This window comes from Strigops habroptila, chromosome 11 (genome assembly GCF_004027225.2).
Source record: "Strigops habroptila isolate Jane chromosome 11, bStrHab1.2.pri, whole genome shotgun sequence".
Classification (NCBI taxonomy): Eukaryota; Metazoa; Chordata; class Aves; order Psittaciformes; family Psittacidae; genus Strigops; species Strigops habroptila.
In genome coordinates, this window is record NC_046360.1 from 37,541,726 (window position 1) to 37,663,621 (window position 121,896).

General features: G+C 55.3%; 2 protein-coding genes across 2 annotated transcripts; both read right to left on the minus strand.

Moving 5' to 3' along the window:
- Window positions 1–9,612: 9,612 nt before the first annotated feature.
- Window positions 9,613–107,738, minus strand: PLXNA1 (plexin A1). Its single transcript, XM_030502444.1, is given in 31 exon segments — window positions 9,613–14,011; window positions 17,696–17,846; window positions 20,155–20,367; window positions 22,012–22,181; window positions 22,640–22,830; window positions 23,483–23,579; window positions 24,128–24,231; window positions 24,767–24,926; window positions 25,457–25,603; window positions 29,537–29,603; window positions 32,708–32,983; window positions 36,167–36,290; window positions 37,758–37,992; window positions 38,683–38,826; window positions 38,978–39,217; window positions 39,572–39,662; window positions 40,542–40,707; window positions 41,242–41,395; window positions 41,727–41,847; window positions 42,144–42,295; window positions 44,689–44,879; window positions 45,222–45,318; window positions 53,170–53,370; window positions 57,505–57,619; window positions 66,462–66,561; window positions 67,192–67,345; window positions 69,388–69,511; window positions 69,945–70,045; window positions 72,010–72,150; window positions 99,998–100,180; window positions 106,400–107,738. Coding segments are annotated over 31 exon segments (5,709 nt in total). The 5' UTR covers window positions 107,603–107,738; the 3' UTR covers window positions 9,613–13,915.
- Window positions 107,713–121,660, minus strand: LOC115614843 (translation initiation factor IF-2-like). The gene is made up of 3 exons (XM_030502230.1): window positions 121,509–121,660; window positions 119,203–119,527; window positions 107,713–107,743 (listed from the first exon to the last, which is right to left on the minus strand). The coding sequence occupies exons 1-3, from the start codon at window positions 121,658–121,660 to the stop codon at window positions 107,738–107,740; spliced, it is 483 nt and encodes a 160-aa protein (XP_030358090.1). The 3' UTR covers window positions 107,713–107,737.
- Window positions 121,661–121,896: the final 236 nt, after the last annotated feature.

Sequence of the window (121,896 nt, forward strand, 5' to 3'; positions counted from 1 at the left end):
TGAGAAGGGGCAGTGCTGGATGCACCGCGCCGGAGACACCGCTCCTGGCTGCAAGCGGGCAGAGGCAGCGTCCTGTTAAGCTCAGCTTGCTTGGGAGGTGGAGGATGAACACAAAGGGTTAAGAGGTGAAGGAGGAGTGGGGACTTCTTATTATAACTGAGTGGACTTGGCTGTGTGAACTGAGCACAAGCTACAGGAATATGAGTCCTCTGGGTTTGCAGAAGTGTTCGTTTGTAGTACTCCAGAGGCACCCACAAACAAAAGCAAGTAAAAAGGTAAGTATATAAAATGCAGCAGAGCCCAGCCTGCAGCCCAAGGCAAGTGACACTGCCTGGATCAATACAGCTGTACTCAATATACTGTTCCCAAACTCAGTGACCTCACTCAGACCGCTCTCTGGGAGCTGGTCCTGGCCCATGGTGTCCCCAAAACAGTGCCTGGGCAGGAGATGAGCTCCTGCAGGAGCTCCTTTGACCTTCATTGCATCCTGCCCCATGCCACCAGCACCTTCTGCTCAGGTTGAGCCCAGCATCACAGCAGAGATTAACCCAAAGGAAGGACCATAGGGATAAGGAAGGTGCCCTTCATCCCCAGCTGGACACAAAAGGCAGAGCTATTGCACAAGGAGCTGGTTTGGAGAGAAGCAGAAGGATGACAGCTCCCATGACACCCCTCACATGCTCACAGCCCAGCAGACTGGTCAGGAGGGGAGGGCAGCAAGCCCTGGAGGCCTCTGTTGTGTTGGTGGAGGATGACAGGCCAAGTCTGACAGCTCTGCATGCTGTCACCATCTATTGCATTGCGTTCCCTGAAGGATGATGGGGCAAACACAACACCCAGAGCACCAAGTGGGCTACCAGAGAGCCTGGAATGGGCAAGAACTGTCCCCAACCACATGCATCTCTCCAAGACAAGCCTCTCCTCTCTTTCTATCACAAACATTACCAGTATTTGCCCTAGTTAGAGGACAGATCTGCTGGCAGCACCCAACCTGTCACAGACTGCATCAAAACCTGTCAGGAAGGACCACATTCAGAAGGTACAGCATCACAGCAGCCAATGTCCTGGAGACATGAAGGTTCACTGCAGGACGAAGGCTGCAGCTCATCATACTGCATCAGTGTGTCCTGCACCACAACAGCCTGTTAGCACCCCAGTGCTGGGCTGAACAGCAGTATTCAACCCCTGACCAAGCCCATGGCGTGGCTATGGAGTTCATGGTGTGCGCAGGGTTCCGCTTATTCTGCAGACTGGGGGCAGCTGGGAAATGTAGATTTAGCTTCCGAAATGCCCCAAAATCTCAAGTGTTCAGGTCAGGCATTTCCAGCCCTGGTGCAAAGGAGAGGTATCAGTGCTGGGGGAGAAGCTCTGCTAAGTCCCAGCAGGTTTATCCATGCCCAGAACCTCCAAGACTTTGCCCCATGCAGCAACAAGGACACATTACAGATGTGTAAGCTGTGGCTAAGATGCACAGCTCTCACAGGAGGTGCATTTCAGCATTTTTCCATCATTTTCCCTCGCTCTGTGCCTCGCCCAGTTTGGAGTCACTGTCCCTCAGACACATCACTAATAATGCCTAGTTGGAAATCCACCAGGAAACCCCATCCAGGCTGGAGATGTGATGGGTCTGGCACGGTTAGGAGAATCCACACTTCACCCGCTCCCTGCTCACATCCAAGAGAAGAACCCACCACCCACACTGGAGTTACAGTTCTGCAAGGGAGAAAACCCATCACAACCACAGATGGACACGTACCACCCTGAGAGCGCACAGCTCCGCACTGCCCACCCCGTCTGCTCTGTCCCCATGGCCACTGACATCCAGCCAGCAGCTGGGGTGACACGATGGTGACATGACAGAGGCCTGGCTGCAGCTTCATGCTGGAGTTCAGCCTTGCCATGATGTCCTATGGCACCATCAACGAGGAGAGCGGTGCATCCCTCCGGGTGCCCTGATGGCCTGGCTTGGCTGTGCTCTCATCCCTCTGCACCCACAACCCCACGACCCAAAAGCTTCCTCTTGTTTCAGTCCAGTGACAAAGAAAAAGAGCCGGCAGGATGGGGGAAGGAGTCAGATGCCAGCATGGAGATACCCTCCGAGTCAGATGCACAAACAACCCACATCACTGCTTCCCATGGATGTCACAGTAAGTAGCACAAACTGTAGCTGCAGGAAAAACATCCAATAGACACCAATTAAATGCATGACTTGGCTGCCTGTGCCACGGCAGCAGTGGTGGCTTGCTGGTGGCAGCAGAGTGTCACTGGTCATTGCTGACACTGCGGAGCCGCTGCTTCTCCCAGGGGATGCCAAGGATGGTCAGTCTCAGCAGTGTGACAAATGCCTGCGTGCCAGTGAGCTGATCACCAAGTACACCATAAAGTCACACATATCCTGCCCTAAAAACAGGGCATCGTCACTTTGCCATGAGCCCAAATCTCTCTGGAGCATTAACAGTGGGTGGATCCCATGGAAAATATCTCATTTTGGCTGCCCAACATCTGGGCTAGCACAGGCGGGGATGTGTTTGCTATTGCTAAGCAGGATGCTACAGCCAGGGCCAGCCCAGCAAAGGTCCTGCCACATCCCTTGACATGACAGAGAGCAGGATCACCCCATGCCAGAGACATCCGGAGCAGCTGTTGGGTGGCAACGTGGGACAGACAAGAGAAACCCACATCCACCTCTAAGCCACAGCTTTTCCTTGCCTACCCGCAGTGGTGCTGCTGCCATCAGCTTTAGGCATCCCAAAGACAATCCCAAAGAGTCGTGCTGGTGTGATAGCCACGACAGCACTGTGCTGTGCCAGGCAGCCTGGCCACAGCATCCCCAGCAGCAATCACTTCCAAACCCAGCCTGGGATGCAGGGAACCAAGCATTGGGTACCACACCACGGGCATCTGCATCACACTACAGCGGGTGCTCTTCCTGGGGGCTCTCCTGGGACCCCCGTATTCCCCATAGCACTGATGTCTGCTCCCCTAGAGCTTCTTGGCGTGCCCCCAACAGTGCAGCCAGGACCCCTGGACAGGAGCATTTAGCACATCACGGCTGCAAGAAACACGCTTCCCTCCTCTTATTTAAGCTGCAGCCACTAGAGGGTAATCCAGCCCTCCGAGTTAGATCAGCTCCTTGCTTTGATGCAGTGGGCAGCAGGTAAGTGCCTGAACCCCAGCAACTAATCACCAGGTGCCTATCAACAGCCCCTGCCTAAATCAGCATCCATGGCTAGCCAGAGAGCCCTTCTGGCTACCATCGAGCTGCTGGACCAGGGGAAGGCCCCCGGGCCCATCACCACGCATTGGGATGCAGTTGTGACTCTCTTTCTTCCCGTTGGAAGCTGCTGCTTCTCCAGTTGATTAAGACTAGCACAAAATAATAACACTAATAACGAAATAACATTTTAAAACCCCACCATAACCCTGAAATCTTCATTAATTATGAATTTTGCATGGCAACCGTTACTAAGAGAGTCTCCTCTGAAACTGATGTTCAAAGAACTTTGCATCAAATCTTCAAACAGCTGAGAAGGTTCAAGCTACAAAGTCGAAGCATCTGTTGCTTTCCATGCATTTTTCAATGGGGAGATCAGAGAAGAGAAAAAAGTGTACAAAATAATCCTGGTTCTGCTTTATTATTTAAATACAATGACAGCCCATGATATACACTCTGCACAGAAAGAGAGAAAGCAAAAATGAAGGCACAGGGTTACACAGTTCTACCTACTGCAGCCAAAAATATAATATGCTGCCATTTGCTTTAAATTTAGCCCTTCTGGGAAATGCTGCATTAACAGCCCTGGGGGATGAAGTCTAAAACAGGCAAAGAAGGGCAACTTTGCAGCAGAAACAATGAGCTGACAGTCACATCCCTCCTCCCACTGCCATGCAAAGCCTGGCTATGGTGGGAACATCGGGAGGGAAGGCAATGTGGTGCACCTCCCAGCTACATCTGATGCCACCTCCCTTCGTCCCAGCCAGTGAGCAGAAAGGGGTGTCCTCTGTGCCTGTGGGAAGGACTGAGCAAACAGGACTGTCTCTTCAAAACTGCCTTCAAAACACGCTTTCTGCACCCAGCTTTTTGCCCCAAGGGCTGGTAGGAATCTACAGACTGGGGCCTGTTCCCACCCGAGCAGTTCCATCCAGTGAGGACTTGACGAGACCTTTCATTTACTAGGCTTTTCATCTGTAAAAAACTAGCATCTTTTTACCCAAACCCAACTCTTTCAAGCAATAAACCAGTAACCAACATTCCCCAAATTTTTCAAGGTTTTGCAAAATCCTGGGTGTCACGTAGGATTGATATCACCTTTCAGTGTAATGCTGACACTTTTTGTTCAACAGTGAGAGATTTTCAGCAACATTTGAATGAAACACCTCAATTCAACACGCGGCACAGCAACCTATAGCTGAGGTACCCTCAGAATCATGACCCAGAGGTTGACAGGTCCCTGCACTTGCGGTGTTTCAACTGCTTTCCCCGGAGCCTCGAGCACTGCTGCATTGTAAGAGCAATACCTGGGGAGAGGTTTGCCAGCAGACAAGCCTTTCTTTAAGTGGAAAACTGACTTCAGCTTTCAAACCATGCGCTTTTGGGGTCTGCTGCTCCTTTGTGAGCTAATGCTGGGTTGGAAGAAACTTGGTCTGCCACAGGTAGGTTCATCTAATGCCAGGAACCAAGACCGATTAGCAAACTCCAGATGAAGAGCTGGACATCAATGACATCTGGGAATGGCTTCTGGGGTCACTATACCAAATCCCTGCTGCCACAGGCAGGCATATGTTATCCCTTAATAAACATAAAACATATAGAAGCACAAAGCTGTGGTTTTGGGGTTCAAATCCCCCCAAAAGTAGCATGGAGTGGGCATGGGAGAGACTGACCAGCTCCCAAAAGCCTTGTGAACCTGAGATTCATGACCAAGCCCCACTCTCTGCCTCGGACTCATCCTCAAGCATAAAAACTTTCCTCAAGGCATAGTCTTCTGCTACAGTGGTGAAGGTGAGAGCTCCCTCCTTCCAGTAGGAAGGTGTCAAACTCCTTCAAGGAGGGTGTTTGTGCCCAGAGAGCAGAGCTTTCAGCCCCAGATCATTTGGAGGCAGCTGAGAAATTCAGCTGCTGCTGGCTCAGCGCAGGCAGGGATGAATTACTAAATGCTGCTCCTAAAGGCATGCAAAATGTCCTGGTCGTGATCACGCTGAACTCCTGGCCATCCTCTTGTTTCCAGTATAATTTATCATTTCAATTTGGGGCCCAACAGTTCAGCAGCCCCTGGGGCTTGGTTGGGTCAGGAGGATCACAACAAGAGGAGGAACAAGGAATTAATGTTTTCAGAGCTCTCCATCCCAGCTCCCATCTCACCCAGACCCACCTGAGCCCGCAGGCATCTCCTGCCCTGTAAATCCCATCAGGTTCCACCATCTCCTGCCCTTGCACCCGGCCGGCAGCAGTCAGAAGCAGAAGCTGAATCCAGCGCAGAGATTCCCTCCTCCCCAGGCAGCGTGTTTCAATTACCACAGTGCGGGCTTCCAAGTGAATTTATCAAACTGGGCCTATAAAGCAAATTGAATAATCTCATGCTTCAGACCTATAAAATATAAGTATTGTATTTGAAAGTGCTTTGACAAAGCAATAAAGACAGAGAGTGAGGAAAAGGAGAGTGAGAAGAGCAACCAGCTCCTGGTTAGCGTGTGTTGGAACTGAACCCAATCCGCACCCGGCTCCAAGGTACCTCTCCATCGTGGGAGCCACGGCAGTGCATCGGCTGTGAGACTGCACGATCTGGATGGAAAGCTGGTAAACTTGAAGGTATAAGGCTGCTGGATCACTCATTTTGTCCAAGACCAACACCCTCACTGCTGAACCTCCAAAACCAAGACCTGGGGGGAGAGCCAGAGATAACTAAGACCTGACAGGAGTTAGACACGCTTCCCCTCTGGCAGGTTAAAGCCATTCCCCTTGGCCTGTCTCTACAGGCCCTTGGCCAAAGCCCCTCTCCAGGTTTCCTGGAGCCCCTTTAGGCACTGGAGCTGCTCTAAGGTCTCCCCTTCAGGAGCCTTCTCTTCTCCAGGCTGCCCCAGCCCAGCTCTCTCAGCCTGGCTCCAGAGCAGAGCTGCTCCAGCCCTCGCAGCAGCTCCGTGGCCTTGTCTGGACTCGCTCCAACAGCTCCACATCCCTCTTGAGCCCACCTTCCACCCTGTGTTTCCCTATTTAAACCAGCATGCAGACCTGCGAGGCGATGGAGCAGGGTGGTAAAACCACCCATCCAGCCCTTCAGAAAATTCAAGCTCATTTTCCAGCCTCTGAATTTCCCGCTGTGAGCTCCCACCACAGGAAAGCCCCTCCAGCCCCGACAGGCATCAGACCCCTCTCTGTTCCCTGTTACTCACTCTCCACTTGCTGCCTTCTTCTGCCCCAGTGCCCCTGCTGCTCACACATCCCTGCTCAGCCTTTAACCCCGTTTTGGTTTAGGGTCTGATTAACTCTTGATGCTGAAGGGTTTCGCCATCAAAAGCCTTTGTTGCCATGGTGACGGGAGGGGGGGATTTTCCAAACCATGGTGTCCAGCTAGCGTGGGGTCAGCAGGATGGAGGAGCCTCCAGGGATGCTGGAGTCCTGCTCCATGGGGTTCCCGTGCCTCCTCCCCAGCACCAATTACTGCAGATGAGAGCCAAAATCCCGCTGTCCTCTAACTCCCTCCCTGCATTAACACCAGCTCACAGACTCTTCCCCCCCCCCCTTTTCTTTCTCTTTTTGCACCATGTGTCACTAATTTTACTCATTTTCTGAGTTTGTCTGGAATAGTAAAAGATTTGATTAGAGCGTTCCAGGTTTTAATTGTAATTAGGACAGTCATTGTAGGAGCTATAAAAGGAAATTGGGCTACTGCTGAGTGGAAGAGCCCCTGAGAGAATAGGAGCTGCGAAGGGAGAATTTCGTTCATAAAAAAGGGGGGGGAAAAGTCAGTTTGGGGAAGAAATTGAACTGCAGCTCAGGGTAGTGTGACAGCCAAAGCGGCCCAGGCAGCTGGGACTGTCACAAAGCGTGTTCCGGAGGGATCTCAGCATGGGTCATGAGAGATTTCTTCCTGCTGCAACCTTCTGCATGACCTTGGGAGAAGCGGCTCTGCTCTTGTGCCTCAGTTTCCCCCTCTGGGACCAATCTGGGTGGTTGATGAGCTAATGACTGATATTACAATGTACATCATGTTCCCTTGTGGTAGAGGTGAGCACTGAAATAACCCCGTCACTCACCAGGAGACACCTTGCTGGTGGCACTGCGGCTGCTGAGGGACATTGCCTGCAGCCACGCTGCCACTGGCCTCCATCCAGATCCCAGCATTGGGCAATGGACATTTCTGCTTTGTTCCAGCAGAGGGAGGGGAAGGCTGGGTCAAACCCATCACAACACTATTACTGCAGGAAGAACACCTACAAACAGCCTAGTGCACAGTCAGACCAGTCACCGCCCTCAATGCCCTTGGGGAAGTGGGGCTCCTCCAGCCATAGCATCACCGCAGGGTTTGCCAGTCCAGGGGTCACCTTGTTGGCCGCCCATGCCAGGCATACAGTGGGGAACCACCAAGCCATTGGGGACCAGAGGCACAGGCTGTGCCTATGGCTGTTCCTTGACTGACTGCATGGCATGAAAGAGTTGCCCTTTGCAGTCCTGGCCGAGATTCCCGGGCATGGTCACCACCAGCCCCTCCAAAGGGGGAGCCTCTGAAGAGGGGGAGCTGGCAGTGCCCAGAATAGCGTCATTGCCCTCTGCCCCACGGCTTTGCAAGATGGATTAACAGCATCTCCCGAGCTGTCAACCCAATGTCACAACATTCTAGATGAATCAACTTCCCCCCTTCCCTGCCCTCATTCCACAGGGAGAGACGGTGTTTTCCTAAAGCCATAATTTCCCTCAGTTAAAAAAACAACCCACAGCGAAGCTCTGGCTGCTCCTGGCACATTATTGCGTATCAGCTGCTGCCTGCCACCTTCTAATGATCCCACCTCCCATCCGAGCCCCACACTGTGGCCTTTTACCACCACGTTTAAAGCAAAGAACAAACATAGACCAGTGGCCTCCCAGCACGGCTGCGATTGTCATTAGTCCAGGCGGGCAGGGAAGGGGGTGTTGCTCTGCTCGGCCTTTGCTGCCTTCAGAATTTATGGATTTCTTTTTTGCCTCTCTCTTCCCAGCAGCTCCGGAGAAACTTAATCATCACCTCGAGTGGGAAGAAACCCCCTGTCGCATCCTTCAGCTCGCAGGGCCACGTGATGCTGCTCTGGCCTTTCCCATCCGATGGCTGAATCCAGCATATGGCCTTGGCACGCACAGCCCATGTTAATACTCTCGCTGGGGTTTAACTCATATATCATAATATATCCTATTGTATTACATTATATCACCTCATATTATATTAATAATTATAGATTCTATATATGTATTATCAATATATACTTTTAATTATATCACATAATATCATATTGATAATTATCGATTTTATATATGTATTAACAATATATTATAGATCTTTAATAGACATGTATTATATTTCTATATATCTCATATATGAGAGCCGAAACCCTCTCTCCTATGGGAAGTGGCTGCTCCCCCAGCTACCCAAATGTGGGACAGGTCCCTTTCCTGCAGTATTATGCTTGGAACTGGATGAGCTTTAAGGTCCCTTCCAAACCATTCTATGATGACATAGTGAGACCCAAAGCAGGAGAGCACCTCCTAGGGCTGGAGAGGACAAGGAGATGTGCAGGGAAAGTGCAAGACCACGACGATGGTGGAGGGATAGAGGTGTGGAAAACACTCATGGTGAGACCTTCAGACCCAACACCGGTGCCCTGGGATGTGCCACTCACCTGGATCCCAAGTTGGGGTGATGTGATGCCATGGGGCTCCCATGACCCCAGGGTGTGCCGGGGGTCCATGGGCCAGCTCCCAGCACAGGGATTAGCACCACCTCAGGCAGTGGTGTGTGGCATCTGCTGGAGGGTTCACATTTGATCCTTTAATCAAATAAGGTGCATTTGTGGGTTACACGATCGTTCGCAGGCCTGGATAATCTTCTCCTGCTTAGCTCTGCACTAGAGCTGAGGAGGCAAACAAAGACGTTTGTAGCTGTCGTTGGAGGCCCTGGCTTCATTCCAGGAGCTCTTACAACTTGGGAAAACGGGTGCAATTTGTATCGAAGAACACCCTGGCGATGGTGAAATACAAGATACTCATTTATTTGGCCAACCAGGTTTTAAGATTTTGTTCCCTGATAAAACAATAGAAGAAACATTAAGGGGTAAGATAAAGCACAAAAATCCTGCCTGCAAAGGGCTCAGAGTAAAGCCACAAACTCCATCTGAATCTACCCTCTAACCTCCACCAACCACCCAAATGCCCTGCGAGCACCTGGAGCAGCCCCAGGGCTGCTTTTGGGGTGTAAACAGCCCCAGCTCAGGGTCCCCATCCCCACACATGCACCCAGCATCCAGGTGTGCATTGTGCCACCCTGGCATGGCCACGGATCCATCCACTGCTCCCGGGAACATCCCTTCCCAAAGGAACCCGCTCCTCCCGCCTGCATCTCCCCAAAACACAGGCGAGACACGGGCTTTAGCAAAAATGTTTAATCTCTCCTTGATGCGTGTGTTTATTTACAAGTACTAAATCTGAAGACCATTAAAATAGGAAATAGCAGGATATTTACACGATCAAAGGGCGGTCGACCAGCCACGCTGGCCTGTTGCTTCAAGTCTGAAACAATCACAGAAAGGTCATCAGGACTCCCGATTATTATCATTATTATTATCATTATTATCATCATCTTTTTCCCCATTTCATGTTTTAAAACTATTAAATCTCTGCCTTTCACCGGGTCCACATTTGGTTTCCCGTTGCTTTCCTAAAGGACAGCTCGTTGTGCGCTTTGGTCGGGAGCAGGTGAGCCCAGGGGGGATCCCACCACCCATTCCTCTGCTCCCTGTCCCCAGGCTGGAACCAGCCCTTGGGGTGACACAGGGCTCCTGGGGACACCAGGGCTGCTTCCAGGCTGGACTGCGCTTGGGTTTGAACCCCAAACTGAAGAGAAAAGGCAATGTGAGCAGAGCAAGGCAGGGAGGGACTCCAGGAACTCCCCAAAATGCAGGCTCAGGGCTGGGGATGCTTCACCTTATGGGTGATACCACCAGTAAGAAGAGTCCTGTGAATGCTTCCCAGCCTCTCCCTGCCTTTCCCAGTTCCTAGGCAGGGTTAGGCAGGGATGGCCAGGCAGGGGTAAGGAAGGACAGGCTGCCTGGCATGATTAAGGACGCTGGGCATCATCACATGAAAGGCAAAGGTAGCACCAAGGAGCACCGGAGGCTGCAGGCAGCATTGCAATGCTAACCTCATCGACCACCACCACCCGTCAGCGGCAGCAACGGGACCCTGCAGGGGTGGAGGGGTGCTGGGGGCATCCTTTGGTGGAGCAAACCGCAGACACCCCAAAGCTGCCCCAGGAGGAAGCCAACGGGAACCCATCCCCAGGACCAACACCATGGGCTCTCAGCATCGCTATGGGGTGGGAAGAGCCAAGCCACAGCAGAAGGGGAGCCCAAAGAGCACAGCCACACCACGGCACTGCCAGCATGACCCCCAAGGAAGCTCTCTGCTGCCCAAATCCAACCTGGGCCCACCATGGCCAAGAAACTTGCCTGTCCTTCCAGCCTGGCCAAGGGGGCACTCATAGAATCAAAAGACAGTTGAAAGAAGGGACCACCACAGGTCATCTGGTCCAACCTCCCTGCTCAAGCAGGGTCACCCAGAGCGCATTACTCAGGGTTGTGTCCAGATGGCTCTTGAGTATCTCCAGGGAAGAAGACTCTACAACCTCTCCAGGCACCTATTCCAGTGCTCAGTCACACAGTAAAGCAGCTCTTCCTTATGTTCAGGTGGAACTTCCCACAGCATCACTGCTGGGAAAGCATCAGGCCAATAAACTCTCTGTTCTTACAGTGCTTCCAGCCCTCGACTGTCAACAAGGAACACTCCTAGCAACCCATCTCCATCCCCTCCAACCAGCAATGGGCAGGGTCCCACCATCCCCTCTCAATCACCACAAAAACCACACCTTTGGCTCCCTCAAACCAAAGCTCCCCAAGATGCTCTTACCACCACACCAGGCTGCTTTCAGAGACACTTCGAAGCCACCTCTCCCCTTCCACTGGATCACAACAACCACCGATGCACGGCCACCATCCTCCAGGCGATATCCAGGACCTCCACCAATGCCCTAAGGAAGCAGCTTTGGGACAACCTCACACCAAAGTGAGCCCCAAGCACCCCTCTGCCCCATGGCAGCGGGTGTACATAGGACCCCCCAAGGGACTCCCAAGGGGGGTGCTAGCAGCCGGCAGTGGCCACTTACAAGTGTCCTTTAAGGCTCCCAAATACCACATTTGAGACGTGAACCTCTGAAGACTTTTTCTTTTTGCCTTTTTTTTTTTTTTTTTTGATTCTTTTGGCCAAGAAAGTGACAAACTGATTTCAAATGAAATTAAAAATAGGTCTAAAGAAAGCTCGAATAGTGAACACTTGCAGGGGGTTGTTTCATAGGGTCTTTTTTCTTCTTTTTCTTAAAAAGATCAACTCAGACTAAAATCTAGCACAGTCATGCAACAGCCCACAGCTCTCAGGAATCCAGCCACAGCTCGGGGTTCGTAGGGAAACAGTTCTCACTTCTTTTGCAAACACAGTTTTGCTGTTGTGGTTGGGTTGGTGGTTGGGTTTTTTCTTTTCTGTCATTCTTTTGAATCAGCATCTTCTTCCTTTCCCTCCTTCTTAAAACAAAACCAAACCAAACGAAATCACAACATAATGAGAGATGTGCAGGCTTCAAACGCTTGTTCTGCGTGGTGAGAAAGGCTTGGAAACTCCTTCCAGACCATTTGGTTTCTTTTCTCGCTTTAGTTGTTTGTTTTAAACTGGCTGTGTAAATTCATTTCATAGTTATACTGGTTCCATTCTCCTTCCGTTTACTATACAGCACCCCACTGGGGCACGAGAATTAGATTGTAACCACATATATATATATACACACTTTATTTTTTTTTTCTTTTTTTTAATTAAAAACTTCATTATTTCTCCCTCTCTCCCCCCCTTAACTTGTGATTTAAGGGAACGGACAGAAATCAACTGGGCTTCTTCCCACTTGGATTTCGACAGCCACTCGCTCCTGGCAGAGCCTGGCTCCATGTGCCATGGGCTGGGCAGCGACGGGAGCTCTTGGTACAGGAAAGGAAAGGGTTTTGCTCATGGTTTTGGGAAGTTTTTGGTCACCTGCTGCTGTCTGGAGCAGCATTCAGCACCTTTGCATCTCTGGAAAGCACAAACCTGCGAGGATCTGACATTCCCAAGGGGGCGGCTGAGGGAGAACCTCGGGGTTCCCAGTGAACCCCCCGGCAGGATGGAGGTGGTAGAGGGGAGACGGGGTGACAGCGAGGAGGGAAAAGGGGAGAAAGAAGGAAAAGACAGAGAAAGAAAGGTCGATCTGGGGCGGGAAGTCCTGCACACATGTGGGCTTCCCGGGTGGACAGCCCCATGCAGCCGAGCATCCCAGTCCCCTGGTGGGGTGGCCACCTGGAGGGGTTTGCCACAGGGATGACAGTTGGGAGACATAAAGGAGCTGCCTCCCCTTTCCCCATGGATCTGGTCCCTTCCCCGGCATCAGCACAAGATGATGAGGAGGAAAAAAACATAAAGAGGCTTCGTTAAGGCTGCTCCAGCACCAAGGGATCTGCCATAAACCCCAGGCTGGCCCTGCACAAACCCCCCAGCAGCCCCCAAGCCCCAGCATCGTCCCATGGGCAGCGCTTCCAAGACCTCCCCATGGCCAATGGGCCGGGAAAACAGGGATAAGCCCAACAAAACACCGACCACTCCATAGTGCTCCGCCAGGAAAAGTAAAAGCCAACCTTGGGACCCCCCTTCCTCTCTGACCCTGACCTCCGGACCCATTCCAGCAGCATTTCAATAAGAGCATCTACTCAGCTAACAAAACTCCCACTCTTTTTTTTTTAACTATTTTTTGTGTTTTTCCGCACTAAACAACATTCAAATAAAACATGGCACAGGACGTAGTTCAGAAATATCAAAAAGCTCAGGGATTCCTCCCTTTCCTGCCCACCCCCAAACCTCCCCAGCATCAGTCCTTTAGCTCAGTTTTTAAAACCAGTTTTGTTAGTTCATTGCAAAAATTTAGTAGAATATTGGTTGGGTTTTTTCTTGTCTTTTCCCCTCCCATTTTTTTGTTATTTTCTCTTTAAATTAAAAATTTTGTCTCATGTAAATTGTGCAAATGTAGCAGTTAACACTAGCGGCAGAAGGCCAGAGAGAGAGAGAGAAGGGGGGAGAGACAGAAAACCAGAGAGGAAGAGGAGGAGGAGAGCAGGAGGAAGGAGGGGAGAGCAAGTCAAGAACAGTAAAAACAGGAGCCCACCCCCCTCCCTCCACCAAAGCAACAACAACATCCCAACGCCATCCTCAAGCCCCGCGGTCCCGACCCTCCGTCCTCGTGGGCTCTGCCCGGGCAAGGGATGCCCAGCGGGTCCATGGGGCAAGTGACCCCCTTCTCGTCCCCCCCCCGGCATCGCCTCTCTGCAAGGTCCCTGCTGCATCCCGGTTGGATTGGGGGGTGTGGTTCGTGTGTGGGTCAAGGGGGTGTTATCGACGTTGCCGCTGCCATCGGGATGTGGGTTGGGGTTTGATCCGCTGGAGCGCGAGGAGGTTTCCTTGTTCGTTGGTGGGAAGCGTGCGGAGACGCGGCGGGTCCGTGGGTCCGGCCGGTCCCAGCCCCAAAGTCTTCTTCTGGCCACGGGTGCCCTGGTCGGTTCCGTGCCGCCGCCGCTGCCTCGGTGCTGGCACCGCGCTGCCGCCGTCTCAGCTGCTTAAGGCCATTGTGTCGATCGCCTGCTCCAGCTTACTCCTCAGCCGCTGCCGCCGCGCCTGCTCGTCCTTCTCCAGCGCGGCTAGGATCTGCGGGCAGGGAGGAGAGAGGGTGAGGAGATGCAGTCCTACACAAAGAGGATCCTTGTTGTCCATGGCCACACTGGATCATCACAGCATGGGGATGTGGTCCCATGGAAGTGGTGTGTGTTTGTTCCCATCCCTCATGGGGCCAGGAAAGGGGCAAAAGAGGCACAAGGTGGAGGATATACCTCCGAGTGCTGCTCCCTCACAGACAGAGCCTCCCAGCACCCCCAAGGACTGCAGTAAAACCAAGAACCTGCTTGATACTAACAAGAAGCCAACTTGCACATGTGGAAACAACGCACTTCCACCATCATATGGAAGGTGAACCCTGAAACCAAGTCAACGACAGCTTCCCACCAGGTCCATGTCTCCAACAAGTCTATAACATCCTAGAGAGGCAGGGGTTGCATTTCAGACCACAATCAAGGCATGAACTGGTTCCACAAGCACAAAAAGACCAAATCCATGAGGTTTCAGCTGTCATCAGTAGTAAAACCCCACTTATCTCTCCCCATGGTGGACAACTGGGGGTACTGGGATAATGGACGGGGACACCAAATGGATGCACTGGCAAAGCCTGCCTCACTGGGACCCGCAGTCCTATGCAAGGAGGGCACCCACAGACACCCAAGGTTGACTTTCCTCCCTTGAAACCCCCTTTCTTTAAACAAGCTCCTGGCTGAGACAACAGACCAAAGGATGAAGGGTCGGTCCCCTGCTCTGAGCAATGCCCCAAGGGCTGGGGCAGGACCAGCAGCAGCAGGAGGGTGAAGGATAAGGCTCAGAGTGAGGAGAAGGGAGTAATGAAGCATAAACCAAAGGGCCAGTTGCCCTCCCAGCACCAGGAGTCTCGCCTGACTGACACGATGCCAGCAGAGCAGAGAAGCTGATTTATAAAACCAAACCTGACACAAATCTCATCTCCCCGGGTGAGCCGGTTGGGAGAGCAAATTTTTTTGCAATTAAATATCAAGGCATCCATCAAAGGGGACTTGATTAACCATTTCATTGGCTGCATAATTGGAAACAAACTGTTGTATAATTAATAGACTTACTAGGAGGCAGGCAAAGTCCATCAGGAGCCCTACAGGTAACTTCTTAATGGGGAATCGGCTCTCTTTGATTAGGAGCTGCGGCAGCGCCGGCGGCTGCGGAGCAGCATTGCTGTGTGTGCAGCACCCTGCTCCACCACGCTTCAGCTTGCAGCCATGGCATGCTCCAGCTCTGTGCCAGGCTTTTTGGGACAGGAGCAGGCTGCTCCCTGCCTGCTGGGGCAGTGACGGATGCCCGATGGAGAATCTTTTTCCCAAAGGAAAGGGGAAAGATGAATCTTGACACCGGCATCAGCTTCCGACATGGGGAGAATTCATCAGTGAGAACCAGGCACTGATTTACCTCCCCTGGCAGCAATGATGCTGGGGTGCAGCTCTAGACTCATGGATGTGGCTGCCCCCCAACCCCGGCAGTGTTCAAGGCCAGGTTGGACACAGGGGCTTGGAGCAACCTGCTCTAGTGGAAGGTGTCCCTGCCCGTGGCAGGGGGTTGGAACTGGACGAGCTTTAAGGTCCTTTCCAACCCAAACCATTCCATGATTCTAGGATTCTGCCACAAACCTCCTACCAGGAACGCTCCTCACTATCCATCTCCACAGCCTGTCAGCTGTCATGCTACACATGGAATAAAATAACTATAATAACACAGAGAAATCAAACCCCACGTGCCTGAAAGGTGCCTGAGCTGCAACCAAATGAGACTGGTCTGAGAAGGGGAAGAGGAGCCTATTCCCCTGCTGCCTCCCACCTCTCCTGATCAGACAGCTGTGTATCCCGGGATGCTGAGGTGCCAAAAAGGGTCACAACCTGCCCCTGCGCTGATCTGCTCCTCTTATCTCAGCCTTATGGGAACAAAGGGAACCTGTGCTGAGCATAGACACAGACCCAGGTCTGTCACCTGCTGCAAGGAGCCAGGACCACTGATTGCCACGATGCAAGAATCCAAATGAAAATTAATTATGATTTTCATTCACAGCCAATGACAGCACATTATTGCTCTGAACAACAGGAAAAATTATTCTCTCCCATTTTGCATCAAAGAGGGTGCAATCGGGCTGCATATAATTGTGCTTAATGAATGAAAACAAACAAAGGGAACAGCTGCCATTTATTAATCCCATTACAAATAATAAAAGAAGTTCCTGAGAGCTGTGAACACACTTGTGATGCTCGGAGAGCAAGACACTCAACAGATGTCAGGCTGCCGTCAGTGGGCAAGAAGAGGACCTGTGCCCCTCAAGAGCAGCTCATTAATGCCCCATGGTCCTATCCTGGCTCTCACACAGGGCTTGGAGGGTTTATGTAAAGCTTGGAGGACCTTCAGCCTGGAGGAAACAAGCACTTGGTGATGGATGAGGGATGGTGGATGCCACATTGCAGGTCTAGATCCTCCAGACTGCTCCTCTTCCACTCTCATGGTGGCCACGGAGCTGCCATACAAACCGTAGAACCCCAAAACTCCTTCGCAGCCAACTCATCACACAGAGCTATGTGGGCCTCTGGGATGCGCCATCCCAAGCTGGCTGACGAGTGGCACAGAGGTCCCACCAGCATGGTCATAGAATCATGGAATAGTTTGTATTGAAGGGACCTTAAAGCTCATCCAGTTCAACCCCCTGCCAGGGGCAGGGACACCTTCCACTAGAGCAGGTTGCACCAAGCCCCTGTGTCCAACCTGTTTCCATCCAACCTGGCCCACAGTCATCAGCACATGGCCATCAGCCCCACGTTGATCACCACACAGCACCTTCCCAAGCACCAGGGCTTCCTCCCTACCCTGCATGCAAGCCAGAATCTCCTCCTCTTCCTCACCCCTGTGAAGTACCTGGTCCCACAAGGATTTTGACCTCAGACCCATGGCCAGGTCTGCCATGACCTGCTCATGCACTCCCTAAATTCACACCCCAAAGAGGCACTGGGAGATGCCTCCTGGGATGGCTGCAGGGTACAATGGGGATCCCATTTCCTCTCCCAGCTCTCTCTGAGCAAGGAGATGTTCTGGCACTCTATCACCTAAATAAGCCACTGTTCAAACGCAGTCGTCAATCCCCTTTATTGGGACAATAAACCCACACTATCACGTTATATCTATAGATCCATATTTTACTGTAGTTACATATTTCATTGCTTTAATAAAAAGATGCGGGATGTGGATCTGAGCGGTGCTTCATGAAGTTAATCTGTATAAATTACAGCAGAGGGGGTTTTAACCATTCTTACTGATGTCCACAAAGCACTGAGGAGGCCACCACATCCTCCAGCATCCCTGGGGAGTGCAGCCATGCACTGCCTGTATCCCACGGTGTTGGTACAGCCATGGCACCAGTGGATAGGGGAGATAACACCATGAACTCTGCAGCCCCATGGAACTCGTCTACCAAATGGGTAGAAAAATAGGTGTTTCCTACAGTACCCACTGCAGAAAATATGGGAATGAAGTGCTGCCTACACCAGTGCCGGGCTCCACGCCTCGCAAACCCTTCCATCCCCACCAGCCCAAGCACAGACACAGACTACACTGTTCTCCTGCATTCCATGGGGTGTTTTTCCATAGGGAAAAGCATGGGACTGCAGGAACACAGGGAAAGGGACATGGCCTGTAGCTCATGCCTGACTCCCCATCGCCACATCTTACCTCGTCTTTGTACTTGGTGATGTAGGAGTAGATCTCGTGCAGCGCGCTCATGCTGTTGAACTGGCTGAGGTGTAACCGCGACTGCTCCGCCAGGTACGCGCTCATGTCCTGGTCGCTGATCGCTGGCATTTTAGCTATATCTGCATAATATCTGCAGGGGGGAAGCAGGAGAGCGGGTCAGAAATAGGAACGGATGGAAGGATGGGTGCCCACCACAACACTCACCAAGAACAGCCGCTGGAGAGACAAGGTGAAGAGCCTTCAAGCAGTGACATACAGCGATCACCCGCTATAACACCACTGCTCATCAAGAGGTCTCCATGGATGGGTCAGCATCATTAGGAACATGCTCCTGATGGAGTAGCACCCAGCCCAGCCCAGCTCACCATGCTGAGAAGCAGGAGCCACTGCTCTGAGGGATTTCCCACCCTCTCCTAAACCACACATTTTTCCTCCTTCCCATCCCATTGGCATGTTTTGCCGCCAAACTGCATCCACCAGCATTCTCCATGCCTGCAGCAACAGGCAAGGCTTTGCTTCTCCTAAGGCTGCTTTGATTTCAATTCAGTACTTGGTGTGTGAACAGCAGACAAGTTCACCTCCAGCCCTCTTACAATAGAAACTTTCCCCACAGCAAATGAGCCCTGGCTATTCCCACCACCTGGAATTACGGAGTGCCAAGTCTCCTCCAGGTTTGCGTTACTCCTCATGGCTCCTCACTCAGTGAAGTTTCTGGTACAGTGATTAGCATCATTAGCATCATCAGCTGAACGCTGAGATGGAACACGGCTGAAGCACTTGGGTAGGAGCAGATGGCAGCAAGACCACTTGAGGAGATGAATGCGAGGATCCACTCCATCCCACAGCGCTGAACTCAGCTACCGATAAAATACTGGGGCAGTTTTCACAAGGAGGCTCATTCGCACTCAGAAAGTGATGTGAGAGGTTTCCTCGATGCTGCCAAGAGCGCAGTGGTCTGAGGTGAGGACCTCTGGCAAAAACAGGCATCAGGAGATCAGCTACACCGCTACAGAGCTCACGCCCAGAGCGACACCTCCTAAAGCTGATGGTACTTCTGCCTGTGCTGAGGAATATTAGGGAGAATATGCCCAACCTTCTCCATTCCCCCCAGCAAAGAAAACCCATAAGGATCCTCCTGGATACCGTTTAACCCTGCAAAGGCCCCGGGGTTAGGGACTCAAGGGAGAGGAAGGTACAAGGGAGATGTGCTGAAGAAGAAAGCTTTTGTGGCTGCCACAAGATGTCCAGGTAACGTGCAGCAGTGTCACATTCTGGGTTTTACCATGACACAAAGGATGGCAGGAAACCAGCATTTCTGAGAGCTGGGCTGGGGCAGCCTGGAGAAGAGAAGGCTCCTGAAGGGGAGACCTTAGAGCAGCTCCAGTGCCTAAAGGGGCTCCAGGAAACCTGGAGAGGGGCTTTGGACAAGGGCCTGTAGGGACAGGACAAGGGGAATGGCTTTAACCTGCCAGAGGGGAGACTGAGATGAGCTCTGAGGCAGAAGCTCTTCCCTGTGAGGGTGCTGAGGCACTGGCACAGGGTGCCCAGAGAAGCTGTGGCTGCCCCATCCCTGGCAGTGTTCAAGGCCAGGTTGGACACAGGGGCTTGGAGCAACCTGCTCTAGTGGAAGGTGTCCCTGCCCGTGGCAGGGGTTGGAGTTGGATGAACTTTCAGGTCCCTTCCAACACAAACCACTCTGTGGTTCTATGATTTTAACAGCAGCTCTATTTGGAGGGCTTTGGAGGACATCTCCTAGGTTTCTCTCCCATAAAGATAATATGCCCGAGTGCATCAATTTGCAATCAGTAGCATTCAAACCCTAAACCTTTAACACTGCATTAATTCAGTGGGGCGGGAGATCTCTCATCAGCTAACAGTGAAGGTGGAGGGTGATGGAAGGAGTCAGGGGACCTGCTCCTCTCCCTGCTCCTCAGCACAGTGACAGCAGCCTGAGCACTGCCTCAGAGCATGTACTCTCATGAGGATCCCAGGCAAGATGTTCTGATGGATGGGAGATGGGAAATGGTAATTTCAGCAAAACCTACGTATGTTGTCGTGGTACAAAAAAGGCACTTCTCCAGCCCAAGACTGACTTCTCACTGCTCTTTGAAAGCAGTCAAGGGAGATGTTAGCAATTCCCCAGTACAGACCAAGTTTTTACAACAGCAAACATCAGACAGCCTAAGGAGGTTGCTTTTAGCACCCCTTAAGCAAGTCAAACATCTCTTACAAGCAGTCACTGCAAGCTCATTTCAAGAGACAATCACAAGAAAACATCATCTCCCAAACATGAGGATCACCTTCTGCAAGCATCACTATAGTCCCTCTTCAGGCAGCTGCCAAGAGGCTGCCTCCCAAAGACCCAGGTCTCCTCACCCACATACATCCACTGTTAAGTCCTCCAGGCGAAGCAAGGAGCTATTGCCAAGTCTACTCACCTTTCTACCCAGCTCTTGTAGTTGGGGATGTCCTTGGCGTACAGTAGTTTGTTGGAGGGAGAGTCTTTTCCTAGCTTGTGCTCAGAAGTTGAGCAGGAGTCCATGAATGTCTGAGCCACCACGGATAGGCAGGCATCAGTAATACTGTTCTTGTGAATGTCGAACACAAACTGGGGGTTCTTAATCACATTCACCCAAAAACGTAGAGGTAGACTGAGGGAGGAAGGAAACAGGAGTCAGCATCAGAACCAAGCCCTGTAGGGGCACACATCACAACACGTACCTCCAGATGTGGAGAAGGAGCTCCCCAGGACCCAGAATTGGGCACGCTGCTTTCCCCAGCACCCCAGGAATGCAAACATCCTGGCCATTCCCCTCTGCCCAACCCACATGGCCACAGCTCTCCATGGAGCCATTCCTCAGCACTGCCAACATCTCCAAAGGCAAACCAGAGCAGCACAGATCTGTGGTTTCTCCAGGGATCCACTCATCCTGAAGAGCCTTTGCTGAGCCCATGGGTCAGACCAGCCTTGGTCCCCTCCTCTCACATCCATAATCTCTTTGCAGACACCGTGTGGCATCTCACACATCTCCCATGTTGGAGGAGGACGTTAACTGGACTCCTCAAGGGACTCATTAGCACATTTAACACCAGAAGAGAATTGAGACAGCCTCAGATGCTGGAAATGAAGCTCTCAGCTGTGGAGGTCTCTGGCCAGCCACCGACTGGATGTTTGCTGCATACTGACACACATGCCACCCTCCGTGGCTCCAATTCCCAGTCCTACTGCCCCTCTCCTCTCCCAGGAGTATCTCAGGGCCTCCCCCCATCAGGAAGCCTCTCGGCTCCGTCATTCCTCAGCACCAACACCCAGCAATGCTTTTATCTTAGACAAAACACACTTCATTCCTCAGGACTTTCCTAATGAGGGTACCGGGTGCGTGTACATATTTCATTTGTGAACGGAATGGCCTGAAGAAATTAGCTCCACACGTCGAATTAGCACCCAGAGATAAGCACAGGCATTAGTATGCAGCAGCCTGCATGCCCAGCCCCTGTGGAGCGGGGCTTTTTTATCCTCTTTTGCCTTTCACTCCTTCTTTTAATATAGAAAGCCGAGTTATAAATCAGTTCCAAGCGCTTCTGCGCCCTCACATCTCCGTTTAAAAATGTTTCTTTTCCTGCCCTGCTAATTGCCCACAGTTACTGAACTACACAAAAGCAATTTGGCTGCCATTTAACAAATGCCAGACACGGGAACGTACGTACCCACCACCAGAAATGGCGAGATCAGAGAGATGGAATCAGTGAGGCAGCAGCAAAGAGCAGTGCCAAGAGCGGGACCTGGGGGGCAGGAGCTCCAGCCCTGGCCCCAGTATGGCACTGGTGGAGGTCTCATCAGCCACTCCGCCCTGCTTTCCCATGGGGAAAAGGGAAGGGAGGATGCAGAGACAGCTTTATGCTGACTTTGTTAGGGCTGAGCAATGGGAGGGAGCGTGGAGACACCTCTAGGACAGGCGAGATGGGAATTGGGGCTGGCACCTCTGGAGGGGCCCCGAGGATGGAGAAGGCCTTTGCCCAAGGTGAGATGGGAAGGGAGCTGCGGACTCCAGCCATCAGGGGGAGCGTGTGCCTGGGATTGGGGATGGAAGGGTGAGGGAGCGTTGCATTCCTGGGATTTTTGCTGCTGCAGGCAGGCATGTGAGGGATTTACCCACCCCCGAAATACAGAGATATGGGCCTCTCTTGTCCTGGATCCTTTCCAGAGACATACTTCTGCTGCCTGCTAGGCGGGGTTGGAAGTATTGTTAGCTGTGATATCATTACCCCCCTGTTCCACTGCCCCTCTCCATTACCAGTTACTCTTCCAGGTGTGCCTGACATCGTAATCATTGATCTGATGCTTATCAGCTTGTTCATCCAGGAAATCAAACATGTATTTGATGGCGAGGGGCAGCGCGCTCCCACGATGTGCTGTGCTGAAGATGGTTTCAAACAGGTCATCCACGAACTTCTGCAGGGTGCCCTGAGGAGGAGAAAGAGACAAACACCACTCAGCAACACCCAGCACCGGCAGAGAGGCGAGCCTTAACTAAAGGTTGGCCTTTAAGCCAATTTCACTTCCATTCCTATCACCTGGAAGAGAAGCAGAGCACAGTCTGTGTAACCCCACTGGTTCTCAGTAGTTTATACTGAGAAGTGTGTGGAAAGACACACTGCAGCAGTATCTCCTTCACTGCATGATCTGGCATGCTGAAAGCATACAAATGGCATGGATTACCCAGAGAAGCTGTGGCTGCCTCGTCCCTGGCAGTGTTCAAGGCCAGGTTGGAGCAACCCGCTCTAGTGGAAGGTGTCCCTGCCCATGGCAGGGGGTTGGAACGGGATGAGCTTAAGGTCCTTTCCAACACAAACCATTCCATGATCCTATAAGGAAACTTATGGATAACCCTTCCCCACTCAGCAGCTGTCTCTGAGCCGTACCTTGGTGGCCAACAGGCGGGTCAGGTAGATTTCGGAGACCATCTTGCTGCCTCGGTCGCCCTCGCGCTGGTCCATGTGGTCGTGGTTCTTCACCAGGTGCCAGAGCTTGGTGCCACTCTCCAGGTCGGGGGTGATCATGGGGGTCCGGGAGCGCAGGCTGTCGGGGCTGCTGGCTGTGCGCAGCATGCTCTCTGCAACACCGAGCACAGGGGATGCTCATACCCTGCCCACCTCCACCTCGCCACCAGCCCCATCGTCCCCCTTCCCACCACGTCATGGCTGTGAAACGGGAGCTTTGGGATCAGCCATGGATTGGGAGCTCTGCTGGGGCCATCCTTACAGCCTGCCGGGCTACATGCAAGGCTACAGGGGCCATGGTGGAAGGGATTCTGCAGAGGCTTGTCCTGCTCCCAGCACACAGGTCCCAGGATCACAGATGCCTCCTGTGTCAGTCTGAGCTGACCACACTATCCCCTTCCAAACCACGGCTAAAGTACACTCACCAGCACGTTCGCTGGAGTCCTCAACTCTGCTCATTTAAGTGCAAAGTGTCTCTGTGCCTATTTTAATTAGACTTCAGGGTTATTAACGGGAAGGGATCCCTTAGCAGCAGCCACACGACACGTGCGTTTCGCCCCCAAGTTTGACACAAAGAGATGCTCTGAGGGCATCTGCTCCCTTCCAACACCAGAATAAACCCATGGTGCAGGAGAGCTGGGGTTTGGAGGACCCTGTTCACGAGAGCCACAGTTAATGAATCACCTGCCCTGTGCCTTGGTCTGCCAGCCCAGCCCGGCGCTGCCTCCCCTGCCAGCACAGCGGAGGGTGCCCCTGCGCGCTCACCGTATCTGCTGAGGGACTTGGTGAAGGTGGAGGAGTTGGAGATGTTGTACGCTGAGTTCTGCTTGGGCACCAGGGCCACCGAGGAGCCGTCTGTCACCTGAGGGCAGAGATGGTGTGAGCAGGACACCAGAGAGGCAGCGAGGAGAAACCAGCCCAGGGGTGAAGCTCCACTGCATCCCACCCCAGGGACATCCACCTCCAGCAAAGGAGACCTACATACCCTTGGGGACATGGTCTAGGGTGAGGTGTCCCTGCCCATGGCAGGGGGTTGGAACTGGATGATCTTAAGGACCCTTCCAACCCAAACCATTCTATGATTCTGTATCCACCTCTGTGACAGCTTGGTGGAAACGGGTCAGAACAGAACACACCAGACATCTTGGCATGAAAATGGAAAAGCAAAGTCAGAGCAGGAAACAGCCTCTGTGAGTCCTGAGATGCCCCATTTAGTGCTTCCTTGAATGGAAGGACCATAACGACAGGGCCCCAGCAGGAAAGTGGCTGCAGACCTCCTGACCATGAGCATGCATGAGCAGCACGGTCTGGAGACCCGAGTCCAGGCCCTGACCAAGCTGAGGAAGAAGAGATGCTCAAACTCAAGGCAGATGGTGGCTGCACAGTGCTCTCCACCATGGACAGCCTTACCTGGTAGTGGGCCAGGGTGTTCAGCCTCTTCCAGTCATTGTCAATCTTTGTGGTGACATCCTCATCCTGCAGTATGATCCGGGCCATCCTGCCCTGCCGCCACTCTGCCCCCGGGAGCGAGAAGGGCTCGTGGTTAGTGGGTGATAGGAGCACAAAGCCAAGGTGATGATAGGAGCATGGTCTGGGCATCAACAGAAGAGCCCTCCCACCACGATCTGAACCCCAGGGCTGATGGCTATCAACGCTGCATTGGGGAAAAGCTGTTTCTAAGTCCTCAAGGAAAGACAGCATCGATTTGACCCTGGTGACCATTTCCTTTGCTCCTCTCCTCTTCATTCTCCTGCCCCTCCTTTAAGAACAGGACTATTAACACTGTTCTCAAGTACTGCTGGCCTCCTTGGCCCTCAGCCACCTCAAGCCTGCAATCCAGAACACAGCCAGAGCCGAGGAGGCTCCACTTCCCACCCTCTCTACTGGCAGGACCCACGCAGTCAGTGCCACCAGCACAGCACAAGTGGACTGGAGATGCGCAAATGCTCTGGTCCTGCCAGGTCCCCTCTCCTGAAGGAGATGTGGATCTTCCCGTTTTAAACAGGGTTTTTTTGGCACTCCCACAGGGCAGTGCTCGGCCTCTCTTACCCAGGTCCATGTCTCCGGCTTTGGGGCGCTGGGAATAGGGCACCCCCTTGTAGACAGCGTCCAGCAGCTTCTCTTTCACCTGCGTGATGGTGTCGCAGTTCAGCACCTTGACAGGGATCTCTGAGGCGTTCTCATTCTCAGGGTTCACGCAGTTGAGGGTCTGCACAGCACAGGGGGACAGAAAGACTCCAGTGAGAGGTTGCAATGTACTGGCTACATCCAGTCCAAGGACAGGTCCAAAAACATGGGGCTACAGCTGTGCACAGCCCATGTCTTCTCACCTCCAGGCTGCTGTGGAGTTGCAGCCACATGGCACATCCCTGCGCCCCCTTTATCCCCACCTCTCCCTGCCACCCTCAAATCTCCAACTATTCATACAATCATAGAATGGTTTGGGTTGAAGGGGACCTTACAGACCAACCATAGGGTTTGCTGGGAGAGGTGCAGAGGGGGATGCAGTTCCTGTTTGGCTTTCTCAGCTCCATGGCAAGAGCAAACCTTGCTACGCAAAGGCCCCATTTATGACAGGGACCACAAAGAGAGGGCAAGAGGCACCTCAGGGATGCTGCAGAGAAGAACAAGAGACAAACCACTCTCTGCAAAGTATTTCGGGTGCCTCCAAGATCTTGTTAAACGGCTGGCCCTAGCAGTGCTGGCATCAGGACCAGTGAGGTTTCTGCTTGCACTAACCAGCATTTTGTAGTCAATTTGCTGCCGGATCAGCTTATCTTCGCTGAGGGAGTAGCGAGCCTCTCCTGTGATGGCATCAATGGGCCCCTTCTCCATCTGCTGCTTGATGGCGCAGTAGAGCATGAAGAGCGGTTCCCCAGCACACTCCTGCGGGACAGGGGATGGAAGAGAGGGGTGAGAAGGTGCCAGGCACCAGCTCTGCCTTTCAGGAACCACCACTGTGTCAGGAGCCTGCAGTGACGCTGCAGCATCAGTTCTGGGCTAGTGAAGAGCAGGCTGGGTCTGGGGACTGTGTGTATGGGATACAGCCTCTATCTTTTCAGCTGGTCCAGCCAAGAGAAGCACCAGATGACTGGAAAGGGCACGCTGCAGTGGGACAGCCTGGGGGCTCTTCCCAAGTACCATGATGCACTTCTGGCATCTGCCAGGAGAGAAGGTCAAAGGAAGCTTCTCCACATCATGGCTGCGCAGAGCCAGCCAAATCCACTGGGAAGCAAAAGCAAGAGAGCAACTCACTGACAAGCCTACCCCAGATTCCAGCTGATGGAGGTGACTAGGCAATGAGGCTTCCTGCAGCTAAACCACCACGTCCCTACATGTCCGCATTGCCAAACTCCTATAGAGCGAGCCAGAGCCACCTCAGCATCTATCTCATAGGTGGAAGGAAGGGAGAGAGAAATCAGACGGATACTTCCCTAAAGATGTTGGAACTGCAGCAACCAAGGAACAGCAAAGGACCTGCTGAGATTGGAGACACCAACCAGCCATGAATTGGCTGCAGGTGGACACCCCTTCATCACCCAGGGCGCAAACATCTCCCCTGAGCTACATCCCAACGAGCCCCTCCAGATCCAGGCATTAGGCCTAAGGGACAAAATAGGGTACAATGGGAGCAGAGAGGACAGGGACAAGTCCCAGCAGATATAACCCTCTGGCCCTCGTCCCTCCCTCCCGGCCACCTCCCAGATAAAGTGTCCTTTGGTGCGGAGTGCGGCTGCTCTCCCTGTCACCATATGCTGGTAGCATCTCGTTAGCATCTGCAGTAATTAAAGAGACAGCTGCTAACGAGCAGGAACAGGCATACATCATCCCCAGCCTCCCAACAACACGCCTGCCTTTGGAATTAGGTTTCATTTGCAAACTTGGCTTCATTAAGCTGGCTTGGAAACGTGAGACACCCAAGGTGGGTGTTGTGCTGAGCATCACTGGTGAGGTAGGAGCACGGGGCTGGCTGCAGAGTGATGGGCTCTCACAGCACCCTGAGCCCACCCTCCAGCCACAGGGGAAAGGCTCAAGTTGCTTCTTTTCAGCTGCTTGTAAAAACTCCTTGTAAAACTTCCAAGTGTGTGGAAGTGGGATGGATGGAGGAGAGCTGGGAGCAGGGCTCCTGCTCACATCTGGCACGGCTGATCCTGTCTCAGCCCATAGATTTCCCCTCTCCAACAAGGCATAGTCACTGCCCCAACATCTGCAGCTCTGCAGGATCCCCACCAAGAGCAGTGGGTTCAGCCATGGTTCTACTCCAGGCATCACAGCATCACCTCCTCCAGTCCTCAGACACCAGCCGGGCTGATGGGGAATAAATCTCTTCTTGGATGCATGAACTAGAGCTGTCCCTATGGCCTCCCTGGAGGGATGGAGGCATCAGAGGTCCTGGTGATAGGACATCACTCCACCACCACCACGTGGGCTTCTGGGGGCTCCTGTGTGCCTCAGGATCCTGGTTTCCTTCTGACCTATTGGTCAACTGAAACAATACAAAACCTCACTCCCAACCTCACTGTCCCCAGCAGCTCTTGAGGACTGGGGCTGAGATGCTGCCACGGGTCACAGCTCACTGAGCCACTACAGATGAGGATGGTTTAGGGCTCGTACCTGACTGACAACAACAAAACCAACAGGGTCTGCAGAAACCAGCACTGAGCAGTTGTCTCAAGACGGTCTTCCATTGGGGGAGATATAGAAGGGGACCACTGAGATGGGTCTGACAGCCCCACAGGTTGATGGAGGGCAGCCAGCCCCCCAAACGCAGCCATGCCCATGGTGCCAGCCCTGATCCACGCATTGGGAGCAGGCTGAGACAAGCCAGCCACGCTCAAACTGTCTTATTGACTAGATCTAGCTCATCAGGCACCTAATATCCTGCATTTTTCAGCACTTGTCTCGATTCATCCCTCTCCCTTTCCCCAGGGTGTCTCATTAAGAGTCTGATAAATGCTACTACAGGGTCCCTGTGAAAGCACCAGCCCTTTCTGGCTCCCCACGCTGCTGCCCCTGGGCAGGGGGGGTTGTCCTGTCCCTGTCCCCATCCCTCATGCCCTGCTCTGGGGAGCTTTGCTGGGAGCTGATCCAGCAGCTGGGCACACGTCCTCCTGCCTCATTTACAGGGTTTGGTGCAGTTTCCCTGCTGACAAACTGCTGTGACACCTCTATGGTTGGACACCATAGCCAGGGACTTGACAAGAAGCCACTGCCCTGGTCCCATCCCCGCATCTCTCTCCTGCTACTCCTTACCCTCAGTCCTGCCCTGCACCGGAGATGCACCCAGAAACCCCTCCAAAGCGGGACAGGGCTGTACAAGGACAGATGCAGGACAGAGGTGTGCCATGAGCAGCTTCTGAACGAGGTGAACATGCCCCATCACTTGCCCACATGCTCAGCCAGGGACAGGCCAAGGGCATCAAATCAAACACATGAACACGAACACATCCCCAAACACCACTGCAGGCATTTGGATGCTGTGCATATGCTTGGCTCAGCCAAAGCCCAACCTCATCCACTTCAAGGAGGCTTGAGGGGGTTTATCCATAGCAAGAGCTACTCCTGCCTGTCCCGTCTGCCAGCATCCTACCTCATCCCAGAGGCAAAGCCCCAGCACAACGGGGCAGCAGGAGGTTTGACATCTCCCCATGACCAGCACAGCTCCTCTTCTCCCCGGCCCTGGAAAGCATCTCTGCCGCACGCTCCGGCTAGATTTGTACAGATACAGGCTATCCCTCGACAGAGGCAAAAAGCCAAGTGCATGTAAGTGATATTATAAATCACCTCTCGCTGATGATCACTCGAGTTGTGCACAGACTCTGCTCGCTCTCATCTCTTGGCTGGAAATGGTTCAAACTCTCTTTATCTTAATGAGGGATGAAATCCCACAAAACCTGCTGCGTGGCACCCAGCCTCGCTGCACGGAGCATCCCAAGGAATGGCTCTGCTCACTGGCAAAGCAGCGGCAGGGCAGCGGGCACCATTCACCCGCTGGTGCAGCTCCAGAGGGTGGAAGCACCGGTGCTGGTGGAATAAATGTTCTTGATATGGGTTGGATGCACGAGGGGTAAAAACAGCCTTTGGGCTCCAGCATCCTCTGCTGCCACCCGGATGAAGCTGGGAAAAAGGTGAATTCAAGCTCATGGGCTCTGCACCCTCGTGGATGCACAGTGACGGGAGCTGTGTCCCTGGCTAGAAAGACACCCCATGGGGTGTCCATCCCCACCACAGCACCTTTCAGAAGGGAAGCAGTGGCAGAAATGCCTGGGGGAAACCATTCCCCTACCACAGAGCCTCAGTGCCAGAGATGAAGGAAAAGCAGCAGCTGTGCATGAAGAGTGCAGCACATCAAACTACAGCTCAAACAGGCAGAAACATCCTCCCATCACAGTCATGTCTACAGAAGGACAAGCTCCCCAGGCTTTTTCCTCCTGAGTTACACAAGCAGGAGCAAGGAGGGAGGAATGGGAACCACTGCAGAGGGGTTCAAGACTCAGCTGAGTTGCTTCAGATTTATCCTCTCTCCAGGCACGAGACCCACTATGCATTAAGCAATCCCGGTCTGGATTTCATCTCTCAATCTCAGCTATTTCCCCAAAAGGAGACCCAAAATCACTGATCACATCTCAGAATCCCAGGATGGGAACAGAGACCTGGGAAGCAATCTCCGCTCTGGGAGAGAGCAGCAGTGCATCACCCCAGGCTTTGGGTACATCGGGGAGCACATCACCCCAGGCTTTGGGTACCCTGCTGCCCATCCCAGCGAGGCAGAAACCACCTCCCTGCCCACCTGGGGCTGCCATCCCTTCCCAAACTCACCTTCAGAAACTTGTACAGCAGAAACGTGAACCAATTCGTCAGCATCTTCTCTGCCACCGACTCCGTCCTGTAGGGAAGGCAGAGAGCAAAGCCATCAGCAGGGGACATTAAAGGTCTCTGATCTCACCCGCTGACACCTCAGCCTTGAACTGTGGCTGAATTATTTTTGTCTTTAAAAGGTGTCATCTGGAAAGGCAGGAGCCTCGAAGCAAGGGGGCACAAGCAGACAGCAAAGCTCTGGTGGAAAGGGTCCCCATCCGCAAGGCTGAGGGACAGCAGCCCCCCCGGAGGGAGAAGCAAATTGGTCTCCAGTGTATTTGGAGACTCAGAAAGAGTACAACCTTGTCCCATGGGATTTAACCATTCCCTGCCTGCATGGTGGAAATCCAGGTCTCTGCGTGTCTCCTCAGAGTGGGGTAGTGATGTACCAGTTTGCAGTGTACAGTGCTGCAACCACCAGCTCCAAAAGGGGTTCAAAAATGGAGCTATGCCTTCCTGCTTTTGGAGATGCAGCTGAAGGAAGCAGCCAAAACTGCCTGCAGAAAACCCATGTATAGCCCCTAGTTTCCTAAAGTATGGTTCAAATCCAGATGCCACCATGCTCCATAAGCATGAAAGATCCAGAGGAGTCGCCTGTGTGTTTGGGACCATCATCATGCAGATGTGCACAAGAAGGAGAGCAGGATCCCATGGGATGAGTGTGAGACATGGTGGGTCCAAACAGGATGTGGGGTGTGCTGGTAGTGCAGCCAGGATGTGCTGCATCAGCAGAGGAGGGACACAGGGCCCAGGTCCCTCCAAGGGCAGTTTACCGTGCCTGTCTGCACCACAGCCTGCTCCCACTGCCATAAGATTAAAATTCCCCTTAACATGTCCATTATTGAAGTGCCTTTCATTCCCTCTGAAGTAAACCCACCAGCCAGCCCTCGACCCTCCGGGTTAGGCTTCCTCAGCTTATCCGCCCATTAATCATCACATCAGCCGCCTGCAGACGCAGATGCTCCTGAAGCACCAGCAATACTAATAACCTCAGGGACGTGGCTGCCTTCCTGGTGCACCAGGGGAATGGACACAAACGGGTTGACTCAAGGAATAAAACCCAGAAGGAACCAGAACCTCGGAGCCACCAGAAGGAGTCCCACTGCCCAAGGGCAATGCCATGCAGCAGATGGGCCAGGAGCAGCTCCCGGTGGCCAGATGGCTGGGGTAGGAAATCCATTTTGCCAGTTCATTCAAGCTGACTCAGGGTCATATGGCCCCTTCCAAGGCTTTCTCTTGCGCTAATGGGGTTTAGCCCTTTTTGCCCTCTATGGAACAGCATAGTCCTCCTTAAACCATTAGGCGATGGTAATACCTGAGGCTTCAGGGAAGCCGTCCTGCCCTGCTGAGAAAGATTAATCCATCAAGGGGAAGCAAAAAGGGAGAAGGGACATGGGAAGAAAGCCAGGGAGAGGTAGATTGAAGCTATTCAGCAGACATGCCCCAGCCCCAGAGCAGGTCCTTTGTGACAAGCCTGTAACACTCATCTAAAGTGCTATCACCCGGGCTCCGGTGAGTGTTTGTCTTTATCCGCAATAGAGCCAGATGCCACAGCAACAGGGGATTATCCAGTCACCAAATAAACAAGTAACAGCTCTCCCCAGTTGGATCAATGCTAATCCAGTGCCCTGGGCAGTGAGCACACCCTCAGACCCAGCAGCAGGGCTAATCAAAAGGATGGAGAAGCCCTCAGCGCCGCTCGCTCTGCGGCTGCAGGAAGAACAAAGTCTCTTCACTAAACATCACTTGGGGACACACGAGAAAGGTGATGGGGACCTCGTCCCTGTCCTAAGCCTCCTGCAGCTCCACCATGACGGGCCCTCAAGCTCCGTGGCTGGGGACCAACACTCCTTGGGCTGCTCTGTCCCTGCGCTGGTCCCATGGATCAGCCACTGCAGCTCCTGCCCTCCTCAACTTGCCTTTATTTAGATGTTATTGATTTAGTTCAGGAGCTGGAAATGCAGTTTTTCAGTGAAACCTGGTGTCATGGAGGGATGATAAGAAGGGAAGAGCCTAAGGATGCGCTTGGGAAACAGGGATGGGGAAGAGGGGTCGGGACCTCCAAGATCCCCCCACTTCACCCAGCCAGCCACAGGCCTGCTCAGCACCCCATCTCTGGCACTTGAGAAATTAAGGGCACCCTTTTAAATGTGAGAAATGAAGCCGAGAGAGTAAAAGCCACGTGCCTAAAGAGACCAGCCAAGGGAAGGTGGCTGGAACTGGGACCAGCTCCCATCTGTGTCTTCTCCCCAGGGCCAGGCACACAAAACCCAACAGGCTTTGTCTGGTCTGGCCACGCCATCCATGAACTCGGGTTGATGGCTGAAAGATGCTTTGAGGCTGCCTGGTAACATTCCAGCCCCGTGGCTCTCCGCTGTCCCTGCACCTTTGCTGATGGCACTGGGCTGGTGAAGATGGAGATAGGGAGGCATGGCACAGCGCAAAGGGAGAAGATGGCACAAGGAGGGCCTCGGGCTGGGCTGGTTCAGCTTATTAATTGTTTTTGTTCAGCACTTGGTGTAGCTTTCAATATTCATCAGCCCGTGATGAAGGAGAGCTCAGAGCTATCGTTAAATATTGATGGGCCAGGCTTGGCAGGCTGCCTCCTGCTCGCACTCCCCCCGGCCACGGAGAGACTCCCAGCTTGGGAAAGGCCGCTTGGCTCTCCCAGGAAAACCCCCATGTGCCCAGCAAGGCGGGCAAGCCCCAGGGAGGCAGTGGGGAAAGGAGGCACCCATGCAAGGCAAGAGCTGAGAGGTGTGGGGGACTGCGTGGTCCCCTGGAGAAGGGAAGGCTGGTGGGAGCATCACTGCAGCCACACACGCCAGCATGCGTCCTCCTTGCACCAGCCTACACAGCCAGAAGCCACCAAGCATCTTGCGCCCTCCTTCCCAGACAACATGAACCCATATGGGCTAAACTACAGCAAGAACATCCCGTGGGTGACTCCTGAGTTGGCTGGATCCAAGTGGTCCCACACCCCTGATACTTGCATGTAGACAGGAGAGGAGATGCCAAACAACAGACTGACAGCCAACACCAAAGCCATCACCAATAGCATCCCTAATGACACCAGCTCAGAAGAGCCTGGGCACTGTCCCACAGCTCCTACCGCCCCGGATGGTCACTCACCTCCTCAGGAGCAGTTTGGGATGGTTCTTACTCTCCAGGTTCTTCTCAATGAGGTCGGAGAGGAGCTGCTTCAGCACGCCCGTGGCGTACTCCATCTCGCCCTGCAGCGCCGTCATGATGAGCGAGGCCACGTTGCCGCGGTCCCGCATGGAGAAGCTGCGCTGAGCCTCCAGCGTGCGGATGAAGGTCAGCAAGAAGTGCTTCTTGTTCAGGAGCTGCCCAAAGAGGGTCAGGGACTTCTCCACGTTTGCCTGGACCTGCAAGGATAGAGCAAAGCTGGGAGATGGGCACGAGGGAGGGCAATAAGAAAGCAGCTGGCCTACACGAGACGCTGGATTCATCCTCATTCCCCAAGAGGAAAGGATGAAAATGGCTCAAAAAGCAGCTGGATTTGCTCTTTTCATATCACCAAGCTTCCTCTTTAGTGATCAGCCCCAGTTCCCGTCAAAAGTATTATCTAGTTTGTAGTACCTCAGCATCAGGTTAACACAGGGCATCGATGTATATAATGTATATACATACACACACTTCCATACAAAGAGTCTCTCCCACACGTGTACAGGTACATACACACGTTTCCCTCCCATAACCAAACATTCTTTCTCTCCCAAACACACACACACACAAATTGTAATTCTCAATTTCAGCTAACAAGCAGCTTGATTCCCACCCGAGGCACTGCAACACGTGCTCTGGGTACTGCACAGAAAGCAAACAACACCTCAACCCTGAGCTCCGACACCAGCAAACCCGCCTGGTTTTGAGGGGCTGGATTTCAGACAGGGAAGGAAATAGCAGAAACCTGGCTCTGCCCCACTCCAGACACAGCCTGGAACATTCCCTGTCCTCTTGAGACGTTTGAAGGTGTATTTCTGGCCTCACTTGGCCACACAGGACCCAACAGGGATTGGACTGAGATGCTCTCATCCCCACACTGCCGTCGTCAGCACAGCTCTGGTCAGCCCTGACCACATTTCTTATCAGAAATGAACATTTTTACAACACAGTGTTTTCCCATTAGCAAAGATGCTTTCCTCTGAATAAAAGCCTCGCTGTGGCAAAAACATCCATTTTACATTTCTCCCCCTCCTTGTCTTCCTGATTGGGAGAATAAGTGAAAAATTTCATTCCACGTAGGTATTTGGAGACAAAACAACACTTTTCACTTCAAAACACCAACTCAAAATGAAGAATGAGGTTTTGACACATCAAATCATTTCACTTCAATCAAAACTTTGGATCGACACTCTTCACTTCAGCAGAATTCCTCATGGTTTTAACTTCGCCCCCCCAAATACTCCTTCCCACTGGACAAAAACCCAGTTTCCCACCCAGTCCTTGCCAATTCTGCAATAGGAGTCCCTATGTGCCACTGTCATTCTCATCACCCAAACATCTGTCCCAGAGCATCCCCATATGGTGATGGGGTAGTGATAAACCCTCTCTGCCCCTATGCTCAGGGCTCCTCTCACAGGCACCACACCAGCAAGCACATGGCAATATCTCCCTTAATGCAGGTCAGAGAACAATGTCCTGCTAGGAACAGAAATGCCTTTAAATTGTTTTCCCAGAGCCTCTCCTCTAGACCATGCAGGGACCTCAATGCAATAATGCTGGTAACTCAGATGCCATGAGGTTCAGCAGCGTTACCAGCAAGCTCCCTACAGGGATGCAGAGATGTCGAGTGATTCCTCAGCGTGGGAAGACCCAAGAGCCAGCTGGAGCTCAGTGGCTGCACTGGAAACCCACCAGACCCACCAGTACAACTGGTGCAGAGGGAGAGATGCTGCATCCCACCCCTGTGCGCTGCTGGTGCTTTGGCAGCCAAGACCACACAAAGGTGACCACAGAATAAGAGGACTTCTCCCTTCAACAGAGCAGGAGGATCTCGATAGGATGGGAAACGGGTCCTGCCCAACAGTGACCATCCCATTGGAGCCTTGGCAAGGAGCACAGGAGGACGTGAAACCCATCACAAACAGCACGGCAGTGCCTGAGGCTGTCGCCTCCCTGGTTCCCTGTGTTTAACTGGCTGATCATTAGCAGAAATAAATGAACAATACTGAATTAAATATTTAATCAGGCTTAAACTCCCACCAAGCACCGAAACCTCCCCCTCAAACCCCAAAGAGAAAGGAGCTGGTCCCACCAGCCTGATGCTCGCTGCGGATTAGCGTGTGCGTGAGCAAGCGCTGCTTCCTTCCCGTCACTTGCAATAGCTAATGTTACACTCTGAGCAAAGAGACAAATAAAAGCAAACCTGATTAAATTATATGAAGCTTACACAACTGTAGTTGCTTTATTTAATCTCTTTTGGGGATTTGGTGGGTTTTTTCATCCTCCTTTGCAACTTTAACCCCTTGTTTCCCATATCAGGCTGAGCTGATGTGCTCTCTCAAATGGGGATGTTTTGAATAATTCAGAAACTGGAACTGGACAAACTCCCATCCAGCCTGCCCACAGCCAACGCAAAATTCCCCTCTGATATCCTTTGTGATACCCTTTCCACCCCTTTCTCTTCAGGGAAAATCCTGAAGAGCAAGAGTAGAGGTGAGAGGAGAGCCAGGCGTTCGCACAGACAGGAAGGGCTGTGCCCCAGGGAGGGCTACACTCATGCTCCGAGCATCCGGAAACCCGAGCTGCAAGGGGAAATCCATGGAAACAAGGGGAAATCCATGGAAACCTGGTCGCCACCGCCCTCCGGAGTTGGGATTAGGGACCAGGGAAGGAGAGCAGGCAGAGGGCCAGGGCCCCGCGTGGCAGCCCCGCTGGCGTACAGCACCAGCACGTGCACTTGCAGTTGGTAAGAGCTTGTTGTGTTGTAATTAGTGACCGTGCATTCTTGCACCAGGGCCAATTTACTTCTCCTAATACATTGTGAAGCCCCGTCGACATTAATTACTGTGCGGGTCAGCAGCAAGGGGAAGCTGAGGTCACCCCCCTCCTTTCCCTCATCAAGAGCGGCCTCGGCAGCCCAGCAAACAAGAAGCCAATTGGTGTGCAATTGCATGCACTAAATTAAACAGAGGTGGGGAGGCCGGGAGAGGAGAGGAAGCGGAGTTTGGGAAGCAAGGGAAGGATGCCAAGGATGGGTTCTGCATGGGGAAATGGAGCCAAGCAAGCAGGCCATGTCAGACAAGCCTGTTAGAAACGAGCAGCCGGTCAGGCATCAAACAAACCCAATTGAATAAAGCAAGTGCTGTAGAAAATGACAGCAGCAATGATATTAATATAAATATTGATATTAATGTCAGAGTGCAGTAAGCAGTCAGCAGCCGGTCCGCATTCATGTTGGCTGCCACGTGGCATGATGCTCTTTGCTGCACTAGGCCAGCATCCAACCAAGGCATCTCTCCAGCCCTATGCTTGGGGCACGGGGACTCATGCAGGGGCACAGCCCCAGCGTGAGACACTACAGAGACAGACAGACAGACCCACACCGTCCATCTCCTTCAGCACGGGTGGTCTTCTATCCCCGGGAAGAGAACGCGCATGGCGTAGGTGCGGTAATCCAGAAAGGGGATGCCGGCGCCGTCCAGGTCGTTGGTCAGCTCATTGATGTCAGTCTGCAGCTCAGCGAAGGCTGGGGTGGGAAAGGCAGAATTAAAACAACACATCCTGAATCCCAGCACCCAGCATCAGCACCCAGCCTGCACCCCATGGCTGGGCCCCCAGGCGTGAACTGGCTCCGCATCCCTCCTCCCCGCAGGCTGTGATCGCTGTCCCCATCTCACAGATGGAGGAACGGAGCTGCAGAGAGTGGGGATGACTTCCTCGGAATAAATCAAGAGGCAGCTTTGGGAACAGGACCACCAGGTCCCCGGGGGCTCAAACCCCCCTGCTCAGCGCTCCAGCCTCCCAGGGATGAAGGGGCTGCAGGGAACAGCAAGGCTTGAACAAAGCCAGAGCTTCTGGGGAAAACGTTAGCCTAAACCACAAGAATGTCCTCGTTCTTTTTGACCTAAATCTACTCCAGGAAGAGCTTGAACACACCCACCCCAGCACCTCCGGATCCGAGCGGAGGCAGCAGTGAATCCCAGAGGAATGCGACGCGGGGGGGGGTCCCTGAACCTTTAATTGCACCTACAGGGAAAAGCGACGGGAGAAGACTCCAGGAGAATGCACCAGGGAAAGGGGCTGGGGGGAGGGGGGAGAAAACCCTCAGAAAAATCAAATTAAAGGCACTTTAAAGGGAGCTGGGAGCCAGGCAGAGGACTGCAGGCTCATCAGCCTGAAATGAAGAAGAAATAAACCGTCCAGCTTGAAAGGCGTGCTATCTTATCTGTAACTAGTGGGACTAGAAAAGAGAAAAGGCAGGGAAGAGATTGTGCCTTTTAATTAAAAGCAGATCCTTTTATCTGTCAGCTGTGGAAGACAAGACACCATCCCCTCCACCAGCTCCCTTCCCTCTCCCTGTCACCAGTGCCATCCGCAGGCGCGCGTAGGGATGGAGATTTGGGGAAGCAAAGGGGGTTTCTTCCTTTCTTTCCTCTCTTTATTATCTCAGGTTTGGTGCCTGCTCCACCAGCAGCACCCGGGTTGGTTGTGGCTGTGGCTGGCAGGGTCAGGGCCTCTGGAGCCAGCTCAGGGGGATAATGGGCAATTAGGTTTTATCAGCAGGATCATACAAGGAATTCTGTCCAATTTCACAGGATCCGTCTGTCACATAATGAGAGATGGACTGCCCGCTCCCAAGCAGCCTCCACTACTCTCCTTGCTCTCTTTTCTCCTATTCGGAGAAATAAAGGGGAAACTCTTAACAGGAAAAATCCCCAAATCCCACACAGAAAGAGTTCGCTTCCTTTGACAAAGCAGCTTTGCCCGTTCCCTGGAGGTATTTAGGGATGTGGCACTTAGGGACATGGTTTAGTGGTGGACTTGGCAGTGCTGGGTTAACAGTTAGACTCTTAAAGGTCTTTTCCAACCTAAATGATTCTATGATTCCCATTCCTCCTCTGGAAGGCAGCGGGAAAAGGGTGGGACCACACTGAGCTTTGGGACGGTAGGAAACCCTCCAAGACCCCACGTTAACAGCACAGGGATCCCTCACCCTCTTTGCATTCCAGGGCCACCCGGGACTCCAGGTTGTCCATCTGCAGCTGGAGGCGTTTCAGGGTCCGGTCAGCATCCCGGGATTTGCGCTTGTATGCGATGAGGACGATGATGATGATGAGGAGGAGCAGGCCACCTCCTCCACCGATCCCAATGATGGCAGGCAGGGTGAGCAGGCTGTCCGAGTAGATCTGCAGCGTTCCCGGGGAGAACTCGAACCCTCCAGCCTTGATCTGCACCATGGTGGGGGGAAAACAGACCTGGAGTCACAAGGGCAGCCCTTCCACTATGCCAGGAGCTGGAGAATGACTCCCAGCCCAGGGGAGGAAGGATGCAGGGACAGCAGGAGCTGGTCCGGAGCAGTGCGGAGTGCTTTAATGGGATGCAGGACACACGCTGCCAGCGCGCGTGTGGAACAGGCAGAGTTTGATGTCTCATTCAGACAACACTACATTAACAGATGGGATGTGAAGCAAGTTCCCCCATGAGTGGGGAGCCTGGGGGGGACCGTGCTGGGTCCCTTTCAACCTGGCAGGGTCCTGGAGCACGAGCACTGCTGTGCTACAACCCCACTAACAAAGGAGCCTTCCTTGGGGTGTGAGCCAGCACCAAGGGGAAGGGGTGTGGGAATCTCCCCCTGCCTTGGCACAGGCTGTGCCTTGGCACCCAGTGGGGAAGGGAGGCTGTTGGCAGGGCCACCCAGGGCACAGGAACACCCAGCTGTATGTGCTGGGGAGGGGACAAAGCATTTGGTCCTACAAATTAGGGAGAGCGGTGTCCAGGGAGGAGGAAGGATGCTCCTGCACATGCACTGACTATCCGGTCCTCATCCGAGGATGAGCACAGAGCAGGGCTGGGATAAAGCGTGAGCCTCTGTGGTTCAGAGGGACACGAGAAGCAAAGGCACCAGTGTCAGCACCTACCGTGACTTTGTGCTGGCCGGTGAGGTTGGGGGACTCGCAGAGGAGCTGGGTCTCAGACACTGTCAGGGTGCAGGGGGTGTCTCCGATCAGCACCGTGTAGTTCAGGCGGGAGTTACCAGCAGCCGGTGGGAGCAGGTTCCTGCCCTTTGAGGCAACAAGGAACGAGATTGTCAGTTCTTGTGCAATGGGGAGTGCTTAAAACCACCCAACGTAAAGCAAATCAGTGCGGGACTTTGCGCCAGCAGAGACAAAAGCCACCTCCACCAAGGGACACATCCCTACCCCTCTGCCTTACCTTGAGGATGAGGGGAGAGCTGGGCTTCAGCTCCAGCATCCCCGTGGGGCTGAGGGGCTCGAAGACAGGGTCTGGGTAGTAGACGAAGTTGGTGGTGTTGATGATGAGCAGGGCCTGGACGTTATCCATGATGAAGCCAATCTCATCCGGGCGGTCGCCCACCTCCGGAGGGCTCCGCACAGGGTTGTCGATGGAGGGAGCGTAGCACACCATGGTCGTGTCGTTGTAGACGGTGCAGTTCTGCAGGAGGCACAACTGAGGTCAGGCCCAGCTCCCAACAGGATCAGACCCCATAAGGGCCTCCTGCAAGCAGCAGCTCTGGACATGGGGTTTAGACTTGGGATATCCTGTGCTGTTACATCAACAGGTACCACATCCCACCCTGGGGCAGCGAGAGGCTCCTGTCCGCAATGGATGTGCGAGGGGTGGATGTGCTCTCTCTGTCACTGTCCTGCAGACATCCCACAAGCATCCCATCAATTTTGCACACTCAGATCTCAATGCTTTCATGGCCAGGGGCTCTGCAGGGAGAAGGCTCAGGGAATCCCTCCTCCTTCTTATGCTCTGTCCCCAGCCCCAGCCAGCACCACTTACGTTCTCCCTTTCAGAGCTGCACGTACTGGCCCGGATCCTGGCTCTTTGATGGTGCCAAGTTGGGCGGGTCACAGTCAGCAGCGTCCCACCACTAGAGACATGAGACAACGGGTTAGGAAGGCAACTTTAGCACTGGGTCCTCCCTTCTGGGAGGGAATCACTCCATCCTCACCAGCCAGCACCCATCTGCCCCAGCCTGGGTGAACCACGATGCCCTGGGGACCTCTATCCTATTCAGATGCCACACATCTGGCAGAATCCGCATATACCACGCGCCAAAACCATCTCAAGCTGACCCAGGGACCACCTAGAGACATAAAACCTGCAAATTAACACAACTCCCAAGACCCCTGTGTCTGGGTTGTGGGCCTGAAGCAGCCCCCAACGCTAAAGGAGACCAAGTTTCCACGATGGGAAAAGCATCCCAAGGAGGAGGAGTCCTCTCTGCACCCCTTCACCACGTAGGCAGCGGGTGGCAGGAGGATGCTGAGCCCTGAGGAGCTTTTCTCCATGGCTTGTGTTGGTGTTAAGGAGCCCATTGTCCTGGAGAGCTGGGCATGCCCCTGGGGAGCTCGCTCTCATCAACAGCCTGGGGAAGGTTTCCCCTTGGCGCTGGCTCCTAATGGATTCCTTCGGCTCCTCTCCAGCCAATTCAAACCTTTTAGAAAAATATGTAAACATTGCAAAAAATCCCTGATGGGAAACAGTTTAATTTTATTTGCCGCCGCCAAATGTCAAGCTGAAATTAAGCAGATCCAAAGCGCTCTCTGCTCTTGTCCCCTGCCAGGCTGAGCACTGCAGGCCAGGAGTCAGCAGGGCCCCAGTGCCAAGCCATTGCTCACACTCCTCTCACCACGTCGCTGGAGCACGGCCCAGCGGCTATCGCAGCAGCACCGAGATGTATCCATCAGGAGATGGGGGGATCCATGTGGAGAACAGCCCCCCACGCACCCCACAAGCTGGGATTTACCTGTTGATGCTCCACTCGGGATCGATCTTCTGGATGGTGGGGTCCTCGGTGTAGTTGTACTTCACCTCGGGGTTGCTCAGCTCTGCCCGGTTGATGTTGATGAGGATGGGAGAGCCGCCGGGGCTGTGCCCAGGAGGGGTCCTGCACCGGATCTCAACCGGGCATCCTCCTGGGGTAGGAACACAGAACCCATCCAAGCGCCCGGAGCAGGAGGGAGGCGAGCAGGGGCAATGATGTCCCAGCCCTTCATCCCTTCTCAAACTGCCAAGGGGCAAAGGGACAAAGGAGGGGAAAAAGAAAGACAAAAATAACCCCCACAAGAACTGAAACAAAAGGCAGAAAGGAAGGGAAAGGCTGAGCAGCTCTGAGCGTTCCCATCGCGCGGGCTGCTGGCCAAACAGCAGCGATTAGGGCTGATAACCAGTAATTACGCAGGAAACATATTTAAAAGAGCCGCTCCATTTTATCCATCCCTATCTAAAAATGTATCCCTCTGCGGTCATGCCTCAGGGGGTTTGTGCTTTTAGAGGAAAAAATCCCTGTTCTTGGGGCTCTTCCTGAAGCCTCTGACACACAGAGGTTTCATGGGGAGATGCCTCTGGCCACCCGCAGGGCTTAGGTCCCCCTGGCTCCCCAGCAGCGGTCCCTCTCCAAGGGTTTCTGCTGCCTCTGGAGGGTGCCCTTTGCCCACCCTCGTCACCCCTCTGTGCCCCTCACCAGGAAAAAGCACAGGGCCGTCCCCCGATGGTGACAGAGACGTTGCTGCCGGCGTTGAGGTGGCTGCCTTCGATGGCGATCCAGGTGCCGCCGGAGAGAGGACCCCGAGCTGGGATCACGCGGGAGAAAGTGGGTGTCTGCCAAAGGAAAAGAGCATCCCTGAGCTCAGACGGGCTGGGGACCAGAATCTGCATCCCCAAACAGCCACAAGAGGTGACAGGCCTGCAGAAGACCCATGGGACAGCAGCAGGGCACGGTGCTAAGGGTGGCAGTGCCAGCAGGACCACAGGGAAGCAAGAGCAGTGGCAACCTTGGAGTAATTCAACCAGCATGACCCATCTCCTGCCCAGAGCATCCCCACCTGCACCCCAGGGAAATGGTGGCTAAATGACGGCTGATTTTCCAACTGGTCCACCCAGCATCACCTCCCTCCCATGGTGTCAGACCTGTCCCCTGCATGGGGCTTACCACGAAGGTGAAGCTCTTGGGGGACGTGGCCCGGTAGCTGGGCGAGCAGTCGCGGATGCACACTTCGACCCGTGCCTCGTGGACCTTGCTCGGGCTGGCATCTCCGATCTCACACACGATCCTAAGGGATACAGGGAAGGAGCGCTCAGTATCCTGGCACTGAGACGTTCCCTGTGCTATGGTGGGATGGACTGGTTTCAGGAAGAGATGGATCTAACACCAACAAAGGTGCCAGCAGCTTCATCAGAAACCAGGGCAGTGGCTGTTGGCAGCTTCCCCCAAGCCCCTGGGTTCCTCCAGAGCAACCACAACCAGCAGGTACCTCTCCCCCAGTTCAGCCCCATGTCTTCAGCAACCATGTGAAGACCAGCACCCCTGTCCCAGCCCACCGAGATGATGCCCCTCGCAGACACTCACTGCTCAGCGCTGATGTACTCGCTCTCGATGGGGATGCACATCACTTTGCCAACCCGAACGCCCCAGCGAACATCTTCAAACTTGAGGCCCAGGTTCTCGCCAGTGATGGTCAGACGGGTCCCTCCTTGCCTGGGGCCGGTCTCAGGGAACAGCTAGGAGAGAGCATGGCCCGTCAGCCATGAGGACCCTTCATTTGGGCAGCCATGGGATATGTGTTACTCCCTTACAAGCACCAAGGAGCAGATGAGTGATGATAAATCCCAACACATCTGCAAGGAGTCCACAGAGCAAGAAAGACCTCCCAAATGACAGCCACATCCATAAATCCCCCAAGGAACAAGCCAGGAGACGCCAGATATGTCCAAGCAGAGGGTTGGGATTTAAACACCCCACTGCAGATGGAGCCACCTCACAGGTGACACAATAGGACAGAGACAGGGAGTGTTTCTGCACAGCCCCACTGCAGCCATCACCTCTGGGGTTAACCACTGCCCTCTGGATTCACACCACTCTGATCACCTCCAGCATGCTGGAACAGGGGGAACCATTCCCCTCGCACCCAGGCAGCCTGTGGGATGTGTTCTGGGGCAGCATCAGAGCCAGGACCACCACTTGGGGCCACAGAAGCAGCCACAACTCACAACTTAGAGGGCAAAACCCCTTCTGGGGCTGCAGGGAACCACTGCTTGCCTAAACCCAGCTCAGCACTGCCCAAGGCCAGGATCAGAGCCCATTACAGCAGCCGCTGCCAGCATCAGGCTGGGTCTTCTCCTCAAACCCAGCCCTGGCGGGGTGGCTGCAAGCAGAGGTTGGTTGTTTGGTGTTTCTAAATGCATGTTAAAAGCTGCTCCGCATGTTCTGCTCCTCCTCCTCCACGGTAGAGCTGACAAGGGCCACGCGTCCGGGGAGAAATGAGCCCCAGAATGAAACCACATCATTGCTGCCCGGCACAAGGAGGTCACGGCTAAACAAGGAGGGAGCTGTGGAGAGCGGGGGCTGCTCGAGCATCCCCTTTCCCCCTCCAGCCCTGAACTCCTGGCCCTGACAAACACCAATGCTTTCCTGCTAATTGGTTTCGCAGGGTCTTTTCACATTAAGCTCTGGTGGGTATGAACAGGGGGCTTGTTCCCAGCTCTGGCGGCTGCAGCAGGACCAGGAGGTGCTAAAGCTGAGGGGTTCCTCCTTCCCAGGGGAAGGGATATTGATCTGAGGGTCACAGCCAGCATCAGGCAGGACCCTGCAGAGGTTTGGAGGAGGCTTGTCCCCACCACCGAGCAATGGGTATGTGATTCTTCACTCCAAGGGTGAAGAATCATTGTCATCTCCCAGCCCAGCCCCAGCAACCATGAAGACACCAGCACCCCAGTGGGCTGGGCAGGAAGGAAGCTCCAGCTCCTCCTGAAATCTCTGTATCATGGAATAACGGAATGGTTTGGGTTGGAAGGGACCTTAAAGCTCATCCAGTTCCAACCCCTGCCACAGGCAGGGACACCTTCCACTAGAGCAGGTTGCTCCAAGCCCCTGTGTCCAACCTGGCCTTGAACACTGCCAGGGATGGGGCAGCCACAGCTTCTCTGGGAAAAGTCTGTGCCAGCACCTCAGCACCCTCACAGGGAAGAGCTTCTGCCTCAGAGCTCATCTCAATCTCCCCTCTGGCAAGTTAAAGCCATTCCCCTTGTCCTGTAGGAGTCTCTTTTCCTTCCAGAGTGTGGGACAGGGGTTGTGGGAAGCAGCAGGCAACAGGCAGGCTGCCTGAGAGCATCACACCAACAGCTACACACACCCACACCGACCACCAGCTCTAAAGTCGCTAACGCAGAATGGCACCAAGCTCAAGCCTAAATGCTACCAGATCTGCTCGTGCTACACCTGCAGTTACTGCAGCATTGCACAATGATTCCAGGCTGGAGAGCTGCTACTGAGGCTCCCCTTTCCCCCCACGGCTGTCACCCAGCACACCGCAACACTGGTGCAGAAGGAGTGGAAAAGGCACCACTCTCACTTCCAGCTTCCATCAGATAAAACACTGAAACCCAAACAGAGCAGATCCTGCGCTAAGACTCCAGTAATTAACACCAGCGAGGCCTCGCCAGACACGGGTAAACAGAAGGTATCCAGCAGAAATACCCACCAGTCCCTCCAGTGCACTTGGAGCCCGGCCCGACAGGCATGTGAACATTAATATACACAGTGTTATTAAGCAAAGGTCATAAAAGCTGTCAGGGAAGGGGGTGATGATGAACTACCAGCCCCAGCGAGCACTGAGGAGCAGCAACCTGGATCCGCGGCTTTCCCAGGATCCTCCCATCACATGTAGGAGTGGTGGGAATCTCAGAGATGAGCCAGAAAACCAGTGCATGGGGGTGGTGGAGAGAGGATTTTAGCCTTCGAAATGAAAGCGGTGACCAGAGGGGCTCAGTCCTAAACACCAAGTACATTTGGCTGCTGTGAGGTGCCACCGGAGAGCCCCATCTCCAGCCCCATCATCCATCTCCCCGCCGGGTCCCGCAGCACAGCGCATCCCCACCCGTCCATCCCCACATACCTTGGTGATCTTGGGGTCGGTGCAGCGGCTGTTGCCACTGGTGGCGTGCATCCAGCTGCTCTCGTAGGCCAGGCAGTGCTGCCGCAGCGAGCAGCGCCGCTCCGACACGCACCAGCCGCACTCGAAGCGCGGGTCAGCCTTGAGGCACAGCCCGCAGCTCTCCCGCAGCGCCGAGCACTTGTACAGGTGGGCTGCAAGGCAGGAGGAGAGCCAGGGTCAGCACAGACACACCAGCACATGGGCACAGTGCCTGGGGGAGATGGGCACCCGCTCCTTCCCCATCCCACTGCCAGCAGCTCCCAAGGGGACAAACCCCCGTGGGCAGGAGGCACCAGCAGCCTGGACTCAACGCTGCGGCAGAGCTTTGGGCTCTTGCCCAAAACTTGGAGAAAAGCCTCTTGTTTAGCAAACCCATTTGATGGATGCATGAAGAGCATCACTGGCGCAAACTGCAACAGGGCTGGGGAGAGGGGTGGGCTGGAGGCCAGGGGGCATGAGGCTGGTTTCCCACCCCGGTCCCATTCCTCACTCACCCTGGATGTTCTGGGGGTTGTCAATGACAAAGTTCCCATTCCAGACCACGGACAAGTTGACTGGCAGGTCGCTGATGTCATTCCCTTCATAGAAATACTGCAGGAGGGGACAGAAAGAGGCAAATTGGTGAGGCAAAATGCCCCGGTGAGGGGCACAGAGAGGCATAAAACCCTGTCACATGGATGTCTCCCAACAATGCAGAAGAAAGTGATGGGGACTGGTTCGGACTCGCTGGCTGGGAACAGACAGGTCTAAAGCAATCACCACAGCACATACAAACCAGTAGGCTGAATTAGCAAAAAAATACAAATTAGCAAAATAGAAGGTTTCTAAATAGACCCAAAACCCATTAAGCCAAAGGTCTGATCTGCGATGTAGGAAGGTGACACTGCTCCATGGGATCCCAAACCAAGACCCCAGCACTCGCTGCTGCCCGGACATACCCACCTCTGCTGCTCCTTCCAACCTGGCCAGTGCCGCCTCCCTGCCACGAGAGCCAAGCCCCAGCCCCGGCAGCCCATCAATATTCCCCGCACAGCCGCCGCATGCCGGAGGAGCGGTTTAATCGATACGGAGGCAGGAAGGCAGTTGGAACCATCCCTGACAGCTAATGACCTCCTTCGGCAAGAGATTCCCCGCTCCTCGCCCGGGAAAATGACAGGCATGTCACGAGAGATTAAATGAATGATTCATGGGCTGCTGGAGTTTGTTAGGGAGCAGGGACGCGCCGGCAGCGGCTCCAGCCAGCCCCAGCATCACCTTCCGCAGCCCTGGTGCTGTATCTGGAGGAGGCGGCCTCAGCATCTCCTCCAGCACTGACCCACAGAGCACATCTGCCCCCTGCGAGCACCAGGGACTGCTTCAGGGGGTCTGCTCTGCTTGACCCCCTCCACAGGAGGCAGGGATGAGGCCCCAAAGGCAGCCAGCATGCCCATGTGGCTGTGGGAAGCAGGAGACACTTGGATCCTTCTCGCTACCAAAGCTGGGCCCTTCCATGCTGAGTCTCTCCCATCACCAGCCATGGTCCAGGACCCAACATGGCACCAAAGTGGGGCATGTGCCCAACATGAGACATACAGCAACACATCCTCCCTCAACCCTACAAGGTACAAATGCAAGGACAAGCCTGGTCCTCTCACTTACACCTCCACAGCTTTTGGTTTGTGGTCCTATGTGCACCCCACCCAAACACAGGGTGAAGGACCCCAAAACACAGCTCTCCCCGGGAGGAAGGCTGATGCTGATCAACCCTATGCAGTACTTCTAAGACACAAAACACCCAACAGCAAACTCAGCCCTTTCTTGAGCACCCAACAGCTCCACCACCATGTCCCCTCTATATGAAAGCCCCATTGCCCCCCATCACAGAGCCTCTGACAGTGTTTGCTCAGAGGACCTTCAGCCACATCTCCACCACACACCACCTGCAAGCAGAGCCTCTCAGCAACATTCCCATCATCAGGCTTGGGAAGACGGACCCAGAACCACATTGGGAGTCCAGATCCATTCACCTTCCCCTATCCTACATCAACCCAAGGACATCCCCAACAGGACCATGACAAGGAGCTGGCCAGACCTGGAGCATGGAGCAGAGGGAGCATGTGCTGAGGCTGGGGAGGGCGGTGATGGCGCCGGAGCAGGATTTAGCTGTGAGGAGCCACGTGGCAGCGTAAGTGAAATTGGCATTTTCAATTTGTACTCTGACATGTCTCATTTGGGGCCCTGGCATCTCGGAAGGCATCCAGCCTGCAGCTGTCCAAAACACTTATTTGCATCTCTCTGCCCCGGCTGCTTTTGGAAATTAGTTCTTCTGGGAGGTGGGTTGGAGGAAGAAGAATAGTGGGGGGAGAGGGAGGGAGAGCATTAACTCTCCATGTGCCAGCCCAACAGCGCGACTGCACAAGAGATGGTGTTCCTCTGGGGAAGGAAGGCGTGCTGAGGATGCTGGATGTGTGGAGCTGGAGCAGGCGGGACTGCGCAGAGGGAAGCAGCAGGCAGGAGCAGGAGTTATCACCCTGGCTGGGATCACCAAGGGAACCTGGGTATTAATGAAAAACGTGTCCTCAGCATCTGCGTGTCCGTCAGCAGCCTCTCACCTGCCCTGCAAACAGGCAGCTTGGATGCTGTTACTGGTCCCTGTAGGATGCGAGAGCTGGAGTCACGGCTCAGCTGCATGCAGGCAGGAGCTGCGGCCGCAGGGGCTCGGGGCTCAGCCTCCATGGACACAGAGTTCCATCAGATCCTTTCTAATTTCCAAAGCATCTCTTATTTTGAAGGACGTTTTCCTAAGCCACCCTTGTAGCTGTGGGAAGCAGGAAGGTGCCCTCTCCACCCACAGGAGAGGAGGTAGCAACCAAACCACAGCAAAGCAGCGGTCACTTCCTGGCCCTGAAGGTCCCACAGCCGGTGGGGATCAGAGAGGATCAGGGAGGGGGGTGCTTACCAATCTGTCCATCCCATGGGATCAGCCCACGGAGAGCCAGCAGGTCCCATCACACTGGCTCCTCCCTGCCTCTAGCTAGCATGGAGCTGAACATCCATTAAATACTTAACTGCTATTCCCGGTTAATCAATCACTGTGGCTGGCAGCGATCCGGGATGAGCCATGGGAGGGGATGCCAGGGCGGGTGTCCGCAGTGGGATGGATGCACCTACCCTGCAGCGCTGCTGTCAGAACACCTTTCACTCTACAGAGGTGCCCAGGACCCTCTGGCTGTGCTGAAGGATGATGTGCCACGATGCTGCCACGAAGCTGAGTTACAGGAAAGGGATGTTTCCTCTGGGAGCAAAATAAAGCAGGCACAGCCCCAAGAGCAGACCAACGGCGCCCGGAAGAGGAGCGTTGTCATGCAGCACAGTCCACAGAAGGGGATGAGAGAAAGGATGTCATCGAGTGAGTCAGCAGCAGAGCTGTGAGCTGCTTGGTTCCTTACCTAGCCCCGCCAGCCTTGCTGTCCTTCCTGGAAGGCGAGCATGGAAGAGCTGATAGATGATGTGCCAGCCCCACCAACCTGGGTATGGCTATTCCCAGAAAGGTCTCCTTCTGCAGGGATGATGTTCAGACAAGAGGGCTTCTTGCTAAGCCTTTTTCAAGGCTCTTTATCCAAAACTTAGGCAGCTTGGAATCATAGAATGACAGACTCATTTGCGTTGGAAATTACCTTAAGATCATCCAGTTCCAACCCCCTGCCACGGGCAGGGACACCTTCCACTAGAGCAAGTTGCTCCAAGCCCCTGTGTCCAACCTGGCCTTGAACACTGCAGGGATGGGGCAGCCACAGCTTCTCGGAGCAACCTGTGCCAGCGCCTCAGCACCCTCACATCTACCCAAGTAACAGCCAACGACCTCATGTGCTTCTCTCATCCCCAATTCTCATACTCCCCCCATCCCCATGCAGGGATGCCACCAGCCCAGCATGCTAGAAGGGCTGTGGGTGCCCCACAGCCATCACACCCCACCAGGGCATCCATCCCACTCCAGCGGAGGGGCAGCTCCTCCGCCCTCTGTGAGCAATCCCACACATCCAAATTTCCCTTGCATCCCCCCCTCCTTCCCATCTGCACCATCCCCCTGGGCTGCATTTCTGAAGGAGCGCTCGGGCTGCAGCTGTGTCCTATTTTCCTGTAGTTGATGACCTCAACTCCTTCCCCGCACTACGGGGACGGCAGTAATGTACATCGCGTCTCGCCAGGGCTCAACTGCAATTCATCATTATTTTATCTGCTGGAATTTAATTGGATCCTATCAAACTCTCCTGATACTCCCTTTTCACTTTAAACACTGCTGAAGGAAAGATAAATGCAGGCAGCGCCAGGACGGAGAGCATGGCTTTGTTGGAGAACGGAGCTGTTGGAGAATGGGCTCCAATCCTGCTTCCCTCTCCATGGCTGGTTAATTAGAGATACCTTTATTGGAGGTGTGCGGCACTCGGAGCAGGGCATGTGTGTATGATTTATGTTCTTCCATAAATACACCCCAGGCCTAGTAAAACACTGTCATGCACACAACAGCACAACTTGATAGGAACGCTTGGCCTTTCATTCTGGATCTCCTTTTCTCCTTTCACATAAATCTCCCCCCTTTCCTCCCCGATCCCACACAAGCTCCTTCACCTGGATTCCTCCTGCCCAAAGTTTGGCAGGGTGGAAGTGAGAACCTGAGACCCTGGGAATATGTCAGAGCAACAGCCATGTCAAAGAAATACCCAGAAAACATGAATCCACCAGGTCTTGCCTTCCCACATCCACGCCTGGGGCACCGCAGCCTCAGCATCCGCACCGGGTACCACCGCACACCCACCCTGCTCTGCACCCACATCACTTTGTCATGGGATAAGCTGCTCCTGCGTGAACATCCCAAGTGGAGCCATCCCAGAGGAGGGGAGTGACCTCCAGAGCCATGGCCCAAACGAGTGGATATAATGGTCTGTCCATGGGATCAGCAGGGAAGGAGCCAGGGAGGTGACACAGCTGCTCCTCACCACGCAGGGCTTTGGGTAAGAGGAAAGGGAAATAACTGAGGCGTGAGGCTTAATCTAAAGTGCTGAGACGACAAACTCCAATGCTCACAGAAAGGAGATCAGGGGTTCTTCCTATTTTTACATTTAAAGGCAAAGAGCAGCTCTGGGGCTATTTCAACCTTAATAGGGACATTCTGGAAGGTAAAAGCCAAACCCTTGGCAGTGAGAAACACCCGCAGCCATTCTGCCAAGGCCAGGACTAAACGGGATGAAGTCCAAGGTTACAAGCAGTACTGGGGACTGTGGTACTTCCCAACAGCAAAACTGCTCATTTTTTTGCAGCATTCAAAAGGATGAGCCCTGTTGAGGGACGGCAGATGGGAAAGAACGGGCAAAGGCAGGGATGCTTGGAAAATGAAACTCAGTGGCATTACCTGCACACTTTAAGGCCCATGACCATCCCTCCATTCTCTGCTGTAAGAGGCAAGCCTGGAAATGTTTAATTCCAGAAGATTATAACTAACCAACTAACGAAAAACCCCAGTTTATTGGCAAAGGATTTCATCTTCTTAGGCTTGCCTTTCCTTTTTGCTTCCTTACAATGCACGTGGAAAACCTTTCAGGTTGCTTTTCCTCTTGGAGAGCAAAAAGACACTAAAGTGAGGAGGCAGAAAAGGCTTTTGTCTGCTGGGTTTTTGCGCCGGGATGATGGGGAACACCAGGCCTGGTCTCCCTTCAGTTTGCTGGAGATCTATTGGGTGTCTCAAACAATGTTTATAGTCGACACTCAAACCTTAATGAATGGACTGCTGAATATTTAACCAAGATGTCCTTTCTTCAAAGCCTAACAAGTCACTGGAGTTTGACAAGCACTAAAACTAAACAAAAGACAAAGAGTTTTAAGCAGGCTTGACTTATTATCCCTTCCATTCACCCGGGATTTAGGAAAGCATCCCTAATTCCACAGAGTAATTAACCTCTTGTTTAGATCCCATTGAACTCCTGGAAACAAAAGTGTGCTTAAATGCCTTTCAGAGGAGAGGACATCCATCCTTCACTTGCTGGCTGGGTGTCATCCTGCCCTACTTCCCCACTCCCCTAAAATCCTATCCCAAATGATGAATTGCAATGGAAGAATCCATCGGGTCACGGGTGGGTGATGGCGCAGGAGCACGAAGCGCTACCAACCAGCCAGATGGACCGCAAGAAAAGACGTGGAGGAGACAACCATCACACAAGTGTGAATGCAAATCCCCCACTCCAGAACGCAGCCTGGCTAAGTGCCCTCAAACGTTAAAGCAGACCCTGAAAGCAAGACAGCTCCTCTCAAGCCAAAACTGTCTTCTGCCGTCTGTGAAGCCACCCCGTGCCTGGAAGCCACGTCTCCTGCCTGACACCGTGGGCCCCATCAAGCTGCTGCCACCCGCTCTCATGCCCACACCATCTCACATGCACCCTCTATCCCATTTGCTCCACGTTCAGGGCATCCCTGGCAATTTCCAGGTCAAACATCCACCACTGTCAGCTCAACGTGGGGACCATAGGGCGGGCAGGCACAGCTCAAGCTGTCCTATCCCTTTGGAGAAGGGCTGCAGAGCCCGTGCAGCTCACAACATCAGTGCTGGCAGCCACAGCATCCCTTGGGAAACACAGGAGGTGGGTTTTGCTTCTGCCTCTCCACTCTGCGCCCAAGCAGGGTCCCTGCAGGTTGGGCAGGGACAAAGAGGCCACATTTCTTCCACGCTCTGCACCAGGGCAATGGTTCCTGCAGCCCATTTCCAACCGCAGGCAGTGGGGCCAGACATGGACATGTTGCAGAACAGCCCTCGGACGACGAAGCAGGTACCTGATATACCCAAGTCTTCTGCTAGGACACAAGTGGCTCAGCTGACCCCCAAGAACCCTCTCACATGGCTGTGGCAGACACAGCGCAGCCAAGCTTGGCTACGAGCAGCAACGAGACCCCAGAGAAAGGACCCCCACCACCATGATGTCTCTTAGCAACACATCCATCGCATTCCCCTCAAAGCACTAACACCGAGCCATGCAGGCAATGGACAAAATTGGGTCTGGGAGCAGACCTGCATGATGAAGCCCTGGTGAAGGCCATGAGCCACACCAGGGACTAGCCACCAAGCCAGCTCCACCAGGCAGCTCTCCATCTGCATTCTTTTCTTCCCTAAACACAGTAGCAAGAAGACAAACCTTTGCTTAAGCTGTTTCAACACTGGCTGGTTGCAGCAGAGCCCTGCAGACACTGTTCTGGTCCTGCTGCTCTCTGGACCTTGCACTTTGTGCTGCTGCCTGTATCCACCTCCAGACCAAGCACAGCCCCACCACCACCATCTCCAGGCAGCAGCTCAGGACAAGGAGCATTTCTGCTCATCACCAACTGCGTGTTGCCAAGAGCGAGCCCTGGCACTACAGCATCCCCCCAGCACTGCTACCCAGGGCAGGATGCAGCGACTCGGGATGCTCCTCCTGCCCAAAGGCTCCGCATCCCCAGGAGCACAGGAGGAAGGAGGGAGCCAGGGCTCGTCTTCAACAGCCTCTAAATGTCACACGTGCCACCAAAGGACAGGGGAGCAGGGCTCAGTGCTGGTGTGAGGCTGCAAATGAGCTTTCACAGTGTGAGTGATGGAAAACAAATTTTGAAAGGATTAAATGGGAAGGAGAAGGGAGGGCCGGGCTCCATGCGGATGAGGGCAGGTCAGTGCAGAGCCCAGCAGGGCACTGGAGGAGCTGAGTAATGCTGTGGAGCTATTAACACCCTGGGTGGGTTTGCTGGTGGGCTTAGGGCTCCCTGCACAGGATTGCTGTACAGAAAGGGGCACAAAACAGCACAGCGAGGGGCCACCAAACACCCTTTCACTTAGGGAGAAGGCAACGGGAGAGGGCAGAGCTGCCTGCAGGAGACAGAGCTGCAGGGAGCAAGGGCAGAGGCCATGCACCACAGATGCAGGGATGGGTGGGAGCTGGGAATGGCTGCGGGCTGCAGGGAGGAGGGAAGTGCTCTGGGGCCAGCAGTAACAGCAGCACACAGGGCAGCGTGTGCATAGTGTGACACGGAGAAGGTGTTAGCTCAATCCTGCCTGTAAAGCGGGATGGGTTGGTGTCAGGGGAAGCAAGAGCAGGCAGGGAGAAGGGGAGGCAAGCCTCCGGCACGTCCGGGCCAGCTGGCTCCAGCCCAGGCAACTTTCTTCAGCTTCCCAAAGCCAATTTCCTTGGAAGTGCTCCTAAAGCCTGGCAGCTCCCCCAGGGCAGCTCTGGCATTGATCCCATCCGGAATGACCCTGAGCAGCAGCCTCCACACGCACTGGGGAAGCAAGGAGGACCCCACTTCACACCCCGCAAGCACCAGAAACCCCCCTGGTACCTGCCCATGGGAGAGCAAACCCAGCATATAACCACACAGGAAGGTCCTGGGGCAGAGCAGGGATGAGCAGCCCCCAAACAAAGCCCGAGCCGGGTCCTGTCCTGCACTCACCGAGGTGTTCTGGCACTGGATGCTGGTGCTGTTGAAGCGCAGGGCGGTGACACGGGTGGTGCTGCCAGGGATGTGGAAGATGCACTCGTAGTTGCGCTGCCCGGACTGCGGCTGCGGCAGGTTCTTGGCCGTCAGGGTGATGGGTTTCACCACCCCAACGGGGATGTAGATCTGGGTGGAGGGCAGGATCTGGGGGCAGTCCTGTAACGGGAACAAGGCACTGATGAGATGGAACACCACGCAGACCCCAGCACCCTGAGACCCTCCTTGGCTGGCAAGCTGGGCAATGCGCTACAAGAATACCACCCTGAGTAAATCTCTATGTGCAGCCAACCCCAAACCAGCACCTCACGGCTGCTCTGACCAAAGCCATGATGACAGGAAGGGAGAGCACAGAGGAACCTGGTAGCAGGGCTGTGGGGTGTTTTTCACAGCTTGGGTTGATCCAGGTGGGAGGTGGGGAGAGGATTCAGCTGTGGGACCTGCACACATGTGGGCAGAATGACTGGTAACGAGATGGGCTGTAATGTCATCATTGAGTCAGTAGGTTTCAGAGTTAACACCTGCTGGGCTGTGCATTGTAAGGCTCTCTCAGCCTTCTCGTTTCCCTTACAGCCTCCATCTCCCTTCACAAGTGGACAGAAAAGCCTTTTCCCCCTTTGACACTGCAACGTGGTTCTGCAGCGTTGCAGAGAACTCATTCTGCAGTGAATGTTGCTGCTGCTGCTTCTATCTGTGGTCAGCTCGAAGCAGCATCGCCCAGAGGACAGTGCCTCCGGCCAGGGGATGCTGGTGAGGCCTGGGAGAGGAAGGCAAGGGGCTCAGCACCACCCCACCAGCCCTGATGCTCCCAGGGGAAGGAGCACTTGGTTTTAACAGCCATGGGCTCCCGGCTGCTCCAGTGAACCTTGTGTGCAAAGCACAGGGGAGCAGGAGAGCACAAATAAATGAGCTCAGGCAGCAGCAGAGCCCCACAGCCCCGGCGGGTGCCACCAGCAACAACAGCCTGATGCAATCCCAGGCTGGCTCTGCCAGGCAGGACCAAGGGTGCACACCTATGGCAGTGACTCCGGGAAGAAATAACATCCAGGGGGAATAATGTGCTGCAAGGAGCTGCTCTGAGCACAGAAACAGCAGCAGCACCACTGGGTGCATGCAGGCACCCTGCTGGTATTCAAAGGGTGGCAATGGCCACAGCTGTAAGGGCAGCTCTCACCCCAAGGCCAGCAGTAGACACACGTGGCCAACACTGCCCGGCTGCCTCCTGCCTCTTGCAGTGAGCCAGGCTGGCCCCTGAGCAGCACTGGGCTGTGTAACAGCTATAGGATTAATCAAACTTTCAAACGATGCAGAGAAATGAGAAAGAAATTGCTTCGTTTAGCAAATATTGACCAAAAAACTCAACTCATTTTACTCTAAGTTTTCTGTTCTTCACAGAATCACGGAGTGGTTTGGGTTGGAAGGGACCTTAAAGCTCATCCAGTTCCAAACCCCTGCCACGGGCAGGGACACCTTCCACTAGAGCAGGTTGTTCCAAGCCCCTGTGTCCAACTTGGCCTTGGACACTGCCAGGGATGGGGCAGCCACAGCGGGGGGGCAGGCAGGGATGCAGGGGGCTCATTTTGCTGACTCACAGCGTGAAGGAGCCCCCCCAACATCTCTCATGTTCCGCATCCGCCGGCAGAAACAACTCATCCAGCAGCAATGTCACCCCGTGCCCAGGCAGGAAGCAGCTGGTGCTGGTGGGCGCCGGGTGCCCGGGCTCTGGGACAACTCACTTCCCCTATGAGCAGCTTCAACCGCTGACAAAACTCGCCCCAGCACTGCCCGGCACTTGCATCCCTTGGGAATGCTCTGACAGCCCACAGAGCTCCGCACCCTGCCAAAACCAGCCTCCCCCCGGCACAGCCCCGGCTCCCAGGAGCTGCGGAGGGATGGGACAAGCAACACCCCAACACACAGACACCTTCTCAAACATGGCACAACTTGGATTTTCTCCATTAAACTGTTTTTCTGGCTGGACAAGAACATGACAAGGGTGCCCAGGTTTGCCTGGGGAGGTTTAAGAGCTTTAGAGCCACGCTGCAAATGCTGTGGTTTGGGTTTTTCTGGCAGCTCCCAGCTCCAGCTGCAAGGCTGTGCCATCAGTGGAGATGGGGATAAAGGAGTTTGGGGCTGGGCTTGGCACCAGCTTTGAGGTTCCTTCATAAAGTCCTTAACCATTCCTACAGGTGGGGGAATCCCAGACTGGTTTGGGTTGGAAGGGACCTCATCCAGTTCCAACCTCTGCCACGGGCAGGGACACCTTCCACTGGAGCAGGTTGCTCCAAGCCCCTGTGTCCAACCTGGCCAGTGAAGAACAAACACACTGAACCAGCTTAGGCTGAACCAGCTTAGGCAGCAGGGACTGTCGCAGGGGAGCAGCTTTTTGGGATGGAAGGCTCCAGCATCCATCACTGATCACCCCAGGCCACTGCTGGACACCACAAGTAGGGAAAAGCCAACGGCAGCCTGTGCTTTTCCATCACCCCTTCCCCAGCCCCTCACCACGGAGCAAGCCACAGAGCAGGTTGAATTCCAGAGCCCAGGCTTCAAAGCCACAGCAGCCATCGGGCAGGGACAGCCTTCCTGCTGCCTTCATTCCTAAGCACATTTATGTGAGTGGTGGCTCCTACCCACACCCCATTCCCTGTCCTGCCATTAAGTCCAGGTGAACATTCCCAGCATTCCCAAGAGAGTGCTGTTGGTCGCTTTTTATGTTTTCCTGCAAAACAGCCACTTTCCCACCAGGAAATTGTGGTGAACCACCCATGGGAACCAGCAGACACTGAGTGCTGCTGTTAATCCCTGTCCCTGCCTCCCCTGACCAGTGCCCACCATGCTCCAGCCAACACACACAGACCAAATCCTCCTTAAAATAACCTTCCCAGTCAGACATCCTCCCACAGGGAGGATGGGGCTGGACATCTACTATTAATGTGTCCGGTGGCACCAAGTCCCCATCCCACCGTGCCACCCTGATGGGGACCAGGATGGATGGGGATGGGATGTCTCATCCCAGCCCAGACACGCAGCCCACAGCAGCGGCCGCTCCGAGGGTGTCTCACCATTCCCTGCAGGAAGAGCTGAAGCCACACCAATGTGGAAACAGGCTGAGCCAGGCGCTCCAAACCTCAACCCAGGCACCGCTCCAGGTCCCAGGGTGGCCGGGAGGTCTGCTGGGGGACACCCTGCCCATGCTGGGAAGCGACACGAGTTCCCAAGCAGCTGGTTGAGGGAAGAGCTGCACGTGTCCCAAAGACAACACCCCTGGGGGTACAGCCAGATGCTTTTGGGTTCGCCTGGTAGAGCCCAGCAGCTCCTCATGCCCTCAATGAGGGGAACGGGCAGACCAGAGCTGCCGGGCTCCAGTGGTCTGGACACCATGTGTTTGGAGAAGCAACGCCAGGGCTGGCTGGAAGCACAACCTCAAGAGCAGGCGGCTGGATGCTGGGGACAGGCTGATCCCCTGCTGGGTTTCTTCAGGGCACAACTAGGAGAAAATAGCTTCTTCTGATCCTCTCATGTTACTGAATCCTCCTGGCTCAGTGGGCATCCGATGTCCAGGTAAGGTCAACCCACCCCGAAGGAGCAGGGAATCCAGGCAGGGCTCATCCCCAGCACACACAACTGGAAACACAAGTTCAACCAGAGCCCTCTTCCAGGACAGGGACGGAAGAGAAACTCCTTCCCAAAACTCTCCCTTCAGGACCCAAATGAGCACTTATTGCAGAGCCAATGGTTGCTCACCAGACCTCCAGACCCAACCCAAGGACCAGCAATGCCACCAACAGGCTGGGGACACCAGGACCTTCACAAGCACCCTGCCGGTGACAGGCTTCCCGGTGGATGGCACGGATGTGTGCAGGATGAACCCCCACACAGGAATGCGCATTTGAGATGAAGAAGGCGTGAGGTGTAGCAAAACAGTTTGTTTTACAGATTTCAACCTTCCCCTCTCTGAAAACAACTTGTTCTGCAGTGACAATTCAAGCTTGCTCCCTTCAGAAGCATCAAAGGAAAATGCTTTGGTGTCTCTGCCTTTGTTTTTCCTTTCACTCAACCTCAAGTGCTCCGGGCTGCGCCTGGCTTCTCAAGCAGCCTCTCTGCAGCCACACAGCCTCTTCCCACCAGCACGCTGTCCCATCATCCCACCCTCACTGCTTCCCAGGCAGCCCCAGCGCCCCAGGCAAGGCAGTGGGAAAGGTTTCCAAAGCGGTTTTCTCTCTTCTAAACCCATCCCCATAGGTGAAGGGAGCTGCGACAGGAGCAGGGAGCCAACTCATGTCACCTTACCTCGGAGAGCTTGACACGTCCCTCCAGGAAGGAGCAGTCGGCAGCGTTGTGGGTGCAGATGTGGCGGTACTTGCACCAGTGGCAGGGGAAGGAGCCGTTCACACAGGACAGGCAGCTGCAGGGAGAGAAGTGGGCAGCGTTAGGGGAACAGTGAGGCAGGGTCCGCTGCAGCACTGCTCGGGATGCTTGAGCAGGACAGCATCCATCAGTGATCCTGTATCTCTGGGTAGGAAAGACACCCCCATCCATGGAGTGAGGTGCCAACAGGCCGGGAGGGAGATGCCTGCACACTCCGGGCCCCTGGGCTTTGCCCATAGCAAGGTGAAGGGATATGGTATTTCTGGCACCACAGCCCTGTTCCCTGCTCCACTTGTCACTCTGACCCTGCCCACCCGGGTCTTGGCTGGGGCTCAGCTCCAGACATTGGGAGCTTTATCTGAGCTTGCTGAAAGGTGATTTTAGCAAGAGAACAAGAGGCAGAACAAGGGCTCTGCACCGCAGGGGAACAGGGGAGAAAGGGCCAGATTAATGCATGCTCATGGAGGGGAAAGTTGTAAGTGGTGAAAGGTTGGGCCAGATGAACAATTCGGGGCTGTAGCGCTTTTGAGCCGCTCACAATAGGTTGTGTGTGACCCCTTCCCTCCTTCAGCCCTCTGCAGCCGCGTCTGCATGTGTGTATGTGTGTGTGTGTGTGCAACCTCCATCCCCTCCCTCCAGCCCCAGACATTTCCGTTTCTTTCCCCATCCTCCTCTCCAGGCTCTTTGTGTGGTGGGATCGTGCATGTCCCTGTCTCCCTGCATCTCCTGGGGGATGCGCTTGGGTACCAGGGATGCTGTGAGCTCCATGCTCTGCACCCGTCTTACCAAACAAACCAGCCCTAGGGACCTTGATGTCTCTCCCCCAAGCAGGAGGGGACATAGAGAATCCCCTCCTTGTGCAACCATTCACACAAGCGGCACCCCAACAGCCTGTCCCTCTGCTCCCCAAAAGCACCTCCTCCCAGCACCACGAGGCATCCCTGCCTGCAAGCACTGGGGATCCCATGGACCCCTGCAGCTCTCAGGGCACTCAGCCCTGTGTGGATGGACAGGATGAGCCCTCCCTGCCACGCTTGTCCCAGGGCAGCAGTGAGGTCCTGCATCGATGCAGTGAAGCTTCACAGGGCAGGTCTGTACCACGCATGTCCCATGCTGCCCAAGCTGCCCTCCCAGGGAGATGGGAGAGCTGCTGAGGTGTAAGCTGGAGGGCAAGAAAAATCATCAGCCTGGCTTTAAAAAGAAAAAAAAGAGAAAATAAAAAAGCAGCAGCATGATTTTCCTCCCTAGAAGCTGATACCTGCTCCCACTGATCTGAGCGTGAGCAGGATGGGGCCCAAAGCAATTACATTTAAACAAAGGGAGGATCTTCCCCTGAACACAGCTCTGGCAGGAGGCAGGCAGCCCTGCCCAGCCTCATCCCGCTCCTAAAGCACAGCTATCGCTCTGCCTCTACCCTCTGGGAAACGACAGGGAGAACAGAGCATCACCGACCAGGATAACACAGCATCACCAATCAGGAATACAGCATCACCGACTGGGATAACACAGCATCACCGACCAGGAATACAGCATCACCGACCGGGATAACACAGCATCACCGACCGGGAATACAGCATCACCGACTGGGATAACACAGCATCACCGACCAGGAATACAGCATCACCAACCAGGATAACACAGCATCACCATGCAAGGAGGCAGAAGGAAAACCTTCCTGGAGAAGGACATCCTCCTGTGACATGCCAAAGCCCTCGCCCTCCAGCAGACTTGCCCTTTTGGAGGTGTGGGGACAGCACAGGGTACAGGCAGCACAGGGTGTCAATGCACACTTCTCAGGGCCACTGCTCCCTGCCTGCCCTGGGGTTTCACACACCATTCCATATACAGCAAGAGCTTCCCAAATCCATGCACACACACTAAGGAAATATTTAATTAAGCTGCTTGCAAAGGGGGCTGGAAGTCATTTCCATGTTTCGCTCACATTTTCGCTTCCAAATGAACAGCCCTTTTAGCTTTACCCACAAATATGCTAATTGAGATGCTCCTTATGCAAATATATGCAATTTTATTTCAGCTGCAGAGATTCAACTTAAAAGCAGAGCCACAGCCTCCTATCTCTGCCTGCTTTGATGGAGGGAGGCGCAGAGGGTGCGGGGGACACAGACAAAGCAAACGGACGGCTCCTGCCCTATGATAAGGGCTCAAGCAGCCAGCGGTGGGCAGGTAAATCCAGGATGTGAAGGCAGCAGGGCTGGGAAAGCACGGGTTAATCCTCATGGAAGTAGAGCTACCACAGAGAGGTCATGTCAGAGAGGAGCACGCTCTAAGCAGTCGCAAGCCACGTGCCAGGGCATAACCACCAACCCTCCCATGCAACCGGCACTCTGCACAGGAGAGATAATCCAGACACCAGGTCCTTCGGGGTGTGCAAAAAGACCCCCCCAGTTCCCCTCATCATCTCACAAGCACCTCAAAGCAGTTGGGTGAAGCACCCAGCACAGCCTTGCCCCGGGGATCCTGGTCCCCAGAGCTGCAGCTCCGTTCTGAAAGCCAAATCCTGGCTATTTGGGACCCTCCTCACCTGAGGGTCTCCTCTGCCATTTAACCACTGCAAGTCCCAGCTAATCTCCTGGTTTCCACTTGCCAAAGGACCTAAAGCACCTCAGGTTATCCTCCATAATGTATGGTCCCCCCCTCCTACTTCAGCCCTGCCGGCTGCTTCCAAATGAACTGAGCTGTTCCTGAAGCCCCGTCCTCAGAGATGGTTTTCACACTCTCCCTTCTGCCGAGGTTCTCCATCTGCCATAAGGACATCAAACACCTCCGTAAGAGCACTCGCCAAACCACACATCTCACTCCACAGCATCTCTGCTGCGTTTAGAGCCTGTCGGGGTCAGCACCCCCCAGCTGGCCAAGGACTGTGAAGCGATGAGCAAGTCAGCACCCCGGTGCTGGTTAACACAGTGAAACCCCATCTCCAGCCCTCCTCGGTCCTGCCGGTCTCAGCATGTCCATTTGACCACCCAGCTCCGTGTAAGGCTGCCTGAACCGCAGGCAGGAGCCGAGGCCGGGCTCCCCACGCAGGTCAGCGTGGCCGGGGCTGTATTCCCGGTGTGCCCGTGTGCCGCCGCTGTCTGTTCCCGGCTCAGGAGCAGGCTGCTCGGCAGCACGATGCCATCTGTGCCGTCTCTCTCCTTCCCACGGTCAGGCACTCTTCCCTCATCACTTCTTGCCTAAGAGGCTTTCATCACTCTGATGATTAGAGGGAGGTTCTCCTTCACGTGTTGGAGCTTCCCCCCCCCGCCTCCCCAAAGCATGCAGGGAGTGCAGGGAGCCAGCCAGGCAGAAACCCCGCGGTGGGGCTGCAGCAGATATGGACCCACAGCTTGTGCCCCATCTGCCTCCTTCCCAGCCCTGCAGCGGCCAGGTAGAGACAATGCCGGTGGGAAAACAGGAAGGGGTCACCCCACTGGCCATCTCCTTTTGCTTTCTGATGTTATGGAATCATAGAATGGGTTGGGAGGAAGCTTAAAGCTCATCCAGTTCCAAGCCCCTGCCACGGGCAGGGACACCTTTCGCTAGAGCAGATTGCTCCAAGCCCCTGTGTCCAACGTGGCCTTGAACACTGCCAGGGATGGGGCAGCCACAGCTTCTCTGGGCACCCTGTGCCAGCGCCTCAGCACCCTCACAGGAAAGAGCTTCTGCCTCAGAGCTCATCTCAGTCTCCCCTCTGGCAGGTTAAAGCCGTTCCCCTTTGCCTGTCCCTGCAGCTCCTTGTCCAAAGCCCCTCTCCAGCTTTCTTGTAGTCCCTTTAGGCACTGGAGCTGCTCTACGGTCTCCCCAGAGCCTTCTGTTCTCCAGCCTCAAAGCTGCTTTTCGGGAGCACTCTGTGCAGAGTGCCCATTGCTGAGTGACCCAGAGGCAAAGCTGGCACCTCCTGTAGCCTCCCTGCTTGCCCCCAACTCACTACACAGCTGGGTCCAGAGCTCCCAACACTGCTCCCCTCCAGGGATGGGGACAAGCTGAACGGCACCAACAGCAGAGATGGGGAGGTCCCTGGAGAAGGGAAATTATAAAGATGGAAACAGCATCTGTACACACACAGACAGCACACACAGCACATCCCGCCTGGAAACCCCGCCTGCTCCTCAGCCCTCCTCTTGCCAGGAGGATCCAGCCTTAGGAAACACTCTGCTCCAGCATAGCTGGCATCTGGAGCAGCAGCTGTCAAGGGTGAGGGGCTGAGCTGCAGTGCTTTGGGCTTTATATCCATGTATCTGCCCCAGGGAAAAAGGGAAAACCTGAAGAGCAGCACGAACAGTCAGTGCCCCCCAAGCCTCTACAACAGACCTACAGCCCAGACCCAAACCCAGGAGAAGCATGGGCAGGAGATAAGCTCTTGCCTCTCTCCATCCTTGCCCGTCTCAACTCCTTTCTGCCCTTCCTTTCACACCAGCCCCATGCTTCTCCATCCCTGCTGGGTTTTGCCAAGACCCTTTAACTCACAGGGTAGGGGTTGCACTCACAGACCTTGTCCAGAGCATCCACCATCATCCTGTCTGGAGGAGGCAGGGTTTAAACCCGGGTTTTTAAGGTTTTAAACACCTTCAGCCTCCCCCCTCAAAACACACCACCAGGCCGAACCAGCCCTCCTCATCCACAGCAAATGTGACATAAACCAGGTTATCCCAAGCAGTCTCTGGGGCCATCCTATGGGATTTTCCACCTGCCCCGGCGCAGGCACACAGAGGGATCTGTTACTGCCTCGCAGCTCAGCTGTGTGAACCCAGATACACTCAACTGCTCGCAGCCATCTGTCCATGCCTCCGAAAGAAAACATCTGTAAGCATCTGGAAACGAGCAGCACTGGGGCAGCAGAGAGGCAGCCATGGGGGTGCGGGCAGCCAAGAAAGCTGCAGAGAGGAGCCCAGTGGCACGAGGGCTGCATCATCCCATGGATGCCAACAGTTGCCTTTGCCACCAGACCAGCTCCACTGCTCCCAGCCCCTGGGACATGCATTAAAATCACATTTAATTAATGGAGGCTTATAAGGAAAGCCTGAGCTGTGGTCAGGGCAATGGCAGAGTCATACGTCTCCAGCCAGGAGGAGACAGAGCTTCTTGGCATGTCTGCCCCTTGTTCCAGCACCCCGGAGCTGACGGGACCTGGGTGTCACAACCATCACTGCAGCAAGGACAACCACAAGGCTGGAAGCCTGGAGAAGAGAAGGCTCCAGGGAGAGTTTATAACAGTCTTCCAATACATAAAGGGGCTAAGAAACCTGGAGAGGGGCTTTGGACAAGGGCCTGTAGGGACAGGCCAAGGGGAATGGCTTTAACCTGCCAGAGGGGAGATTGAGATGAGCTCTGAGGCAGAAGCTCTTCCCTGTGAGGGTGCTGAGGCGCTGGCACAGGGTGCCCAGAGAAGCTGTGGCTGCCCCATCCCTGGCAGTGTTCAAGGCCAGGTTGGACACAGGGGCTTGGAGCAACCTGCTCTAGTGGAAGGTGCCCTTTACCTGAACTAAACCGCAACAGGATGTTGGAGCGAGTCCAGAGGAGGGCCACGAGGATGATAAGAGGGCTGGAGCACCTCCCATATGAAGACAGGCTGAGAAAGTTGGGGCTGTTCAGCCTGGAGAAGAGAAGGCTGCGTGGTGACCTCATAGCAGCCTTCCAGTATCTGAAGGGGGTCTACAAGGATGCTGGAGAGGGACTCTTCATTAGGGACTGTAGTGGTAGGACAAGGGGTAATGGGTTCAAACTTAAACAGAGGAAGTTTAGATTAGATATAAGGAAGAAGTTCTTTACAGTGAGGGTGGTGAAGCTCTGGTATGGGTTGCCCAGGGAGGTTGTGGATGCTCCATCCCTGGCGGTGTTCAAGGCCAGGTTGGACAGAGCCTTGAGCCACGTGGTTTAGGGCAAGGTGTCCCTGCCCATGGCAGGGGGGTTGGAACTAGATGATCTTAAGGTCCTTTCCAACCCTTACGATTCTATGATTCTATGATTCTATGAGGATTTACAGAGCAGTTTCCAGAGGAGAAACCCAGCGAGCAAACATGGGAATAGTGGGAAGAAACACCTTGGTATTCCCTGGAATTCGCTGGCTTTGCGGAAGGATTCCCCACTTGCCCAGCTCACCAGCAAGCGCAGGCTGTGCCGGAGGCAGGCAGAGAGCCTGGTGTTACATCTTCATCTTGAAAGGGGACTCATTTCCCCACGAAAGCTTTGAAGAGGGAGTTTAACACTGACAAAGACAACCTCAACCTCTGCCCGCGCAGGCGCCGGACACCGGCTCGTTCATTAGACGATCAAAGGCTCTGAGCGGCCTTTAAACGCTGGCGCTTGATCGGTGCCCCATAGGAAACCCCCACAGGAACCCATCCCAGCCCCTGCCATAGGGTTTTCCATCCCATCCTCTACTGCAGGAACCAGAGCCTGTCCCCAGGAGCCACAGTGACCCTCAGCACCCACACACCCTTGTGCAAGGGACCCATTTTCAGCATCACCCTCCAGGTTCCCACTCCCCTGCTCAATGCATCTCTCTCAGCTCAGCCAGCAACATCCCCTGCCTAACACACATGATTTCAGGATGCCACTGCCTGGAAGTGCCTGCCATGGGAGCCGTGAGGATTCCAGGGTGGGATACACCAAGCTGGGACCCCCCGAAGCTATCCAGGTGACCCTGCTGGAGCAAGGAATGGAGCTTCAGAGAGGATGCGAGCCCCAGACCAGGGGTCCCAGGGACCCTGTACACTGAAGTACCCCAGGTACGAGTGTTGCTGTTATGCAGTGGGGACATCCCTGTGATGGGCACTATAGAGTCCTGCAGTAACAGACTGGACACCAGCGGGGCTCTGCCTGCAACAGACTCCCCAGCGCACACAGTGGAGCTGCACTGGCTTCCCTGGAGCTATCCCGACTGACACCAGCAAAGAGCTGCCTTAGAACCCTCCCATCTCTCCACATCCACCTGAAAACTCTCACCCAAACATTTCATCCTCAGCTGAGAAATGATTCAACGTGCAGGGCTCTGCCTCCCAACGCGAGGAAAGCCACCCAAATAGAGAAAGAGAACGTAATGCACAGTGATCAAAGATCTCCACAGGAAAAACATCAGCCTCATGGAAAAGCATAGTGTTCCTAATCCAGAATTCATCAGGCTAACGTATAGATTTTCCTCCACAAAATATGAAACCTGGATCTGAAAGGCTATTAACTCCAAAGAGATCCATTAAAGACGCCTGTCTGCAAATGGTATTTAAAAGTATTGCATCATCCGAGGTACTGTCATGCTTTTTGGCTCTGACTCGACTGCAGGTCACATAGTTAAAGCTGCCTCTAAACCCTAAAATTCTTGACATAAAGGAAATAATAGTACTGCTCACCAGCCTAGAACATAGACTTTTCTATCAGCTCCAACCCAAGCCCATAAATATTAATGCATCCATAATTAGCCTTTTTAAATAATGCATCCAAAATTAAACATCAACGCAGTAATAAATCAGTCAGGGCTCTTTGTTGTAGGTTTGTCAGGGAGGGGGTGCTGGGGTTTTATTTCCCCTCCTGTGTGAGGCACATCAAACAAAATGCCAATTCCCTGACCACCTCTTCCCGCTGGACCCCCGATCGGAATGGATCCGATGCCACTGGTACTTAAAAGTCTTCTTCCTTTGATTTAGAGAACTAAAAGTCACATCTGCTTTTTGATTCGCAGAGTAATGACATGCAGCCAGCCCGCGCCAAAGCTGAGCTCATGTTATTGAAACCACACCACGCGAAGGGAGACAAAGCTCAACCTGGGAGTCAAGGTGAGGGAGAAAGTCAAGTTTGCAAACTCCCTCCTCCCTCGCCATCACAGCATTCCCAGGAGCCAGGATCCGCTCCCATGCAAAGAAATCCCTGCGATGCACCGTTTGCACGGGCTCATCCTCCTTGGAGCTCACCGGCTTTTCCCTGATCCAAGTGGAGCAGCAACCTGGAGCAGAGCCCCCCCTGCCCAAGCCAGGCTAGACACACTGCAAAAAGCCATCCAAAAGAGATCACTCTGCATTTGCTTATCTATAATTACTGATCAGCTGGAGCACCACCATCCATGGGAGGTTTCTGGCAGGGTAATGAAATCACTCGCGTTCTTAAGCTCCAAATTCTCTGCCCAAACACACCCCAGCATCTCCTGCGACGTTCCCACAGTGGAGCCATCTCCCCGCTGCTCAGACACACCATCCACAGCTCCCCATGAGGAGCTCACAGGTAGAGGCGTTAGGCACCCTGCTCAGACAGCACATCGATAATCCACACCTCCTCTGTTTTATCACCTGCACATCTCAAACTGCCCGAAATCCCATACGTGGAGAGGATTTCATGGCAGCCTGATAAGAAAGCAAATCCGTAACTACTTCCAGTTAGGAAATTCTTGGGTAAATGCCCCAGGATACGCAGCATGTTCCATCCCATGTTGCTGTAAACTTTCCAGCTCGCTCTCCAGCAAGCCTGGGAAGCAGGTACCACAGCAGGAAAGCACAGGCTTCTCCTTTTGCATCGCCAAGGCACTCCTATTAACTGTTTCCAGGAATAACAAGATGCTCGGCATTTTTGGTCACATGGATTCCTGCACTCTGCAATGCAGTAAACTCACCTCTTCTTTCAAAGCTTTGCCAAACCCAAAGCCCTGTGTTTAAGTGAGGTTCTGCCCTGATGCTACACGTTCCCACACACCCAAACCAACTGTGGGTGCGCTGGTCACCGTCCCAGTTCACAATGGCAAAAGGAGGAGGTTTCTCACTGCAAACACCACTACACTCGACTGCCCTTTCCTCTTGCAACATCAGCACCCACAAAGCTGAGATCGAGCTCTCCAGTTCTCACCCTGCCCCACCAGCCCCTTCCCAGAGCACCCTCACAAAGTCCAGGCCACTTACGACTGATGGACGCTGCAGTTGTAGAAAACAAAATCCACGGAGGCAAACTTCTTCCCCGTCTCCTTCGATTTCAGGTAGAGCTTCACCACTCGCTTGTCCCCTAGGAGAGACCCAGGCAGAAAAGGCATCAGACAGGACACAGTGCTTGGCCCAGCATTCATTCAGCCCAAGGCTTGAGATGGGCTGGAGGGAGCTGGGCATCACCACTCAGCACAGTTAACTAACAAAATGCCCCAAATCTGGAAATTAAAAGAGTGCGCACACACCCCAACAGGCCAGCAAAGCCCAAGCACGGCTCTGAGCCCCTATAGCTAACCACAACCTGCTGGCACAGGTTGCGACTTGGGTTGTACTTGGGTATGGAATGGGAGCTTAACAGTTCTGGGGTCAGCAGAATGCCCTAAAGCCCACGGCCACCTACAGCACATCTGCCCAGGAATGACCCATAGGTGGGAATGCGGCCAGGGTGCCCAGGACTGGTGCACAGACTGCTATAGTGCCAGCAAATAGCTGTGCCCATGGCTTGGAGGAGACTGAGGACCAGTTCCCCATGAGCAGCGATGTCTTTCTCCTCCTACAGCCCAAGAAACCAGCTCAGGTCCTGCTCGGGGGCCAGAGATCGCTGTCACAGGACTGTCCTCCTGCACATCTGCCTGTGGGGCCACAAGTGGGACAAGGTTTGTCTCAGGTTTGTCTGTCCTTTTCTATCCACCCCGGGGCACAAGCTCACCGCGGCCTCTGGTGATGGGGATGACGTCCTTGGCAGAGGGAGAGCTGCAGTAGATCCTCCCATCTTCAATGCGGCTCTCGGACTCGGTGAAGTCTTCAAAGGAGCAGTTGACTCCTGCCGAGAGGTCTGGGACATTCCAGGCCTGCAGGACCAGCTGGGGAGGGGAGACAAGAGCATCAACACGGACAACCAGCACAAAAGACTCCTCTGTGTCTGCTATGGGTAAATCCAGCCAACAGAAAAGACATGGGGTGCAATCCCTCGGCTGCTACTCACACTTTAGCAAGTGAGGCCCATCCACGGGCCTCCCCATTCAAGCGAGGAGCACAGATTTAAATGAGTTAAGAGATGGAATGACTCACAGCCTCCATCCTCTGCCCTTGCCATACCACAAACCATCATGTCTCACCTCTGTGCAGAGAGCAAGCACAGTGTCAGGACTAAAGAGTGTTTCACGGAAAGGCATCCACTCCGGCAGAGCCGAGGAGGGGAGGAATCCACCTCTTCCTTCACAAAGTCATTCCCAGGGTCAGCAGTTCTCACTTTACAAAACGCTTGCCTTACTTCTAATTTGAATTTTTCACAGCTTCCAGCCATTAGTTCTTGTTATGCCTTGCCTTGATAGATTAAAAAGCCCTTTAGTCCCTGATATTTGCTCCTTGTAAAGGCACTTATACTCTGTAATCAAGTCACCTCTTAATCTTCTTTTTGATAAGCTAAGCAGATTGAGCTCTGGAAGTCTCTCACTGCAAGGCATTTTCTCCAGCCTTCAACTCATTTACATGATGTTTACGGGAGGATTTCAGCCTCTCCCTTGCAAAGCTGGACTCCAGCCCCAGCACAGCACCCCTGTATGGACCACACTGGACCCCGTGCAGCATCCTGCCACCAGTTATAACCACCTGAGAGGTGAACACACCACCCAGCTCCCAGCTTCACCCAAGGAGCATCAGGAACCCCACAGAGAGGGCTCTACCCTGGTACCACGTCCCAGGACACTGCATGGATGTCTGTCTTTTCCCTCTAACAGACTTTGCAATGTCAATTCCCTGCTAAACCAGCCCCACTCAAACCCAACTGCTCTGAAAGGAATCTCACCCCATACCATCCCCATCAGCCCCAACAGGTCCATCACAGCCATCTCGCATTCATCTCCACATTACCAACACACATTAGCCCCTGCAGAAGCACTTTCTAAACCGTTTCCATCCAGCGACAATTCCCCTCTGACGAGGACTTTTGGAGATCTGTCACAGAGCCAGTTTTTAATCCACTTAACATGTGCTTTATCAATATTGTATAATGCTAATTTTTAATCAGAACGTTGTGTTGTACCACACCAAATGCCTTGTAGAAGCCTAAAGACATCACATCCCTGCAGTCCTCCTCCTAATTCAAGTCATAATTCCATCAAAGAACAAGACATGGTTTGTTTGACATAAAACCACATTGACTGGAATTAATTGTGTTTCCATCCTTAAATCTTTATCACTTGCATCGTACACCTGGTTCCAAACCTGCTGTCAAACTAAGCAGTCTTTGACCATTTGGTCCTTTTTGTACCCAGGCAAAACAATAAGCACCTTTCCTGTTTTCAGGCCTCTTCTCAACATCCGCTTGTTTATCACAAAGTCATTATTACAAGTATCCGCAGGCCACAGAACTCCTTGGCCAACTCTTTCAGGAATGCTGAGTGCCAGATATCCAGACGAGGCAGTTTTCAAAACTTTATTGCTCATAGACGCTGTCTCATGTTCTCTTCACAGTGCTAATGGCCTGGAAAAATACTTTGGGGAAGTCCATCATCTTTTTCTGTCTGCACTGAAAGAGCAGCGAGTTGCGCATCAAAGTCTCATCCCAAAATATCTACTGCAGGCCAGAGTCAGAGACAGGCTATTGAGCTAGACGGATCGCTGGCCTGCAAACAGCATCTCTGATGTTGGTGTTTGGCTTATGGGGAAAAATTTATTGCTCTGTTACGTCTTTTCTGACTAATCATCAACTGGTTTATTGTCTCCATCAATAGGCCAGCCCTCAGCAATGCCCTGCACTTTGCTACCTTGCATTTGTCTCTCTTCCCCTTTCTCCTTAGTTGACACAGACTCATCAGCTATTTTCAATTGCTGCCTCCTCTCCATTGCCTGTGGAGGGTCAGGAGCGGCTGCTGGGGCTCCACGGGCAGCGGAGGTGACTTACCGGGACCTCAGACATGGTGACGGAGATGTTCTTGGGCTGGATGGAGAGCTGCACACACTGCCGCAGGTCGGAGGCGAAGCGCTGCGGCTCGTCCGCCCGCTCGCACCGGTCCTTGCGTGAGCATCTGGAAGGGATGGAAACCCCCCCGGTGAGGAGGAGAGACCCCGGGGCCCTGCACGGCTCTGGGGTGACACCGCGGCACACAGACCCTCTGGCATGGAGGTGATGCACAGCTATAGGGACCTGGGGTGCCCAAGGGTGTATGGGAGCTCTGCTTTCCCCTGCTGCCAGCACTGGGGACCTCTAGGGAGTTTTACTGTTAAGTGATGCTAAACCTGAAAGCCCACGGGCAGGACTGGCGGGTCCTGCCAGCAGCTTCACCCCATATAGGTGCTCATGAGCACAACCTGGGTACTGCAGGAAGGGATGACAGACCCCTTGGACCACTCCATCCACCTGCATTTTGCAGCAGAATTCCAGGAGGGATGTGGGGACAGGCATGCTTTGCCAACCATGGTTTGCTGGCCTGACCCCAAGGGCCATCCTATGGTACTTACACATTGTGGAGGACACACCAGCCACAGTGGGGGTCCCGGGAGCCCAGGCACAGCTCACAGCTCTCGTACTGCTCACAGCTCTCCACCGGCACCCGTGTCACCTGTGGGAAACCAGAACACCCAACTCATTTTACTCTAAGTTTCATATTATTCATAGAATCCCAGCCTGGTTTGGGTTGAGGGGACCTTAAAGCTCACCCAGTTCCAACCCCCTGCCATGGGCAGGGACACCTTCCACTAGAGCAGGTTGCTCCAAGCCCCTGTGTCCAACCTGGCCTTGAACACTGCCAGGGATGGGGCAGCCACAGCTTCTCTGGGCACCCTGTGCTCAGCAGGGAGGCTTCTACACCCCAACCAAGCCCCTTCCACCGCTGCTCTATCATTGCGTGGTAGCAGGAGCGGGCTGTTGTGCTCCCAGCGCGGCCGGGCACCCCGCGGCTGCCGCAGCCCAGCTCTGAACGGGTTACCAGCCCTTTATTAATTGCTCCTCCAGATTTGATTAAAATCCCCTCATTCTCCAAGCCCTTCGAGCTCTGTTACAACTGTTCATTTAATTACTTTCCACCAGCACTCCGATAACACCAAGTGTAGTAGGGAGGAGAGCGGGTTTTATTAAGGAGAGGGGAGGAGAAGAGGGGGGCCGGGGAGAGGATGCAGGGAGCTGCCTGCCGTGCTCCTGCCTCAGTTTCCCCACTGCTCCAACAAGGCAGAACTCACTCATTTCATTACAATTTGCAATCTTTACTACTGAGGGCTAAGCCTGGGGTGCTTCCTTCCTCCCAGCCCCAGCATGGGCTCAGCGTGATGCCTGCAGGGCAAGGATAAGGCTGGCCAACCAGAACCCTCCTGTTTGCATGTCAATGAGGGTACCTGCAGCGTTGCCATTTGTTTGTCCATTCATTGCTTCATGTCGTAGCAATGGGAGCAACAATGGGTCACCCACAGGCAGAGCCCACACAGGCATGTGCCATGGTGGCCCTTAGGGACATCCCCAGTCCAGGTCAGCACAACAACCCTGCTGTTATCCACATCTCCAACATTTCCCTTGCAAATGGGAGGCTTTGCTGAGCCAGGCCTGGGACAGACACACAACCAGGGACAGAAACATGGCCCAGGGCAGCTGTGCCCAAACACAGCTTCTGCTTCACCTGGAACGCTGCAGGTTTCCTGCAGCAGAGCAGAGAGCAGAGTCAGGCACTGGGAGGAGGGGGAAAGGGCTCTGCTGTCCCACAGGGCTGTCTAGACAAACCCACCAGCATCCTCCCCCCGTGCAAGCCCCCGGGCTGGCAGCCAGGATCCTGTTATGCTCCAAGCTCTGCTGTGTCCCACTCACACACACCTCTGCCGGGCAGAGGAGAGGAGATGCTGCAGACACAGGCACACACCACAGCCACCCTGCATCACGCCACTGGGTGCATCCCCAGATCCAAAGTGCCACCACCATGGCATGAGTCTGCTTCACCCGCTCCAGTGCGGCCCATGGATGGATGAATGGCAGCAGCACGCTCTTCCACAGGTCAGGGATTACACAAGCACTCACGAAGCCAACTAAAACTTCCTACTGTGAGATCCAACCTCGCTGCCAGGATGGCAGCACCGGATCTGGATGAGGTCTGCACCTCTGGCTGGTTCAGCATGCGCAGAGGCAGGGACCAAGGGGTGCACAGCAGGGCCTGGGACACATCAGCCCCATGTCCCCTCTGCCCCAAGGTGCAAAAGCAGCCACCCCAGAGAAGGAAAAGCGGTTGAAGGAAGGAGCTTCTGTTAACCAGGAGGGGATGAACAGAGCAGGGAGCAGGTTTATGGCGAGCTCCTCGCAGCAGGAAAGGGTCAGGAAGCCACCGGTCCCCAGGGACCATGGGCATTTCGAGCAGCTGCTGCTAGCAATTAATGCCTTGGGCAGTGCTTTTGCAGAGAGGAGCTGCACATGGTCCCCTGGCAGCCTCATCCCAGGAAGCAAAGGGCAGACGCCACCAGGGAGATGCCCAAAGGGCTTCCCATCACCAGGGCTGCAGGCTGGGGCTGCAACATCAGGAGAGCAGAAGGGCTGAATCCCTCCCCTTACCTGCTTCTCAGTCATGGCATAGATGTGCTGGCGATCAGGGCTCAGCACCAGGTCCCGCAGGATGGAGCTGCCCTCGTGGGCCACGACGTTCTCGTACTGCAGCGCTTGGTGCTTCCTCTCGGCTGGCAGGTCCACCAGGATCTGTGGGGAGACAACGAAGCATGAGCTCATCCCATACGCACATGGGGAATGTGTCCTGCTAGAGATGCCACCCCTCCATCAAACCCATGGCCACTGCATTATGGCAAAGTAGGAAAGATCCCAAGCCTTTCCAGAAGACCAAACTACAATGTTTTCTTCTCTTTATTCATAGAATCCAAGACTGGTTTGTGTTGGAAGGGACCTTAAAGCTCATCCAGCTCCAACCCCCTGCCACAGGCAGGGACACCTTCCACTAGAGCAGGTTGCTCCAAGCCCCTGTGTCCAACCTGGCCTTGAACACTGCCAGGGATGGGGCAGCCACAGCTTCTCTGGGCACCCTGTGCCAACGCCTCGGCACCCTCACAGGGAAGAATGTTAATGCACCATGTTCATGTGGTGGCATTCACCTCTCTCCAGGGAAGGAAGCCACATCCCTGGTCCTCACATTGCACCCCCTTAACATGCTGCCCCACTTCCCCACTGCTGCTCAGCCCCAAAGCCCCTCCAACCTGCAGCATGGCACAGAAAAGCCCCGAGCTTGCAGCAAAGCAGCAAACCCATCTCGTCACAGCGGTACCAAAAGCAGTTTGAACACTGCACCACAGCAAGCCCCGCTGGGCAGGATGCTGCAAGCACACACAGTGCTCCATCAGAGGAGCATCCATCAGAGGAAATGCTTGGACAAGTGGCCGGGAAGTCAAGAGGGTCTTAAGGAAGCTGGGGGTCAACAGAGGTTCAGAAAGTGCCTTTGTTCCCTGAGCAGGAACGTGGGGAAGGCTTTAATCCCCTTACAGCTCACAATTACGTTAAAGCTCTTCCTAAGTGCACCAGTTTCTGGCTGTACCGGCGATAACAACATCAGGAGGCACCACGGGGACCCCCACCAAGCAGGGAATAAACTCAGCTGTGCCATATAACCTGATGGCCACCTCCCCAAACCTGCTAATGCCATCACTTGTGATACCCCCCAATTCGGGCTGTCTCTAACACGGGGCAGCCTCAAGGGAGACAGTGCCAAGAAATGGCTCAGTGGGTCTCATCTGCTCCCATGGGATGCCAAGCACCCCCAAATGCATCCCACAGCCCTGCCCTGACCATTGCACCCGCTCCCACGGCCACCCCCAAGCCCCTGTGTCCCTGCCACGGCATCTGGCCTCCTTGTCCCCCTCCTGCAATAAATCTCTGCTGGCATTTACATAGCTCCCAATCAGGAGGAATGGGGCTGGGAAAGCAGGATCCCGGTGTGCAGCTGATTAGCATGGAAATGTATGCGGCTCACAAACAAACCGGGGCCGGTTTAATTAGAGCGGCGCCTTTGATTCACCGCCAGCCTCCACCGTGCACCAGCCCCGGATTATTTTTAGGCAGTTTTACAAAACAAATGTATTTAATTAAGAAAAAGACCCCTGAGCTAGCACAGCTCGACGTGTCCTGCACAGCAGCGAGCCAAGGGGCTGCTCTGCTCCCTCTGACCAGCCTTGCAGGGACAGGATCACTCCTCAGAGCCCATGGCAGAGCCAAAACCCCCTGCATATCCAGGACTGAAGAGTCATTGCCATGACCCAAACTGGTCCTGGTACCTGCCTGCCTTCTCAGCATCCTTTGCCAGACCCCTACACAGATTCTGCTCCCCATCACCTTCACACTGGGTACCACTGTGTGTTGGGGAACCCAGAGACGCCGAAAGCCTATCGCATCACAGACTGGTTTGTGTTGAAGGGACCTTAAAGCTCATCCAGTTCCAACCCCCTGCCATGGGCAGGGACACCTTCCACTAGAGCAGGTTGCTCCAAGCCCCTGTGTCCAACCTGGCCTTGAACACTGCCAGGGATGGGGCAGCCACAGCTTCTCTGGGCACCCTGTGCCAGCGCCTCAGCACCCTCACAGGGAAGAGCTTCTGCCTCAGAGCTCATCTCAATCTCCCCTCTGGCAGGTTAAAGCCATTCCCCTCGTCCTGTCCCTGCATCCCTTGTCCAAAGCCCCTCTCCAGGTTTCCTGTAGCCCCTTTAGGCACTGGAGCTGCTCTAAGGTCTCCCCTTCAGGAGCCTTCTCTTCTCCAGGCTGCCCCAGCCCAGCTCTCTCAGCCTGGCTCCAGAGCAGAGCTGCTCCAGCCCTCGCAGCAGCTCCGGGGCCTCCTTTGGGCTCAGCCTGCCCTTTTATTTGGGGGTATCTTTCCACGCAGGTCCAGGACCACATTTGCTCCTACTCCCTGCACCAGAGGATGCCAGGTCCTGGACACCTCTGGTACAGAACCACGTGGCACCCCCCCTGCTCTGCAGTACCGCTCGCTCAGTGGTACCCAGCATCACCCCAGAACCCTCCCTTCCCCATAGGTCGCTCCCCTCCTGCCTCTCAGCATCTCCCTTATGAAGTCCCTTCCAAGCCAGAGCAGGGTATCAGGAACATCCCCCCCACTATTCACCGTGACAAACGCACCTTTCCAATCCTTTCACGGGCCGCAGTGGCGGCGCAGCAGAATCGATACTGCTTTCCCCTGGTTCTAAAATAGATCTATAGCTGGCTGTGGCGCTGGCAGTCATTTTTAACTAGCGGGGTAATTTCCCCATTACATTATTGCACTGCGCAGTGCTGGGAAAGAGAAAGAGACATTAAAAAAACCCAACAGACGTGAAGTGCTTCCAGTTAATTTGAGGCTTCAGGAAGAACCTAAAAATATTCTCGGGTAAGCAAACAGGGCTGGAGCCCAGGCTGGCACACGCTGGGTGCGCTGGTGGGGGGCACGGGGCCACCCCAGGCGTGCCAACGTGGAAATCCATCTCTTTAGCACCTCTCCTCCCACTAAGGATGCTCTGTGGGTGGGTTTGGGATTCGGGAAGTGACATTTGGAAGCCCTGGCAACCGAGTTGTTCTCTGGTTGGCCAAAAGGTTAGCTCGTGGTAGGCAAACCCGTCCTGCTGCTCCTCCTCAGCATGAGAAGACCACCAGCAGATAGAGCCAACATCACCCCACACCACTGCACCATGCAGGCAGAGATGGGAACCCAGCACCAGGCCTTTCCAGTGGGATTAGCCCAATGGGAACCCACCCATCCCAGCTGGGATGGGCTGTTTGGACCGTAACACAGCAAAGCAGTGCATGGGATACACAATGTGCCTCCCATCCCTCACAGACACTGAGGGAACCACTTCCCCCCCTCTCCCTGCATCCGTGGGGTAGCTGGGGCAGGGGAAGTGGGAGAGGATGTGTTTTAATCACAGCAGCCCCCCTCGGAATCACGCTCCTTCCTGCCCACCCTCCGCCCGCCTTCCCACCCGGGGGAGAAGACATTTACCAGAAATAAATAAATAAATAGACCTATTAACCTTTCTCCTCATCCTGATGCTGATATAATTACCCAATACTAATAATTACTCACACTAATTTCTCGCTCAGGATTCCTGCCCTCGCTTGTGCTGCCTCAGGCTGGCTTCAGGCAGCGGCTCAGTGGTGGTAAAGGGCTGGCAGGAGCCCCAAGGGGAGGCTGGATCCCAATGGAGGAGACCAGAGGCAAGAAGATAAGCTCCCTGCAGGGTGCAGCACCCCAAAGACTGCTCTACCAGATAGACATGTGCTCATCCTCCGCACCCAAGTGAGGAGCTCACCCTATAGGGTGAGCATCCAGCACAGCTTCACTCTGAAAAGGGAAGAGTTTAAGTCATGGTCCCCAGAAGCTGAACGGGATGGCGGTGACAGAGCAAGGCCAAGAGATGCTCCTCACCATGGAGAGCACCAGCAAAGGAACAGTGAAGGAAAGGACATCATGCAATGCTTCAACCAGGGGCACCTGGTGTAATGAGCAACTGTGCACAGCACACCCAGGCTGGGTAGAAGCAAGTCCTCCACCAGGAGGCTCAGACAGGGTTCATGGGGATGGCATGGTCTTGGCTGGAGAAGGGAGCTGCCACCCCATATGGGTTTTGGAGGAGAGAAGCACATCACCTTGCTTAGAGCATGCAGTGGTGCAGGGTCATGGCCAGACAACAGCACTGGCCAGCCCTGCTGCCGTCTCAAGTCCGATGCTCCCTCGAAACCTCAGCTCTTCTTAATGCTGGAGCATCCAGAAGCTTCTGCAGGACCCAGATGCCACCACAGCCAGTGCTATACAAGACAAGGCTGGGATCTGAAGCCCATGTGAAAGGCAAGGAGAAGGGAAAACACTGGGAGGGCAGAGACAACACATCAGAGAGATGGCTCCTTCCATTGCAGAACACTTGTTCCTAATGGCAAGATGCCCTCCAGGCTTGTCCAGGCAAGGAGTCATCTCCCCACCGCCATAACCACCGCTCACCAAACCACCAAGGGGAAACCTCTCCATGTCCCGTGGCCACCAGCAACAGGCACACGGCAGAAAGGAACACCCTCCATTTGGAAAAACAGGCAACGAGAGGAGCAAAGGGCAGCAGCCGTGACCCAGCGCTGGCAGCGGAGGAGGACGGCAGCCAAGGATGGGGCTTTACAGCTCAGCACGGTCCAGGGATGCCAAGGGGAGAGGGAGGAAGCGCAGCCGGAGCGGGAAGGCAGCTGCAGACATACCATGGCTGTGCCTGGATTTAACACATATGCTGGGCTCTGGCATGGTCCAGGGGTGCTGGGGGGGGGCACAGAGTCCCTGCAGGACCCACAACATGTGCACAGAGTCCCCAGGATCCCCCATCTCACCACAGGGGACACCCCTCAAGCCCACCACCAGCAAGAGGGGGCTCTCCCACCGCAGCCCTCCATCTCCACACCTCCAGGCTCTCAAACCCCATCCCGGGTCCCAAGGTCCCCGGGCAGGAGAAGTGCTCAGCCAGGCTTTGTACTCTTATCTCTACAGGCTGTGATTAATTCGCAGCGGCTGGCAGCAGCTACAAGAGGAGGGCGCTTCTGCCCGCCTGCCACACTTCAAAGGCAGGGACTTATCTGCCTGGAACACACTCGCAGCCTTTTCACGGGGACCCTTTCCAGCTCCACGGGCAAGGCAAAAGAAAGGCTTATTTATGGGAGTGCATTTCAAAACCTCCCCCTTTCCCTCTCAATGCTCAGTGGGGAAAGCGGAGAGTCCACCATGCTCCGGGGATGTCCTTCAGGGACAGACTGAGCAGACGGGGACAAGAGGAGAGGATGCTGGATTGAGGTCCCTGTCCCATCTTCGCCCATGTCCCGGTCCCCTCCTGCCCCATCCTCTTGCTGGTGAGCAGCTCTGCAGCACGTCCCTGAGTTGTGAGGAGGAAATGGCTTTGACATGGGCAGAGCTCAGCTCAATAACCAAAACCTTCCCCTCCCCATGCTGGTGCTCACAGCTCAGGACCACTGCACCCAAACCAGTGTGTGAGCATCCCTCATCCATGGGAGCGGGGCCATGCTAATACCAGCGTTCTGCTTGGATTTTGGCACCGTCCACCCAAAGGGCACAAGACAGAGCAAATAAAAACCAGGAGAGGAGCAGATCCCAGCGGAGCTGACCCCCAAAACCATGGGGCCACCTCCTGCAGGCAATAGAAGATCCATATAGCCCACTGGAGGTGACAGCCGCTGGTTAGTGTCACACAACACGCCACCAACAAGCCCACAGCCAGAAAGGGAGTATCCCGTGTCCAGCCAGGGGTCTGGCCAGGGATAGGGACCCCCTTGGGATGCCAGCCATGACCTGGGTTCAACCCCGAGGCAGCAGGCGCAATGGGGATGGGGACATCAGCTGCCCCTCCACATGTCACCGCAGCTGCCGCAGCCCCTCTCTGGTTTCCAAAGGAGGACGAGGGGTTTAAATGAGGTTCCTGGATCAGCTGCTCGGGGGGGGGGACACAGGCTGTGCTTCCCCCCACCCCAGGGAGGTGCAGGGGCTGCCAGTGAAATGTGGGGCCACAGCACCATCTGACACAGGGGCACAGGGTGATGAGGGTTTCCATAGAATCCCAGTCTGGTTTGGGTTGAAGAGACCTTAAAGCTCACCCAGTTCCAACCCCTGCCACAGGCAGGGACACCTTCCACTAGAGCAGGTTGCTCCAAGCCCCTGTGTCCAACCTGGCCTTGAACACTGCCAGGGATGGGGCAGCCACAGCTTCTCTGGGCAACCTGTTTTGCTCAGACATCAATTAGATCACCACCAGTAGAACCCTCACCATGATTTACCCGGGCTCACCACTGGGTGCTCTGTGCCATGGGGCAGGAGCCACGCACCCATCCGCAGGGATACGGGCACCAGTGGCAGGGCACAGGTGCTTGGGGATGTATCTCCAAGGCCTCGCACCCGGTGCTGGGGACAGACGGCCCCACAGAAACATCCCAGCTATGCGGGACGGGCAGCAGCCGGCACCCGGCTGCCTTCCCTGCATCCCGCCAGCTGCCTGCGCTGGAATGCACTGGCCAGGCCAGGAGCAGGCACAGGCTCCCCCTGGAATGGGCAGCTGCCGGCTGCTGCAACCCGGCACGTGGGGAATGGTGCGAGTGAGCTGCCCAATGCCAGTGAGACCGTTCGCTTTGTAAAGATCATAGAACCACAGAGTGGTTTGGGTTGAAGGGAGCTTAAAGCTCATCCAGCTCCAACTCCCTGCCACGGGCAGGGACACCTTCCACTAGAGCAGGTTGCTCCAAGCCCCTGTGTCCAACCTGGCCTTGAACACTGCCAGGGATGGGGCAGCCACAGCTTCTCTGGGAAAAGTCTGTGCCAGCGCCTCAGCACCCTCACAGGGAAGAGCTTCTGCTTAAGAGCTCATCCCAATCTCCCCTCTGGCAGGTTAAAGCCATTCCCCTTTGTAATGGGGTAATGTACTGAACAGGGTGAGGAACTTCAAGCACCCCACTGCTGGAAGCTGCACAGCATGGGATGGTGAAGGCACTTCCCCTGCTTCCCTCCCAGCAAAGCCCCAAGTCCCATCCACATCACCCCCAGCCCCACGGCTGCTCCGGCGGTCTCAAGCCATTGATTTCCCAGCTTTGCCCTTCAAATCTCTCCTGGCTCAGCACCCGGTTCACATCATCCAGTCACTCAGAAGCAAAATATCTCTATTATTATTGCAATTATTTCCCAATCCACGTTGCTCAGGGCTGAAGTGGTCAGAGGGGACCCTGACAGGCAAATCAATGGGCAGCCTCTGCTCTGGGGCTGCCAGGGGCAGGGCAGGAAGAGTTGGCAGCTCTGAGCAGCACTGGGAAGGGCAGACAGAGGACGGGGGACCCCAGGGACCCCTCCATGCGATGCCATGGCTCAGCAGGGTGGCAGCCCTTGGTCTTTGCTGACCTTCAGCCAAGCAACGGTGACGGAAAATAACCTGTGCATGGAGCGTTCACACAGCCACCGACCCCACACACCCTGCATGTGATCATGGGGTTTATACGTGAAGCACTTCAGACAAAAAGAACCAACAGAAGCTCCAGGGTGTCCCCGAGAACATCAGTTCCCCAGGGAGGGAGCAATGGAGCATCCCAAATCCACCCCTCCAGCAGCACGGTGCCTGCACCAGCATAAACGCACAGTGAAACCCCAGCACCTCACTGCAGACGCGTCCCTCTCGAGGAAGGGAACACAGGCAGGTAACCAGGTCCTATTGCTTCTCAAGCCATGGAAAGAGAGGAAGGAGCTGTGGAGGCAGGAGAGCCAGGTAATGGATGGGAAGGAATTTTACCCCTGCAAAACTGGAAGGTAAAGGCAGAAAAAGCACACAGCAAAATGGGATGGAGACCTTCTCACTGCTGCCCTCCGTGCGGGGAAAAGCCGTGGGTGACAGCAGGGAAGGGCAGAGCACACACAGAAATACAGGGTTATTTTCCCTGTTCATTAATTACTGCAGGCATCCCAAACATCCCAGCAGGCCCCCAGGCACGCTGAAGCCAAGGCAATGTGTCACCCTCCCGGCTCCCATGGGACTCAGGCTACGCATCACCAGCCTGGGGCAAGTTAATACCTAACCCATCCCAGAGAAGGCCCTGGGAAGAAAGCTCTCGCCTGAAGGATTCAATATAGAGTCTTCCAGACAAAAGCCAGCTCCTGCACTGCCAAGGCACCAGCTCCTCCAAGCAGATCACATCTTTCTGCCCCATGGGGATCAGCCCAACCCCTCGGCTACCAGCCCCACAACACACAGCCCATCACCCTGGCCACCAAGCAGAGCCTCCATCCCCAGTCTCTCCACCACTTACAAGTCGCTATTTCTTTCGCAAATCCAAAGTGCCCCTATTTTCCTCTTAATGATGCTGCTCAGCTCAACAGGGAGGCACAAACCCTCTTCCCTGAGCCTCGCTGAGCTTCTGCCCATGCGGCCAGACCAAGATAACCCCAGTGTGAATGCCAAGGGCTTGTCCCATCACCTTCGCCCTCCTGGCCACTGGGGCATGGAGCGATAACCTGGCACAGGGGCTCAAAGCCCTGCTTGCCTGCCAGCAGCCATGGGAATGCTCCTCCTTCCACATCTTCATCAGGGAAGCCCAAAGGCAGGAGGAGGCAGCGAGGATTCACCAGGAGCACGGCGGGGAGGCAGGATGAGCTCGCGGGGCTGCTGCACAGCTGGAGATCAGCTGGATCCATCCTCCCCCCTCAGCTCCAGGAATATAGCTGCTTCCTTCCTGGTCCCTAAGAAAGACAACACAGCAGCGAGACAGGAGCTGCCTGAGGACATGCAGGGGCCGTCAGTCCTGCAGACAGAGGAGCCAGCAGCAGGCAAAGCACACTTAGGGGAGGCTGCAGAGGGATGGATCCCCCTGCCTCCCAAGGGAGGGATCTGCTTTAGGGTCCCCTCCCACCCAGCACCCGTGCACAGATACAGCACCAGCCAAGCCCCCATGTTGGCAGGGCTGCCTGCGCAGGGCACCATGGCTTGGGTCTGGGTTTATCCATCCATCAGGCTCTAAAGCCTTCTGCAACCCCATCTCAGCAGGTCCCTGTTCAGGCAGCTCCAGCCGCGCAGCAATACACTGCAGCAAGGAACTACATCCACTGCCTGTTCCCCTCCACCCCGGGAGAAGGACAACACTGATTCACGGAGGGGATTCGGCTTCACCTATTTAACACCTGCTTTGATCCCCTTCTACCCACCAGGGCTCTTGCTCGGGGCTGTCCTGGTGCTTTATCTCCACGCACAAATCACACCAGACTGGCCAGAAGCTGATAAGCAATAAATGATCAGGGTCTAAATATCACAGAGCACAGCGAGAACATTAACTATTAACACCCAGCACAGGCAGCAGGCCTGGACATGCAGAATCACTGCCAAACTCAATGACTAAATCATACACAGCACGATGTACTTCATGGGAACATAACCCACAGCATCAGGAGGAGGCACAAAGTTACAGCCACACTTCTGTCTTTTCTTCTTAAATCAACATCTCCACTATTAACACGCCACAATCACAACTCCAGTCTCTGCCTTTCCTCCCAGAACAGTCCCTACTCCAAACACAAGCACCTCCAAGATTACAGAAGAAATCTTCCCCCATTCCATGCCCGATGTTCCCAGCGATAACAGCCAGCTAAGCCCGGCTCCGGGCTGAGCACAGTGGAGAGTGCCTGCAAGTGTTTTCCTTCAAACACACCCAGACCCTCTTGCTCGCTGCACCTCGAGCTCTTGACGTGTTTGCTGAATTCCCCGCTCTCACCTTTCGTTTGCATTCTAAGGCTTCATTCCCACACCCTAAACTCTGGCCCTCCTACAGCACCTCCAACCCAAGAGCCGCATCCCTGCTATGCTACACCCTTCTCTGAAAAGCCACGGGAAAGCTATGGGCCCACAGCTCCCCACCACGTGGAGCGATGAAAACCACTTCTCTGCAGTGGGCTCTCTGCTCAAAACCAGGATGAAAATTAGGCTCTTCAGTCTGCGGATAGGAGCAATTTCGAAAGAGAGATTGAGAAGATTTAAATAAAGAGATTGCTTTCCCTAAGGATGCTGCTTGAGATATTTAAGAGCTCAGGTTTTACACGGCTTGGATTCCCTTTGGCACTGATGCAGAACTCCCTGCCCTGCTTCTCCAGCCTGCAATCCCTGCTTTAGGCTACTGGGAAGGGTCCAATGTGGAGCCCATCAGTGACCACAGGAGGTAAACTGGGATGAAGGGGGCTGGAGCCCACCCTGAGCTTTCCCAGTGTGACAGCACTTGGCCACAATCCTGACTCTTACAGCCCAATGCAATGGGAAACAAAGAGCACAGCTACCTTAATACATGGCTCTTGCCAAGACCAGAGCACATACCACATTCAAAACCAAGTTCTCAGAAGGTCTTTGAGGAACAACTACCACCTTCTCCATCATTCCCACCACTGCCAGGGGACCTCAAGCAGAGCTGCCATCTCCATGACTTGCCACCGTGGCCAAGAAGCTGCTCCAAGCCAGGGACACAGGTTGGCACCCAGTTAGAGATGGGCAAGCGCCAAGCACGGCTGGACCTCACCAGCCTGATCATGGAGATGGGCAGACAACCCCCAGATAACAGCTTTATCCTGAGATGCAACCCTGGCAGGCACCCATCGCATGCCTGAATACGTGTAGAGGGAGGCCAAGGGGTGGGAAATGATGTTAATTAAAGTTTTAATTACTGTAACCAAATGAGTACTATAATTACTTTATTCTCACAGAGACTTCAAACTGATTAAGAACCACGTGCGCAATCGTCAGGTTGATGCGGGTTTTAATTAAGCGTGCCATCAAAGACGGTGAGAGGGGTGGGCAGGACGATGGCTCAGCCCTGCCTGCACCCCTCAGAGACCTGCTGGTGAGGAGGGGGGCAGCGACACGTGGGTCAACAGCATCAGCCAGTGCAAAAGGCCAAAGATAGCTGCTTTGGGAAGACCGAAGCCAACGGGACGCGCACAGGCAAAGGACAAGCTCCTCTCTTATCCATCATCCCTGAGCTCCACATCCCTCCAAAACATCTACCTGCACAAACATCTCCAAAACAACCCCGCACGGGCCTGGGAAATATTAATGAACTGGAGCTGGCAGGTGGAGGGAATGATTAAAAAACAATTGTGCTAAGGTATCCTTTTCAAATAATACTACTACTAAAAGACAAAGCTGTAGAAATTAAATTCCCAGTCCCCTACCTCAAATAAATAGTATCAGAATTTGAAATGAGACATAATTACCCCAGCAAGGTTAAAGCCGCTAATGCACATGGAATACAGAATCACCATTCATCATAATCATATCTCATATCTCAGCCATTATTTATAATTAGGAGGCACGGTTTAAAAAACACATAAAGACGCCCATGCAATGCAGTAATTCTTCTGTTATTGCTCCTGGAGGGGCAATCCTGCTCCGATTTGTGGAGCCCAGGATCAGGCAAAAGTAATTCATCCAAAAGTCAGTCCCAAAATGCTCCTCGCTGGGATGGGAAAACCCATCTCAGCCCAACCACGAGCCCTGCCCGAACGCTGGTTGGCAGCAGGAGGACACAGCCCGGCTGCATGGGGTCCCTCCAGCCATTTCAAACCCAAGCGGGCTCACAAGGCATCCAGACAGTCCTTCTCCATTAAATGTACTGAACTGATATCCTTTTATCCCAAATGCCAGTGCAGGAAGAATGGAGCTGAGCAGACACAAGAGCCACAACCCGGCTCAGCCAGGCAGTGACGCGCAGGCGATGCCCAACCTGATGTGCTGTACCCAGGGTTAATCCTCTGATGAGTGATTCGGTTTTTACCTATTTAAAAACCTCAGAACGAGTTATCCCAAAAGCTGGGGACACCAAAAGCTCCCGCAGCACTGCCGGGGCTGCCCTTCCCCTGCAGCACGGGCTGTGCAGGCTGCCCTGTGCCCCAGTGAAATATTAACAGGCTCCCGGCGAAGCAGGAGGAAATTACACTTAATGTATTCCGGGGAAGTCCGGGGATGGCAGCGCCTACGTGGCAGAGAGCGCCCTACCTCCCAATCCCTGCTCCTCCCAGCCATGAGGAGCAGCGCGTCCGCAGCCCCATGGGGATGTCCAGTAGCTCCATCGAACACGCAAGCGCTGAATCCAGAGCAAAGCCCTTGCACAGAAAAGCTCAAACACTGGGATGTGGTGGGGTAGGCAGCCGGTTCACATCCCTAGAGCCATAGGAGAGGTGGTTTTGCACCAGATTTTGGCAAGTTTTCTTCCAGTATCTAAAGGGGGTTGACAAGAAACCTGGAGAGGGGCTTTGGACAAGGGCCTGTAGGGACAGGACAAGGGGAATGGCTTTAACCTGCCAGAGGGGAGATTGAGATGAGCTCTGAGGCAGAAGCTCTTCCCTGTGAGGGTGCTGAGGCGCTGGCACAGGGTGCCCAGAGAAGCTGTGGCTGCCCCATCCCTGGCAGTGTTCAAGGCCAGGTTGGACACAGGGGCTTGGAGCAACCTGCTCTAGTGGAAGGTGTCCCTGCCCGTGGCAGGGGGGTGGAGCTGGATGAGCTTGAAGGTCCCTTCAACCCAAACCATTCCATGATTCTATTAAATTAGAAAACAACAGCTTTGGAGAGGTTGGAGAGTACCCTAGAAACACACACCCATCATGGCAGAGGCTACAGAAAAACCCAGGGATGAGACCACGGAAAGGATAGACACACACATATGTGTAAATCTAAGCTACGCTGCTTTCCGATATGGAAAAGCAAGCTGGGATGAGGACAGGGGAGAGCTGAGGCACAAGTCCCCAGCAGAAGGAGCTCAGCCCCACCACTGCCTGCGAGCGGCCCAAGGGGAACAGCCGAGGCTGGCTTGTCCTGCCAGTCTCATGACTCTTACTCACAAGCAGAGCTGCGCTTCCTCAGAAGCCTCATTAAACTGTAAAACAGGAAAAAAGAAGACGGAAAAAAAGAGAAAAAGCCCGTTCGCAGATGCACATACAAACACACATCCTCCAGAACCCGGGAAACACCTTTCTAATGAAGATAACCACAAACACAGCTGAGCTGCCAGCCAGGGTCCCCTCATCAACCTGCCACGCTCCTGCATCACGAGATGTACACAGGGAGTAGCCGGCAGAGGGTACATCCAGAGAGAGGGGCTCTGTGCAGAGCAGCACCATGCTGCTACCACAGAATGGGAGGGAATGAGCCGTTTTGGGGTTCAGGCATCATGCCACCCAGCTGTCAGCTCTTGGGGACAGGCTTTCTTCTCATATGGTGGGTACCAGCCTATGTGTCAAATCATGAATGATCGCTCTGACCTCCAGGGCTGCACACAGGGGATGTGGGGCATCTTTTGGGCTTGCCCGGAGCATTTTCCAGCTCCTCTTCCATTTCAGACAGACAGCACCATGCCCAACATGCCGAGGATCCCGCCAGTCTTGCAGGATTGGGTAAGTTGGGAGAGAATGACACTGGGATGTTGAAGAGCGGATGTTCCCCACAGGGCCATGGAGAAGGAATACTGCAAAGCCACAGGGGACTGGGTCATCCCCCACAGCCTCCCCAGGCCCTGAAAATGCCATCAGCACTTTACCAGGCACTAGTTGCCATCCTTCAGGCATCTCAGTCCCGACGGCACATGCCAGAAGGCCTTTTAACATCAGTGGCAGCGAGCTTACCGCAACCAAAAGGAGCAGAGAGACGAGGAGGTGGCTCTGCAGGGTCAAGCAGAGGATCGCTATTTGCCTTTCCAAGTGCTGAGAACTAACCCTCCCCTTTCCCCTTTCCATCCCACTGAAAACTCGACGCAACCTCCTCTCGCTCCGCAGCTGAAATTGGCAGCTCTGAAATTAATTGACTGCGATCTGACAGAGCCCCACATTGGGCTGCGCTGGCCTGCAGCCCGCTTGGCTCCTCACCGCTCCCCAGGCACTGCTCAAGCAGCCTCCAAAACTTCATCACACATCGGAGGCTGCCAACGTGACCCGCTCCCTGCCAAACCCAGCCCTGCCTCCCCGACCCCGCTCCTCCCGCATCTTCCCCTGCTCTCCTTAATGGCTTGTTCAATCATTCCTGTCGTCTCCGAGGGTTTTTTGCTCCTCCGAATGGCTGGAGCACGAGGCGGGCTGGGTTACGGACCCGCTGCTTTGCCATGGAAACAGCAGCGACGGGACCGATGCACGCAACAGGGGTGAGAAAGTCAGTTGGGTTTTTTAGATTTGGATCCATCCTGATGCATTCCTGCTCTCTTTCTGCTTAATGCCATGAAGGATGAAGCCCAAAGCAAAAGATGACAACGCAGCAGGAGGGCTGCGCCAGCCTCATCCAGGGATGGATGCTTGGGGTAACACAAAAACACGTAACCCCAGCGCACAGGAATGAGGTGATGCCTGCAAACCACCTAGAACCCAACCAAAAGCCAACCACACTCTTCTTAGGAGAGGGTCTGAGCTGGCATCGCTGCTCATACAGAGCCTGACCACAACCCAGCCCCCAGAACATGGAGCTGGTCCTGGCTCAAGGTCCTGGAGCCTCCCCATGAGATGCTGCCGCCGCCTCGGCCAAGCACGAGCCCCAGCAATGAGTCAGCCCCAGCTCCCAGCCCTCATCTAATCCCATCCCCGGTGCCGGGCGGCTTTCCAGGGCATGTCCGCAACATGAAAGGCGCGCTCCTGGGTCGAGCGCCGGAGGAGGAGGAGGAAGAGGAGAGGGGAAGGAGAGCTCCGGCTCTGTGAGGACTTGGGTCGAGCAGCTGATGCTCTGCGAAAGCCAAACTGGGGGTGGGTTGTTTGTGTGATTTCATTGCTTGAACAAACAGAAACATCCTGTATGTGATTAAGAGCCTTTATGAAAAACACACCAGCCCCGAGCCCCGCAGCTGGGGCCGAAGGCTGGGCTGCAGCAGGGCTCGGCCATGCTGGGGTGAGCCCAGCTCCCATGAGGATTCACGCAGCCACAGCATCCCAGGGATGTTCCAGACCATGCGCACAGACAGACAGACATTCCCCCTAGGAAATCATCTCCCCCATAAAAACGTCATTTTTCTCATACCAACCTCACCCACCCTCGCTCCAGGGAGCAAGAGGCAAACAGGGTTACCAACAGCGCCGATGATGGCTGCACGGGGAGAGGCAGCCAAGGCTCTAACACCACTCTGAAGCATTAATTCCTTCCTTTATCACCTTCTGCCCCAGGATATCAAAGTTCTCCGCGCATGCCTTCAGCTTGCTCCTCCTTTTGGCTGCAGGCACCGCCATCCATAGACAGGAGGAGAAACAGGCAGCGCAGGCAAGGGAAGAGAACTGACCACAGTCTGCTCCCCACTTCCAAGAAAGGGAGGACTCCAGCTCCTGCCAAAACCCAGGACTTGCCTGGACTTGTCTGTCCATCACCTCCATCCACAGCCCCTGCCCTGCCTCTGGGGAGCCGCGCCAGGAAAACACATGCTTTTGGTTAAGGAGCACAGGCTGGGGGGGGGGGAAAGAGGCATTTCAACGTTACACACCAAGAAGAAAACTGAAGTTTTGAAGTCTTTTCTCCTTGGCAAGGTTCAAAACAGGGCAAGGCTTTTGTTTTTGCTGGGAGGCTTTAAGAAAAAAAAACCTATGTATTTCATCCAAACCATCCTTGAAACATTCTTGACATTTATTACTACAAACTTTTCCTCCAATTAATTGCTGCTATACAACTATCGTTTTCTTGATGAAAAACATCACCAGCAACTCAGAAGCCATTAAAAGAAACACTCACTTTGTTTCTCCCTGCTCACGAGCATAAACAGAATTAGGGAGGTTGGGAAGCGGGGTCAGAAACAACAGTTTTGACTCAACATCCTTGGCCAGCGAGAGCTGCCACCCACAGCAGGGACACCAGGGGCAAGGCTTGGAGCTCACTAGATGCTGCAAAAACACCCTGGTCCCGCAGGAACACGGTACCACATCCAGCGCTGGCTCTGAAATGCACGTTGGGCCAAGCCTCAGCTGAAAAACTCATGTTCTCAGGGGTTTAGGCTGGGGTTAGAGCCAAGGCTGTCACAGCAAGGCGGCGAGGATGCTCGCGCGAGTGCGGCAGCACATGGAGGGTGGGAAACGAAGCTGAGCAGAGAGGTTTCCATCCCAGGAGGGAGCAGTGACAGCCACCTGGGCGGATATATGGTGTTAGAGAGGAACAGAGCTGTTTGCATGCTCCTTAATTGCTCCCAGTTCCAAAATGAAGCCCAGGTCTCATTTCGGCAGTCCTGGAGAACAAGCATCGGGCAGGAAGGCATCCCAAACTGGGGTCTGAATCATAGAACCAGAGTGGTTTGTGTTGGAAGGGACCTTAAAGCTCATCCAGTTCCAACCCCCTGCCACGGGCAGGGACACCTTCCACTAGAGCAGGTTGCTCCAAGCCCCTGTGTCCAACCTGGCCTTGAACACTGCCAGGGATGGGGCAGCCACAGCTTCTCTGGGCACCCTGTGCCAGCGCCTCAGCACCCTCACAGGGAAGAGCTTCTGCCTCAGAGCTCATCTCAATCTCCCCTCTGGCACGTTAAAGCCATTTCCCCTTGACAGACTCAAGGCATCTGAAGCAGCGCATCCCACAGGAACCCGGGAGCAGGAGGTGCCACCCAAGGTCATCGATGCGAGCCATACTTGGAAGCTCCAGCAAGCACATTTCCATCCCATTCCCTCCTCCACCATCCCCAACGCTGAAAGTAGCAGTTTCTGCCCTCTCTTCAGAAGCAGCCAAAGCCACACATCCCGCATCAACGCAGACTCATCCCCCTGGGAGAAGAGCTCAGGCTTCTCATTCCCAGGTTATGTGTGCCAGCCTTTGGCTTGCACTTTCCCACCAGCAGATTTGTGGGGGAAGGAGAGGCAGGAAGGAGAGTGGGAGCATTTATCTCACCTGCTAGAAAAGAAACACATCTTTAATTTTAAACGTTGAGTGTAAAAACAGATCCCTCGAGGCTCATAAACACACCAGAAAGAGAGGGAGAGTAACGCGGAGAATCCCTGGGGAAATAAGCGGGTAATTCAATTTGGGAAGTTCCCATCCCTCACACGGGGTGGGAACAGTGTGGGTTTGGGGTCCTTTTAAAGGACTTTGCTCGTTCCTCGCAAAGAACATCCCGTGCATCACTTACAACCCACTAAGAAACCAAGAACCAAGTGAGGCCAACCCCATCCAGCATCTCCATCCAGAGATGCTCCCCTTCTTCTGCCCCACAGAAGCTGCTGGTACCGAGCACCCCAATGCCTGCACCCCCAGCCCAAGGTCCTGCATCCCTCCCAGGGATGCTGAGCCTTTCTTTGCGGCTCCATATGTACCAGCATCACTATGACACCCGCTTTCCATAGCTAATTACAGACACAGTCACCCTGGCCAAGACACAGGCCTATTTTTGGAAGCTTTTAAAGAAAAAATAAATACATATATATATATACACACACACACACATCTCAAAACTGCATCATATTTCCCCTCTGAATTTTTCCAGTTGCATTTTGCTCAACAAGTACCTGTTCATCTTTGAGCACCATCAATGGGAAGCAAGGGAACAGCCAGGCACTGCCCTTGCTGCCTTCACACCTTCCAGGACTGCAAACTGCTCTACAAACCTCAAGCTTGCCCATGAGCATCCCTGTTGAACCCCCAAATCCGCCCTCGGATGGATTTTGCTGCATCTTTCAGCTGTTTGGGAAGAGCATCACCAGTGAGATGAGTTTGGTGGAGGCTGGGTTTTGGTAGGGGTTGCTGCTGGGAGGGGAGAAAAGCCCTGCTGGAGATGGATGGATGCTGCCTCCTTCAGGGTGGGCAACGGGGCCTGGTGGTCCCTGAAGGAGGCAGAATCCATCCATCTCCAGCTCCCTCCTCCTCGAGCTTCACCAGAGAACAGCCACAGTGAAATCACCTGCACATACATTTAATACCACCCCTTCACCCACCACTAACCACCCCAGCTTCCACCCATACATTCCAGAGGTCCATCACATCCAGCAAGTACAAGTTGTCCCCAGAAAGGCAAGGAAGAGGAGGCAAGGAGGAAGAGGAGGCACAAAGCCTCTTCCTTCCTCAGCCACCCGCCCCAGCGAGCATCATTGCCAGTGCTAAGCCTCCAGCTACGGCAGCACCAGATTTGCTCTGCGGATACCGGCACAATAATTAAGATCTACGGGGCTCTGTCAGTCACTGAGGGGAGGGAAGCAGCAGGGAAACCTCTCCTGGGACACGTAGGCATCAGCCTACACGTTACTGGTGCCAGGGTGCCCGAGGGTTGCTGGCGGGGTGGCACAAATCCAATCCACCCCTGGAGCAAGCAGCTGGGCTCTCCGCCCTCCAAACTGCCTCCTCTCAACCTGCTTTGCCAACCGTTAACCCCCCAAGACAAGGCTGTGCTCCCACAGTGAAGCATCACTCCTAACTCTTGCTATAAAGGGAACAGCCTCAGTCAACAGCCCTGTGGATACTGCAACACAGGGTGGCTGGGAAAAGCCATGGGAGATGGGATGCTACAGCACCAGAGCCTACAGCAGCAGAGGCTTCAATCTAGTACCCCAAAGCAGGGCTGGGATCTCCTCACCCCCAAGGAGAAGCCCTCCAGGATGCAGATCCAGCACAAGGAAATAGCTGCTCTCCCACCCCTCTATACTCTGCTTCTGCCAAGCAGCATCCTCAGCACAAGAGGTCTCCAGAAGCAGTTGGAGATGAGCAATAGGATGGCCAGGAGCCCTTTGCCTCGACCCATCATTGCCAAACCTTCCTCTAGTGCCCAGACCTGGGGGCAATTCCTTGGCCCTGCCCTCAGCAAAAGGTCCCCCCAAGTAGGAACCCCCCACTAAGGGGGCTGAGAGGGTAAAAGGACAGTCCCAAGACTCCAAGGAAAAGGAGGAAAGGACCAGAGAACACAGAGCCTGCAGAGAGCCCCAAAACACTCTCATTAACCATGGCCAAATCACAGAGCTCAGACCCACCGGCTCTCAGTCTGCACTGCAGCAGCATCAGGGAGCAGGATGAGAAATCTGCACCCCGAGAGCACACACAGCCGTGGGAGCAGCACAACCTCCCTTTCCCTGGAGCATCAACCTTTCCCCAGCTCATCCCTAAAGAGGGACCGCCCGGCGGGATGGAGCGGCATCCCCGCTACCCCGGTGCCACGCACAGCCACGCTAGCGCACAAATTGCTTCATTAAATGTCATTGCATTAAGCCAGTTTCATGAATTTAACATTGTCCCCCGACTATTGTTTGCCTGAAAATTAAATTACAGCAACATTTGTTGTTTCAACGAGTCTGTCAGGGAGGGACGGGGCTGGAGCAGGGGATGCAGGCACAGGCGGGTGATGCTACTTCAGCAGCAGGGCTCCCGCAGGCAGTGAAGGTGGGAGGCGCAGCCACAAAGGGAGAAGGAGAGAATGAAGCTAATGTGCTGTCTCGACCAAAACCAGCCATGCCACATGTGGAGAAGTGAGCTAAGCTGCCCAGGAAGGGAAGGCATCACTGTTTTGGAGCAGATAAAGGCTCCAAACGGTCCCAGCAGAGCATCATCCCACAGCACGGGCCCGGGCTACATCCACGCGAGCTCAGCACGGCAATCCAGGGCTTTTTGATCTTTCCAGATTACAAAGCTTTGCCGCATACAGGAACCCTCTGAAAACATTCTCATCTATTCTTCCTTTTCCCTTGAGCAGCTCCTCTCTGCAATATCAGAAACAAAGGTGACAACCTTTCGCTTTGTAAAGAAAACCGTCAAGCGGAGTGGACTATAAATAGCACCCAAAACTGACCTGCATCCCCAGCGAGGGGAATGAAATGAAGACGAGTGAACCAACAGCTTCAAGGTCAGAGAGACTTGGTTTCTTTCCCCTTTGTTCAAGGTCTGGTAGTTTTTATCCACGCAGGAGAGCAATCCAAAATACATCATTAGGGTTGTAGCTAATAAAAACCACGCAGGGCTTTTTCAGCCCAGTGTCATTTCCTTCACCCATACAGGGATTATGGAGCGGGGAAGATGCTTCCCCAGTGCCAACGCCACCAGCAGGACCCCTCCTTGCATCCCTGCATCCCCACACCGAGTGACCAACCAATGCTGCCCTCCAGAGCACAAAGCATGGTGGGATTAAAACACTAGCCCATTATCCCACCTTTCTCTGCCAGACCGTAGGGATGCTCCCCACCTCCTCAGCCATTCCTCGGTTTGCTTAGAGCTGGCTTGTCACACAGCGCTGGCTCTCTTCCTTCTCCCCAGCTGCTAAATGGCATTAAAAGAACTAAGCATCCATTAAATAAAACTTTCCCACTATTGCTTCCCATGTAGACAATTGCTCCCGCTGCCACGGGGAGGTTTTGTGCCGGTGGCTGGTCCATGGGCACACAAAGAGCAGGGAGATGCCAGGATCAGCTCTGGCCACCCAGGGAAAGCACCCGGGGCCCTGAAATCCAGCGCCAAACCCCAAACAATGGCAACAGCCCTGTCCATCACGTCCCTTGCTCTCCCCCTCCAGTCTCAACCCAACTGCAATGGCTAAGGGAAGGGAGAGGGGGGAGTTATGGGGAAAATCCCCAGCTTGGGACAGTTTGGGAAGGTTTATTCAGTGCAAAGCCCTTCAGCATCGCTCTTGCCCATCACTGAGGTGAGACACAGGAACCTCAAGGACCCACCAAAGGGCAGGACAGGAAGAACGTGGGGCTAGTGTGGAGCACCCGGAGCTATTGTGAGCACTGGTGGGGAGAGGAGAGATAAAAGAGAAAGGCAAAGTAAAGGGAAAAAGAATGGGAAATGTTTCTGTTCTGGGTAGAAAACGAAGGGAAAGTGGAGGCAGAACCTGTAATCCATCCCATGGACTCGGGGCTCTGATGCTCCTCCTCCTCCTGGGATGCTCTGCCCTGTCACACCACCCCAGCTCTGCCCACCAGCCTTCTCCAATTCACCCTCAGCCCTGTAACTGAGTCCAGTTGAGGGATTAAAGCAAGAACCCATCAAACTCATTTCATCTTACATGATGGCACTTCATGAAGTGCAGCATGTCTAAACCCTGGTGCCGCGGCTCCAGCTCTGCTGTCCTTTGATGAGCAGAGGGATTACCCACACAGCCCTGATCCCCAGGGCTCTTTGCCCTGCATCACACAGGCTAAGTATGACCCAGGGGTCTGCACCATCACCACCACCCGCCCCATTACTCCACACCCATATTTCACCCCACAATGCACCTTCCTGCTGCCTTTCCCGTCAGTACCAGCCTGCATTAGCATCCCATCTCCAGCTCCATTTCTGAAAAGCCCATAATTAACAAGGGCAGGGGATAACGGAGACCAAACAGTGGCTCTTGCCACCATCCTGGGGCTGAGTGCTGTCCCTGTCTGGACCTGCAGTGCTGATGAATGATCCCCACGTGTATCAAAGCCTCAGAGACGGATGATGGGCTCCAGCAGCCATCAAGGGGCAGCTGAGTCGGCATCCTGTATCCATCCCTAAGTGCCATGTGGCACCTCCACCTCGCTCTTGATTTATGATGGATTTGCTTCCCATTCCAGAGGGGAGAAGCGCGAGGTCAGCCCATGGGGACGGCTGACCTTCCCCGCTGTCACATCTCAACAGGAGGCAGTGCTGGGACACGCAGACCGAGTCAACACTGAAAGCAGCTGAGCACACATCTTCCCTCCTCCAGCATCTTCGCTCCCTCCTCCATCCGGCCACAGGCTCAAGCCAAATTCCTCAGGCACCATTAAATCCGGGTTAATGGGGCTGCACAAAGGCGATGCAGGACACCTGCACTGTCCCTTCCCATGCAAGCATATCCACAGCCCCTGCTTCCCAAACTACTGCCTTCCTGATGAGCATCCTCCTCCTTCTCCCCTGCCTCTGCTGGGAGGCCGGGGCTATTCTCCCACCTGAAAAGCCAAAATTAGTCAGTGTTTGTGCCACTGAATAGGCCCAATGACTCCAACAGGAGGGACCCAACAGAGCTGGGACCTCCCAGCTCATTTCCATCTCAATGGGGGCTGTTCACCCTGCCCTGTCTCATGGGGCCACCGCAGAGGTCCCCAGAAAGAGGAAAGATCCAAAGCGAGTCATGCTCCTGCTCTTCCCAGCAGAATAGGGGTCACAGGCTGGGGCACAGCCCTGCATTCAGCAGCAGAGATGGGAAAGAAAATGCTTCAGCAGCTTCATGCTTCACCAACCAAACCAAACCAGCCCCACCGGCTGGGACAGAAAACCCAGCACTCGCTGCCGGCATCGCGCACCCCAGTGATGGGCAAGTCCAGCTCCTTTTCCCAACACAGGCCCCCAGTGACTCTTGCTCTTTATAGGGGCTCAGTGACCCCAAAGCATCACCCTTCTGCCTTGTTCTGTCGAGCCACAGCCATCACTGCCTTACACAGCCCCGCAACAACAGGGGCAGGAGAGCACACAGACACAAACCTGCAGCTCTTACCTTTTCCTTTCCCAGCCCTATTCCCACTCTATTCCCAAAGTGGCATCCCCACAGGATGGTCCTGCAGGGGTGATGCTGCTGTGTGTGGCTGGTATGGACACACCAGCTCCTGAGCACACTGCACTGAGCAGCACCAAGAGGCGTTTTGCCTTCAACCCCTTTTCAGGGGCAATCACAGAAGCCAGGTTGCACCCAGCAGCCCTATGGAGGACACAGGGTCTTCAGGATCCAGCTCCATCCCTGCTTCTCCAACGCTCTGCTCCCCAGAAGTCACCTTGCCCGACACCGGCGATGCCCGGCAGCATCGGTGCCGTGCCCGCGGGAGCAGGGTGATGGATGGGGTGAGGCCACGTGCTGCCTGCGGGCGCCGGAGCCAGCGCGGGGGAGAGGCGAGACCTGCACCGTCAGCGCTTCCGCAGGAGGCTGGAGCGGGGCTGGCTGCGGCTGCGGCCCCGCTGGCCCGGAGCCAGGCTCCCAGCTGCTCACCTGCGGCTCTGCGCACCAACCACAGCAGATGGGGGGAACAGAGGGATACGGCTTGTGAGACAAAAAGCCTGGGGACATGGGGGGAAAGCAGCGGGGTTTGTGGGGAGGCAGCCCACGGACACCGCCTCGCCTTCCCCAGGGCTGTGTGAGCACACTGGAGCATCCTCGGAGAGCCAGGAGCGTGGAAATGTTCATAAAGCCACAGACTGGTTTGTGTTGGAAGGCGCCTTAAAGCTCCTCCAGTCCCAACCCCCTGCCATGGGCAGGGACACCTTCCACTAGAGCAGGTTGCTCCAAGCCCCTGTGTCCAACCTGGCCTTGAACACTGCCAGGGATGGGGCAGCCACAGCTTCTCTGGGCACCCTGTGCCAGCGCCTCAGCACCCTCACAGGGAAGTGTTCTTTTCCTCGTCACCCATCCCCTCCATCCCGCAGGAGGCAGGAGCACAGACCCGGCCGCATCCCCCTGCAGGAGTCACCCGAGGACGGCGCTGGCAGCAGCCCCGGCCGGTCCCAGAGGCCAGCGGTTCACGATGAATTTCTGATTGTTTCCTCCAACAATGAGACATCCTGTTCGGAGCCGGGCGGCTCAACAAAGCCCGACACCGCCGAGTGGGGCCCCTTCCTGCTGAGCAGGAGCGGCGCGATGCTGAGCGGTCCCCACCATGAGCAGAGGGTACCCAGAGCCTCCACCGCCGCCTCTCCACCACCCCATCCACTTAACGCGCCAGCTCAAGCCTCCACCTTGATTAAAACAGCTTAACGACTCCAGCGAGAGCTCTCAAGGGGGCGGGAGCCGCCGAGAGGTATTTGATGGATTCACTTTGGCAACCGTCGCCTACCTTGTCATGCCAATAAAATTATTGCCATTGATTGGGGAGAGGCGCAGCCGCGTGCTCCGAGGGGCCGGGCGCAGGCACCCAGTGGGCTGTGTGCATGTGGGGAGGGGGTGAGGGGTCCCCAGGGGGTGGGATGGGGATGGAATGGGAGAAGGAAGAGGCAGGAGGAACAAAAGGCCCTTGTGCCGGCGGCCAGCTGGGGAGAGGCAGCGACACGGGCAGGAGAGGATCCGCAGGGGCTGCGCTGGGGGCGATGCTCCTCAAGGGTCACCAATGACACCACAGGCTTCATGCCCCGAATCTGCCCCCATCACCCCCCAAAAAGCCATCCGAGGGTAGGGCAGTAAGCAGGGTAAGCAGCAGCAGGGTCACGAGGGGAGCGGATTTCACACACAACACAAAGGAGCCCTTTGCATCCAGAGCCGCTTACCCCGAGCACTAAGCACAGCGCGACGTGAAAGGACCCACAGGGATGGGGACGGGCAGAGCGGGCAGGGAGCCTGAGGGCTTGTCCTGCCAGCTCACGTGGATCACCGTCAGGTCATGCTCCATACACAAGAGGCTGACACAGGGAGGCTTTTGTGATGGGAAGAGAGCCAGCAGGAAACAGGGAAATTCCCCAAATGCCCCCAGCTTCCCTGCCCCACAGCACCTAATCTCAGGTCATGCTGCCCAGAGACACCAAGAGCTGTGAACACACCAAAAAATCCAAAGCTTTAAGAGAGCCCCACTCAAAGGAGGCGCCTACATGGGATGCCAAATCTGGTCCCCCAAAGCATCCCATCTCCCTGCCCTCAGCAGGACAGAGGGGACCCTCCCAAGGAGAGAAGCAGAGCACCACATCCCGTTGTGTAGGGATGGGGATGACCCACTTAGTGTGAAGAGTTTATTTATTGTTATTATTACAGTGGAGAAGCCAAAGCAGGCAGACATGGGGCCAGCTCAGCTGTGCTTTCTGTGGGAGAGAATAAACAAGCTGCAGCAAGTGTGAGCCCTGGGGGGGAGCAGATTCCCAACGGAGACACTCCTGATGCATTCACGCCCGAAGCCAGCTGGCTTCAGGACAGGGCAGGGAGCTGCAGGAATTATGGTGGCAACTGGGCAGCCAGATAACCATGGAATGGTTTGTGTTGGAAGGGACCTTAAGGCTCACCCAGTTCCAACCCGCTGCCACGGGCAGGGACACCTTCCACTAGAGCAGCTTGCTCCAAGCCCCATGGAGGACAGGCGGTTTCCAGGAAAACCCCAGGCATTAGGAAGCAAACCTCACTTCCCTTGCACAAATACACCCTGGACTTCCCCACCGCAGCGTCCCCACGTCACTTCCCCATCCACAGCACCCACAGGGTTCAAGGCCAGGTCCGTGACACAGCAGGAGCACAGGGGACATGAGCAGTGTGAGAAGTCATCCCCGCATTGCTCACCTGGGCTGCACCAGGAATTCCCCGTGCGCCCCAATCCCATGACTGCTGGCACGGACCGCAGCGAGCACGTGGGGCCAACGGCTTTCCAAGCCTGAACTTGCTTCCATACAACTTGCGGCCAGCCAAAGATAACGCCTGCCTGGTGACCACATGGGGACAAGCTGGAGCGGGCTACCGTGGGATTCACTGCTGTGACCCAGGCAGCATCCCGGGGTCCTGTATCCCCATCCCAGGTTTGCAAATCACAGAATCACAGAACCGTCTGGGTTGGAAGAGACCTTAAAGATCATCCAGTTCCAACCCCCTGCCATGGGTTTGCCTGCAATATCCTTCCAGCCCTGCGGAATCGGGGTGTTCCTGCAGCTGCGGCAGCAGGCGCTGCCCATCACCATGGCCTCGTGGCAGCAACTGTTGGCGGCAGCACCGGGGAGAGGCTGCAGGGCAGCCAGAGGCTCGCGTGGCTTGTTTTTGGGAAGGGGACACAAAGGGAGGCTCTGTCTGCACACAACAGCCTGGACAAATGCTGGGCATGGGAGCTGCCATCCAAGGAAAATCCAGACGCGGCAGTGACTCTGGCCTGACCTCACCCCAGCCCAGATGGTGAGAGATGGGAGCCCCCGCAGCAGAGCAGCATCCGTCACAGGGCTCCTGGGATGGGGAGCACCAGCTGCCAGCGCAGCCCTCCTTCCCTAAAGGACACGCCAGGGAGTGCTGGCAAGGGATGGGGGGACCGGCAGGAGGACGGAGAAGCCACGAGGCTGCACCAAGCCTAACGCAGGTACTTGCCACTGTCCCCTTACAATGGGAAACTTAGAAGTGGAGGGATTGCAACCACTTCCAAGGGACGCCCCCCTCCTGCATCCTCCGCCCTTGGGAGCCACCTTGGCCATGCTCTGCTGTGCCCCTGCTGGGTATCGCATCCCCTGGTTGGGGACAAGTCAGCAGCATCCCCCTTGTGCTCCCAGGCAGGGGGGAACCATCCCCTCCCCATCCTGCCTCCGGCTGGCAGCCAGGCACAGCATCGGGAGCAGGATCAGGTAGCTGCTGAGGCAGCACTTTGCCAGGCTGGCCAGGCAGCCCCTGCGGCAGGGAGGATGGGCTGCCCACCGCAAGGTCACAGCAGGGGATGGGGGGAACCTGGCAGCATCATGGGGCTCAGAGACTGCAAAGTGCTCCCATGCTGCCATCAAAGTCACCCCAGAGGTTTAGGGGGCTGGAGGCAGGATGAGCCTGCAGAACCTGCCCAGCATCCCAGTACTGGAACCACCTCTTTGTTCCTCATTTGGCTCCTGGCTCAGTGTCCTTGTGCCCTGCAGGACCAGAGAGCCAGACCAGCAATTTGGGGCACCAAGCTTGGAAACCAGCAAAAAGAAAACCAGGGAAAGCCTTGTGGGAGAGGAGGATGCTCGAACCACACCAGGGCTCCAAGTCCTGGCCTCAGTCATTACTCAGTAGCATGCAGCCTGCACCCCGGCCAGGCACCCACCCTAGATCATAGAACCCCAGACTGGTTTGTGTTGGAAGGGACCTCAAAGTTCATCCAGCTTCAACCCCCTGCCACGGGCAGGGACACCTTCCACTAGAGCAGGTTGCTCCAAGCCCCTGTGTCCAACCTGGCCTTGAACGCTGCCAGGGATGGGGCAGCCACAGCTTCTCTGGGAAAAGTCTGTGCCAGCGCCTCAGCACCCTCACAGGGAAGAGCTTCTGCCTCAGAGCTCATCTCAATCTCCCCTCTGGCACGTTAAAGCCATTCCCATTGTCCTGTCCCTACAGGCCCTTGTCCAAAGCCCCTCTCCAGGTTTATGTAGGCCTCCTTGTAGATCACTCTAAAGATGCAAAGACCAGAGAAAAAAACTGAAAGAAGGAGGAAAAGGAGAAACCAAATCTGCCACGTAAAAAGCCACTGCCAGCCCCTCTAGATGAATAAGGGGCTCGAGGTGTAACACTGTCCCCGTGGCTTTGTGACCCTCCTCGCATATCCTCGCTCCTCCCCATCCCCATTTCCACGCTCCCATCTGGAGCCCAGTGGCAGGAGCAGCCGCCAGCAATGCGACACCCATCCCTGCGGATCCCCCATCGATCCGGAAGGGAGGACGAGCTGCTCCGTCAGCTCCCCGCAGCCCTGGCGCCGCCGGGGCCCCCCCGAAGGCCACACAAAGCCAAGCAGAGGATGTGGGGCTGCAGAGGACCACCGGTGTGCTGCCCCCAACACAACACATGCTGCATATGGGCCCCCTGCCCCAAAACACACTGATAATAGGGCTGCGGCCAGGTTGGGGGTCCAGGGGAACACGGGCAGGGTGAGCAGGACATACAGGGAATATCACCTGCAATGACACCCTGCTCCTGATTCCTGCCAGGAAAGCCACCCTGCCTTCTCCAAGGCATCCTGCCCAGCACAGATGAGGAGAAACAGCTAAAATACAGGGTGCTGGAGCACCTCACAAGCCACAAAGCAACAAGCCAGACCCCCTGGCCAAACCCTCCTGCTCCCGGTAGGGATCATACCAGGACCTTGACACTGCCCTTCCCTGGCTGAGGATGCCGTTAACACAAGCTATGTTTATACAGGGCATGTACAGCTGTAATTATAGGCACGATGTTATGATAACAGGAAATCCATGCCCTGTGGAGATGCAGGCGGAGAAAGGCACGCACAGAGCTATTTGCTAATTGCCACCAACAAGCAGCCTTTTGTGCCATGGTAGAAGAGGAATCTCCCCAACACCAGCCTGGAGCCATCAACACCCATCTCTGCCCAGGTCAACGGCAAAGCCATATGGACATGCACAGACAGAGTTACCCCCAATATACCAAGTCACAGTATGATGGAGGCACAGCCTTATCTGTACCCCCGAAGGGCCATCCCTCCCCACCACACCACCGAGGCCTTTCCTACCTTCTTGATCTTCCCGCTCCGCGTGCCCGCGAACACGACGGTCTGTCCCCTGTAGTCGTAGGCAGCCACCGAGGTCATCCCATCCTCCTTGTCCACGAAGAGCGGGGTCCCCTCGATGGTGACGGTCCCGCCCAGGGGCTGGTTAAAATCCTGCCCGCAGAAGTTGTCGTCGATCTGCAGCGGCTGATGGAGGAAAACCAAGGAGAGGTGAGCTTTGGGATAACACCGCGACATGCCCGATCTGCCACATGGCCACCAGCCATCTCCCACCTCCGCCCCATCACCTACGGTGGCTTCAGCAGCCCCATAGAATCAACTAGGTTGGAAAAGACCTTTAAGATCATCAAGTCCAACCAGCATCAAGTCCCTGCCCCTCCTGTCCCAGCCATCCCGATGGATGATGAGCTGATGCTTCCCTAAAATTCCCTCTACATGCTTATATAAAGCACCTAGGACACATCCAAAGCACGCAGCCACTCTCTGCATGTGGAACAAGCTTTGCAGACCAAGATTAAGGCTCTGGGTCTTCTGCATCTTACACAGCAGCCCTTAGAAACCCAGCACAGCATCCCTGCTCCCCCTCCATCCCACCACTGCCATCTCAGACACGCGGGATGCAGGCACGAGCTCCGCACGCATCCCTCTCCTCCTCATCCCGGCGTGAGCTCCGAAAGGAAAACATCTTGGCAGCCAGGCAGGAGGGGCCGAATCCTGCGCCCCGGCCTTCCCCCAGAGACAAAACACTTCCCAGCCAAGGCCGTGCCAAGACAAATGAGTCGGGGCTCCTCAAAGAGCCTCACTTCACACAGCAGAGCCTCCAGCAGACACGCTGCCCACCTGCCAGCCCTGCTCCTCCTCCCACAGGAACGCCGTTGGGAATTCCCCGCATTTTTTCCCTGCTGCCTTGCCCCAGACCAGGCGCCGGGCTCCGGGAGCTGCCTCCTTGGTTCTGCACTAACACATGGGGAGAAGCCTCTGCACGCTCTGCCCCAGGAGAGGCAGAGGAAAGGGCTGCACCAGCCCCTTGCCACCCTTAGGCAAGGATAGCCGTGCCAATGGGCATGTCAAAGCCAGAGGGATGCCCCTGTGGAAGCCGGGATGCAGGCAGGGAAGTGGGACCAGGACCAGCTCCATCGAGCATCCTCACCAGGTCACCCCGTACCTGCTGAGCCCAACAGACCCTGGCAATGGGTATCCAGCCTGCGGACCCATGCTATGGCCTCACAGCACCAGCAAAACTCACCCCAGTCTGCCCAAGCAGTGAGGGGCTCCTGATCCCACGGGATCAGGGAGCCTGGTGCAGGAGGTGAGGGCACAAGGGAGACAGCCTGCTCCGGCCTCGGGATCCTTCTGCTCCACAAGGTTCCTTATGTAACCGAATTTAATGGGGAGAGAGGTTTTTTGGCAAGCAGGGCCCTCCAAATGCATGCCAGTCCCCACGGGGTTTTAAATCCATACAGCATGTGCATGGAGCAGATGGGAAAACCCCGAGCTCCAATACGCAAGGGCAGTACATAGCTCCACAATTCCTTCCACTCGATGCTGCCTGGGAAGCGAAGGTCAGCCCAGACCAGCTCCCACCAGCAATTCCCAGCCATCCATAGGGATAGGGGCAAACAGGGTGCTGTTCCATGCCCCGGTGCATCACATTCCACAGCTTCAGCCTCCCATAGCCACGGTGAGGCTGCTTGTCCTCACCGTGCCACCATTCCAGCCCCAAGGCCAGCGGTCCCACTCCCAGCTCCAGAAGGGAACTAAGCAGGAGAGGACCAGGACTGACACCAGCCGGTCACATTCAGCCTTCCCAGGGAGACTGGGAATGCTGGGCTGCTTCCCCAGTTACTTCTGTTTGCTGAGTGCCTGAGTTAATATACAGCCATGGATTGACAACCTTTGCTCGTCATTCCCTAAACTGGGGGAATTCCTATAGCCAGGCATGAGACATGTGGGGATCCCTAAAACAGCAACAGGGAGCACTGGGCGCTTTTGCAACCACAGGAAAAGGGCGGAAGGGCAATTAGGAGCTTTCCATCCATTCTCTTAATCCCAGCCTTGCAAGCACCTTCTCCACCAGCCAGCACACGCACTAAGCATCCTCCTCTGCATCACTTTAAAACAAAAGATCCAAGAAAATCATCTTCCCAACCACAGACTGAGACATGAGGGATGCTCCAGCCACTACCCAGCTCCTATCTGCATACCTGGGATCCTTTAGGCACTTCACAAGGAGAAAAACCCACTCTCTGGTCCAGCACCCCAGCACCTTCTGCCCATCCACATCAGCTGAAGGGCAATGCCATGATGGTATTTAAGCCCCGGCAGCCCCTGGGTGTAGTTTGTGCTCTCTCACACTCCATCTGCAGCTTCCCCAACCCCTCTGCTGCTGAATATGCAGGAGGAGAGATGTTGATGGTGTTTACTCCGCTCTGCTTTGTCTCAACAAACTCTCTGGGAAACGACAAATACAGCTGCACCGCGGCCCCGCGGAGCCGCCGCCGCCGCCATGCCGCCACCACCTCGATAAATAATTACACCCACAATTAGCTCATTAACAGCAAACTGCCTCGTTAGGGAAGCGCAGGCAGGCAGCGTGGCGAGGGCAGGCCAAGGGCGGCGGAACCGGGGCTTCGGCACCGACCGGCATCCCTGGAGGATGCGGGATGCGATGCAGGGGGATGCAGGGCGAGCCGTCCCCTGGCACACACCACAGCACACAAGGGCCCGTGACCTTGCAGCATCTCAGCTCGCAGATGCTGGGGTCTGCAGGAGGCCTCGAGCTCTGCCTGTTCTCCCATTTGCACGGGTGGTTGCAGGAACCATGGCCTCAGCCCATGGCAAGGAGGGGGGGGATTGGTGGTTTGGGTGGTTTTTTGTGGATTTTAATGATTTTTTTCCTTTAGTTTTGATTTCAGCGCTTTCCTTTGGCACCCCTCTCTGCTGCCCATCACCCCCAGACCCCACCTCTGCAGCACAGCATCCTTCTTTCCCCCATCACTAACCCATTCCCCCAAAGCAGGGTCAGGAAAGCTGGATTTCCCGGGGAAAGCAGTGTGCAGGAGGATGGAAAGCAGGCCCGCAGCACCGAGGGAGCGTCTCCTTGACGTGCCTTGTCTCATTGCCTCCCTTCAAGCCCACTTACGAAAGCAATGAGGGAGCAGACAGCAGAGGCAGGCGAGGCTCGCGCCGCACAGCGTTATTAATTAGCCAGTGATTCGCCAGTTAACACCATTACAGGCTCAAGCCCGTTCCCCTGTGCCCCCCCAGGCACTGCGATGAAGGACGGAGGATGCAGAGGGATGGGAAGAGCCAGGGAGGAGGCTGCAGGAGGCAGGGACCAAGTGCCAGGCCGGGATGCCAGGCTTTTAGCACGTTTCCCAGGAATAATCACAGCCTGGTACGGTTCATTAACACCTGCATTTCTCTGGCTGCCCCTGGGAAAGGATTTGGCTTATCCTGGCCCAGTTTGGGCCAGTTTATCACCAGCCATTGCCCTGTGCCAGCAGGCTGGGCAGCAAGCCCCACAAAGGAGTCAAACTCATTTTCTCCCTGGGGCTGCCCAGGAAAAGCTGCTGCCCATGTCTTGCTGGCTCCAGGCATGGCTCTGCCTGTGCTGCCAGCCCAGGGCGAGGACGCTGGGAACCCCAAATCACTCCCTCCTGCAGCATCTGCCCCTTCCCAGCCCTGGTACATAGAATCCCAGAGTGGTTTGGGTTGGAAGGGACCATAAAGATCACTTAGTTCCAACCCCCTGCCACGGGCAGGGACACAGGCATGTTGAGCAGATGTGCTGAGCACATCTGGCCATGGATAGTGCAGTCCCTCCACTGCACAGAGGAAGCAAAGAGCCAGGACACACAATGCTGAACCCCTCAGTGAAACACCACGAGCAGCCAAACCTCTGGATGGGCTCAGGGGTGCTTTTGGCAGTGGGGCTGGAGCTGGGGAATGGAACACAAGGTGCCTTTGCTGTGTGTGAAGGGCTGAGTGCACCAGCACGAAGGGTCTCGCTCCAGAGCCAGCTCCTCTCCCCTTCCTATTGCCATTGGATCGCTGGATCCCAGAAGGGGAGCGAAAGGAACAGGAGGCAGGAATTCACTCTGCTCGCCAGCACCATGGAGGAACCACTGACATCCCCTGAGCTGGCTGCCAAGCCTGGCTCCTGGCCTCTCCTCCTGGCTCCAGCACGAGCCCCAGAGCTGCCCTACAGCGCTGCAGGATGAGCATCCCTTAGCCCTGAGGCCTGGGATGCCAGCGTGGACCAGCCTCAGCCCCTTACCACCACGAAGGACCGGAGCAAGAGACCTCCTGGGACACTTCCCATATGGATGGGGTGTAAATCCCCAACAACTACTGACTTGAGCAATTACATTCTGCCTTCTCCAAAATACGAAAACGAGATGCCCTTTGTTTTCTGGCCAGCCCTCACCACTGAGAGATCCATCACTGCCACGGCCCACCCCAGAGGTGGCTGTATTTTATTAGGGGCACAGAAATTCCTGCCAGGAAGAGGTTACACGCTCCACAGGCTCTGGTTTGGCTTGTGCTCAGCACAGCAAGGGGCTGAAGGCTTGACTCGCAATCCAGTCCTGCCTTTCCCAGCTCTGCTTGGCAGCCGGAGCAGGATGGGACAGAAACCACCACCTGGATCCTATGGAGGAGGCAGCACCCCCCAACCCAACCCAACCCATTCAAAAGCAGCAGCCACAGATCCTTCCATCCCCAAAAGCAACATCTGCAGGACAAAAAGAGCACCCTGAGATGCGGCTGACCACCAGGTAGCAATCACAGGACCCTCCCTACAAGAAACCTGGAGAGGGGCTTTGGACAAGGGCCTGTAGGGACAGGCCAAGGGGAATGGCTTTAACCTGCCAGAGGGGAGATTGAGATGAGCTCTGAGGCAGAAGCTCTTCCCTGTGAGGGTGCTGAGGCGCTGGCACAGGGTGCCCAGAGAAGCTGTGGCTGCCCCATCCCTGGCAGTGTCCAAGGCCAGGTTGGACACAGGGGCTTGGAGCAACCTGCTCTAGTGGAAGGTGTCCCTGCCCGTGGCAGGGGGTTGGAGCTGGATGAGCTTTAAGGTCCCTTCCAACACAAACCATTCCATGATTCTCCTAGCACGAAGCCACCCTCAAAGTGCAGGGGGGCAGAGCCCCGTCCCCAAATCTGGGGAGCACAGTGCTGCCGTGGGACACCAGGAGAGGCAGTTGGGAATGCGGGAGGAAGCAGCAGCATCTCCTCGCTGGAGCCAGCAGCTGCAGACCCAACAGGCAGCAGTGTAACGATTTCATCATTTTCCAGTGGAATTGAATTAGTTCAAAGCCAAAATGTGATTTGCGAGCCCAGCGCTCCTGACAGCAGCCCCTTTACTTTGTCAGGCAGCTGTTAGCTGTCTGCTCCGGAGCTGCAGGCAGGATGGTGGCAGGGAAGACAGAGCCGCTCCACAGGGACCCCGACCCACCAACCCACACCACCAGGCACCCAAAACCCTGCTCAGGGGCTTGGTGATGGGTGCTGAGCACCAGCAAGGAGAATGTGGGCAATAGCAGGACCTCCACCAGACCCCCCCAACACACACACCGGCACCCCAAACCCCTCTCTGCCACGTATCTGACCCTGCTTGGGGACCACCAGCTTGTGATCCCATCACCCAGACCCACAACCTTCCTGTGACCACTCATGGCTTAGAATGTTGCCTGGAAAACAATCCAGCACCAGGCAGGAGGACACATCTCTGGGGACAAAAGGGAGCGCTCCCTCCGTTGAGAATCACTGCTTTGGGATGCTGGCACTCGCCTCCTGCACCTCTGGATGACCACACTCAAAACCCACCTCACTGACAGCACCTTGGCCCCTCTGTCCTCCTCTCCAGTGCCCTATGGAGAGGACACGGTCCCTCCACACTGAGCATCTGACCAACTCCTACCTCGACTGCCAACTTCTCCACCTCTCTCCATCAGGTCTGCTCTGCCCAACCCCACATCCTACTGTCCCCAACACCTTCTGCTTGGCCACAAGGTGACACAACACCAATCCATGCATGTCATCTGCAAGGGACTCCCCAGCAGAGCTGCAGCAGATGCCCCAAGGACGGAGCATCCTGCCCTCCCAGCCCAACCCACCAAAGCTTCCCATATCCGTAGTTTAGGCACCTACGTCAGCATGGGACCCCTTGCTTAGGGCTCTCCTTGGGCATTGGTGCAGCCCAAATCCACACAGCTATCCCACTATGAAGCCATGATCTCCATGAGGAAAGATGTCAAGGAACCCATGCACCCAGCCCTAGCAATGCCTGTCCTTCCACCAGGAAAATCCAGATCAGGGCAGGTCACCAGGAAAGGTCCAGCCAGAGAGCGCAACCAGGAGCCAGAAACAGCCTGGCTTGGGCAGAGACAAGCAGGAACTTACCGAGTTGATGCAGCCCAGCTCCTTATTCAAGAGCCAGGGCAGCGAGAGCTTCCCTTCCCCTCTGTAGCACGACTGGATACGCTCCTTGATCTTATCCTTGATCTTCTTCAACGTGAAGAGGCAGAGCACAGACTCCTTGGGAGGCTTAACCCTGTTTTTCTGGCCCTGGGAGAAGATGGTGAAGAGGATATCCTCCTGCTCCGAGATGCCCAGGTACTTGGCCAAAGCCTTGCCAGGCTTGGTCAGGTAGGCGTCCTGGATGAGGCGGTACTCGATGCCGTCCTGCACGCAGCCGATGGGGAACTCCACGTAGGAGTAGAACTTGGGGTCATCCACACAGAGGCGGACAATCTTGGAGGTGAAGAACTGCTCCCCGGTGGAGTCGGGCGAGGTGAGCTGGGTGTCCAGCTGCAGGGTCAGGTAGTACACAAACTGCTCGCTGCTGAAGCTGTAGATGTAGTAGATGTCGAAGGTGGGGAACTTGGAGAGCGTATCCGAGGGGATCTTGAGCTGTGAGGACACAAACTCGTCCTGGTAGACAAAGCCAAACATCTCCGCGTTCTCCTCGTTGGCCATCAGCTTGCGGCTGGACAGGGTGGGGAAGTACTCCGACTTCCCATCAATGGGCGTCCCAATGAAGAGCTTGTTCTGCCCGTTCAGCACCTCGATGATGACCCCAGACATGGTGCCCGACTCGTTGACGCTGGAGAGGTAGTGCTCCTTGCGGTGGTGGGGCTCGCCCAGCTTGAAGAGGTCATCGAGCCGCAGGAACTGGCAGATACCCTGCGAGGCACTGCCGCAGGCGATGAGCCGGTTCCCCGAGTAGTCCACCAGCAGCAGTTTGTTCACGTTGTTGGTGGTGACCAGCCCGTGCGGGCAGGACTGGACGCTGGGCGGAGGGTAACACTTCTCATTGTCCTCCACGGGGCCCGTCACGTGCGTCCGCAGGAGCGTGAGGTTGTTGGAGAGCTTGTAGATCCGATTGACAGCCCCCACGTAGACCTCCCCGGTTTTGTTGTGGACCACCAAGTGCGTCAAGCTCCAGTCTGAAACCGGGAAAGTCCTAAAGGGAGACTTGGGGCTGCCTTCCGCCAGCGGTAGCCAGGTGCTCCCCAAGAGCAGCAAGGTCCAAACGTTGATGGACAAGTGGTGCTTGAGCCAAAGGAGCCACATCGCAGCAGCCTCACATCCAGCCAAGGCCATGCCCAAACCCAGCCACAAAATAAATAGAAACAAACCCAAACTAAAGGGATAAGGGAGGGAGGAGCTAACGGGACACAGTCTCCTCTGCTTCCACTGCGCTTGGCATTCAGGGTATCGTGGGCACAGCCAGTCCGGTCAGCCCTAGAGGGAGAAAGACAAGAAGAAAAGGATTAGGAGGCTTTCCCGCACCATGTCAAGCCCATTCCACCCACCCCAAAAGATTATTATTCCTGGTGCAGGGACCAAAGGAGCCTGTGAGATAATAAGGACAAGGACAACCCCGCCTGTCACACACCAGCAGGAGCCCCACAATGCACTTTAGCACACCTACAGCATACAAACACCTCAGCAGGGCATAGTCAGCCCTGACCTGGCTTTAAGACCACCAGCAGCACCCAAGTGTTACCCAGGGAAGGCTCCTAACAAGCCTCGATGGGAGCCCCCAGCCCGCAGCCCCTGCCCTGCTCCGCTATGGCGCTTGAATGGATGAAAAGACGCAGTTTGAAGCAAGCACAGCCCAAGCCCTTACACAGAGGAGGGTCTCGGGAGCACCTTTTAAAGGAGCTGGGAGAGCAGAGAGCCCTGGCACGCTGCCTGCTGTCCCCATCACCTGCCTGACAAAGGCCAGGAGAGCCCTGGGCAGGAGGAGCAGGCAGAGCGAGGAGAAGCACGTCCTCCTGGCATTTATATGCATTAAGGAACGCAGGGGCAGCATCAGCAGTTGGCTCGAGATGCTCCGGAGGGATGAGGGGGCACACGCAGGGAGGATGCAGAGCTCTGCGCTCAGTGTGGAGCTGCAAAGCAGCAGGGAGCCAGCCAAAAACCCCCATACCAGCGTGACTACTGCATCCCCAGCACTGGGGTGAAGATGGCCATGGGTAGAGAACATAGCTCTGCCCTCCATGTCTGCCTCAGTTACACCCCTATCCCTGTCTTCTCTATCCCAATCCACAAGCACCCCTAGGGTTGTGCAAACCCCCCCCACCAGCACACAGGCCACCCCACCAACACCATCACAACCCATCCACCCATGGTGGGACCATTGCTTGCAAGGTCCATGACCAGGACAAGAGCTCGGCCCCCAGTTCTCCAACACTGAGACCAATGCCAGGAGCCACAATGACTCTTTGGATGCAGAGTCAACCAAAGCACGAAGCCACCAGTCATGGAAATCATCATTAAACTCATGTGCCAGAGGGAGAGGAGGTGGTGATGGAGGTGAAAACAGGAGCTCAGCGCAGCGTGGGGATGCCAGCAGAGCATTGTCCTGTTGGAGCATTGTCCTACCGGGATGTATGAGTGGGACAGGGAAGTCACTTTCTCAATGCAATTCTATGATTCATCGCTTCTATTTCAGGAAGCAGGCGAGAGAGCTGCTGCCACAAAGCAGTGCTAGAAAGCCCAACAGGAGATTCCCAAATTAACGTAGGGAATTACTACTCAGGAGCTGGAAGGAGAGCAAAGCGAGGCAGAGCTGGGGTGAGCCGAGAGCAGAGAGATGACACTGCAGAGCTCCTCTGAGATTTCTGCTCCTAAATAGACTTTAGCAGCAGCATCTCACCCTAGTGACCCGACACAGCGGTGGGTCTGTCCAGCTTAAACCATCAGCAGTGATTACTAAAGAAAAACAGCAGGAATGGTTTGCTTGTCTGCTTTCCTCAGGATTAAATGACCCAGGTTCCTGAGACTTGGATGGAATTAAAGCGGGGTTTGAGCCCGCAGCCCTGCACCAGAACACAGCCCCGGCTCTGTGCCCATGGGAGCAGCCCGGGAGGAGCAGCACAGGGACCAAAGGGCATTTCCGTCGCATCACACAACCTCCAACCCCCATGGAGAGGTCACAGCACGGCTAACAGCAAGACAGCTCCTCCACTTGAAACCACGCAGCACCCAAACCCCGTGGCGCTGCACTCACACAGCATCTTACCCCAGGGAAGAGTCGGCCCAGGACCACCGAGTGCCACCAGGAAGCCAGACCTGCACCACTGCAGTCCCAACGCATGGAAAACCCCGAGCAGACAGCCTGGAGCCAAGCCCAGCCCTGAAACAGGCTGCAATAAAGTAATACACCCCAAATGGGTGTATGTGTGCCAACTGGGAGAGCAGGACTGAAACTACACACCATTAGGCTACCTGGGCAGCAAGGGATGCAGCGCAGAGCATCCTGCAGCACAGAGCATCCCCACATCATGGGGAGACAGCCCCACAGGCTTGTGTTTTGTTTTCCATGCACACAAACACACAGATACAGATAGGAAACCTGCCATCAGAAACAAAGCTGGCACCAAACCCACCCCAGCCCCTTCCATCTCACACCAGAGAGGACGTTTGCTCATGGGTTCACCTCGGAAGTGGCCGAGCCGCTCGCAGAACAACCAGGATGGGGCTGCCCACCTCACAAAGCCAACACACACAAGCTTCAAGAGAGCCTTTCATCAAAAAGCCATGGACATGCCCCACACATGCCTGCGTCCCACTTGGTCGCTGCTGAAGAGGTGACAAGAGGCTGCAGCATTCATCCCCTGAGGCTGTCAGCTTCCTGGTCCTGCAACCTGGCCAGGAACCTGGCTTTGGGATGCGAGATCATGCTTTGGGAAAGTAATCATCACTTTTGACAGCAGAAAGCACTACTGGGATGGAAAAAACAACCTTAAAAGGCAAAGACTGGTCAGAGCTTTAAGGACCAGCTCTCCACTCATCTGGGCACTGATGGATGCCGAGTCAGCACAGGCTGCTGGCCTACAGAGCAGCAGCCCTCATGAGAACAGCTGGAGACAGGGTTTAAAACATGCTGGTGAGCACAGAGGTGCACATCTGGCACCACAGACCCGTCTGCAGTGCCCATTCCTGCATCACCCAAACCCTGGCTGGTACACATCACCGCTGGCACTGTTCTCCACTGGGCATCATCCCAGGAGGAGCCCCTCACGTTACTGGAGTCCCAGGCAGGTTTGCACCCCCAGGATTAGGGAAAGCATCATTGGACTTAGGGAGAAGCTGCTCCCAAGCAGTGGGATAAGGCTGCAAACTGCCCCAAGAGCTTTACAGCCTCGCACTCTGCAAAGGAGGCTGGAAGAGGGAAGCAATGGGATTGAAAACCCCGCATAGAACCACCCCCAAAAGGGGAAATGGCAGCTGATGGGTCTTTACCTGCAATCGCTCTGAGTCCCTTGCTGTTTTCAGCAATAGGAAACATCCAGGAAGGGACCCGGCTCCATTTTCAAACCCATGAGCTGCAGAGCTGCCAGTAATTAGTGATGGGGAGCGTGCAGATATTCCGGGGGAGAGGAACGCCACCGGAGAGCCGGCCTCACCGTGCAGCTGGTGTATTTTTAGGTTCCTCTGCCTGGGAAAAGCCTTGCAACAATGAGGAAAGCCTGGTGGTGGGACGAGTTAGAGCCGCACTCGATATGCAATCATCTGCTACAGGGCTAAACTTTAACTCCTTCCTTCACCACACAGGCACCAAACCCCTTTGCTGGGGTATTGCCCTAGCAAGTGAGTTAAATCATTACAAATCTTATCCCTGCTTTGAACCACACCCTGATGAAATCAATGGGAAGCTCTGGAGCTGCCCTGCTCCAATCTCCGTTGCCATCACCTCTATCAGGAGTATCTTCAGCATCTTCAGTATCCTCCCCCTGGGGCTGAGGACCACATCCTGCCCTGCCACTGCAGCACACAGCACAGCAAGTCATGGGTTTGAGCTCCCTACAAGGATCTTCTGGGCAAGGAATTCAACCTTTTCTGTCCTGAGAAACAAGACAAGGAGAAGCAGCCATCTACTGCCCAAGGGGTTCAAGCAGCAGCTTGACCCTCAGCAAAAAAAGGGCATAAAAGAACAAGTAGCAGGGAAATTAAACAGCATTTCTCAAGCACACAATTCCCCTTCTCCGGTCCCCCGCGAGATGTCACATCATGCCAAGGAGAACAGCTCTGGAGCCACCACGTGCTCTCGCCATCAAGGTCACCAATGCACAGCCCACGGGTGACCATCCATCCACACAGGACACAGGCTGCTGCTGCCTCCCCATCCTGCTTCAGGAAATTTGGCCATCAGGATACATGGAGCACATCTCCTCACCCCAAACCCTTCTGCACCTCTTGACACACCACAGACCCTCACCAAGGGGCCAAAACCCCAGCTATATGGGGCTGTGGCTTTCTACTATCAACACCCAGGCCAGCTCAAGGCTTTGACCCCAGACTGATGTGGATTTTGCCATCTCAACCAGCACCACTTAACAACATTTCTTCCCCAGCTTTGCAGCAAAGCAGCCCAGACCATGTCCACTGAAGGTCACCTTCCAGCTCGGCTTTGCCGCAGACCCTGGTTCTCACATCCCATCAGTCCACTGCCCCACAGGAATGTCCCAAAATGCATCCCTGCTGCTAGAGGTCACCCCAGCCCAACTGGACCTGCAGAGGGTCACCCACCAGCCAGGTGTCCCAACAGCCAGCAGAGAAGTCCAACGGGAGCTCCTCTGGCTTTGTGCTTCCCCCACATCCCAGAGGGAATCCGGGAGCTCCCGCGGAGCGCTGCCGCAGGGGGATTCCTGCTGCTGGATCCTCTCTGCCCCCAGCAAAGGGAGGTGGCTCTGGGCTGGTTTGATTCCGGCCGAGCTGAAATTCCCATGCTTCCGTGGCCCCGTGCTGACACCAGCGCTCGCGCTGTCACGTGCCGAGCCGAGCACGACCGCCGCTGGAGTTAGGGCTGGAGAGAACAGACCACAAAGCTTCTCCAAACAAGGTCTCCCCAGATAAACCCCCAGCCATGTCCTGCCTTTCCTTCCCCCCAACCTCTGTGCTTCCCTCTCTGTTATCCCAAGCACTGCAGCTGGAATAGGCTCTGCAGAGGTCCCGGCACAGCGCCATGCCTTTTATTTGCCCAAGGTGGAGGCGACCCAGGAGCAGGGTGACAGCAGAGCCTCGCTCAGCAGTGTGACAGGCACAGAGGGAAGGGGAAGAACCCAAAAGCTTCCCCACAGCAATACCACCATGGGGAAACTGCTCATAGAGACTAACAGCAGCTTCATCTGCAGCACAGCGGGTGCAGGGCATCCGATAAAACCAGATTCCAGCTAGAGGAGAGAGCAGAGCAAGGCTGCTTGATCCCTGCACATCCTGGGTGCAGCCCCAGTGGTGCATGAAGGGCCGAGACCCCAATCCCATCAGCGCAACGGAGCTGCTCATTCACCACACCCCCAAAAGCAGGCGCCTGCCTGCCTGCATTGGGAGGGCTGCCCAAGCACCTCTGCCAAAGAAACCCACATTCTGCTCATGGATGGTGGCTCCAGCGAGCGCCATCACCCCGCAGAGAGCCAGGAAAGCCCAAAGACATCCTGCCCGGAGCCCTGGTGCAAGCCAACACGTGCCCCTGGCACGGGCACATCCCTCCCTCCCGCCTCTCCCCATGCAGGCACAAGGCTGTGCCGAGCAGGACCTCACCGGCGTGTGCCGCAGCCCCGCGGGCACTGCTGCCGTGCCGGTAATGGGGAATAAGCACGGATGGAAGCCGGGGCTGCCGGCGGCGTCGCGGGCTCGGCTCGCCTTCGGAAGCGGCGCTGCCTTCCTGCCTCCCTCCTCCCCCATTGCTTCTCGATGACATCAGCCTGAAAAACAGGTTCTTGACTTCAGAAGGGCTCATCGGGCCAACTCTGGTCCCGCTCGGATTCCAGGATTCCATGTCGTCCCCCCCCCTTGATTCCAGAAAGGATGTCGCCATCCAGGAGCCAGACCCTGAGATAAGCAGCAGCGGGCAGGCAGGGACCCCGATGGCATGCCAGCACTTCTAGGAATAAAAACCACCAAGGAGATGGGGGTGGAGGGAGCACGATGCCGGGGAACAGACTTTAAATGTCTTACAGAGCCCTGTAAGCTTCGGCTCATGCCCCAGCAATGCCACTGATAGGTACCAGGCAGCACAATCCAGGGTGAACCCCAACATTCAGCCCCCCTCCAGCTCCCAGAGACCGACACCACATCCTCAAGCTGGCCAAAACAACAAGACAGGACTTCCCACCACCCAGCAAAGCGTTCCGAGGGCCACAAGCCTGGCCATGGACCAGCTCTGCAGCACATCCTGCCCACCGGCCAAGCCCCAGGGCTATTTATAAACTCCTCCTAAAATATTTTTGGGTTTTCCTCTTCCCCTGCCGAAGCTCAGAGTCTGCACAGGAAGAGCACAGAGCAAACAGCTCACTGCCATCACAATTACCTGCGATGTTATCGGCAGCTCCAACTCAGCATTTGCAGAAGGAAACGTGGTTTTCACATCGGTGTCATTCCAAACATGAGCCCATCCTTCCTCCCACCCTGCCCAAAGGGGTCAGAACCCGCTGGCGCCGACACAACAGCCCCTGGATATGGAGCTACATCATGCAGGATATTTCCACTCCCCCCGACACAAGCACCGATGGGAATCTGCCTCTCCTCTCGCCAGGGATTTACTTCTGCAAGAGGCTGAACGTTTTGACATGCAAGCAGTTGCTTCAGTGAGCATATAAAAGGACTTCCAGGGTTCCTACAACGTTGGGATTTGCCTGGATGAGGGTAGCACTGGTTGTGTCCAGTGCCATGGCAGAGGATTGGGCCCTGGACACAATCTGTGCTACCCCAGCACATTGCAGGATGACGAGCATCCCATCCAGCTTCCTGATAACGATGGGAAACCAGCCCTGCTCCCAACTCCTCATGCACCAGACCACAGCTCTGCTCCAAAATTCCCCGGAAAACACGAATCACTCAGCATTTATCAGTTCAAAACAGCCGTGCAATTAGCAAAGGGGTTTTTTTCCCCTCCCTCCAATATAATTATATACATTTTAATGCAATTCCCACCCCTGTATTTTGTACATTAACAGTAGGGAAGAGAGAGGCTTGATTTTCCTTGGCTTCTCCTTTCTGAAAATAATAGTGTGTTGCAAAACAGCTCCGGCAGAAGGGTTTATCTTCACCAAAGAACGGAGCAGATGGAAGACAGGAAGGGAAAGGAGGGATCTCCCGAAGGGAAAGCAGGGATTACAGTGCCTCTCCACGCTGCCCTCACCCCACACGTACCTATACCTGGAAACCGTTCCCCACAGCAGGAGCAGGACTCGGAATCAGCCTCAGGCTCCGTCCTCCAGCGATGGAAAGGAAAACAGAACCAAATGGTCACCAGTTACTCACCCCCCCGAAGCCGGGGTCATTAGCTGGATTAAAGCTCCCGATAGCAAAGTGCAGCTAAACTGCCCAAATTGGATTACTGCTGCTCCTGGCTCTCCGTGCCAAGTTGGTCAGTGGATTGTGGGTTGATGGAAACAGGGAGGTGGGTGCCGAGCCCTGGGGCTGATCTGCAGGTTGTCAAGGAGGAGAGATGGGGAGGACACCCCAACATCCCCGCTCAGCGGGTCCCCAGCACCACGCAGCCCGTCCCCAGCACCAGCCATGCTCCGTGCTCTCACCCCAGGCACTTTCTCCAGTGAAATCCCTCACAAGCTCAGCTCAAGGAGCAAAGAGGATATCCTGCCATGGCTCGCACCAGGCACCGCATCAACCCCCATAACAAATCTCCTCTGTGGATCAGGCGACTCACAAGACACAGCAGCCCATGGGGCAGGGGAAGTCTCAGCCCCCATCATACCAAGCTATCCCACACTATAGGGACAGAGGGATCACCCAAAATAGCTCAGCTCCTTGCCTCTGAAGCAAGGAGGCTTCAGAGGAGCAAAAAGAGTAAAAGTGTTGGTGCAGCGCGAGCCCCAAGGTCTGGACATCAAGTTCTTCTCCAGACACAAACATCTCAGCACACCAGCAACAAGGAGGAGATTTGCCAAGCCTTGGCGAAAGGGAAAATAAACTCAAATGTTTTTAATTCAGGGTTTAAGTGGTGGTTTCCACATGGAACAAGGGCTGGAAGCAGCCACGGGTGCGGGATGCTCAGGGAAGGAAGGCAGAGAAGGACACTGCTCCGTGCCCAGCCGCGTCCCGACAAGCTGGTGGGAAGCCATGCGTTTTGGGGAGACAAAACAAGTCTGCCCAAGCCTGGCATGGAAACCATCAAGATTTATTTGTGTATTGGTTGGAGCTTTTCTCCTCCATGGACGCACAGGGCACTTGCTTGAACTCAGCTTCCAAGCGTAGCTGGAGGACCACATTGGGGTATCTACATGGCTTCCACGCTGCATCCTGGCCTGGACTAAGAGGCTGTGGTCAGACTGTGTTGGAGCACACGCGTTCTCACCACACACCATCTGTCTGTAGAGGGATGTTCCCCACAGCACTGCCTAAAACATGTCATGGGCTGCAGCCAGAGGAGCAGCTGGTTGTGTCCAGCCTGAAGCCAAACCAGCCACCCCAGCACTGGATGGTGGCAAACACTCGCTCCTCCCCATGGAGCCACTTGCTGGGAAGAAGGGCCCCAGCCCAAACCCAGGAGAGGTATGGGATCACGGGCCATGCTGAACCAAGCTCCTCATCACTTGTGATTCCCAGACCCTAGGTCTTCCTCCACACACATGGCACTTCACTGGTCAAACATGGACCGGGAGCGCTCTGCCCATGATTTCTCCCACAGAGCACACAAGTCTTTAATGACACAGTTTGGAGGAGACATCGACGGATCACAGAGAGCAGCAACCCAAGGTCTCCACACGCATATCCCACCAGCCCAGATCCACACAAAACCCAAGCCTGCAGGCAGCAAGGATGGCATATGGGCATCGGGGTGACCTATGCCCACCTCCCCATCGCTGCACAGAGGGATGGCAGCACCTCCACCATCCTGCCATCTCCCTTCTATTGTGCCAGGGGTGCCAAACAACCACGATGGACCCTTCACTGTGTACACAAATAACCACAGTACCAAAAGAGAAAGCCATTCCAATAGACCCGATGCTGCCAGCATGGTTTGCAGGAAGCCAGCACCGGGCATTCCCACTCCGAAATTCTCATCTCAGGGCCATATCCGGCTCATGGAAGTGGTCGGTGGTACAGCCAGGAGCAAGGCAGGAGCAACAAAGGCCCTGACTGGGCTCAGCCTGGAGAATAAACACGCACGAGTTTCCATCATTAACTTGCAATCCCAAATCCGGATCCTTCCCTTTGCTCAAACACGGTAAAACCAGCGAAATCAAGGGCCTGGCGTGACACCGACCCCCGGAGCGGGGCCGCGGCTGCGGCCGGGCTGGAGCAGCGGAGCCAGCCCCGCCAGCGCGCACCAGCGCCGCCGCATCATCCGCTGCCCCTCCAGCTCCGGCCAAACAGCGCTGGGCTGGAGCCGAGTCGAGAGGAGTTTGTTTGTCTCTGGCTCTGCCTCGCACGGAGCAGGGCTTTGTGCATCGGGGACCTTCCCCCCGGCTCCGTGCTCAGCCCCAGCGCACGCAAAGGCGGATGCCTCCGCTCCGCAACAGATCCGATGCGTCTAATAGAGGAGAAATAAGCCATGAAGGGAAAAAAAAACCCCTCTCAGCGGTGCCGCTGGCAGAACCAACGGCACCACAACTCGCATGGTGAGGGCAGCAGCTGCAGAAAGCCCCACGGAGCGGGGAGCCAGCCCCTCGGGAAGCGGCGCATCCAGGCTCACCGCTCCCGGAGGAGCGGCACCGGATCGCACGCACAATCGGGTGTTTTGAATCCAAACTTCCTCACCAGCCTTCCCGCACGGCCCCGTGCTGCCGCACCGCTGCCAGCGCCGGCATCCACCGGCACCCGCAGCCAGCACCAGCCACCTTCCCCTCGCTCCAGAAACCAGCCGTGCCTCCTCCCCGAGGCTCTGCCCCACTCCTCCTCCTTGGATCCTCCACCTTTCCACCCCGTTTGGTCACCGCTGTCTCGAGAGAGAGACATCGAGTCACTCATTTTACCCACTGAGTATATACAAAAGACCCTGAGATTGTTCAGGAAGCAATTAGCCGCTGTTCAGAGGAAAATGGTGTTTTTAAATGGATAACCTTTGATGTAGGCAGGAGCCTCGGCTCTTCTCTTTGCCTTCCCCCCCCCCCTTTTGCAGCCGCACACAAAAGAAAATAATAAAATAAAAAATCATAAAGAAATCCAGCAAAAGGCGGGTAATTGCCCCCGGCACAGCCCTCGCTCGGCAAAACGGGATTCTCTCCAAGCCGCAGGAGCAGCAGCTTGGGAAGGCAGCTCATCTGCCCAACTTTTCTCCCCTCCGCGTCCCAGAGCATACGAGAAGGATCATGAATATTCAACCCCCCCCCGCCCCGTTAGCAGGTTTCTGCTTTTGTTTTGTCCTCCCCAAAGCAGGAGGAAGGGGGGAGCGAACAAGTGAGGTTAATGACTGTCTTTTCTCTCCCATCCATCTCCTCCTTAACCAGTGACCTCCGTGTTAAGCCCTGTTTACACACCGGCCCCCTCCCCTGGCACCCCCACGCAGGGGCAGAAGGCAGAATTTCCCTGCGAGGAAGACAAGGGCAAAGAAGGGATTTCGGCATTTATTTCAGCATGCCACAGAGATTTGGTTCTACTGATCCCTCCCCGCTCGCACGCCGGAGCTGCCGTGTGCGTTTTGCAGGGCAGAAATGGGAAAGGGAGAGGGAAAAGGGACACCGAATGTGCACAGCCAGCTTTATTTTCCACCTTCCCCGTTAATACCGAAGGTGGCACCGGCGCACAGCCCCGCAGCCTCGGTGCGAGAGGTGCCCGGGCGCTGCACAGCTACGACGCGATCACAATAGTCGCGATCAGAACGCAGGCGATGGCAGCCGCCCCGCACAGCGCCCTGCCTCGCAGGGCGAGCACGACCCGGTCCTCCCGCAGCCACACCGCATCGCTCCGCCGGCTGCGCGGGGGGGAACGGCGGCTCTGCGGGTGTCGGGGCGAGCCCAGCCCGGTGCCGCGCCCCGGCGAGATGCGGGGAGGCGAGAGCACGGATGCGGGGATGGATGTGGGGTAGCAGGATGCGGGGATGGCAGCGCGGACACGGGGCAGCCCGATGCGGGGACGCAGGGCAGGGCGGGCGCGGGGATCCGAGGCACGGAGCGCGGTCAGGGCTGCGCCCCGCTCACGCCTCCAGCGGTACCGGACTCGGGTGGGTCCCCGCGGTGCGGCACCGGGGAAGCAAACGCCGCCGAGACCGGGGCGGGCTGCGGTAGGGAGGCGGCCACCCCGGCGCTACACCGGGCAGCGGGGCAGCCCCGGCACCCCCGCGGGACCGGGCAGCTCGGAGCAGGGCGGCTCCAGCCCCCACCTGCCCGGTGCCCTGCACCCCGCCGGGAGCCGCACGCGGGGCGTGTGGGGGTAACGAACCGGGCTCGGTCCCCGCCGCGGTTTTTGTCCCCGCGGCGGGAGGCGGCTCCCGCGGCCGCGCTCCCGGAGCCGCGGGCGCAATGCGGGGCTGGCCCCGGGCGGCAAGCAGCGCGGCCCCGGCCCGGCCCAGCCCGGTCGCCGCGGCCCCTCCGCACACACACACACAACACAACACACCCCCCCCTCTATCCCTCCTCCCGCTGCCCTGCCCGGGCCGGCCCCGCTCCTCCACCGCCGCCTCTTTTTTTTTTTGGGGGGGGGGGGGAAAGAACACGAAGAAACCGGCGTATTTTTAACAAACCGACCGACCATAACGGCGCGCGGAGGAAAGTTACAACCGGGTTACTCACGGCTCCGCTCCCCGCTCGCCTCCGCCGTGCCAGCCATAATCGCATTCCACACCGCGCCGCCCGACGGGCCCCCTCCGCCGCCGCCGCCGCCTCCTCCTCCCACCGCCGCCGCTGCTGCTCCTCGTCCTTCTCCGCCGCCGCCGCCTCCCGCCGCCGCGCGGGACCCCGCTCCCGCCCCGCTCGCGCCGCCGCCGCTGCCCCGCATGAATGGGACGGCGGCGCGAGACCCCCGCCGGAACGCCGCCCGCCCCGCGCGCGCTCCCGCCGCCCCGCGCGCACGCGCGCACGGCCCCGCACCGGGCGGGGAGCGAGCGGAGCGCGCCGCCTGCAGGGGGCGCCAGAAAGGGGCGGGGAGAAGTGGGAGGAGCCTCGCTACAACACACCCCCCCTCCCCATCGCCCTGACCCACCTTAAAAGGGCGATGCTGAGTAAAGGGGAGGAGGCCTTAAAGCGGCCTCGGAGAGGTGGGGACCGACTGATCCCCGCAACGCCCCCCCCCCGTCCCTCAACGAGAAGGTGCTGTGGGGCAGGGACCCACCGGAGCGCGGAGCAGAGAGGAGGGTCCTCCCTGGCCTCCCCCCTGCAGCCCACAGCAGGGCTGTGCTTCCCAGGGATGTCTGTTCAGCATCGTTCCAATGGCACCACATCCACTTCAAAGGGGGGGGAAATAATAAAATCCATGAAAAAAAGATCAATTTGGGGCTGAGGTCCTTATAAGCACACTCGGTGCCAGCCACTTGTGTCTCCTTTGTACCCCCACCCCTAAGCTCTCTCCCATGCTTTGCCCTCTTCCCATGCCGGCCCTGGCTCCCGTTGGATGCTCCCTGCCTGCCCCCAGCACAGCACACCCCAGGCAAAGGGTCCTGCCTGTTTGTGTAGGCCCTACAGAAATGCTCCATCACCCCTCAGTTGGGAAGGGACCTATGCAAAGACCTACAGAAACAAATACAGAGTTTGTAATTGGGACCTCCATGGATTTCATGAGTCATTTTGGGACGGAAATGGAGAGAGCGGCTCTGTCCCAACCTGTCTACCCTGTGATGGAGCTGCAGATGGTTTGGAGGTCCTTTGGGAGAGGACATGGAAGGAGAGCAGGATGCGCCCGGTGAATGAAGAGTCCAAGTGGTCCTTGGAGGCTCCCACAAGGGTAGGAAGGAGGGTGGAGGGGAGAAGAGGTGATTTGGCCGAGTACAACAGCAGAGATGCTCTTTCCTTCCAGCATCACAATGCTCACACCTCGCTCACACCTGAGAGCAAAATGGCATCCCTGTGACTGGGACACAAACAGGTTTCCCACACAAACAGGGTTCCCATTTGTCCCCCCAATCTGCCCTCCCCAGCATCCATCTCCGGGAGGAGCCAGGAACAGGCGCATCCCCCGGGATGCAGCCTCGGAGCTGCCTTTCTCCCACCTCTTGTTTGTGCACAGACACACATGGGGCCAGACTTAAAAGCTTTCGAGACAGAGGGGAAGAGAAGAAAGCAGCGAGCTCTGCCAGGGTTTGGATCGCTTCCCTCGATTGCAAGAAATCCTTCACTTTCCCCCCACCCCCTGCTTCCAAGAGACTAAATTTAGTGAATCCCTTTCACATCGAACACTTGTCAGGTATTCACATCCAAAGAGGCAGCAGCTCCTGTCTCTCAGGGGAGTTACCAAGAGAGCGAAACCTCTTACACCTATCAAGGAGGCAGAGATCTTCAGGCAATCTCCCACCACCACTCGTAAACCTGCTTTGTCCCACGACGGACACCTCGGTCCCACATTTGCCATGTCCTAGGCAATAGGAAAGGGATGCATCCTTCCAGCGCTGCTGGTAGGAAGGAAACCGAAGTGATTTGGTTTTGCTGAAAGATGGATTGTCACCATCCATGACAATGAGGGGAATGAAGGTGACAGGGTGAGCAAAAGGCAGGTGCCCTGGCTGCGGGCGCACCACCAGCCCCCTCCAGAGCCACCAAGAGGGGTCCAGCCACAAGAAAGGGGAATAAGAAAAGACAATGAGTAAACTAAAGCATCCCCTGTGCCAGGAGCACAGCGCAGGGCCAGGGAGGGACCTGGCAGGGGTTTGTCCCGGGTGGGAAGCAGCCCCATGCTCACAGTGACCCGCAGAGCTCACACTCTGGTCCGATGTCTCGTCCATCCCCCTGCCCGCGGGCACTGGGACACGCTTGTCACTCACATGTCTCCCCTCCCAGCTCTGGGCACCTCACCCCTGCAGAGAGCCCCTCGTTATGTCTGGAACAGTGGCCTTTTATCCTGCCTCCCATGGGGCTGTAATTGCTCTGTTCATCCCCAGCCTCCCCACACATCCTCGCCCCACTTCCCGCCGTGCCCCGAGGACAGCGGCGTGAGTGGCACCTCAAAAGCTCTCCAAAGCTGCACGCTCAGCGGGGTGCTGGCAGGAAGGGCTGGAGGAGGCAGAGGATGGGTCTGGTGGCAGCTGGACCCAAAGCCCATAGGCTAAAAGCTGACTCAGCACTTCTTACCCCCGAAATCACTTTGAGAGGCAGCCTGTTCTCCAAGGCCGGTGTGCTTTCCTTGTGGTACTGAAGAGACCAAGGGGCATTTTGTCCTCTAAAAGCAGCCTGGCATCTACTTTGTTAATAAAGAAACCAACTGGGAGAGGATTAGGTGGCTGGAGAGAACCTGCCGAGATTGGAGGCTCTTCTGCTCCGCTCACTGGGTTAACCCAG

Excerpts from the sequence above, each read along its gene's own strand:
- LOC115614843 (XM_030502230.1), bottom strand. The coding sequence starts at position 121,660 with ATGGGCTTTGGGTCCAGCTGCCACCAGACCCATCCTCTGCCTCCTCCA. Across the intron at positions 119,528-121,508 it reads GGGAAGTGGGGCGAGGATGT|GCGGCGCGCTCCGCTCGCTC; the intron begins GTGGGGAGGCTG and ends CGCCCCCTGCAG.